Below are 144,179 nucleotides of genomic sequence, written 5' to 3'. Positions count from 1 at the left end.
CCACATTTCTGTTTCCATTGCACTAGTGGAATTGCTCATCAAACTAGTAAAACTAATACAACTGGGAGAGTGCATTTCTTTGTCATTATTTTATCTCTAACAGTAAGTGAACTTATTCTTTTAACCTTGGTTGATATAATTCGCTACAATATCTTACAAATTTGCAGCCTGTCCAAACTATGCGGTTTATTTGAATGCCACTCGAATAATATCAAGGAATGATATCAATACGATGCAGTCACTCTCTTAGACTTGTACACAAAGACATATTCATCCTAAATACTTTTTTGATTAAGATTTAAATTAATCTTCCATTGATTTGTAACTGTAATTCATGTCGAAACACACAGTACACAAGTACATATTTTTACATACTGTTTCTGTGTTACATGCTGTGTTTGTTGATGAGTATTGATGGCGTCAAGCTTCGTACGATTTGTTGATAGTGTTGTTAGAATACATATAATTGTTATTGTTTTAAAAGCATATTTGCTATTCCATGCTGTTGAATGGTTCCTGTGGTTCTCGCTTAACTTCAGTTTATTCAGTTTATCATTGTAATCAAATAAAAATGACAATTACAAACATGAAATGAGATTCATCTTGCCGTTCTTGTCAGTCCTATTTACAATACACTGGTTAACAAAGCATATGTTATTTTAAATTTTAAATATGTCAGCATTATATAAAATAGCAAAATTATCTTCGGGAATACTAGTAGAATTGATGTCAAACACAGCTAAGATAATTCACTTTCAAAGTTCCTGAGATTCTTTTATAACTAAACAATAAAGAATTCATGATAATACGTTTGCTTATATCTGATCAGAATTAAAGAAGATGACATTTGAAGTAGCTTATCATTAAGACACATTTCTATTTAAGATGTTACAGGTTCTTTTTAGCAGAAGATGGTTCAATTTACCGTAAGCAGAAAAACACAAGGAACAATATTCAGCACTGACCCCTATGGCAGTGTACGTATTTGTATAATTGATAACAATACAGAATAATACACAGATAAACACAAAGATAATGAGAAAGAAACGAACAAGTAAAGTTACAAAATTGGCAATCGCCTCGTAACGTTTATACAGAAGACAACATATTCATCTTAATGTAAAATATTAAAATTGGGATGGAAGTGATTAATGCTATTTAGTTCCATATATCCGCTTAAACCTACCAAGTCATGCAACTGTAATTATGTGCGTAGAGGCAATTAGACTGAGCGCTTTAAAGGTATCTTCTAATAGAGTTTAGTATCAGTCAAAACAGCAGTTACAGAACTTAAACTACCGCTGTATTTAGTTAATCATTGGTACATCACTTGTTCTTTTCTTTTACAAACGAGGTGTTGAGGACCTGAAACCATCAAATACAGCATGACCAAGATCCGACTGACTAGTGGATTTAATTAAATTAAGGTATATCTTTTCTCATAGAATTTCAATTTTTATCTCTTGCTGTAGCAGTGAGCATGTGCTCAATGCTTAATGACTTTAACCTAAAACAAAGAATATGGTGATCTCTATACATTATTGAACGTTTGTCCTTAAAATAGAAGCTATCGATTAACACATGCGTATTTGAACGCACTGTTTAAAATCTTTCTCATTGATAAAGGGCGTTTTTCCCGTAATTCAAAACATATTTTGGACCAAACCGCGTATTGTCGGACAAAACAACTTGCAAATCAACTATAAGACGGTTCAGCTAACTACATGGATTTCGATGAATCTTGAGAAGTGTCACGTGACTTTGCCGGCTAAATCAGTGAAATAAGTTAATAAGTTTGCCAAAATTAAAGTTCTTGAACGTCTCAGCAATTCGGGAAGAGAAGTTTAACAGGAAAGTGAAAATGAACTGCAACCCTGTTGTTCATTCAAAGTTCAGCCAATTGTTCCGTGCAATCACGCATCAGCATGTTTGTTTGTTTGTTTGTTTGTTTGTTTTGGGTTTAACGCCGTTTTTCAACAGTATTTCAGTCATGTAACGGCGGGCAGTTAACCTAACCAGTGTTCCTGGATTCTGTACTAGTACAAACCTGTTCTCCGCAAGTAACTGCCAACTTTCCCACATGAATCAGTGGTGGAGGACTAACGATTTCAGACACAATGTCGTTTATCAAATAGTCACGGAGAACATACGCCCCGCCCGAGGATCGAACTCACGACCCCGCGATCCGTAGACCAATGCTCTACCTACAGAGCTAAGCGGGCGGGCCGCATCAGCATGTAATATAATATTGGTTATACGTTTTAGCTCCTCGTGGTAATTTAAACCGAAATTGTGTATGTATCGTTATCACGATGTAGCCGGTATCGGCGTGTTATTTCTGGGTAGGTTCATTTGTCTTTAATTAATTACAGGTACAACTGCGTAACTAAATAAGCTAAAAATGGATATTTTCCCAATGTATTGTTTCAGTTAGTTTTAAGGCACATTGAGAGGTCATATAACAGCATTTAAGCAGTAACGATAGCGAAAACCTCGGTGCACACATGGGCATCTTTTTCGGGCTTTTTCTGGATAGAAGAAGAGCTGTCACTAATGGTGACAAATGCCCCCGCAGCGCCTTGACCTTTGACCTGGTGACCCCAAAGTCAGTAGGTGTCGTGTACTCAATAAGTACTATCAGAATGTGAAGTTTGAAGGTCCTGGGTGCAGTGGTTCGCGAGTAATGTGCCTTCATGCAAAAAGTTAACGTTGTGACGAACGAACTAACGAACGAACGGACAGTTGAAAACTAATATGCCTCCCTACGGGGACACAAAAAACGACTCTCTGTGTGTGCCAGCTCGATCGCGCCCACACGAAACGACCCAATCAAAACTTTTAAGACACAAACATCATGTTTACCGTCACTAAGAACAGGTGCAGAAAGTTTATTGTGTCTGACCTGGAGCAACACCTCCACTGACTTCATTAATTATTAAATGTAGAAATTATTGATTCAGAAAGACAGTAAAGGTTGCACTAACTCAATACCTAGTGCACATCTTATATTTTCTTGTAATATTCGCGCTATATCAAATATGCATTTTATGTTATTGTATTCTAATTTTCTTTCTAAACTTAAATATTTCTTTGGAAAATTCAAATGTGTTTAATGAGTTACAAGTCCCAAAGGAAATACAAAAGGGTAATTTAAGAGCAAAGAGCAAAATACTTTTAAAAATAAAGATGTATAGAACTTGTAGTATGGGGAAACAAGCGGAAAAATCTCTGTGGTACGTTTGTATATTTCTTCCTTTGTTTTGAATGATTCAGGGGGATTTCAGTTCCAAAATTAGATCAGATTATCATTCATTCTATACAGTACTATTCGAATTGTTTTGGTACTGAAAAGCTTTTTACTAATTTATATCAATGAATGAATTAGTTAGAAGTCGTTACCCTTTGTAGGTCAAATATATTTCATTGACAATTTGTATTATCATAGATCCTAAATATTTACGCTCATATTGGATATATTTTACATGTCAATATTAATTTCTATACTTTTTGTCTTTATGAAGTCTATTTCAAAGTTAATTAGTTTTCACACTGTTCGTCATATGTTCATAACGAAGTTTCCATTCCTGTAGTCCGGATCAAGTTTTTTAGAAACAAATGGCGTTAACACATGATTCCTGTTTTACAAATACGAACCACAACTTTAACCTTTAGCTTGCTGGTGGCAATTTATTCTGCATTTGCGACCAATGCAGACCAAGATCAGCCTGCTCATCCGTGCATGCTGATCATGTTCTGCACTGTTCGCTATAAAGTCAGTAAATTTTCAGTGAACACCCCTTCGAATAATAAATGGTATTGCCCAAATTGAATGATAGACAAGAAATTTAGCAGGATAAGGGTTAAAAGTTTATTAAAGCATCTCTGAAGTGCTGAGATACAATAGGTGAGCCGAAACAGAACTCATTCTATATCTCGTATTTCTAATTACTGGTAGAACAGCAGATCCTGTACATCTGGTACTGCAGCAGAGCCTGTACAACTGGTACTGCAGCAGATCCTGTACAACTGGTGCTACTGTAACAGCAGATCCTGTACAACTGGTACTGCAGCAGATCCTGTACAAATGATACTACAGCAGATCCTGTACAACTGGTACTGCAGCAGATCATGTGCAAATGGTACTACAGCAGATCCCGTACAACTGGTACTAGAGCAGATCCTGTACAACTGGTACTACAGCAGGTCCTGTACAAATGGTACTACAACAGATCCTGTACAAATGGTAGAACAGCAGATCCTGTACAAATGATACTACAGCTGATCCTGTACAACTGGTACTGCAGCAGATGCTGTACAAATGGTACTACAACAGATCCTGTACAAAAGGTACTACAGCAGATCCTGTACAACTGGTACTACAGCTGATATTGTACAACTGCTACTGCAGCAAATTCTGTATAACTGGTACTACAGCAGTTCCCTTACAACTGGTACTACAGCAGATCCTGTACAACTGGTACTGCAGCAGATCCTGTACGTCTAATACTACTGTAACAGCAGATCCTGTACAACAACACTTAATAATAATAGTTCTTATAATTTTGTTTAATACAGTCTATAAATGTCTACTATACTGTTATTTTGGACTTGGATACTTTCATCAGATATTCAAGAAAAGTCCATCTTAATATTTCCATTATCAATAAAATCTGAAAAGTAGATCCCTCGGAAGCACCGAAAACAAGGCAAACAGTGAAAATTGCAGACCCGGTTTGATTGAGTCTGTTCATGAGCAGTAATGGAAAATGCAACACTGCTCACACCCCCTAGCACCGACTTAAGCAGTAATCAATCTTCAAATCCAAATGAGTTGAAATCAATGATCCCGAAGGACCAGAAAATATAACAACTCTGAGATGAAGTCGGGGCGACTTTTTACGGCCGCCACACAGCACTTAACACCCGCTGTTGTGAAGTAAATAAAATCTGAAAAGTAGATCCCTCGGAAGCACCGAAAACAAGGCAAACAGTGAAAATTGCAGACTCGGTTTGATTGAGTCTGTTCATGAGCAGTAATGGAAAATGCAACACTGCTCACGCCCCCTAGCACCGGCTTAAGCAGTATTCAATCTTCAAATCTAAATGAGTTGAAATCAATGATAGACGCATTTAGGATCCCAAACGACTCTAGGGAGTAATCATGTCTGTAGTAGAAATTTAACTTGTTTTTGTTTTCGTCTGATGCAAAAGTTATCAAATAATATGCAAATATATAATCTAGTTATATCTTTATGATCACAGTATGATTCATGAGAAATGTTTCTATCCGTATTCTGAAAAAGCTTTGAGACTGACTTTGTTGAGAAAAAAATGAAATATGAAAAATGAATATTGAAACTTGACCCATGTTAATGATTTTCGTTCTTATAGATATGATTCGGATTTTTCAAGTGCTAAAATGGTGTGAATTTTGAAACTTGAAATTAGAAATTTATCTTATTCTTAGCAGTAAAATTCTACATTCACCAGTATAGAGCTACATGAATTTAAGGTTATTTCCACACCGTTGAGAAAATTGAAATGTTGAAATCATGATGACTGAATTGGAAACGACCTTTATTCAATTATGTAATAGGTTATGGATTAATTGTGCCTTTGCTATTTAGATAATATTCAAATCGACAGTCATATATAACATTTATTATCAAAACAATAGGTTTGAAGACATTAACTGATTGAAATAATTATTTTGATTTTTACTCTCACTACATTTTATCTTCTTACCAAAGTCAGCCGCCATACGTCGTACAAGCACGAGCGCAAGTTTAGTCACTAGACCTATGTTTTGGATTCTTTGACAACTCCTTTACTAAAAAGGACGTATTACAGTATCAAATTAAGTTCGACTTTTACATCGAAATGACGGAAAATTGGCTGAATAAAGCAGCAGTTATTCCAATTTTATCATAGCTTTATTGTGTTACGTTCTACGGAATATATCTTGAGGGAACATTTTCGGTAGATAAAATAGACGCGTCACAGAGAAAAAGGCCAAATGTGCACACGATAATTAAGTAAAGCAAAATTTTATTAATTACACTGCTTGTTGGTGACAGGATACGGGATATACGCTGTTGAGGAAATCCGTATCAGGCTTGATATGGATTTTCGAGACAGCGTACATCCCGTATCTTGTCACCAACAAGCAATGTGACGATTTTATCTTGCCAACTACCTTTTACATCCTCGCTGTAACTGACATAATTTTTATATTAATAAAGCTACTTACAGTTATAGTGCAGATTGAAATCCTGCAATCTTCTCTGGTCATCATACTTTGATTATAGTTGAATGAATTGATTAACACCAGCCATATAATGTAAAATGAACTGTATTTTGACTGAATCACAAAACACAGAAGCTCATTTGTACAGTTATGAACTGGTTTTGAAAAACTTTTATATTCCATCATTTCGAAAAATCATCAGATTACACGATGTCAGAAATGTCTTAAAACTTCGGCTTTCGTCCCGTTTCCTGTTAATTCCTTTATCTTGCAGGTAGATTAAATGATCCTACAGCAAACCACTTTCTTACAAATGTGTTAATTCCTTTGCTTTACGTCAAATTACGATGATTTAACTAAAACAATATTTCAGCCTGGCAATCGCGGCCGTCCCATACAGAGTTACTGTTCTTCTATTGCCACTAACTTCACGAACCTAATTTAGATAGGAAAAAATAGAACGGCAAAAATAAAACACTATTTTTTTTATCTTGGAAACGATATCTATAGCTGGAGCTTATAATCTGACTTGATTCAATTACGTTAGCGATGTGGCAGCCATTTTGTTTTTAACCAACATTCATATCTGAAATGTACTAGCAGGATATGGAATATATCCTGTCTCCACGTGACGTCTGTTGACCAATAGAAATGCAAGAATCTTGTAGGAGGCAAGATAAAAGTGTATATAACATAACTAATAGTGATTTCGAACCCAAATCTAGTTGCATTTAGTTTGTAAATATATACCTTTAAATACTCAACATTACAGCAAACTGAGTAAGGATGTGAAACTCGTGAGGTATTGGAAATTTGACTTCTGACATGTTTAACCAGACAACAATATGTTAACAGAAGCATAAATACTAGAAGTTCAAAATCACGTAATTTGTTATTGATTACAGTAACCATTTACGCAGTTTTTTATTAGATCACCTGAAATTATTGTAGTCTAAAAAATTAACACTTGTTACACAAACGAGTTCACACACGAAAACATATTATTTACTCCTTAGCAATTCAGTCGTCTGTCTGGGGAAAATAAAACAACCTTCAAAAGTATGCAAAGCCGACACATTAAAGCACAGTAGGTGTTTGATGATTCTTCCCTTTCATGACAATCGTTCTTTTCTTTGTGACTGTGTGATGTCTTTTCAAGCACAAAACATGGTGATTTTCCCCTTAAGTAGTTTCCATGTTTCCTTTCTTTAAGTATAATTTATTTGAAAGTGTAAATTGAATTACCTTGGTTCCGTAAATCTAATTACACCATTCCCTATACCGAAAATAGAAGACGTTATTTCTTTTAAATGATCTACACAGTAACGTTTAGACTGTTTGATTTAAGAAATAATTTATAGCAAGAGTACTTTATCACTATTTATGCACGATAGGCGGTTATACATCGGGCGTAATAATATCACGAGGGCGCAGCCCGAGTGAAATTATTTGTACGATGTATTACCGCCCGAGTGCATAAATAGTGTTAAAACACGGTTTTGCGATAAATTATTTCGATTTTAATATGCCCTTTATCTAAGACAGTAGACACAATATAGAAGCGCTCTTTTTTCACCGCAACAAAACCATTGACGTCACGCACGCTAACGTAACGTCATTCTAGCGTAAGAGTGTTTTTAACAGAGGCAAGCATATTACAATGCAAAATAAAACACATGATATGGGCGCTCTATTTTCCTGTTTCCATTTCACTACTGGGATTGCTTATCATACTAGTAAAACTAGTATCTTTTACATACCAATGAATGAATTTATTCTTTTAACCTTGGTTCATATAATCCGCTACAATATCTTACAATATATGCACTATGTCAAAACGGCTTGGTTTATTTGAGTGCCAAGTAATAAAATATGAATACAACTTTGACGATGCGATCACACCCTTAGACTAGTACACAATACCATATTGATCCTAAATACTTTTTTTGTAAAAACTAGTCAGAGGTCCGCTTATTACGTTACTGTTTGACATAACATAGACTGGAGGATCTGTGAGTATGACTTAATTCTGAACAGTATCCGCATTCACTTCAAAGATTAGAAAAATATCACATATAGCCAGTCATAATGTCGATGGACTCCTATTTCAAATAAAGAAATAAAACATAAATAATGAAACCAATTTTTTGACAGAAATCTTAGTTTTAATTAATTTTTCTTACTATATTTTTTTATTGATACAGGCTAATCAAGATTTGAATTAAAATCGAAACACACAGTACGGTACATATTATAGCATATACCGTTGTAGCAAACAACAGTCTCTTTGGGTTAATTGCGATAGGTTAGCAGGTTGTAGCTCACCAACTGCTTATTGCACAGAAGGCAAGGTAAAAAGATCTACTGATTTGAAAGCTTCGTTCTATTACCTCGTTTTTAAACTAAAATAAGGTAAAATCAGGATAACGAGGACGAAACGTGTAAACGTGTAACGTAAAATATTGAAACTAGGGTGACCTACCAAGCCGTGCAACCATTATAAAGGAAAATATAATGTATGTGCAAATTAATTATTTGCGGTCATAAAAGAGCTATAAAAATCACTTTCATATCTGTGGAAAAGGACCATAACTGAATAAAGGCAATAAGGCAAATTGCGCTAAAACACATCTTCTTATAGATTTTATTATCAGTCAAAACAGCAGTTACTGTACTTAAACTACCGTGTAACGGCTGTAAAGAGTCTTCCATCAGTTAATCATTGGTACACCACTTATTCATTACTTATACAAACGAGGTGTTGAGAACCTGAAGCAATCAAACACAGCATGACCAGGATTCGAATGACCAGTGGTTTGATTAAATTAAAGTATATCTTTTCTTATAGAATTCCAAGTAACTGTTGTTTTTCCTTGTTGTAACAGTAAGCATGTGCTCAGTGCTTCAAGTCTTCAAGTCTTAAACCTGAAATAAAGAATCCAGTGATCTCTATACATTATTAAACGTCTGTCCTTAAAATAGAAGCTATTGATTAACACGAGCGTATTTGAACGCACTATTTAAAATCATTCCCATTGATAAAGAGCGTATTTGCCAGTGGTTTATCTGGTAATTCAAAACATGTTTTGGACAAAGCTGCTTATTGTCGGACAAAACTGCTTAAAGTTCAACTCTAACTACACGGATTTCTATAAATCTTGAGAAGTGTCACGTGACTTCGCCAATAAGTAAGTTAATTTGTTTGCCAAATTAGAGTTCTTGAACATCTCAGCAATAGCAATACGAGAACAGAAGCTTAACAGGGAAATGAAAAGAACTGCATCCCTGTTGTTCTTTTAAAGTAGTGCAATCATTAAAAATGGGCTAATTTTAGGTCAGTCGATGGTTCCGTACAATCACATGTTTGTTTTCAATGCATCAGCATATAATGTAATATAAGTTATAAATTTTAGCTTCCCGTGATGATTTAAACTGAACTTGGTTATGTATTGTCGTCACGCTATCGTCGGTATCGGCGTTTTATTTCTGGGTCGGTTCATTTGACCAAAATTAATTACAAGTTCAACTTAGACATTTCTTACATAAGCAAATTAGCTAAAGAAGGATATTTTCATTTGCATTGTTTCAGTATGTTTTAAGGCACATCGACAGGTCATACAACAACATTTAAGTAGTAGCGGTCGCGAAAACCCCGAATACACCCTCGGGCATCTCTGGCAACTGGATAGAACAAACGACTTTCTACGTGTCAGCTCGATCGGACCCTCACGAAACGACCCAGTCAAGACTTTTAGACACAAAGATGGGGGACAAGTGATTCAAAGTGAGCGACCTTAACCACTCAGCCACGATAGAAACACTCGGTTGAAGGGTCTTTTTAGAAATGAATGTTGGTATTTCTTGGTTAATCCTGATTATTTTGAAAAAAGCCACAAAGCTATTATTTTGCGGCTTTATGCGCTATTTTTGTCATTTCTATGGCACAGTCTGTAATTTAAAATAGAAAAAGTGGAAACTCCACGGGTCGCTCAACACAACAAAAACGAAAATGTTGCAGGCACGGTTTGATTGAGCCTGTTCATGGACGGTAGTGGAAATGCATTCTACCGTCCACGCCCTCTAGGCCCGGATTGAGCAGAACTCAACATACTAAAAGTACAAAAACAATTTAGAAACATCCAAAGATGTGTTCATACAGCGGTGGACATGGAACCTTCAATGCTGCACTAGTGTGTAATTCCATGAAAAGCGGCGTATGGTCCCCAGTTAAAATAATGGGTTTGCCCTAAACGAGAAAACAATGGGCAGAACTAAACAAACTGGAATTTAGAAAGGTGATCTGAGGTTATGGAACCTGCATATCACAGGAACTGCCAAAAGACAAAATTTAAAAGCAGGCACCATATCCAAGGTGTGATTATACAATACCCAAAGCTATGAAAGTGGAAGTATTGGAACCACCCAGGCCGAAATGTTCATGCTGAGAAACTAACAGTACCAGTAACACGACATAAAAGTCGTGCTGAACGATCTGAGAAGATCGCAATATAACAGACCTGATTGAATGTACAGGGAGACATTTTACGGCCGCCACACGGCACAAACAACGCTGCTGTGATAATAAAATAGAAAAATAAAAGTTTGCATTTCGTGAAAGTTTATGTTTAGGTCCACTTTTCCTTACAACCACATTAATTGATTTTCCTCAGTAGTTTGTAAACTGAATGTATCACATAAGGTATATTCGAATGGGCGCATAATCACATTTACATAAAGTGAGTGTTATATAAATACGTTATAATAATAATAATGGACACATGCTTGGACAGATGATTATGGCATGTCAAACGTTGCTAAATTATATATGTATGTTATTATTATTGTATGTTTGTTATTGTTATTCAATGTCTTGTCATTCATATTCTAAAAGTCATTATTGTTATTCTGTATTTCGTTATTCTTACTGTATCTTTGATATTGTTATTCAATGTCGTGTCATTCATATTCTAAGTGTTATCATTGTTATTGTATATGTCGTTATTCTTATTGTATGTTCGATATTCTTATGGTAAAAGTCATTTTTGTTATTCTATATTTCGTTATTCTTATTGTATTTTTGATATTGTTATTCAATGCCGTGTCATTCATATTCTAAGTATTACCATTGTTATTGTATATGTCGTTATTCTTATTGTATGTTCGATATTCTTATGGTAAAAGTCATCATTGTTGTTCAATATCTGACGATTTACAAAACGTGTCATTTTTATTCTATGTTATGTGATTGTATTTGTATAGCGTCGCTGTGCTATTTATATCGCGGGAAATCGCACATACAATAAGAAGCTTACAAAAACAATAATGAATATACAACAACAATAACGTATTTTACAATAAGAATATCGAACATACAATAAGAATAACGACATATAGAATAACAATGGTAACACTTAGAATATGAATGACACAAATAAGAATAACGAAATATAGAATAACAATTAATTTTATAATGACTTTTACCATAAGAATATCGAACATACAATAAGAATAACGACATATACAATAGCAATGGTAAGACTTAGAATATGAATGACACGACACTGAATAACAATATCAAAGATACAATAACAATAACGAAACATAGAATAACAATAATGGCTTTTACCATAACAATATCGAACATACCATAAGAATAACGACATATACAATAACAATAGCAAATTTTAGGGTATGAATGACACGACATTGAATAACAATAACAAACATACAATAATAATAACATACATATATAATTTAGCAACGTTTGACATGCCATAGATGACCAAAAGACACTATTTTATTTGAAGTTTTTGATACATTGAGTGTATATTTTTCCTGCACAAAAATGAACCCGTTCCGTCCCGTACTTGCATAAAACTGTTTATTTTGCGATACATCTATATGTATAAGTTATACCAAGAACGCAAAAGGTGATGTACGGCCAGAAGGGATTTGCAGACACCGCTACAAATCTATGAAACCTTTTCCAGATCAAGATTATTAATGACGATAGTCTGGCTACATTTAAATATATCATAAAAACCCATTTACTTTCACAGTTCTTTACAAATTAACCGAATTGTTTTATAAAAGTCATACAAAAATTGTGAGATGTGCTTCATCGTTTTTATGTTTTATATCTATAAATGTTTCTCTTCTTATTTTTGTGTCTGTAATTTTATATTCATGTAGTCATATACTAGTAATAAGTTAATTCCTATTGCAGTTTGCAAACTGAATGTATCCCATAAGGTAGGTTCGAATGGGTACATAATTAAATTTACATAAATTGAGTTTTATATAAATACGTTATAATAATAATAATAGAAAATTAATTATTTCTTTTCTGTGTTTTACCTAATGCTCCAAACCACCAAAACATCCAATGAACAACTACATTGTACTCTTATTTGTACCTGTTTATACAACTTTGAAAACGACAAGTTTATCCAGGTCTGGAATCACATTCGCCGTCCTATCCTTTGTATGTATCATAAAGGAGGCTCTAAGTATTGTATTGAATCTCCAGTTGTGAATGTAATGATTCTAATATTCGTAAGTAGCAAGGTAAAACTGAATTTTAGCTTTATATTGATGAAATGATTTGACATAGTGCATAAATAGGCACATGGCGAACAGATTATTTATTATAAAGTAATTTAACATAATACATACACTTTTACAGGGGAATGAGTAACCATTTGCATGCAGACATAAGGTGAATTTAGTACAGTGGAGACGGACAAGCCATTTGCATGCAAACATAATGTGAATTTGGTACAGTGGAGACGGATAAATTGTTCAACACTAACAATTCCGGGGTTAATACAGATGCAAAATTTGCAGGCTAAACTTGGAAAATGCGGTGATACACGCCATTTAGACGTTATTGGAAATTATTTCTGGCAACGATACTGCATTTTATCGAGAATGTTAATTGAGCAATATCTCAAAAATATTCTCTATGGTATTCGATCGTATTGATATGGTTGTAATCTTCAAGGGTCGTTCAAATTGTACCCCAACTTGTCTATTTTTTAAAGAATACAATTTAGATAAAATCACTTTTTTTATGTTTTTAGTCTATTCAATTAAGATCTAAGTATCAAAAGTGGTGTGCTTCAATGTAGAGCACTGGACAAATCTAATTTTTTTTTCAATTTATTTGGCATACTTTAAACACAAGTTGAGCATTGAAATGGCTGGTGTACTTGATATGATATTTTACATTTCTTGTTCATAAAGAGATTGCTAATGTTACAGTAGGTGTACAACGTAAAGTATATTGCAATACACCTATCACTTGTCTTCCACTTACGAAATAAAAAACGCAACTGCTTTGGTTCATATTTCGTTTGACCGAAACTTTAAATTTTTATATCATTTTTAAACCATTAAATATCATTTATCAAGATCAGACTTGCTCCTTCGCCTTTTTCGCTATGATACACTGTTTTAAAATGTTGTAATTCATATTTGTAATTGTTTTTTTTTTATAAAATCCATTTATATAACAAACGAAACATTTCAGAAAGTCGAGCATACTGCCATGAGTTGCCCCTTATGTATTGTTCTTTTTTCTTCGAATCTAAATAAATCGCTACTACATTCCCTTTTACAAAGTTTAACTCAGTTGAATCAGATATTCAAAACTTCTAATGGTTTCACTTATATAATATCGCCATATGAATCTTAATCATGCATATGCTGACGATTATTGTCCTTTTTAATTGTTGTTGTTTTTTCTTCTTGTATTTTTGTTGTTGTTGTTGTGTTATTATTTTGTGGGTTTTTGTCCTGAAACAGTCAGAATGGGAAGTGTTCAAAGGGAATAATATTTGAAACGCTAAACAAGAATTCAAAATGTATAATATAGTTTAACTTTGTTTCTATGAATATATTGCATTTTTGAGAAATAGTTTTTATGTTTAGTGACTACTTTCGTATCACGCTAAATCAGCAGAAATAAAGTAGTATATATACCAATTTATTTCCGATTGTTTGTATTACTAGTCTACTTTTATACATCACTTTCAGATACTCTATATTAAAATGTACGAGAAGCATTTTTCTACTATCTGCTCCGAGGTCTTTGATATGCGAGCGGGCGACGTGAGAAAACCAATATAGTGCATCTGCGACCAGCATGGATTCAGACCAGCCTGCGCATCCGCGCAGTCTGGTCAGGATCCATGCTGTTCGCTTACGGTTTCTCTAATTACAATAGGCTTTGAAAGCGAACAGAATGGATCCTGACCGGATGCGCAGGCTGGTCTGGATCAATGCTGGTCGCAAATGCACTATATTAGTTTTCTCATGGTGTGGCTCATTACATTTTTTCACTTTCTAAATGGCAACACTTTCTATCTATTACAACCTACAAAGTCTAGATAATTGGGAGTTGGGATACTACAAGGAATTAAACTGTTTCAAATGTCAAGTTGTCCAAGTCATATTTCGGAAACATATACTACCAGAATAATCAATTTAGATGCTCATTCCTGTTGACTGAACACCAATGCGCTCGGCTTTAGGGCAATCTCAACCTCTAAGCTATCCATCCGACCCATTAAATACTTCATTATGTGACAATTCATTCATTTTTATTCTTATACCCAAATGTTTTTGTTGTTGTTGTTTTTTTTTATTATTTTTATTATATAATTCACACTTACAATAGTAGAAGTCCATGTAAGTAACCTTTATTGATTGTCAAATATTTTAAACGTACACGTAAGCGCAGTTGAATCTTCAAAATAGGACGGGATATTTTTCTGCTTTGATCCATTAATGGGCTACTTCATTTGAGTGACTTTCCAGTTTTACATGCTTTGATTTTCAATGATTTTGTCAGGTTAAAGTAATCGTGGCTTTTTAGACGGACATGGAATGTGTTTTTGTTTCCATATAGCTAGAAGTACACATTTTGAAAACTTTAAACGCCCTTATTCGGTAAATGAAAAGCAATTTTTCACGTTTTGAATATGCACTCACGCGTAGGCACGAGCCTGTATCTATGAATTTACCATATTGTAAACTGAGGCTTCAGAGCTTAATCTGGCATATCACAGCATGAATGTTGATTTTAATGAAAATATATTACTGCCGAACAATGTAATGTTAGCACTGAAAGACGGAAAGTTAGCTTAGCGACCCAAAGATTATTCTCAGTTGTATCATAACTATTCTGAGTGCTGGCTTTTTACACATAACATGCCAAAGATGTATCTCGGAAATGCTTTAGAGAATTAGGGACAGACAGACAGACAGACATACATTGGTAGAGAGAGAGAGAGAGAGAGAGAGAGAGAGAGAGAGAGATGTATAAAAGTAGATACTGCCGGCGAATTTCTATTAATGTGAACATTTCGACACATAATTGAAAATGGAAGAAGGATATCTTAACCATGTAAAAGAGTGTTTATCAAGAAACGAACTTATTTACAGTGACAAAGTACAATATGACATTACCCTCATCGAAGTATGTTATAGAAATTAAACTGTGTTTACTGTACATTTTGAAAACGGTCTTTTTTTTTTTGTCTAATAAAAACACTAAGTTGAAATAAATCTTTCCTTGTAAGAACTTTCCTATGATAGATATTTCATACATATATCTATGAGCATATGTTCTTATATTCATAAACTCTATTACAAAATTGCTTCAAATAAAACACTGAAGCTGGTAAAAGATCAAACCACAGGCAATGGCAATATATCACAAAACCTAAATGACCGTTTTGTGTTTTTGTACAAACTTTCATACCAAGATTCAAGAGTATGTACAGAATAGGTTTACACTTGACAAGGTGTATAAGGTTATGACGAATGTACCTTCTAGAATTAAGTTTGCAGTTTTACCAAAATATCTCCTTAGAATGCAAATTTAATATAAACTATATGATGAAATAATTAAAAGTTGTTTTATCATACAGAAATATGTAACAGAGACAGTGCAAGTTGCAGGGTTCCTATAGGTTCGAAAATATTTCAAATACCTTTCTTGTTTCATCCTTTTTTATTTTGCTGTTTATGTGTTTGCTGTAATCAGGAAACATTGAATAAAAACACAACTGTTATACAAGCTCTTCTGAAGCTTAATCTCTATTGCGTGTCAAGCAATAAACATATATATGGCACGCAATCGTGTCAATTAAAAATTCAAGAGGCGGCATATTTTGTGTGTCAAAACACATTGTCAAATTGCCTCGCATGTAATACCAGGGGATCAATTATCTTAGCAGACATGCACACACTATATAACATGATTCAACATCCTGAAACATTTAAATGTGAAGTACATAACATATGTATTCCAGATATCTACTTATATATTCTTTAAAATGGAATTGAAATATTATTGCGCCTCAGAGATTTAGCAATGAAATTTAAACTTAAATACAAAACGTGCGATATTTTCTTGTTATCTCATTTTGGTTGAGAAGGCTAGGTATACATCATCATTTCTCGCAATAAGATACAAAATCTCTTTTTATTAATATACGTTTAATATATTTATCATGCCACATAAATATTTGGTAAGCCTCATATTGACTATCGCTCTGCATCGACTAATGGATAATATTGTTTAATGTATTTATCATTCCGTATAAGTTCTTAGTTCAGCCTCATATTGACAATCGCTTTGAATCGACAAATGGATAATATTGTGCATTATCTAATTCAGTGTCAGGTGAAGTAACCAAATAACTCCCGTGGGAAATATTATCCCGTCATTCTACACTGTGGCAGGAAAGGCCGTATCGGCGACAGTAACCATCAGAACAAATCAACACCCTTTACAATATTTACAAGTTTATTTACAAAAGATGATTATTAACAATGAATAGATATGAAAAGAAAAAAAACTGATTATAAGAAAGAAAAAAAAAAAAGAAAGTTCAGTATCTCTAGATACAAAAGTTCTTATACTTCCATTCTAATCTGACGTGACACAGGTTCTTTAATGTAATTGTGAACTTTAAGTTACACAAACAAAACATGCTTCTAAATTCAAAATAACAGTCCTTTAAACCGTGATACGTGATTCGTATTGGCTCCTATGGTGGTAGGATGATTGCATCCCTGAGCTGACTTCAGAGGATAACAAAATAACATCGTCTTTGCGGTTTAGGCACAACCATTGGGACGAAATGCTACTGCGCTGGGAATATCAATTCCAGGCAAGTGAAGCAAGTGAACTCGGGCATTGTAACTCAGGGGTTATGACATCACCAGGAATATCGTCTGGCGGAAGAAAGCTTAAAATATATAACATATGGTAAGCACCATAGCAAAACAAATAAGTCAGGGCATTAAAACTGCTCCTTTGGGTATACCATACCTCCGTAGGCTCCCATAAATAATTACGTGTACTTATACAAATATATATGTGTACTAAGTTCAAAGTCACATGATTAAAATACGTCACTTATTACTTTCATTATTACAAGATTACTTACTTAAAAGTACTAAAGTTAAAGTATGAAAAAGATATGAAAAGTTATGATGAAACATATAGATACGGACTGATAAACTGCAGCTATTATTACAACTACAAATTAACAAAATTCAATATAAATCAAACGTTATATGATAGTTGGCATCCATTATAATATCAAATGCCATACTCTAAAACGGACTTGTATGTGTATGCAATAGACTGGCACACATTTCATTACAATATATATTACAAACATGGCACTAGACTTGCCATATAGATTTATACATAACAATACAATGCAGTAATGGCGTTCATAATTAACAAAAATGTTTGACATAAGTTTTTGAAACAAAGTACTTTAAATATCATGTTACAATTTCAGTACAAATTTTACATCTTATATAAATGAAACATTTTAGATTCCTCTTTCGAAATAATTTACAAAAGTCTGAAAATTTAATAAATCATCCTGACATACCGAACTAGCTAAAATCATATGCCGAAAGTAAATGTTACAGAATCTGTAGAATGAACAAAAATTTACCAAATAAAATCGTAATGCAAAAATCATACAAAAATCTAACGAATAAATTTCTTACCTCGATCGAGCATAAATTTCTAGCAAGAAAATAATTTAGACATAGATTCGTCTATAAAGTCGTAAGGTGGTGTGCCCAAGGCATAACTAGTCCAGTCTATTTAAAGGGTAATGTCCCGCCAAATACTAAATTTCATGGGATTCACGGCTAAGCCGTGAGCTATGACTATTGTCATTTTCACGGGATTCACGATATAGCCGGGAAATCTAACTACTTTGGCGCGAATTTAAATTGACAATTTGAGGCCCATTATAGTGGTTTTGGGGATAAAAACATAAATTACTGAAGTTTATAAAATATCAACTTTCTTATTACTGAACAGAATTCAATGAAATTTACATGGAAATTTAAGTTATGAAATACAGAAAAACATGAGAGGTATTTCATGCGTGAAATCTGACATTTACCTCAATAACTCAAAAATTTACAAAAAGATGATGCAATACCTGCATTTACAATACAGATAAAATAAGGCCCGTATGTCAATTTGTGACATACACCATGGCATGCAACACTGAATTAAAAAAAATATTATATTATACAAAACGTGTAAGGTACAGTTACAAGAGCAGTAATGTATGCTTTAGTAGTAAAGAAAAATCTTACGTCTTGGAACTATGAACGGAAGAATCAAAGAGTAATACCTACGCTTAATTGGCTTAAAAGCACAAACATTTCTGAAAACAATATTTAAACTAGTAAAGACATATTGCTTTTATACGAGAATACATAATCAATATATTCTAAACGTTTTCTAGCGTTAAGTTATAAACACGTACTCTAGCCGTCACAGTGAGCAGGTGTTCAGCGCTTTTCAGCAATGACTTTCATTTATTATTTACAATGTATCTAATAAGAGAAATTATTGATCCAAAACGGAGATACGACACAAAAACAAACGCTCAACATGTACATACTTTTCTGGTTCATTTTAAAGATTTAACGTTAAAGATATATTTGTTCAGGTTGTGAATGAGAGAATTAAATTGTTGATTGAAACAGTACACTGTCTAAACACGTTTCAGGTACATTTACAGAAACTAAGTCTAATCAGTTTGAAAGAGCCAATTTACTTGAGAAAAGGTAGCAATCACGAATAATTTAACAGTTCATGTCTACAAATTACATTTTAAGCATTCAAAAACTTTATACTATTCTAGAACTATTTCTAAACGAATAATAGCAAATGCCATTTTAGCAGCTGGTCATTATTTCGTAAGAATCGTTTTCGCTTGGTTCAGTATTATCGTTTCCCAGCTGTAATATAATATTTACTAGTATTTAGTCAGTATCATGAGTAGTGATACTGCAAATGTTTTTCCCACCAATCAGTTATATTTGCATATTTCCAATTTCTTTAAGGTTTTTAAGATATTTTGATATGGTGTGATATGATTCTGGACACATGTCATCCTTATATCAAGTTTTCCAGATATTTACTACACAGGATGGGAATATAGCCTTATACTGGCATGTCAAAAAAGGACCCGGGATGTCCCTGCTTGTAGCATAATACAAAACGATATTAAATAACAAACATTTTAAGAATAAAAAGGTGTTAAGCGGTAAGGGAAACAAGTGAAATAATTCTCAACAAGAGGCATATTTGAATATTTCCCCTGGTGATGAATGATAAAGCTGATTGAATTTCCAATGTTGGTACAGATTATCATTCTATAGAGTATTACGTGAAAAGTGTTCCAAACTTTATACAAATTGATGAATTAAAAGTGATTAGTATATGTATGTCAAAGAAGGGTACTTAGATATAAGCTGAAGGGACCTCCGAGGCCAAGTGGTCAAAGCCGTTGACTTCGAACCACTTGCCCCTCACCGATGTGGGTCTTACGCTAGGTGTAAAATTCTTCATGTAGGGAAGCTATCCAGGAAGGTCAGTTGTTCTAACGAGGTGCTAGCTCATTCCTGAAATAATGTCCGAGGGGCACCTTAGTTCTTCCTCCCAATGACCATATGAGCTAACTTTTGTCAGTAAGACTGAAGGCCTAAAAAACTTTTTTCATTCTAATAAACATTATATAACTGTTAAGTGTTAGCCTCCTTTAATGGTATCCATACAAAGATTACTGGTGAAACAAGAAAACGGTTTATACTATTCATGTCCGTACGTTCTTTATAAAGCAACATCTTTATAAAAAAAAGTTTTTATACTGAATAAATGTGTTGACGAACGCAAATCACATATCATCTCTTTACAATTGTTATCAAAATGATATAATGGATGGAATGATTAACATTATCAGGCGATATTTAAATGCTTTAAACAGAAATATTTTGCGTTTAATTTTACTGTGTTTATTTTTGCAAATGACAATAATATCGAAACTTTGATATTAAGAATAATCATTTCGCGAATTCTCACAAATAGGATTTAATGTAAAAGTAAAATCAATTACATTGATTGTGCCGTCATTTGACATGCACTCCTTATCAACGGCAAAGATACGGTTTAACTTGATATGCGTTTCGTTTAACCCTATATAGTAACGCGAAGCTTTTGCTTTTAAATTTCTTTAAGATATTTAGGTGCATTGACGCCAGTTGCTTGTAGGCGGATTATACAAAAATATACCTAAACCGATGCAGTTACGTTAGTTAATATCTTTTTTGAAACTGACAAATGTTCAACTCTTTGGACTTCATGCATGTGCAAACGGTTCACGGAGTACGTTGTGGAAATACCACGATACGTGCTATTTAGAAATTATCGTGCCACTGGGAATGTTGAAGAAAGAATTTCCATTAACAATTTTGATCATACCAATTTTAATCAAACAACAATGTCACCGGTAGTATTGACAACAAAATATCAAACTTAACGTTACTTTTTCAAAAACAAAATAAATAAATTTTCTTTGAGGTTTAGCTTTACGACGAGTAAACCCATTTCGTGCCTTGCAATATAGTGAAGATGTAAGGTAGAACAAAACCAAATCATCTCGGTTAATTTGAACGATTTAATGTTAAATGTGATTTTGCTATCTTACGAAATATGCAGCCTGTTAGGTTCAGACATGATAACTTTCTGTTTGTCTGAATCATGAATAAAAGAATAAATATGCAACATATTTTTACTATAACATTTCTTGAAATATTTCACAAACCTGAAAACAAGACTTACTAAGACTTTTTACAAGAACTGTACTATTTATTAACTCCAACATATATAAATATATATTTCACATTGTGTTCAGTAGGTTATTGGATAAAAGAACAAATCATGATCAACAAAAGCAACACCATATCGGTATTTTCAAGCGCACTTGCGCTAAATTCAAATCAAATATCAATTAATCTTTCCTAATCTACTTTCGGTTTATATTATTTCTCATACATCCTATATGTAATGTAATTTGGGTCATTTTCTGTGTTTCTTTTCTTTTTCTTCGAGACAAGTTTTCTCTTTGCAACTGATTTGTCTTAATTCTGATAATGTAATTACATACCCTTCCTTATACTGGAAACTGAAGATGTAATTCAATTAAAATGATGAACATGGCTATGCTTTAGGTTGCTTTAACAAATCGTTACAATGTACGACTGAAACAAAGATTTTTTTTCCATTTGGCTGACGACATAGACAACGCGTACGAAACGAGCACGGGCACACCTTTGAAAGGTCAATGGCAAAAACGCCGCTTGGCGGTTTAAACCGGCAAATGGTGCACAGCACCTGACTCTAATTTTGTTAACCGTTTATTGATGCACCAAACCTCTGTTATTCCCACCATATTCAAAGAACGTAGCCTTTTCAAACCGCAATGCTGTAATGGTACATGTATCGACGTGTATATGATTCACATATAAATACAAATACATACAGTAAAAAACATGTAGACAAGGAGGATAAAACGACTAAATAAATGAAAACAGGTAGGCACGTTTGCCTTATAATGGCCAATGGTAACCAGTTAACAGTGCACTCTACGTTATTCTTAATCCTCACAATGTTTCCAAGTATCAGGACTGTGTAAAATGTCTGACAGATGAAACCCCTACACAGATAAGGATATGATACGTACAGCAAAATATGTTGTCATTTTATATGAAAAGCAAGCCTAAATTGCCACGAACGCATGTGCTAAATGCCTTTGCACGTAAGATAGAATCTAGAGAAACACCACCAAGGGCTAGACGAAAAAGACCACCGCGGGCCTTTAGAAATACTTATCATGGAATCCTGTACCTGTTCCGAGAAATGTAAACGGGTTGAACACCAAACATACAATGTGTCTCAAAACAGTAAGGTCATGACATCTTTTAATAAATTTGTTTTGCTGGGTTTAACGTCGCACCGACACATTTATAGGTCAAATGGCGACTTTCCAGCTTTGATATTGGAGGAGGACCCCAGGTGCCCCTCCGTGCATTATTTCATCACGAGCGGGCACCTGAGTAAAACCACCGACCTTCCGTAAGACAGCTGGATGGCTACCTCACACGTAGAATTCAACATCTTTTAATAAAACATTATCTATGTCTACCTTTAAGTTGAACTGACGTACGAAGTTTTCTTTGTTTGATATACGAGACAGAAAGGAAATAAAAACCATGTGAAATTGAATAGGTAATTTAATAATAGATGACAGAAGATATAAACATGATTTCATACAACAATTTATAAAAACATCAAAATGTTTTCACAAAATAAAAAAGAAATAAAACTGATAGTACATATATGAATTATATACTGTCTTAGTCATACTGTTGTTATATAAAAAAAATGGGTCCTACTGACCACAAAATTGTGGGACACAATTCTCCCCCAATTGAAAAATTACCATGACACAATATGTTATGAAGTTTGAAGATAACATGTCCAGAAAATTTCTAACTCACAAAATTCCAATAAGGCTTTGGTTAAATAATATTGTTATTCTTGAAAGGTGTTCTACACTTTTTATCTATAGGTTTTAATAAAACCAACCACAGAAGTGAATTATCATATTTGAACAAGAACGTAAATCTTTTGTCTGTTGCAAAAGCTTTTAAATTATATGCAAATATCCTGGTTTATTTCTATATCCATTCTACAATATTGTATTACATGTATGAGAAATCTTCCCCTCAAGAGACACTAACATTGCCTTTTTTGTTGATTAATTCCAGTACATCATGATGGATTTTAACTCCGTTTATAACAGCTGTGTACAGCTTTGGAGTTATGGTTTCTATGTTTCCAATGCTCATAGCATATGAAACATTGTAAGAGTGTTTTTCTTTCTTGTATTTGCATGCATATTGCAACCATATCCTGTAAAACAAACATTCAAATACCATGTCTACCGTCATTGTCTTCTGCGTAATAGTCAGGGTATTACAATGATACCAAGTCGATTCACTAAGACTGAGCCGTGCCATGAGAAAACCAACATAGTGGGTTTGCGACCAGCATGGATCCAGACCAGCCTGCGCATCCGCACAGTCTGGTCAGGTTCCATGCTGTTTGCTAACGGTTTCTCTAGTTGCAATAGGCTTTGAAAGCGAACAGCATGGATCCTGACCAGACTGTGCGGATGCACAGGCTGGTCTGGATCCATGCTGGTCGCAAAGCCACTATGTTGGTTTTCTCATGGCACGGCTCAATTATTAGATCAGTTACACAAACATAGTTGAATAATTACATATAGTACATATATTATCTTAATTTTAAACAGCAGTGAAGATCTTAAGCCGAAAGCTGAAGAAATATCGTAAAGCAACCTGGATGGTTGTGATTAGACTTTTTAATGACTTTGTTCCAGTTGTCTATATGTATTATTTTGCCAATTTACTTAAGCGTATAATTCAATTACGTGCAATCACATGTACATTCATAAACCACTGTAAGTTAACTGATTGATGGGGCTATGTTGTTTGATCATGGCTTTTCGTTTTTTGGGGGGTTATTTGTTGTTGTTGTTGTTGTTTTTTGTTTTTTGTTGTTGTTTTTTTTGCTTTCCTTTTGTTGTTTTTTTTGTTTTTTGTTGTTGTTTTTTTTGCTTTCCTTTTGTTGTTTGTTTTTTTTTGTTGTTATTTTTTTTTTGGGGGGGGGGGGGGGGGGGGGGGGGGGGGGGGTTATATTTATCCTTGATTTTAAAGATGAAAAGTAACATTTTATAGAGATGAAAGTTTGATATTTCCTAATCCTTTTTTATTTGCATGTAACACATATAAAATATTGTGCGAGGCCTATATTTAATGCTGTTATTATTGTTAGAATGACAACTCTAGAACTAAATCAGACGTATCACAACATTAAACTGGGTTCCTCTGACAATTGAGCCGCGCCATGAGAAAACCAACATAGTGGGTATGCGACCAGCATGGATCCAGACCAGCCTGCGCATCCGCGCAGTCTGGTCAGGCTCCATGCTGTTCGCTTTTAAAGCCTATTGGAATTGGAGAAACTGTTAGCGAACAGCATGGATCCTGACCAGACTGCGCGGATGCGCAGGCTGGTCTGGATCCATGCTGGTCGCATACCCACTATGTTGGTTTTCCCATGGCACGGCTCAATTTATTTCTGCTGAACAAGATTTGTTATAGCTAAATAAAACAAAGCATCAATTATTTCAATTCTGTTATAACTGTATCGATTATGTTGTTCTTGTAGACGTAGACTGGAACAGAACTATCGTGGGAACACTTGCGGGATAGAGATCGAAAAATAGAGGAAATATGCAAAGTTTATTTGGTATGTCATTTTGTATTTCCGAATTTATATCAATTTTCCCAGTCCTTTCGTAAAGGTATTTACCAACCAGTTTTCAAAACAGAGGTAAACAACCTCAGCTCTGGAATTATTTATGTGTCTATTTATGATACTTTCCAAAGCAATCATACTGTTTTAAGGAGATGAAGGTTTTCTAGTTTTCCTATTATCTGAAATTTCTCCCAAAATACAGAAAACATTTGAGCCGTGCCATGGGAAAACCAACATAGTGGCTTTGCGACCAGCATGGATCCAGACCAGCCTGCGCATCCGCTGTTCGCTAACGGTTTCTCTAATTGCTATAGGCTTTGAAAGCGAACAGCATGGATCCTGACCAGACTGCGCGGATGCGCAGGCTGGTTTGGATCTATGCTGGTCGCAAAGCCACTATGTTGGTTTTCTCATGGGGCGGCTCATTTACAAAATTGTAAAACAGATAATTTGATCGTTTTCGTAAACATGCCACAATTCTAAACAAACAACCCGAAGCCGTGCCTTTCCAATCGGAAATACCATTTATAAACTTAAAAATATTGAAACTTTGTTCCTGGTGATATTCGTATTTTCAAAGCGATTTCAGTATACTTTTTAACTGAATAGAATAACCTTCTTTGTATTAAAGAATACAAACTTTATACAAGTCAGAAGCAGAACAACAATTCTGTATTTGAGATGTATTCCATAAATGTGTACTGTCTGTGATAAAGTTAAAGTTTTCTCGAAAATAGAAATTTATTTTTCTGTTAATTGTATGTCATTTGGTTTCCTACTGGGAACAGATATTTTGTCTTGACATCAAGTAAAACTTTGAACAAAACCGTTTAGTATCGGACATAGGCGAGTGAAATTGAAAATTTGTTGCACTAAACGTTGTCACAAATTTCGTTGAACCTTAAATACTCTTGCATGCCAAACAAGATTTTCCCGAGTTGTTGCCGGTTCTGGAAAATCTCATCTTTCACCGCAGAAGTGTTAGTACAGCTTCTCAAAAGAGCTGTTAAAGCGTCCATTTAAGCAAATATTAAAAGCAGAACTTGTAAAGGAAAACATTTTTTCAATCCCGCAAAATGTATTATTTTGGCAGACATTTTAAATATACATGTAGGGTTCTATTCTATATATAGGCTTAACTGTCATTACGGGTGTGTTTACATTGATGTTTTAGAAATAAAAGGGACGTAACCTAGATCAATATATACTAAAAATGTGTACTAAATCGTGTACATATTCAAAAATGAAGTCTTTTCCGTCCATCAGAAGTTCGCCATAGTCAAACCAAGGTAGACGTCTAGTAAGCAAGAATGTATAACAGTTATTGCTATATCTAATGTCAATTGCTGATTCTTGCTTCGTTCATATGTGTAAGGTTTCAGTGCATATCGCCCTCTCTGAATCATTCAAGAAATAAAATAATGGCCAATTCTAGGAATCGATACATTTGTTATATAAATTACCAGAAGCTTAAATATCAATAAGTTTACGTCAGTAACTGAAGCAAAATCAAACACTGCATGTTGATTTTGTTAAGTTTCGTTTGAATAACATAATAATTACGATGAAACATTACAATAGTTAGAAATCCCAATTAAGAGTTATTCATATGATTATCCGTTTTCACTAACCTAAGATAGATAGATGTATATATAAAGGATGCCCAAATGATACTTGATCATAGTTGGAGTATGTGAAATATTTCTTTTGCGCAATCAAATATGCATAATGATATTTTTGACAAAATTTTAGGTCGAATTACGTAAACTAGTTTTACCTGCACAGCCGCATATGACTTTAACAATACATGTAAACATTGTCTCCATCTCTCTGAGAAAGAGCCACTGATACTTCTGAGTTGGCGCTAAAATAATGCAAAATGTAAATTTTGTTACTAAATTGGATATTTTCTGTTACAGTTTATGAACCACATTCCAATAAGCGGGCAATATTATTCCATTCAGAAATAGTATCGATATGCAGAAGAATCATTTATATTTACGCGTGCACTTTTGAGACTTGTGGCCATATGTTTTGTACCGAATTGTACAATCTTAGGAATTTAGGGACTTAATACCATTTTGTTTTATAAGTATACTTTATTAGAAAATCAATTATATGGTTTGATAGTGGTTTTCATTCGTCTATGTGCATTTTTGACATAAGAGATGAACCCATTGCCACAGAGGTGGCTCTAAATGTTTGCACATCGAATTGATCATTGGCTCTTTCTTCGATTCACCTCCAACAAGAGGTGGAGCGAGTATTTACAGCCGTGTTTAAACAAGTTCACAGTATTGAAATTTCTGTTGCATTTATCTCTGTTAGCTCAATAAGTAGCAATTTGTATTAATTCCATATGTCAGGATTTATATTATCCAGACGTTGTCTGTCACTTAATATATTAGAATTCTGAAAAACCTCTCAAGGGAATGATTATGTTTGAAAGAGACATAAAACATGTTTTCTTTTGTTATGTAAATGCTATACATTGATATGCAGATCTATAATCTACTGTATCTTTATCACTATAATAAAGTTTTATCAAAGACATACTATCTAATGCATGTACTTATACTGCAATAGATTAGAATATATATTGTATCCAGTGGGTACCTCAAGACAAGAAATAATAACACTACTTAGTACTAGCTACCTTACGGCACTTCAAGACTGTGATGTTGGATAATCAAATAATCAAACCTATAAGCAGATATTACCCTGATGCCATCAATCTACATCTCATTTGTTCTATTTTCCTTCACATGATTAAAGTCTATATAACTTAAGCAATCTCTCTCTCTCTCTCTCTCTCTCTCTCTCTCTCTATTTCTTGTGTAAATATATTCAATACCACTGAAATAATATATAGAACTGTTCAATTAATATGTACAGTGAATGTTGAAATATTGAAATTCATATTTTAAAATTTTGTCTTCAGATGTCTATTGCGAAAGTCTTTGCCACTGTTTACGAGTATTGATTATAACACAAATATGGCGTTTTAATCAATGATCTGTTAGTACCTTTTGTTAATAATGCATTAAATGAAGTGTCCATTATCAGGCTTCATCTCGTTTATTTAAATATCATGTCATTTAGCAGTTTTAGAATTGTGCAAACTGTGCATTTCCTACCCTGTAAGCAAAGAGAATCATGCTTAGTTACTACAGATGGATAAACAGAGCCTTTAATTGGTCAAAGATCAATGTTTTGAAATCATCAAATCAGGAAATGCGATGTGGAAATTCTGACATTCTGTTGATTGCAATTTGTAAATAAATAGAACGGTTTTTATCAAAAATTTAAAAACCCGTAATAACTAAAACTGTTACTGAAAATACAAACGTTTAGTAGGCACTACCTTTTTGTATGTGTATATAACAGCATTAAAGTTTAACACACAATTATGTGAAAAAAGTATATGTATATTGTTTTAGATAGTTAATTTAACAGAAATTGGAAATCATGACGAATTATTTCCTCCATGAATGGAAATACATATATACATAACCAGAACATAATGAATTTGAGCAGAGCCTTGAATTTGTAAGTGGTTAGTGATTAAGGGGAAAAAAACAAAAATGCAAAGATAAAATCAAGAAATGCCATAGGAAAATTTTGACAAAATTTCTTAAGTGAATTATAGCAATAAACAGTCTTTTTATTATAAACTTAAAAACCACAGAAGTTCATGAGGTAAAATATGTTGGTAAGACTACTGCTGGAAAGCGAAAAACATCTGCTACCATTATATATGTCCCAAAGTATTCAACAAATGTCTAGAAAGAGAAAATCAAATAAAACAATTTGAGGCTTGTTAGATGCATGACTCAGTTATGCTGTATGATAAGCAACATATATAGATATGATAGATATAATATTCGAAGTAGGATGGATAGGATTAAGACTGACAAATGCTGTTCACACATAAAAATATTTAGTGTTTAGGTTACATCTTATTGAATTATGTTGATAAAAAAAAACAGATGAAAGGAGAGAACTCTATACTGCTTATTCAACCTGATATATCTCAATGTACACAACAATTGTCCGGAAATGTGGGGAAATCAAACAAAAGGTTTTAAAGACTAAAAGCTTTCTATTCCCCAATGCAGGTAGCATAGATTATTTGAAAAAAAAATAGAACTGGGGATAACAATGTGTGAAATAGCAATATCCATTCTATACAGAATAGTGTGAAAGTAGGTGTGTGTTTCTTTTTCTTTTTGATTGGTTTAACTTCACATCGACATAATAATACTCGTAGTTTATAATGTGATTTTCGAGCATTTCCTGGTGGAGGAAGACCCAAGGCGCCACTCCGGGCATTATTTCAGACATGGACGGGCACCTAGGTAGAACTACTGACTTTCTGTAAGCTGGCTGGGTGGCTTCCTCACATGAGAGAATTATACAGCGATGTTTCAAGCCGCAAAGGTGGGTGGCCTCTGATTCCAACTTAGCGACCTTAACCACCAGAACGCAGAAGTGTGTGCCTTTTTCCTCAGTAAAGAAGATTTAGACTAAACCTCTAGAGCATGTACATATATCTATACAGCAATAAGAGGTTCCAGCAAAGTTTATATTCAATATTTATTTGCAGAATTCGAGTAAACATTTTAATGTTTCTAAACTATTTCAATATGAAAACATTTTGTGTAAAATAATATACAAACACGACATATTAGCGTTAATCAATATTACGCAATGTTAACTGTGATTTCATCTATAAATAAATTCACAGCGATTCTAGAGCTGAAATTGATATACCAAAAACGTTCATTTGGGTTTCCCATACGATGTATTTTTGCTGACCAAGATGTTTTGGTGTTGACTGACGAAATCCAATTGTCTTAACTATCATTATTTATGCATAATTGTATGATTACTGTTTGTTACATGTACCATCCATCTGGTGTACCTTGGGAACACTTTTGCAGAGATAAAAGAGAAGAAAACGAAACCTCCCAGTCAGACAAATGCTATAAACAACATTCCTGGTCGAATGTAGTGATTGTGTATTTTTTTATTCTAGAATAAGGTTTCGGCTCTTTCGTTCGCGCATGATATATATACAAAAGCATCATGGTGAGGCCTTTATGCTACTTGGTTGCGATCTATGCTGCCAAAGAAAGTTTTCGCAGATTTTATTATTTAATAAGAGTACTGTATAGTATTGGTTTTTTAATTGATACAGCGTCAGTCTATTCTCAAACAACACTATTGAGACGTCGGTTTATGAAGCCCTTTAAGAGCCCCCTATTGTAGGAATTGTTTAACGTTTTCTTACAGGAAAACGTGAATTTCAGTAGATCAATGTGAAATTACTCTTTGTTAGTTTTGTCCAGAGGAGAACCACGAAGTACAATTTTTAATGTCGAATAATGACTAATGCTGAATCTGTAAAAGTTCTTTTTACATAACAATTATGTTATTTTTAGAATAAACCTTTTAGTACCATTGACTTTACATATTATTCATTATACAGTCGTTTATTTAAACATGTGTTTTGGCTTGATTTATTACAGTTACCAAGGAGAACTGACAAAGAAATTCAGCAAGATCACTATTTACTTCACCAAAACCATTTGATTAGGGATAAGCCTCCTCGGAATTAACAGAAATATGTCATTTTCATTCATTTTCAGGTATCATCTTCCTCGGATCTTGTGCCATATTTTACTGTATTTTGGACACTGCTCATTCAAGAGACATTTACTAACTCCATATTGTGACAAAGGATTTAATTGCATTGTTTTTTAAATTATGTGTACCTTTATGAATTTTATAGGTAGATATATTATTTATGTCATTGTTGTACATTTAGAGCGAATCGGTCCTATTCTAAAATATGTTAATTTATATACTACGGTAAAAGCCAATCAATGAATTCCTTTTATCGCGTGATACCGTTGAACCAATCGAGAAACGGCATCTTCCATCTTCGTCAGCATTCAAAAGTGAATAGCACGCTTCTTTCTTTAATTTTATTTTGGCTAATTTCTGGTTTTATCTTAACTTATTTGGTTGAATATTTATGGTAATCTAATACACAACATATATGTTAACAGTTAAACTCTGGTTTACTGCAGTATGGATGGGATATACTTGTAAATTTCGATGTTTTCCTGTACACGGCGTTTGGACTGTAAACTTTGTTAAATAATTCAGAATGGCGGTTTACATCCAGATTTTGGGTCATTCTTTTGTGACATTTCCATTTAAAACTATCGTCGTCGTCATTGGTCAGATATTTTTGTTATCCTGGAGCTAACGTCGAAACCATGACTACGGAATAATTTGTCGGACATTGATAATTTTTCTACGGACGTTATGGTTCTCATGATTAGAACAAATGATTTCTCTTGAACAGAGGCGGACCTCAACACTGTTACTTCATGAATTGTGGATCTTGCGGACAGGTTGATATTTCTTCAATACGACAAAAGAGTGCTAATCTGCTATATTTGCCAATGTCAACCTTCTGAAACAGGCCGCTACACTTCTCGGTGTAATCACCGGGTTGATGACTCAAATTATCTGTTATCAGCACGGATTCAAGAACATCCGCATACTCGGGTTATTTTTTGACGTATAAAAGGATTTTGGTCGCAGTGGCCCAGTCCACTGACTTCTCAGCAGACGGTGTACACCTGTCAGATGGAGGCCAACGACAGTTATATTCCAACATCCATGCTGCAATGGTTAACACATTAAACAGAGGACTGTAGATTTAGATGAACAAGATACGTAACTTTTTTACTCATAGCATTCTATGCTTTAGATTTGAAAAGAGTATATCAATATTGTCCAGCAGTTAATGTAAAGGACATTTTTTATGATTTACATTTGCCCAAATTTTATTCTATATACCCTACTGCTCTGATTGCTAAAAAGGTCAATAATTAATGGTCTGTATCAATCTGTGCAATATGTTGCCATGCTAAAAGCGTTACAGAATGATAACATTTCAAGATTTTTCATTGTTTGTTTTAGTCTTGTTATGGTGACATCTGCTGCATTAAATCAAAATTTGTACCTTGTAACCTTTCCTGATGTGAATTTTCATTCAGTAAAATGGTAATTCTCTCATATTTTCATTATTATGAAATTTATTGTTGTATGTGATGAAAGGTTTATCTAGGCGGTGCAGTCTGACATTTTAAATGGTATATTAAATGATGTAAGATTGTGGTGTAGCAGGAATGAGTTTTTAATTATTTTATTACCCGCAGCTCTCAATCATGCGATATCAAGTTACAGTACGATCTGGTACATTTCATAAATTTGTTACCGGCATTTGTTTGGAGTCTAAATATATTGTTATTGTTATTATTAATTGTTTTGCCACTGAAGTCACAATAAAGGTAACAGTGTGAATTTTAATTTTATATGATTGTTTAAAGTATTTATTTGCCTTATCAGTTTCAAACTTGTCATTTTAAAGATAAATTAGATAAAACTGCTATTTGACAAATGTTTTTAGGCGGTATTTTTCGCCCAGCTTTGTGAAAATATACATTTGTTAAGTACTTTTCGCCCAGATATGTGAAAATATATATTTGTTAAGGTATACGGGGCGGTATTTTTCGCCCAGATATGTGAAAATATATATTTGTTAAGGTATTGTTCGGCAAAATAAATATTGCCCTTTTTCAGTCAACACAGTTCACTCTTATATTTTCCCATACATAGTCCTCAGGGTCAGTGCTTCGTTGCGAACAGATGCACGTAAATAAGTATGATGTTTGAATTTGTTTCTCGATAGCACTAGTATGTGTTAAGAAAATTGCAGTTCTTAATTTCTCCTTCTTGTTCGAGTTTCATTTATGCTATAAAGAGTACTGCGAAATTCTATTTGTGCCATTAAGCCCATCCTAGAGTTATGTACCAGTTTCCAAAATATGACTTTCTAATTATAATATAAATGCGATTTAACGTTGTTAAAATAGAACTGATTTAGTTTCGTTTCTGTTTCCTATCTTGAGAAAATTCATCTCTTAGTCAGACAGTTGTAGAAATAAAAAAAACATATATATCATTGTTCAATGATGCAATTATATCGTCTTCAAATTTGGAAACTGGAAATTAATTTAAAATCTAATTCAAATTATCTAAACCCGTAACATACAGCAAAAATGTAATTTTCATTTAGACGTGCATTAAGTTCCGACTAATTGTCAATCAAGACTTCGTTTTCATTTGTTTTACTATTCCATCCCTGAAGACGACCGATTTAAGGTGTGAAGCTCTGCTTATTACGTAGGATATGCTTCATGGTTCCATTTTTAGTTTTTAGGAGATAGTCGTGAGACAAGCTATGTCTTGTTTTCTTCATTTCAGATAATCAATTATATTATACCAGAGAAAACGTCTCTGATGGAAACGGACCAGGAACACATATGGTAATTTTATCAAATAAATCCGACAGACAAGAAAATATTCAAAACTAAGTTTTTCTTACAATTCATGTTTCCGAATAATTGGTTAACAATGCATCAAAATTCAGTTTTATTGATCATATTTTGGAGGCGACAAAAATGTCTTAAGGGATATGTCTAGAATTTTGATGAGGTAATTAATGTGTTAAGGTATACACTTCGTACAGTAAATATGTTCTAAATATTCATAGAACCTAGTAATATTCGTTGAATAGCATTAATAGATTCACTGTTAGTGGAAGCAAGCTTTTATTTGTAATCCCAATCTCTCAAACCGCATTTCATTGTACATTTGTACCATTTGTTTGTCAAACCGAAGTATTGTATCGCTTGGCTAATGATTCTAGCCAGGACACTAATCCTTTCCAGACACGGATTCACAATTAAAATCATTCACTATCACATGGAACGATTGATTGTACGTTTCATGCCCTTCGTGCAAATTAACTTATATTAATATATAACTTATTATACCGTGAGTATACCATAGCGAATGTATTACGTGTTTACAATTTCATTTTGTGGGATTTCTTTGAAATCTACCTTTACCTTTTTATTTCTTTAAGTAACCACACTACGTTTTAGTGTAATCATAGAATTAAATACTTTCTGTATGGTGATATCGTTAAGTATCGGTTTATGGACTTGGCCAAGGTGCTTTTCATTTCAGCATACCGCTTTCAGTAATTATCACATTGGTTAGGTTTATAATTATAGGTTATTAGCTTTCTAAAAGATAATAACCTTTTTATTACATACGCATCTACACGTATTAATGTAAATATTATGAATTTGTTCAATAGCCTGAATATGATTAAATCAAAAAATAGTGCAACAACACACACTGAATTACATCACGCACCCGATTCTATACTACAGACCACTAGCTATAATTATAATCCACATAATCAGATGAATTTTGTCTTTGAGCTGGGACAGATTATCAAATATCAATTACATTTAACTGGATGGTCAGTAAACTGACAATGTCTACAGGAAGATGAAATTCTTTGTGTTAGTGGAACAAACAACAAACACGGTATGTTGAACGTTATTCTGTTATCTATAATCATGTATATTGTATATGCACTCATCGTTCGCCGTAATTCTGCATATCAAGGTATTACAACGGTAATTCTGGAATAACATCTGACAAACCAGAACATAAAACTGGATGCCTTACACGCTTTATGGCTGTTGAACACGAATTTTTGGATTTTGGAGTTACGTGATAAAACATTGCAAAGCTATGCATTAGAAAGGCATTATTCTAAAATGTTGGAGAGATAGAAGTATTATACAAAACATTCCCACTTAGACAAAATGATGAAGATACATTCCACATTTTTTTAATTGGCATTCCCAAAATAAAATTGAGTTTGTCAATTCATCCGCTTACAACGAGAAAAGAGGTCGTTGTTTTTAAGTGGTACAAGGTCAAGTTGTTCACATACGGGCCGGAATTTTTGCAGAATGATGTGGGTCAAGGAAGAAACATTATCCATAAATAACATAATTGTGATGTGTTTGTGTGTGTGTGTGATTTAAAGCAAATCTGTTATTTGAAAGCGCCTAATCTTGTCGCCGAGAAAAAATGAAATTTGGTTGATCATTGTTAAATTACTTATTATTAGCCATTTTTGATTCAAAACTACAAAATGTATCGTAATTTTAAACGCTGCATACACTGTGTAAAACTGACGTTTAAGTTAAAACACTGATTCTATTTCTTGAAAACATAAATTAATCATGATTAATAAGCTGGTATTAGTACTATCATTTATTTCGATGTTATTAAGTAAACATATTACTATTTAAGAAAAGGAAATATATCGCTTGCTCAATAATTGTTTTACCAAGACAATGCCTTTTCTAAATAGTACCATGGTGTGTCTTGTAAGGGAGCTACAAGTACCATTTTACACGTCTTTTATATCTTATATATGAAGCGGCCTGGTCTAAACCCACGGCCACTCACACTTGAAGCGGTTACTCCTTACTTTGATATGTAATGAAAGTTCTCTTTATACATTTTTTATTCTTCTATTTCAGTTCTATCACACACAACAATGTATACTTCTAGGTCAAGATTGACGTTTCAATTTATTTCTCGATAGAACCAGTATATGTTTAAAAATTACAATTCTTAATTTACAATATATCCTTGAATACCATAAACATTTAAAGTGTAACAGGAAATTATTCTTGTGTCAATCAAATCAATTCAAGTGTTATGCACAAGTTTCCCAAATATTTTCTTGTTATGGTATAAATATGCTTTACTGCCGTTAAAATAGATGTGATAAGGCTTTGTTTCTGTTTATTTCTCAAGGGAAATTCATTTGTTAGGTAGACAGTTGAAGGTACAAATGAGTTTATCATTGTTCGGTTAATTCAATTATTTCCTCTCCAGAACTAGAAACCGGTGACTAATTTAATTCAAATGATATAAACCCGTAACAGAAATCGAAATAAAATCACTTTCAGAGACTTGTGTGAAGCATCATTGTGCCTTCTTATTGTGACTGCTGATCCTAAAGCTATTTCAGTGACATGTAATTTTGTCTATTTTCACATCAAAACGTATAGATACAGAGCTTAGAGGGAATTTTGCTGAGATAGTGATTAAGACAAACATTTTTTTTTAATTAAAAAAAATCCAGCCGGTAGCTAGACTACACAGACTGGAATAATTCCGGTATTGCTTATTCATAAATAGGTCCAGTTATATATATATAGTTTATCTATGTCTCATTCATTTACAAACATAGAAATAATTTTCATAGCCTAAAACAATTATAAATGACCGTTCTAACAAGAACTTCAAGAGACGATATACATATTTAAATTAAAAACATTTCATTTAACTTAGAAATTCATATTAAGAATTACAATATAAAATCATGTGTACTATATTCAGTATATTATTATTATACCAGATTTGTTGAGCGCCCTTTTCATATGTAATATACGTTCAAAGGCGCTTTACAATTAAACATATGACACATCGCAGATGTGTAGGAAAATAACAAAACATGACATATGCAATCACAAAACTGAAACTGAACAATTTCAGTATCATTTATGAATAAAATATCTCTGGTATGACACTACGTAAAAGTTGACAGTGACCAAGTAAGTACATGAATACATGTACAGATGTAATTTATTAGGAAAATTATAGCTGCTACATACCATTACAAGGGAAAATAAATTATTTGGAACTTGACTAAATAAATCTGTCAGAAAAGAGATTATGATGAAATTGTCCAAATTCCAAATCGCATTTTCGAATTTATTTTTAACAAAACTTCATCCATTCAGAAATGTGATTACATAGTCAAAGCGGAAACAACATCTTAAGGAATGTGTCTAGAATTTTGATCAGGCTATAAATGTGTAAAATGTACATATTTGTTTTTCAACAAAGTTCCAGATATTTCTTAGAAGTGCAAATGTTTTCAAGTACTCTGCCCCTTTATTTAGATAAGGATCCTATTGTTTATAATGTAAATGTATACAGCAGGGTATAAGAAACAAATCAAATAAGACAATACATCCATACGGAATCGTTCTGTATAAAAATTTAATACAATATTTCTTACTCAGTACAAAATATGGCTAATCTGTGTTTGAAACTAGGTTATATAGATCTTTAGTACATAGTGTTATTTAGTTTTAAAAATCACCAGTACTTTTTGAACTCTGAAACAAAATGTTAGATTGTGTTACTTCATTTTCTCTCAAATGTAATAAAACTTCTCTCTTAATTAAGTACCATAGTAACAGCTTAGATTTAAAGTATTGAAACTTCAGTAATGTGTCTGAAACATTAATAGTCATTATTATTATTATTATTATATACAAATATAAGATATCTGCATTAAAATGTAGAGTAAAAATACTAGTAACAAAACATGGCAGTTGGCTTTGGCTAGAAAAGCTCAAACACTTTGTGAAATGATAAAAAATACAAAAAGTCCATTTGAAACCAAGTTAAATTAACTGTATCTTTATTGCTATTTAGGAAAATATTATGTGTTTAATCGCCATATATACATGATTTTGTAAGGGAAAGTGGTGGATGGCTCTCCGTGACGGGGATAATAAATGGGTAGCATCTGTTGCTAAAATGAACTCACTCTATAAGTAAATGTGTTCCAAATATTCAAAGTATCTGCTAATACGATGCTTAAAATTTAGGAGAAAAATCCATCAGCTTTCTTAAAGATAGATAAAATTCCATTTCTTACATCTGAAAATGAGCCAAATGCTGATAAAAGGTTTATGGTACAACATTTTCAAACATTTTAACATTTCAAATAATTACAGCTCCTAACAGGAGATGAAACCTGGATATACTCTTTTAGCCACAGCGTCTCCTTGACAACAGACAGCGGCTGCGAAAAGGTAACCGTATACTAGTAATTGCTTAAAAAAGTAAGCGATTCAAAAAGGTTTTGTATTCCAACTTCTTTAAGGGGTACTGCTTTAAATCATGAAAATATATCATAACCTTTTTCAGTGCCAACGAAATTTAAAAACGTAATTTTAAACCTATTGTTCCAAACATGTAGAGAATTTTGTAATCATGCATATATATTTTTCGTAATGTGTAAGATTTTGCAAAATGTATCGAGGCGGGTATTAGAAGCTTCATTAAGGTATTTGCCTTCTATATTGCCGTGATTGCCATATCCGGATTATTCTTAAATAACTTTTTAAGAAAGGGGAAATGCTTAAGTCTTTCTTACAATGCTTTTAAATATAACCGGTTGAAAATTGTGTATGTTTTGCAAAGCAAAATATACCACGTTTGATGTAGAATCTTAAAAAAGCCGTTTTTGTTCTCCAATTAAATTACATTAAAGGTTACATTTTGGCGTATTATCCAGACTTTGTTACAGTTTGGTTTATAAAGAGAACAAAAATAAAAGGAACAGAGAAATACAATGTCTATAGGTTATTAACTTTGTATGTGGATATATGCACGAGTTTTGCAGCGGTAATATTGCGCGACTTTAGGAGCGCGCAATATCATCCGCGAAGGAACGAAAGACAGGAAGATGCGGAAAAAATTTCTCCGAAAATATAATAAACATAACTGACGCGCATTAATATTTTCCGCGAAAATGACGTCAACTTGTCACAACGTACGCATGGACGCCATGGACGTCACGCGAATCTTTCCATTAAAACGTTAAGAAAACATTCCACGTCCGATATGAAAGCGTTCCACGTCAATATTGAAAAATATTGCACGATCGCGGTCCATTGAAACTCAATGGAAAATGATTTTAGGTATGTAATAATTGCTCATATTTAGAGTTTACCATCTTCTGCTGTGAGTCCAATAAAGTAGTCAAGCGAACGAATTCTTCACAAGCATCGGCTGATCTCCCGTGTTTCATGGATACCTATAATAGATCTCGCGTGACAATAAGTACCATTCTGTTGATTAACATTCCAAACTTTTTTCTGATAATGATTCTCTAGAGTGCTGTATAAAGTGAGTTTAGTACTGATCATGATTCTCCAGAGTACTGTATAGGGTGAGTTTAATAATGATCTTGATTCTCTAAAGTATTGTCTAGGGTGAGTTTAGTACTGATCATGATTCTCTTGGGTACTATATAGGGTAAGTTTAATACTAAACAGATTTTCTAGAGTACTGTATAGGGTGAGTTTAATACTGATCAAATTCTCTAGAGTACTGTATAGGGTGAGTTTAATACTGATCAAATTCTCTAGAGTACTGTATAGGGTGAGTTTAATACTGATCAAATTCTCTAGAGTACTGTGTAGGGTGAGTTTAGTACCGATCAGATTTTCAAGTATTTGCAGCTATGAATGCACTAAATGCGTACTCTGTCTATATCAAGTTACGTCACGCCAGGCTAGACAGATGTTTATGTTTAATAATATTGTGTCAGATGGTGTTACGAATCATGTGAACATTAACTCTAGCAAAAGCAATGCCATGCACTTACGTCCTCCATCTGTACAATGTACTATATTGTTAAATAAAATAAGATAAATGGATATTGTTAAAAAGTCTACTTTATCTTGGAATAGTTCTTGGTGAGCATCTTGATTATAATGTATCCGCAAAACATGCAAAAGCAGTAGTCAAGAGTGCTTGTCGTGTGCTAAGTTTATTGATAGCCAAATCTAAATTGATATGTGGCGTACCATATGATAAATATCCTTTAGCAAAACATACAGTTATAAAAAGTGGAATTAGTAAATGAATGGAAAATAGCGCAACAGATGGAGACCAGCAATAAATAGACCAGATAGTAACAATGGTAGAGGTCTAAATACTAGTAAGTTAAGAACATATTGTACATTTAAAACAGAATAAGTTATAGAAACTATATCTATTTTAAGCTTAATCTTCCTCTAAGTTTGTGTTTTGAGCTTTGGACATTGGTAATTGAAATGACATTGTTCGCCACATTCATGACACTTTAATGTTTGTTTCCATGATCTTTCTTTCTGACCAGAATTGTTTCTATTAGAATTCGAATTTCTTGAAAATTTATTTAGATTAATCCTGAACTTATCTAACTAAGCCTGTGACCTATATGACTTGTTAGAGCTTTGAATTTGTACAAGTTTCTGAACCTCGTTCAGTAATTTTTGAAACTGATCTGTATTATTACGTTCCATATTGTAAGGATGTTTATACTGATTGACAGAGCGCATGTAGCTTTGAGCTTCAGTTGTCTTACGCTCAGCCCTGTGTGTGTGAGTGAGAGTGTTCGGGTTTAACGTCTTTTTCAACAATTTTTCAGTCATATAAACTACGGTGTTTACTTGTAGCAATGAGCACAATGCCCAACTTTATAGTGCTGCCTCACTAGAATATCACGCCGTAGACACGTGACATGATATCCCACTCAGTCACATTATACTGACACCGGGCTGACCAGTCCTAGCACTACCCTCTTAATGCTGAGCGCCAAACGGGGAAGCTACTATAGTACTATTTTTTACGTGTTTGGTCTGACGCGGCCGAGGATCGAACCCCAGACCTCCCGAAGCGGACGCTCTACCACTAGGCTACCGAGGCGGTCGCTCAGCCCTGTTGAAAGCTTCTAATTCAGCAGCATGTCTGACTGCATCATAAAGGCTAGAGGCAGACGGATAAGCAAGATTCGTTAATCTTCTTATATCTTGGTCCATCTCTGACAGGGATTCAGAAGCTCTCTGTCGTCTTTCACGGAGCTGTGCCCTGTACAATTCCGTCTGGTTTGGAGGAGCAAACCGTTCTTCTAGCGCCGTAACAAGCTCTTTATAACTATGTTTGTCCCCACCAAGGTTGCCAAATACACCATGTGCTTGACCACGTAAGAAGACAGCTTTTCTTCTTTTTTTAGCATCTGTCCATTTACTGATTTCTGAACAGGCTTCAAAATGTGCCTTATAATCAGTCCTGGAACCTGTCCCATCAAATGTAGCTGGTTTCATGTAAACTGAATTATCTTCTGGCTTTGAGCTCTCTATGACATTATCACTATTGCTATCCTGGAACCTTGTTCTGTTTGTTACAAATCTATCCCATGCCAGAACACAGAACAAAAAAAAAACTGGGTAGGACTTTGAGTTATTTCAATATCGGCATTTACAGCCATTCCCACAATGTGAACTTTTATCCTTAAATGAACATCTTAAACAATGATTAACAAATATGCTATTATGTGCAATTAAGAATTTAAAATCATTCCAGTTTTGAAACTTCAAGCTGTTCAAAATTGACTATATGGAGCGTCCACTTATTTAATTCTAATGTGTGCAGTTTTGTGAGTGAGAAGGAATCAGTCTTTACTTAAATTCCGTAACGAATGACGGAAATGAACGAAAATGTTCGAGTCTTTCCGATAATGAAAACTGAATATCAATATTGGATAGTCTCTTGAAAATAGTTATTGATGTAACATTTAATAGACATACAATTTAGATAAAAATGACAACGTTTCATTATCAAGCTCACTGAAAATGACTAAAAATGTTTTGTGAACATGTATTGAGGCCGGCCCATTGCAACGTATGTTGAGCAAATTGCTTTAACATCATCCATATACATAAAATGAGCCGCGCCATGAGAAAACCAACATAGTGGGTATGCGACCAGCATGGATCCAGACCAGCCTGCGCCTCCGCGCAGTCTGGTCAGGCTCCATGCTGTTCGCTTTTAGAGCCTATTGGAATTGGAGAAACTATTAGCGAACAGCATGGATCCTGACCAGACTGCGCGGATGCGCAGGCTGGTCTGGATCCATGCTGGTCGCATACCCACTATGTTGGTTTTCCCATGGCACGGCTCAAATCAGTTTTATACCATAACCGTATAATTGCTAGATGAAGTATTTACCCTATATACGCAGATAACATATTTTATTTTTCTGAGGCATTATCTGGCACTTGTATGTTGATTTTCAGTTTTAAATTTATGCATGATATTGTTAAAATGAGCCGCGCCATGAGAAAACCGACATAGTGCGTTTGCGACCTGCATGGATCCAGACCAGTCTGCGCATCCGTGCTGTTTGCTTTCAAAGCCTATTGCAGATCGGAAGAGAAACTGTTAGCGAACAGCATGGATCCGCGCAGTCTGGTCCGGATCCATGCTGGTCGCAAACGCACTATGTTGGTTTTCTCATGGTACGGCTCAAATGTTCTACTGCGTATCAGCCAGTCCCATTTCTGCACAAAAAGATGACTTCTGCACAAAGAAAAGAATTATACAAGATTGATGATTTGAACAAAATGGAACAATCGTTGAAATAACAGGTATGAAGAAATACCTCTACCTGGTTTAGGCCTATACCAACTTTGTACAGTTTTCTACCAACTTCCTCAAATCAGAAACAGTTTAGATTTCCAAGAAGCATTGTCAGACGTTCAGACAGAGTCAACACTTGGATAACAACTGGTTGCTTTAGGTGTTCCTATATAGTCTTACCTGCTTTTGTTTGCGTAACAATTTTATTCCAAGTTCAGATGCTTACAACTGTGTATTTAAAGGGTTGATATAACTTTCATCTGTCTTATACCAACGTTTATTTTAGCGGATAACCCAGGGTTAACATCTGTATATATAGAGAATATTAGGTTACTGTCTGATAAATTTAAATTTATTAGGCGAGTTGAAGAAAATATATTAGGCGAGGCTGTGCCGAGCCTTATATTTTTTCGTAGACGAGCCTAATAAATTTAAATTTTTCAGACAGTAATCTTATATATTCTATTTATCCTACCTGTTCAGAAAATAGAGAAAAGTCGTTGAAAAGAGCAACAGCGTGCAGACTTGACGTCATATACGTCGTTTGCAAGTGCAATTCTATTTGTGGATAAAATTGAAAAATTGCAATAACTTTTTTGTTTCTGGATAAAAACCTTTGTTATTACCACTTATTTTCTTAGTTAGAACATTTCCAATACAATGATAACGGTTTCTATGAAAAATTCGGAAAAAATGTGTTTTCAAAATTTCCGACTGAAGTGCTGTAAAAATGAAAAATAGCAATAACATTTTTGTTTCTGGATAAAAACCTATAATTTGACCATTCATTTTCTAAGTTCAAGCATTTTTAAAACAATGGTGACGGTTTCAATGCAAAATTTGATAAAATATGTGATTTCAAAAATTCCCGCAAAAGCGATATCTTGACACTGACTAGATAAAGCGAAGTTTATTAGGCAGGCCGATTTTATGCTATATCTTGTATGAGGGTAGGATAAATTTTCTTATTATACTGCATCTGGTGGTTTGTTTAAGCTGATTGCTATCAACACTCTTTGAAGAAACAAACAGGACATAAACAGAGTTTGTACAAAAATATCATTATTTTTCTGGTTTTGTATATTTTGCACAGAGAGAAAATAACGTTTATTTGCCTATTAACAACACTGTTGCACTAGGATATACTTTATAATAAGGTATAGATGAATGAAAAAACAACAACATTTAATCCTTAAATAAACCCGAATCATGAACCGCATTAATCACGGCACATGTACAGAATGGTACGTGACTAAGTAGAAAATAGACACGAAGTGGGAAATTCCGCCGGAAATCTACTTTCCTTTTGAGTTTCCTGAACGTCATCCTAAAAAATTATGGAAAGCAAAAAATTAAGAGCAACAGAATATTATGTATACCACCTTGATGATCTTATTGGTAAGGGGGCAACATGCGAAGTGTATAAAGGAATTCATAAGGTAATATTCTCTTACTTGGCTGTTTTATGATAAAATGTAAATATGCGCTGTAAGGTTCTATAGAAATTTTGGAAGGACTCCAAATATTATACACTTCCCTATAGATCTAGCTACCATTACTTAACTGAAAGTATTTTAACTGATGGTTAAATCCATTAAAATATGGTAGTTTGTATTTTTTTTTACACTTTTTGACATCTTCAGTTGGTTATGTCGGTTCATATTTGATGCTCGTGCGTAATTATGTTTCAGATTAAGCCAGACAAAATTCAGAACTTGTCACCGTATTTCTGTAAGGAAATATCTAGCCGTCTGGTAACCAGAGTCATTCACGATATCGACATTATGGATAAAATCCCGTTTTCCGGTATAAACCACTAATAAACGCCCATTCCCGTTTTCACGGTGAGGGGGGTATCGGCCATTACGCTACATGGCGGTAGTGTTTAGATTATCCTTTTTTAAAGTTTTAAACAAAGAAAATGAATAAAAAAAGTATTGCAGATTATCATTAAACATTGTTGTAATTAAGATATAGCAAAAATATCCTCAAAGTTTACTTTATTTTTGAAATTTTATCTTTTATTCTACACTGCCGCTTCCGTGGCTCGATACCGAAGGTGTGAAATTTTTTGCATTGTTCAAGATAAACAGATTATTTTTGCAAAAAACAATGTTGCCGAAGTCGTAGAATAGTATTTCCATTGTGAGAAAGTAAGATCTTTCATAAATTCTTACATACATGTGATCTCCCGCGCGGGAGGGTCAAAATCCCGATTTTTTCACCTTGCCTCCCGTCTCCCGACCAAAACCATAATTCTCCCGCCTTTCAAAAAAACCCCAAAAACAAGTATTATGACTGGGTTGATATTACCGAGGAGTGCCTTGAACATGTTTACACAGTAAATCAAAGTGTCACCGATGTTTGTGTATTATAACATGTTTGACACACGTTAGCTTGGAGGAAAATGGTTGTTTTCACAGTGAATTTGATAAATGATTGTTGTTTTGATAAGGATTGACAATGGCCTTTTCCACCTGTCTACGGAACGAATATCGGCCTTTCTAAATGCCAATTTAGATCCATTTTTTTACCAGTTTTGAAGCAAAATCTCCCAGTCATAAGAAAACATTACCAGTTGAAATGAATTTTTTGATTATTCAAAGAAAAAGTTTATTGTTCCCGTAATAAAATACTTATAATAATATGTTGGAAAAACAGCCAATTCTATCTTTAGAACATGAAGGTTATTTCCCCTTTATGCAGTTACGTCTATTTATCCAATGGTTACCAAATTAATTTCTTCTAAAATCGACTAATTCATTAAAAATTGATGGAAACACACACATCAATTTATTTGATAACACCATCTAATATTTTGGTAAGGGTAAATACATGTTAAGCATTTCTGTTTCTTTGTGTTTTTAATGTTTGTCCTTTCTTGTTTTCTGTTTCAGGGTCAAAATTCATTTAGACCAGTATTTTTAACGAAAGTGTGGGTTAAGGAATTTACAAATTTATTGATTTTTGTTCGACACTTTTTTTTCAGCCCTCGGTTAGAATGTTCATGCATGTTGTCACCATTTCAGACCAATTGTACTTTTTTCTTACAAATTTAATCTGGTAAGAAGGGTTTAAATTATGAACATGATCGAGTTCTATAAGACAGCATGCTCGACTTTTCTCAGTGACTGACTCTGAATTAAAGCTTTGCCAGTAAAAGGGGGATAATAGTCAATAGTTGAATGTAACAGAGATATTGGACTTATATAAAACTTTAAACAAAAAATGTAATTAAAAAGTGCATAACTCGTCAAAATTCAATCAAAAGTTTGAGATTGTTTCTTCTGGTATAGTTATGCTTATTGTGTGGCCTAAATGTTGATTTTGTCTCAAAGTTCTGTGTCCGCGGCTTAATTTATTGTCGATAAAAAACCTCAGTTTTGAGACCAAACTCAGCTGAAAAATGGCAAACCATTTGGATTCTGAACTTTCACATATATTCTTATCTTCTGGCAAAAATAATCGCTCATAGTGTACACGGTCTTTATATCGGTTAATCTCGCCGACCCCCCTGACCCTATGTACGGAAATACCGGAAAACGGGATTTATCAATAATGTCGATATGGTCAATAGGCTGTCCTCTAATGGGTCAGAGTCCTAGTCTGTCCTCTAGGGGTTTTCTAGCAGTCCGGTAATCAATGTATGTTTAGGATTTGTGGAAAGTTATATATATCTATTAAGTAAATTTATCATTTTCTCAAAATATCATTATTTACATGTAAACAAATGATAGGCTGAGTTCAGATGTTAATCGCGTAACCGTCAATGAGTATAAACTATAAAACAGAAGTGTATTAAACCAATTTTTAATATAATGGAGAAATGAGTAAATTAAAGAAATAATCATGCTAGAGTGTAAAGACTTTTCTGCAGGATGAAATATATGTTTCAACATACATGTAATTGATGGCTGAGATTATCCGCATGATGGTTATAACTTATGTCGATAATTTTCTTTATATGCATGACCCTTGTGCCGGTTTTTTTGTTATTTGCATGACAGTTGTGCAGATTATATGCGCTATTCGCATGATGATCATGCCTGGAAAGTCATGCCAATTATTTTTGTTATCCATATGACTAAACAAGCTGTATACATAATTATGTAAAATTTATTAAATGTATACGTAATTATGTAAAATTTAGTTAAGCTTTTCTGAAGTTTTTCCCTGCTTATCGGATCCCCATATTTTTTTACAATTTCTAGCATGCACCTAACCCACGATAACATGCGATTAAGATGCCTACAATTATTATGTTGGATATTAACTTATACCAGATTTATTGAATTAAAACATAATGTAAAAAGTTAGAAACACAAAAAGAAGGTATGATATTATGAACAAATTAAGGTATGCAGATATTAGGTTTCTGTGCATTTTTTTTATTTATTTCTTATATTCTGCAGTTGATGAATTTAGAATTAACCAGTTTAACTAATAAAAAAACAGTATGGACCGTAATATTATCATTTTTTTTGGTGTTGTTTAAATATCTTATTAAAGTTATTGATTTAATATCTTAAACAATGAACATGATGCTAATAGTTTTTTAACTAGGATAATACCTCATGCCAAAAATAGAAATGCTATCGAAACACCCATCATGCAGATAAGGATACTGATCGGCATGACCGTCGTGCGAATAAGAAAAATACTCGGCACGACCGTCATGCCGATAGACACTTCCATACTTGACACTTAATTCATTTATACAAGTTTAATAAACGTTCATTTGTAGACACAGTACGTGTAACCAATCTTTGAGTCATATATATTTTGTTGAAGATGGTTAAAGATATTTCAAATGATAATGATAATATTGAATTAAAAACATTTATCATGTATTTACGATCATGTTCATGTTATAAACTTAGCATATGGGGAATTTCCAACATTTCTCATTAATTTCTTTCTGCACAACATTATCCTGTGACGTAACATTTCAACTTTGCCATCATCTTTGAAACTTCTGTTTTTGTTTGTCAATATTTTTGCTTGGCACAACAAAAACAACAACAACAACATTGGAATGTTTTTATAAGCACCAGCATTTTTAACACAAATATATCACAAATATTGATCAGATGTAGTTTAGCAACTTATTATGTAAAGTATGATAAATGGTTTAACAATGCATTGTAAAATACTTAATTCATAAACAAATTGATTACCTGATCATGACAGCTGGAAAAAAACCTAGAGGACAGGCTAGGCATCGGATTGTTACTGGACGACTAGAACACAGGCTAGGCATATGGTTACCGGATTCCTAGACATTTCCTTTCTTTAAATTACGAACAGCCAAACAATCTGCTGTGAATTAGCACTGCTAACAATTATGCCTCTTTCTTGTAATTCCAAGCTTTCTAATTGATCCGAGCCTTTGGAAATTTTGCACTCGCATCTATTTCCTGTTTCTTAATTTTATGCATGTTGTGGCAAATCATATGACAGTTAAACAAGTATAAAAATAAAAAAGTATTACTCACATTAAAATAGAAATAAACACACAGCAGAAAATTTTGGCACAAAATTTGCTTATCTAAAATCACTGGGGTAGTATTTAACCTTCTTATAGGAAAAAGTTTTTGACAGCTAGTACAATGATCACAAGTCTCGGTTAAATGAGACAGCATCTGTGTTTTTGAGAGGGTTAGGGTCGTCATGTGAAAGCCTGGATTATTCATTGACAACAATCCTTTAAGTTAGAATTTTTTTTAATTTAGATGTAGGAGTATCAAACTATAGCAAAAACTCTATTGAAACTTAAATCTATTACTGCCCAGAATTGAAATACCAGTTAAGGGGCTCAGAATAACAAGAAAAGGGCATAATCTTTTTTTTCTGTAGTAATGTTTACTGGAGTTGCACCATGAGACAACCAACATAGTGCATTTGCAACCAGCATAGATCCAGACCAGCCTGCGCATCCATGCAGTCTGGTCTGGATCCATGCTGGTCGCTTTCAAAACCTATTGCAATTAGAGAAACTGTTAGCGAACAACATAGATCCTGACCAGATTGCGCAGATGCGCAAGCTGGTCTTGATCCATGCTGTTCGCAGATGCACTATGTTGGTTTTCTCATGGCGCGGCTCTCTTGTTTTTTCCACTGAACTCACAGGTATTTCTTATAAATAAATGAATGTCTAGACCCCATTTTCAGTACTTTAAAGCATTTCAGTATATATGAAAATCATATATAGCCAGGTAGTATATCATATCTTCTTGCCAATAATATAAAAATATTGAGATATGTTTTGTTACATTGTAAGAAAAATAAAACATCACCCTCAGAAAAATGGTTTTATGAAATTTGTTCTTTGGCAGTTACCTGTATGTAGACATTTTCCCAATAAATAAAACCAAAACCTGGAAATTTAGAATGAAAGTATCCTACATCGTTTCTGAGCTAAAAAACTAAGCCAAAAATAGAACTGTCACATCCTTATATATGACTCATTATACCATATTTCATCAACAGCATAGAACAGTAACACTCAGTAGTCACTCCCTAGTTTGGAGCCAGTATCTGGACAGGACCCGTTTCCAGACACATGTTAAAACTGTTTTATTTAACTGTTATTCATGCATATGCCAATTGTTTCATCCAGATCATTTGAATGTTTGTACTTTATGTTAATATGGGAAAACGCTTTTTCATAGACTGTATTTACATAAAGTTTTGTGATGATACCTTATCCATGTTTATAAAACAACATTTGGTCTTGTTGGAACATGGAGCTAGCATTGTTTAAGCCCATAGTATTATTTTGTTGAGGTATCAGATGAGGAAGAAATAAACTGCATATTCCATTTGTGCTGATGCCATGGGTTTATACTTCAAATTTCACAGTATTAATCACATATTATGCAGGGCCATAACTTTTTGCTTATAGATATCATCTGTAAATCTAAAGATATAAAATATATTGATTAATATATCAATATTTAGTAAATAATATATAGAAAAACAGTGTTTTAAAGTTAGTAATTCATGAAAATTATAGGTTATACATCCATGGAATAATTTCACAAGGGTGTAACCCGAGTGAATTATTCTGGGGACATATAACCGATTTGAGTGAATTGATTTAAGTAAAACACGATTTTGCTATACATTATTTAAATTCTAATATGCTGTTAATATAAAACAGTAGATAAAATGTAGGAGCACTCTTTCTTGGTCCCAACAAAAATATTGACGTCATCGCACGTTAACATGATGTCATTTTAGCATAAGCATGTTTTAACAGAAACAAGCAAATTTGAATGACTGATACATCACCAGATGTTGTATTGTATTTTGAATTTATGTGATCATTTCCTAATTTCTGTTGTACAAAACAAGTGTCCCTAAGTTTCTAATTAATATGTTAAACATTAAAGCTGTCACTTGACACAACATTTATTGTTGCAGGGCACGGGAGAAATTCATGCCTTGAAGATATTTGAGCATAGGTTACGTGGTGTTGCCCAGAGGGAGATTGAAGCTTTGAAATCGCTCAACCATGACAATATTGTGGCTTTTATGGGACAAGAAACCGATGTAAGTCATATTCTTTTAACCATTTGTGTATTTTCTGTCATAAACACAAAGCTTTGGATGTCCATAGAGTAGATGTCAAAGAGGTAGTTATTTATTTACAGTGAAAATAAAGTTCTCCAGGACAGATTTAATAAAGACTGTGGATTTACCATGCAATATTTTTTGGTCAGTATTGGGCTGAATACAGGTCCCAGATTCAGTAGCAAATAGAAATTTTTACTGTTAATAGTTCATTTAATTTCAATTCAGCAGTCATGAAGAAAAACAGTCCCCACTTGGATGTTTTATGGCCCATTTCTCTCAATTTAGAGGACCTTGCCACATTCCCAAGTCTGTATAACAAAGCACTGCCATGACTATAGAGAAATAATTTTCAAGAAAATCCACAATAATTATGTTTATAATTTCTATTCCCCCCTCCCATCAGTAGGTCTGTCAGTCTGTCAATTGACAATTTGGTTTCCATTCAATAACTAGAGAAATCTTTGACCTACAATAGTCAAAACTTCATAGGATTTTTGCCTATGGGCTCATGTCAAAGAACCATGTCACTGTGACCTTAAGACTGAATACTTTATTTCAGATAAGTGACTGCAGAAGTCTTTGGCCAACATTGGTCAAACTTCGTAAGTGGCTTGCATATGGTCATTAGATGAACACTATTATTTTTTAGGTCAGTAGGACAGCTAGAGGTTTCTGATTACTAAGAGCTAAATATAAAAATAGTTCAAAATCAATAGCTTGAGAACTGTCCGGGTTTTACCATCATACTTCAAAGCATGATTGTCTTTGGTCAGTAGATGTCCAGTTTATGGGGTCATCTTGTGAAAGGTTAAGGTACATTGTATGCTTAAAAATGAAAATAACACACCTAATTACTGCCAAGAGTCCCTCATGGGAGCCATATGTTTTACAAACAGCTCTTGTTTATGCATTCTTTTCTATTTACAGAGAGATACTGGCCGGGTTGTGGCTGTTATGGAGTACTGTGATAAAAGTCTCTATATGTCCCTGTGTGAGCCAGAGAACAGATACGGGTTGACAGAGGATGAATTTATTCGCTTTTTCAGACATATAGGTGAAATTTCTTATATCTCTCCAAAGAAAAGCTTTAGTTAATCACTAACATGAATGGCCTATGTTTCATCAGTTTTATTTTTGAACAAATGGGATTTATATATTTGAATTTTAAACTTTTTACCAATTTAAATTTGATATTTATTCAAGGAAATAACAGCTTCATTCACTATAACATTGGTTTTTAGCTCACAAGAGCACAAAGTGCTCAAGGTGAGCTATTGTGACTGGTCATTGTCTGTCGTGTGGCGTCCGTCATCCGACGTCCGTCAACATTTGCCTTGTAAACACTCTAGAGGCCACATTTGTGGCCCAATCTTTATGAAAGTTGAAACTTAGTCAGAATATTAGTCATGATGATCTCTAGGTCAAGTTCGAAACTGGGTTATGTTGGGTCAAAAACTAGGTCAGTAGGCCAGATCAAATGAAAAGCTTGTGAACACTCTAGAGGCCACATTTGTGACCCAATCTTAATGAAACTTGGTCAGAATGTTTGTCTTGATGATTTCTAGGTCAAGTTTGAAACTGGGCAGGTTTTTTTTTTTCAGCCGTTTTTATAGCCGTTATTCGGCTATATTCCCAATGCCAAAAAGTATGTATTTTTCCCAAAATGAATGCAAACATTCCCAATCTACATTCTGAAAAAAATTTCATCAAAATTGCACAAACATTGGCCAAATTATGGACAATTTTGTAATGGAAGTATGTTAAAAGAGGTTGTACAATGTGAAACAAGTGTATGAGAAAGTGCTTAAACACATCTTTACTATATCCTATGTGACTAAATATTTCCCAGTTTGGAACATTTACGCATCAAAATTCCCAACTTTGGGGGTATAGGCTATGTTCCCAAATTAGCTAGAAAAAACCCTGCTGGGTCATGTGGGGTCAAAAACTAGGTCTGTAGGCCAGATCAAAGGCAAGGCTTGTGAACACTAAAAGCCACATTTATGACCCAATCTCAGTGAAACTTAGTTTGAATGTTTGTCTTGATGATCTCAGGTCAAGTTCGAAACTGGGTCATGTGGGGTCAAAAACTAGGTCAGTAGGCCAGATCAAAGGAAAAACTTGTGAAAAGTCTAGAGGCCATAGTTGTGACCCAATCTTTATGAAACTTAGAATGTTTGTCTTGATGATCTCTAGGACAAGTTCGAAACTGGGTCATGTGGGATCAAATCCTAGGGCAATAGGCCAGATCAAAGGAAAAGCTTGTGAACATTCTAGAGGCCACATTTTTGACCCAATCTTTATGAAACTTGTTCAGAATGTTAGTCTAGATGATCTCTAGGTCAAGTTCCAAACTGGGGCATGTTGGTTTAAAAACTAGGTCAGTAGGCCAGATCAAAGGAAAAGCTTGTGAACACTCTAGAAGCCACAGTTGTGACCCAATCTTTATGAAACTTGGTCAGAATGTTTGTTTTGATGATTTCTAGATAAAATTTGAAACTGGGTCATGTACGGTCAAAAACTAGGTCAATAGGCCAAATCAAAGGAAAAGCTTGTGAACACTCTGGAGGTCACATTTATGACCCAATCTTTATTATTAAAGTTGAGTTTATGAAACTTGGTCATAATGTTTGTCTTGATGATGTCTAGGTCAAGTTTGAAACTGGGTCATGTTAGGTCAAAAACTAGGTCAGTAGACCAGATCAAAGGAAAATCTTGTCAACACTCTTAGAGGCCACATTTCAAGTTTGAAATTCGTTAGAATTAGTCAGAATGTTTATCTTGATTATCAATAGGTCCAGTTTGAATCTGGGTCATGTGGATTCAAAAACTAGGTCACCCAGTCAAATCAAAGGAAAAGCTTGTGGACAGTCTAGAGGCCACAGTTGAGATTTAATCTTTATGAAACTTGGTCAGAAAATTAGTCCCAATGATCTCTAGGCCATGTTCGAATATGGGTCATGTTGGGTCAAAAACTAGGTCAGTAGGCCAGATCAAAGGAAAAGCTTGTGAACACTCTGGAGGCCACAGTTTTGACTCAATCTTTATGAAATTTTGTCAGAATGTTTGTCTTGATGATTTCTAGGTCAGATTCGAATCTGGGTCATGTGGGGTCAAAAACTAGGTCCGTAGGCCAGATCAAAGGAAAAGCTTGTGAACACTCTAAAAGGCCACAGTTGTGACCCGATATTTATGAAACTTGGTCAGAATGTTTGTCTTGATGATTATTAGATCAAATTCAAAACTGAGTCATGTGGGGTCAAAAACTAGGTCAATAGACCAGATCAAACGAAAAGCTTGTGAACACTAAAGGCAACAGTTGTGACTCAATCTATATGAAACTTGGTCAGAATGTTTGTCTTGATGATCTTAAGGTTGAATTCAAAACTAGGTCATTTGGGGTCAAAAATTAAGTCATTAGGCCAGATAAACTCTGGTGAGCAATATAGGGCACTCATGGCCCTCTTGTTTTTTTTACTTCTTTAACTCTGTTTAGCAGTGTTTGTGTAATGTTTGACCCATGTTTGCTTATACAGGTACAAATTTAGTTTAGATCATTTGTGATGAAAGCTATTTGCAAACCACACTCATGTCTGCATCCTGAAAATACCGGTACTGGTGATATGAGAAGGTGCGGTAATGCCCTAGTGGGTAGAAATCAAAAGCCATTAGCTAACAGTCAGAAGAGTCAGCTAGAGGTCACCTGTGGCCATGTGTTTAAAAATCATGATTAGTTATTTAACATTTGAAATACTATTTACTTACTGTTTTTGTACTAACTTCATGTTCTGTCTACAGTTGAAGGAATGAAGCATTTAAGAGAGCATGGATTTCTTCACAGAGATATTAAGCCAGGAAATATTCTTATTGTACAAGACCAAGATGGGAGGTAATGTCACAGTCATTTTTATATGCCCGAAGGGATGTATTATGTTATACCCCAAGTGTCCATCCATCCGTGCATCTGTCCGTCTGTTAGCAATTTCGTGTCCGCTCTGTAACTCTTGAACATTTCGAAGGATTTCAAAGAAACTTGGCACAAATGTTCACCAAATCGAGATGATGTACAGAGCACATGCTCTGGATGTCTTGCTTCAAGGGCAAGGTCACACTTAGGGGTCAAAGGTCATCACTCTATAACTCTTGAACCCCTTTAAGGATTTCGAAGAAACTTGACACAAAAGTTCACCACATCGAGAAGATGTGCACAGTGCATGTTAAGTGCATGGCTAGCTAAAAGGTCAAAGTCACACTTAGGGTCAAATGTCTTTGGGCATATATTGCTTCGCATTGCAGTGCCCTAAATGTCATTTATTCTTGACAAGGGCGCAGAAACTTGCCATGGCTGATTAGGCTGAGGGAAGATTAGTCATGCTGAAAAGTGAAGAATTTTCTTGAAATGTTTTAATTTAGAGATCTGAGAGAGGTTGAAAAGTTCTGTAGATGATGTTAGTCTTATGTTGTTAAATTATATTAGAAAAAACATACTTTATAGGTTTGAAATATATAATTACTATTGATTCACTTTTTGATATTTATATCCATTTTATGTTCCAGCAATATTTACAAGTTATCAGATTTTGGAACAGCAAAACCGGTGCTAGAAACAGAAGCATTTCAGTCCCTTGTTGGAACAGAGGAATATCTTGTAAGATTTAAATCTAATTAATTGTAATGAGATATTGTTTCTCATTTGTATGAAATGTTTCATGTATAATATACACTTATTGAATGGCGTGCCAGTCAGTGGTCAAGATTGTTGTCTAAGGTCTGAAGAACTGAGGGCAATAGTTGTGACTGTTGAATGCCAAGCCATTCAAAAAGTGTTTTATTACAACATCAGAAATACCGGTACTAACTGGGAACCAGTAGCTGGACAAATGTTCATATTTTTCCTCCATTGTTTCCTAAAAAAAAAAAAAACAACAATTGACACAGATGACACATTGCATAAACTTCATCCTCTATTGCATCACATAGTGACATAATGTATGGGTTCCCTAGGAGTTGTAGTAAGTAGTACTTTATACTGTGTTTGGAAACTAGTTAGGTTCGATACTGCTTCCCAACCAGTAACTTTACATAATATTATTTTTGAAAGTTAGTGTTGGAAATAGGTCGATCAGTTGCACAAAATGGACAGGCAATTTATATAAAGAGTAATGTAATAAAAAGGCTTATTACACCTACTAATATACAGCAAGTTCCCATTATGGCGTTAAATAGGCTGTTTATTGGAAAGGTAACTATAACAAGTTCAATGTTCTCTTGGGGAAGCTCTTTAACCATTACCCTGTTAAATTTCTATAATGAATTTGTCCATCTTCCAATAAGGACAGTACCATTAACTGTTAAAGGGGTGCTTACCTAAAAGATTTTGGCTGAATAGCGAACAGTGCATACCATGATCAGACTGCACGGATGTGCAGGCTGATTATGATCTACACTTGTCGCATCCAGCATGGTAAGGGTTAACCTTGGAAGCATTCAGTTTGTATGGTCAAACTAAGCAATCTCAGTTATGAATAAAAATGTTTGTAACATTATAAAAATGGTTTGATTTCCAGCATCCAAATATATTTCGAGCAGCTTTCATAGACCAGGGTATGTCTCGAGAATTTGACGCTGCGGCTGACTTGTGGAGTCTGGGTGCTACGCTGTATCATTCTGTCACAGGCAGGGTTCCTTTCCTACCATACCAGGGTAGAAACAATAAAGCACTGATGTAAGTGTAATCATATATACCTGTTTGTATGTGCTCAACAGTTTAACTGTGTAGAAACAAATCACAGATTTATGAATCTCATGGCCTTGAGTTTGATCCATAGGCGAGGCATACCAGTAGGTATGTTCTCCATTAGATTTTGATGGAAGACAGTTTATTTTTAAAATTTCTTTAATTGTGATTTTAAAGTTGTCATAGCAAAATACCTGAAGAAGAAAAGAAAGTTATTAGAATTAATCTTGTTTTTGTAAAAATGAAAGGGAAACTCACATTAAATGTTTGTTTAATTCTGGTAGGTTTCAGATGATTGCTCAGAAGGAGTTTGGAGTTATAGCTGGTGAGCAGAGAACACAAAATGGTGATGTCATATGGACCAAGGAATTACCTTCCACTTGTAAAATGTCACGGTCAGTCTGCTTATTTGGGGTTCAGTGATTAAGGTCATTGATGGGAGTTTGGTGATTAAGGTCAATAATTGGAGTTTGATGATTTAGGTCACTGATGGAGGTTGGGTGAATTAGGTTGCTGATGGAATGTTGGTTTAATAAGTTTGCCATTGGGGTTTGGTTGTTTAGGTTGGTTATTGAGATTAAATGATTAAGCTCTTTTGTGAGGTGGCATCTGTTGTATTTTTCTGCCATTAAAAGCTGAAAATAACCATATGATTTGAACGCTGTTGGTGAAACTCTAATCCCAACAAAATCCTTATTTTCAAATGCAATAGTGAGTAAATGAATAATTATTGATTATGTAATTATTTCACAAGTAAAATGTCCATTTTCATGTCACCTGGTAGGGCATAGCTGTATATCTTTACCTGCGTTGGCATTGAGATCTCATTGAAACCTTTTAGTTGGGTTTCAAAGTTGTTACATACCCTCTTAGAGCAACTTAGAATGCCGTAAAGAAATCAATAATGACTTTTTTTTCTGACATTAAATTCAAATGAAATAATGCAGAAATAGTGTTTTGTCCTTATCATGATTTACACGATTAATTCTGCCTTTGCAGACCATCTGTACTGTTCGCCATTCAGTCAGTATCTTTTTGGTATGCACACCTTTTAACAGTTAATGGTACTGTCCAAATTGAAATATGGACAAGTTCATTATAGAAATTTAGCAGGGTTACCGTAAGGGTTAAACTGTAGGTTACATAAAGAACAAGCTCTCTTAACTGCTCTTCCAAATCATTGTGTAATAAAGTGGGCGCCTTTTGTCAAAATTTTAGTATTTGTTAATACTTATACATGTACATTTTTGTAGATGGTTGAAGGATGCGCTGACAGAGATATTGAAACGTCTACTTGAGGGTGATCCAAACAAGGCCATGACCTTTGACACGTTTTTCATGGCAGCAGATGACATACTGAGTCGACATATAGTTTATGTTTTCTCAACAACATCAGCTAAACATTTCAGACTTTACCTCCAAAAAGATTGTGTGTAAGTTGAGGAATTTTATAAAATGAGTCGTACCATGAGAAAACCAACATAGTGGCTTTGCGACCAGCATAGATCCAGACCAGCCTGCGCATCTGTGCAGTCTGGTCAGGATCCATGCTGATCCATACGGGTTTCTCTAATTGCAATAGGCTTTGACAGTGAACAGCATGGATCCTGACCAGACTGCACGGATGCGCAGGCCGGTCTGGATCCATGCTGGTCACAAAGCCACTATTTTGGTTTTCTCATGGCAAGGTTCAAATTAATTAATATGGTATGCTAGAAATATAAACAAGGATTTGCCAAAAAAATTTCAACTGTTTTAAAATTGATAAATTTTAAAATTTGACACTTTAAAGAAAACATGGTTCATCTGTGTGCTGGAAAACTTAACGATATTATGATGGCTAATTGCGTTATTCTAAATATTGACCCCTAGTGAGACATTGCAGTATGACCCTATATATCAGATAGGGACCTACTTTAAAGTGCATTGTATCACTCCCTTGTTTTGTCCATATAATACTTGCACTTTCTTAACACTCTTCTGAAAGTGTATGTACATGAAAATAATGCTATATAGATGCAGTATAATAATAAAGTGATTCAGACCTAATACTTGCATGTCAGAAGTCTAAAATTGTATCTTTGTGTCACTTTTCCTTTTAAATTTTATGCTACCATTTCTTCTTCACTTCCTGCCTTTAATCTAATTAACTTAAATAAGTAGAATTGAAATGTATGTACAGTCTTACTTGTTGCTCAGGCATATGTGTTACCATTACTGTATTTCATAACATTGTTTATTTATTCTGTTTTAAGTTTTTCTGATGTACAACAAGAGATATATACAGAGACGAACATTCCACCGAGGGACCAGTTAATAAATTATGAAGAGTGTTTGCTCAGGGAGATCATGTCAGAGACGGATACTGTCATTTTGTATCCAAAGTTGAGTTTAGCCACACCTCTAGTTCTGGTAAGATCAACAGCAGTCGAGCAGTGTATCATGCCTGAAGAGAAACATTTCTGGTACAGTGAAACACTTCCTGGTATGTTTTTGCTGATTTCAGATATATGCTTTAGCAGAAGTGTTCTAATCTATATATATTACACAGATTGTCCCCTCATTTTTAGCTCGACTATTCAAAGAATAGTAGAGCTATTAGACTAACCCATGCGTCTGCGTCAGTGTCCACATCCCGCTTTGGTAAAGTTTTTTATGTAAGCTGGTATTTCGGTAACCACTTGTGGGAATGCATTGAAACTTCACACACTTATTCACTGTGATAAATTGACTTACGCTGCACAGGTTCCATAACTCTATTTTGCTTTTTTTACAAAATTATGCCCCTTTTTTGACTTAGAAATTTTTGGTTTTGGTTTTGTATATGAACTGGTATCTTAGTACCCACAAATGGTAATGAATTGAAACTTAACACACTTGTTCACAGTGGTGATCTGACATGCACTGCATAGGTTCCATAACTCTACTTTGCATTTTTACAAAAGTATGACCCGTTTTCGACTTAGCAGCTTTTGGTTAAGTTTTTGTATGTATGCTGGTGTCTCAGTAACCACTAATGGGAATGGATTGAAACTTCACACAGTTGTCCATTGTCCTGAGCTGATATGCATTGTACAGGTTCCATAACTCAGTTTTGCAATTTTACAAACTTATGCCCCTTTTTGGACTTCAGTATTCATTCAGTTGACAAGGCTGTTGAATATTCGAGCGTTGCTGTCCTCAGACAGTTCTTGTTAACGATAGCCTTTGTTTTCATATTTTTGAAGCTGCTGTGATGATATCTGAACCATATGCATTTCTGTAACAAAAACTTCTTCAAACAAGCTCTCAACGGGCGTATTTTGTTACTATGGCAGCCTTGTTAGACATAAAAAAACACAAATGAAAATATTTTAAAATTTCAAAAATATCTTATTATCACTCTGGAAAACATTTAGAATGATTCAAAGTTTAAATCTGGATCCTGCAGAATAAAGCAGCAAGACAAGAAAAATATGGATTAGGTGGATCAAACGCATACGAGCCGCGCCATGAGAAAATCAACATAGTGGCTTTGCGACCAGCATAGAGTCAGGATTCATGCTGTTCACTTTCCAAACCTATTACAATTAGAGAACAGTTAGCAAACAGCATGGATCCTGACCAGACTGCGCGGATGCTGGTCGCAAAGCCACTATGTTGGTTTTCTCATGGCATGGCTCATATATTTTTATTATCATTATTATGATCCTTGATGAAGTTATTAGATTTTATCATGTTAAATATTTGCCAGTGATGTTAGGATAGACTAAACAGTATGCTGTCCATTACATTTAGCTTAGTTAGTAGAGCATAGATCTGCAGATCGCAGGTTTGTGAGGTGTCCTGGGCAGTGCATATATTCTCTATGACAATTGGATAAAAGACATTGTGCTTGAGATCATATTGCCCTCTGCCTTACTTGCAGAAAACAACAGGTTACTGTGAAATCATTAATATTCGTTGGGGACTAATTTTCATGGATTTCATGGTTGAGTCAATCCACTAAATTTAATCCCAACGAAAAAGTAAAATTCCCATTCATTTTGTGTTCAAATGATGAAATCCACAAATTCATATCCCCACGAAATTGCCGTTTTGACCAAAACCACGAAATTTCATGCCCACGAATTTAAATGATTTTACAGTACTACTGGTACGGAATCCAGGATTATTGGTTAGGTTAACTGTCAGCCATTTCCTAACAGAAATACTGTTGAAAAGCATTGCTACACCCAAAAAAAAACTAGGAATAAAAGTATGGTCCTCTAAAACAGTTGTAAATGATGGAAGCTTCTTTCTTTAGTTTTCTCTAAATTCACACAAAAATTTAAGCTGATGTTTAAGTAAGTTCATATGAACTATGGACTATGGACATTATGGTATTTTTGTTTCAGTATGTTCTCCGTCATTCCCAGAGTCTGTGCGACATCTCGATGAGGACTACAGGATAGCCAAGTCAATCTGTGATAGTATAGCCCTGGTACAGTCATACATAGAGTTAGGCTGTCTTACTCAAGACCTCTTTGAGAAAACCATCAACAGAACAGAGTAAGTATTGTACAATTTCTAGATGTAAGAAGCACTTTTCTAATAGATGTGAAAGAATCTTCTTTGAATATTTTATGCAGTAATAATCACACATTTTATTGCATATTTTAAAATGAAAATATTCATTTTAGATTAGGTTTAAAGCCACAGCTTGTTTTCGTATTCATAAAATTTAATATTCTCACAAAAAATGTCATTAAAGAAAAAATTATAAATGTAACATTTATTTAGCCTGATATAATAAAAACAAATTCAACTAGAAATCCTGACTTTCATGTTTTACTTGCCAGAAAGTACCCTGGTGTTATGTCTTCTGTTTTTGGTCCAAAATACAAAATGCAGCATCGCCAAAATAAATACATGTGCTAAAAGAATTAGGAACTTCAAGGTTAAAGTAGTTATTTTGTATTATCGGTAGCATTTCATCTTAATGACACAGTTTTAGTATTTTATCAACAGCCACCTGTACCATAGTTTCACTGTCTGTTATTTTTAGACGCTGGAAAGAGGTGATAGTGAGTAGATTACAGACGGAAGTAGATTTATATCGTGATAGAGTGAAGGATCTACGGCATATTCACAAGGCGATCATGGAGAACGGGGTTGTACAGTGTGTAACAACAACAGTTGGACTGTCTATAGAAAATGTAAGATTTTCACATTTTTTATTTGAAATAGATTTTCCCAGAATTTGTTTACAGCAGTACTGATGCACTTCTTATCTTAGTCTTCAAAAGGCAATATGTGACAAATTAGGACCCATACTTATCAATATTCTTTGTCTGAAATAAAGATACAGGCTTTAAGTTGCTAAATTTTCAGTTTTCAGATGTACGAATACTGCTGAAATTAACTTACTACTTATAGTAGAATCTTTATTTTGACAATAATTCATTTGAAATTACATGAAATTTTGTCAAAACTTGAGCAGAAGCTGACTTGAAATCACTTTTTTCCCACATCTCTGTGAGTTTGAGCCTTGTTTAGGTCATCATGAGGGGAAGCCGTCTTTATAGCTTGGTGACTGTCGATGGTTCTGCCCAAGTGCTCAACCATGTTTAAAACAATATATGGTGAGGCAGTGTCAATGTGACATGAAACCCAGCAGACAAACCAAAATAGGCGTAACAAACAGTTTTGATTTTTAAAAGTTCCCGATAACTCAGAAACAGAGCTGCCATCTTAGAAAGTTGAAGAGAACAGGCTTTGATAGATGCTATTCTGGAGAACTGATTCTTTGTGACTGTTTTTTTTTTCTTAATGTTTGATAAAGATTTAGTTGTATATTGTTTGATAGCTTAAGTCACGGATAAACAACTGCACAATCTACATGGACACCATTAAGAACATGAAAACAGACTGTGGGATCAGAGTGTATATGAGTGGATGTGTGGATGGAAACAAATGGTACTTTTTATCTTTCTGTTGTTTTTCTGCTAAAATCCTACTGTAAAATTGCTTTTTTGAAATGATCTCACTTCTGCTGCTTTTCTAATTGTTTTTTTTAACTGTTAGCCTGCTAAATTTCTAAAATGGACTAGTCCCCCATTTAGTTGGCAGACCATGATTAGGGTGATCTTGCTATTCACTGGTCACAAAAGCAGAATCACTTGCCACCAGCATTGAATAAGTACATGAAGTATTCCATTTCTGCTGAAAAGGGTTTTTGTTTTGGAAGTTTTTACAATTTATATTGAGTAATAGCCTTGTTACTTGGAACTCAACTAAGTTATCTTTAATGGAGTAAGTAACTCTGTCTTGCTTATTCCTTTAATGGAGTAAGTAACTCTGTCTTGCTTATTCCTTTAATGGAGAAAGTAACTCTGTCTTGCTTATTCCTTTAATGGAGTAAGTAACTCTGTCTTGCTTATTCCTTATCAGATGAGCATTGGTACACACCCTTGTTTTTGTTGTGGTTGCTGTATATATTATCAAATTATCTGTTGTATTAGGAGGCCAGCTTATACTTAGTGTCTACTTTGTTTACATGGATGAAGTTACATAATGTTTTACCTACCTGTTACTACTAACCTCCTGGTATATGTAATAGGTCTTTCATATTTTTTGTTATAAATGAAAAATATTGTATGCATTAAACCTTATCATGCTGGAAACGATTGATTCTGCCTTTGCGACCAGTGTAGATCATGATCAGCCTGCACATCTGTGCAGTCTGATCATGATCTGACCTATTCACCATTCAGTCAGTACCTTTTTGACAAGCACCCCTTTTAACAGTTATACTTTTTAACAGTGGTACTGTCCAAATTGAAAGATGGACAAGTTCATTATAGAAATTTAGCAAGGAAAGGGTTAACAGAAGGAAATGGTAGGTTACATAAAGAACAAGCTGTGCTTTGGAATTGCTTATTGGCTTTACATAGATTCTGAAACTTTACCAAAATGCAAGAAATTTGTGATAAAATGTGGGTTTAAATTGGCCTGATTTACAAATGGTTAGTTTTATCTTACATTGCAAATTTTTTTTAAAATACGTCCAAGGTTCTGTAAATAAAATTAAATATCTCCCGATATTGTATTATTTTTACATTATACAGCCAAAAGAAGATTTCTAGGTTATTGGAACAAGCAAAGGAAAAGAGGAACATCCTGGAAACGAGGAAAAAACAGCGGAGATCATTACAGTATCATGAAGAACAGTTACAGAGATTTGACAGGTATCCAGTAGATTATTGTATTGTGGCATTATCTTGAAAACAAGGACTTCTGCTTTTATACATACATATAGCTTCATTGTTTACACTTGGAGACATGTGGCTGAATGGTTATCATTGACTTTTTACCCCTTTCTGCTCAAAACATTGTTAGGATGCCATCTAGGTAACTGTCTTATGGAAAGTTAAGAGGCTCTACCCAGGTGCGAGCCATTCTTGAAATAATGTCCATGGTTTTCTTCCACCATGAAAACTTGAAAATTTGACCTATAATTGTGTCTGTGTGATGTTGAACCAAACAGAAACAAACCAGAAATCAATTTATACAAGAAAGATTACATTAGAAAACTTTCGAAACATGTTTTCAGACAACATATTGAAAATTTTATTGCGAAATGTAATGATTTGAACAAAGAAAACAATTTTTAGGGATGCTATTTCTCTGGCATTATGCTGGTAATTACCAGCATTGATAAAAGTTTATACTGGCTTTCTGGCAAATTCCCCTTTTTTAAAGATGTCTCCAGACTTGTCATTATTAAGTTATGGTACGCCTGAAACCTGGGATTAAGTATTGAATGATAATGTGTTTATTTTTTGTAATTTCCGGGAATAGTTTACCAGTTAAAGTAATGTCTGGATTTAACAATATCAAAACAATCTAAAGCCACATATGGATTAATATTATCCTGGAATACTCTTGCAACCTTCCTTAACCAGTAGGGTTTTTAGTTGATCATTGCTAGTAATTGGTCATATTTCTTGTTGAAAAAAAAAGAATCAATTTTTCTCAAAGACCTTTAAGTTTTAATAAAAGTTTCTGAACCCTGTAAACTGAACTGACTATTTTATGCTATTTTCTTTAATATTTCCAACTTTTCAATTTAATTCAGTTATAAATACATTTCAAGGGCTAAGCGCAAAACTATCGTATCTTGTTGTTTATGTATATACTGTTACAATAGTCACTCAGCACTTGATTTAGATAAACCAGAAGTATTACCCAGTCTGAACCAGACTGGGATGGACTCCCAAAATGCCAACGACAAAGGCACAAGTCACTTCGAAAAATATTTTGACAAAAAAAAGCATTCTGTGCTGAATCACCAGAAATTGATAGAGTGTATATTTCTTTGCTGTAGAGCATGAAGTCTTATTCTCTATTTATTAGTGTTGAGAATCCATAAGAAAATCCATGTTTATCGTTGTGGTGTAAGAATTCTTTGTTGGTGATCACACCATAAACTATTTATATATGATTTGTCAACACCATGACTAACCCTTTTTATGCTGGACACGATTGATTCTGCCTTTGCGACCAGTGCAGATCATGATCAGCCTGCACTGTTTGCCATTCAGTTAGTATCTTTTTGTTAAGCTCCCTTTTTAACAGTTAATGGTACTGTCCAAATTGAAAGATGGACAAGTTCATTATAGAAATTTAGCAGGGTAAGAGTTGATCAGCACATCTCTACTGATTACAGGAAACAGCTGACTGACCTGTACAATACAGCTCTTAGTCTTTGGTCAACACATTGTCAAGGAAAGTTGAAAGAAGTTCATAATCACTTCCTGAATTGGCACAGGTGAGTAAGGAAACATGTTTTATTTTACAGAATTTTAGTTTAACCATTCGTAACATATAGAGTATAGCTGATCATGTCCCGATTTATTACATGTCTGAATTCTCTTACCATTAAAAATGGTTACCTGCTCTTGTCAAATGATAGACTTTATTTAGAGTGTTTAAGTAGTACCGTATAAAGAAAAATTTAAAACCACATAATAAGATACATAAGTCATTGATATTAATAGGGACACATTTTTATGGTCAAGTTGATAAAAAAAGTTTTGAAAATTCCAAAGGTCAAATGAAATATCCATTTGTTTTATTTTCAGAAGTTGAAATACATCAATTCATGTCCCTACAAAATAACTGTTGTGGATGAAACTATGAAATTTTCAATGAGATGAAATGATTTTACAGTATCATCTTCAATTTTGAGTAAAGAACAAAGGTTTAACAAGAAAATTAATGCTGGTCAGATGTGTTGAAGCAATTTTTGAAACATTCTGTTTTCATGCATGTACCAACTTAATGTACCTGGTTGAAGGAATAGGTGTGTTTTACTGAACTGTTCTTTAGACTTTTTATTCCATCTCTAAAGGTGAATTAATGTAAAACACACTGTATATTTCTTTGATTTGTTGAAATATTTTCCCCTCATTTTAATTACAGCTCATTTGCACAACTTCAAGCAAAGATGGAAACATTACAGAAAGAAATTAAAACAACCAAATCCACCATCAAAAAGTATATGAGGAATTTTAAGGTAATCTTCTAAGGAGCATATAACATCACATAACTAAAAATGCTTTTCATTCTTCATAACTGAACTACAGAAATTTCTGAGTGATAAGGAAATATTTTCATGTAAAAGAATGGTATCATTACTGTAGATATATTAACCCTTATCATGCTTGACACGATTTATTCTGCTTTTGCGACCAGTGCAGATCATGATCAGCCTGCACATACGTGCAGTTTGATCATGATCTTGACACGATTTATTCTGCTTTTGCGACCAGTGCAGATCATGATCAGCCTGCACATCTGTGCAGTTTGATCATGATCTGCACGGGTCGCCATTCAGTCAGTATCTTTATGGTATGCACCCCTTTAAACAGTTAATGTTACTGTCCAAATTGAAAGATTGACAAGTTCATTATAGAAGTTTAGCAAGGTAAGGGTTTACATAGTATGGTTACAGTGCAGGAGTTGTATTTCGTGGACAAAAATTCTAAGCCATCATATACATGTTACCTTTGCTGGTGAAATTTTGACACTGCATTTGCTGATCTTTCATTACTATATAGTCAATCAAAATTTTAGAAATAGTTTTCAATCTTTTTGTGTATTTATACTTCTCCAGTTTTGTCCTGTACATGTGCAGCATTTTAAATTTCTTGGTTATAAATAAAACACACTTAGAGGAATTTTTTCCTGGAACTTTTTTGACTCAATGATTGCATAAATATTAACAGCACATGGAAGTGTCTATGAAAAGTGCATTCACTTAATGTGAAAAATGATCAGTTGTCACTAAACGCATAGATAGAAATATCAGGCAGAAGCTGTAGGCTTTATTTAGACACATTTAGTGTAAAATTTCAGTATCAAGTCTATTTTTTTTTTTTTTTTGCCTAATTTTTAGCTCATCTGATAGTTTGAAAAAAAATGATGAGTTATTGTCATCACTTGAGCGGTTGTCGGCGTCGGCGTCGGCGTTGCCTGGTTAAGTTTTATGTTTAGGTCAGCTTTTCTCCTAAACTATCAAAGCTATTGCTTTAAAACTTGCAACACTTGTTCACCATCATAAGTTGACCCTGTACAGCAAGAAACATAACTCCATCCTGCTTTTTGCAAGATTTATGGCCCCTTTTGGACTTAGAAAATATCAGATTTCTTGGTTAAGTTTTATGTTTAGGTCAACTTTTTCTCTTAAACTATCAAAGCTATTGCTTTAAAACTTGCAACACTTGTTGACCATCATAACCTGACCCTGTACAGCAAGCAACATAACTCCATCCTGCTTTTTGCAATAATTATTGCCCCTTTTGGACTTAGAAAATCATTTTCTTGGTTGAGTATTATGTTTAAGTCAACTTTTCTCATAAACTATCAAAGCTATTGCTTTAAAACTTGCAACAGTTTTTCACCATCATAAGTGGACACTGAACATCAAGAAACATAACTCTATCCTGCTTTTTGCAAGAATGATGGCTCTTTTTAGACTTAGAAAATCATGGGTAGGACAATATTTCTATTACACAAAAAAAATCAGATGAGCGTCAGCACCCGCAAGGCGGTGCTCTTGTTGTACTCCCCGACAACAAAGTTGTAAGAGGGGAGTATACTGGTTTTAGGTTGTCTGTCTGTCTGTCTGTAGACACAATCTTGTGCGCACCAACTCTCCTAATCCCCTTGACACAATTTAATGAAACTTCACAAAAGTGATCAGTAACAACAGTAGTTGTTTTTGTTACTGTACTATATACATAGACACAATCTTGTGCGCACCAACTCTCCTCATCCCCTTGACACAATTTAATGAAACTTCACACAAGTGATCAGTAACAACAGTAGTTGTGCATGATGCATGTTAGGTTCTTTCAGAATTTTTCTTTGCAGAGTTATGGGACTTTGTTTTTTGTTACTATACTATATACATAGACACAATCTTGTGCACACCAACTCTCCTTACCCCCTTGACACAATTTAATGAAACTTCACACAAGTGATCAGTAACAACAGTAGTTGTGTATGGTGCATGTTAGGTTCTTTCAGAAATTTTTTTTGCAGAGTTATGGGACTTTGTTTTTTGTTACTTTAGTATATACATAGACACAATCTTGTGCGCACCAACTCTCCTTATCCCCTGGACACAATTTAATGAAACTTCACACAAGTGATCAGTAACAACAGTAGTTGTGTATGGTGCATGTTAGGTTCTTTCAGAAAAAATTTTTGCAGAGTTACGGGACTTTGATTTTTGTTACTATACTATATACATACAGTCTGCATATGCAATCTTGTGCGCACATAATCTCCTGAACCCATGCACACAATTTAATGAAACTTAATACAAGTGATCAGTAGTAACCCTAGTTGTGCATGGTGCATGTTAGGTTCTTTCAGATAAATATTCTGCAGAGTTATGGGACTTTGTTTTTTGTTACTATACTATATACATAGAGTCTTTATACTTTCAGTCCACATAATTATGCAGTCTTGTGTGCGTCAGATTGCAATGTACTGTGTCAGTGCATGCGGGGCGGTACATTCATCACCTTTAGTGATAGCTCTAGTTGTGAGTTGGTCAGATATTTTGTATCTGGTCATTTGTCTTATTTTGAAGAAGCAGTTTGGAGGGACACGTGTTTCTACTAAAAGCAATTTAAACCTTTTACAAAAACAAATTCATGCCCCAATGAAGGAGCTGATTTTACAGTATTATTAAGATTGTACTTGATTTCTTTGTTAATAGGTGAGCTCAGAGCCCACATCACTGATGAGTACCAGTTCAAGTATGACCTGTGAGGCACCAGTCACCATGGAGACAGAAGCTAAAAGAAGGTACCTAGCATCTTCATTGATAAGTCAGTAAGTTATACATTATAATAATTTGTGGCACAGTCTTTATCTTTCCTTCCAACTTGCTGTGCTGTTCTTTCATTACACTGAGAACATACTCAAGACTTAGCAGATTAGCTCACTTTGGCTATTTGTGCTTCTTAGATGTGAAAGATCACAGTCTCAGATTATAAAACTTGAGTTTGGAAACCAGTCTCATTACTGAAGCATCCTATTGGTTGTTTCTGACCACAAATTTGAAACTGACCAATGAGAAGGTTACATTCAAAGACTGTTTTCTAGTCACAGCTTTATAATCTTAGCGCCATTAGAAAGGAGCAATTTGATGTGCCAGTTAGTTAGCATTTAATTTTTCTAGGATGGAAATTTCATGGTTTTGCTAACTTCGTAGAGATATGAATTTGTGGATTTCCGCTTATCAAGATAAAGAAGCAGGAACTTTGCTAATTGGTTTGGATTTAATTTTAGTTATATGCCGAACAAAAATTAGATTGTTTTTATCATTTTTGTATATACATAATATGGACAAAGTTGAAATTTTCTCCCATTTGTTTGTTAAAAGTTGTAAATAAAATCATATCAAATTAAATTCAGCTTAAATACTAGTAAAGGGGAAATAAATCTGTAAAGAAAAATTGATATCAGCATTTTCCCTGTGCAACTTAAAACTTTCTATTCATTTTAAAACTCAAAATATTCATAGTACAAAATGTTTTAATTCATTGTTTGGGATATTAAGATAATATAATTTATATGAGATTATTACATCCATTTTAGGGATGTAGTCAGCCATTTTAGTGTCAATAGAATTGGTGTGTAGCTTGTTTAGCCATTCTAGTTTTTCCTCAGCTTTTCATCTTTTATCTTTAATCATGGTATAGCAAATGTAAACACATGAAATGATAACTTTAATAAATGTAAGTAATGATGGGAAAACTGTCCAAAACACCACCGTAATCCTACACTATAACAATACTTTATAACCTCTGTTAATGACACATACAAGGAACAAACACCTCTCTACAAAGACATGTATTTTCGTTCCCTTTAGATAGAATTCCTAGTAAATAAACAGCCTAGTAAAATTACCCCTTCAGAGCAACAACCTTTTTACAACAAATATATTCAGTCTTCCGAAGTGTTTGCTTTAGAGAAGTTGTTGTATGCTTTCTAAGTGGCATATCTAGTGTCACTGAAAACCTCCACCCTTGTATGAGATCAGTCAATTAAATCCCTATTCAGCTAGAAGTTGTGCTTAATTATTTTAACCTTTTACCTGCTGGTGATTCTACCTTTGCATCACGGTCTGCACTGTTCGCTGTTCAGTCAGTAAATTTCCCCGTTGAATAATAAATGGTATTGCCCAAATTGAATTATTAGAAATTAGCAGGCTAAAGGTTAAAAACTCCCCCGACTCTTACAGATAAATGAAAGATTTTACTCTGCTTCATTGGTTATAAAATCAATTTATTACTCTATTAATAAAACATTATCTCTTGTTGTCTCCTAAAACATGTACTCAGGAACTGACTTCAGTATAGGTTTATACTTTGCATCATGACAAAAAAAAGTTTTTCTTCTCATTTTATTAGCTCACCTGTCACGTAGTGACAGGGTGAGCTTTTGTGATCGCCCTTCATCTGTCCATCCGTCCATAATTTCCTTGTAAACATGATAGAGACCACATTTTGTATTTGATTCTAATCAAACTTGCACATGACTTGTATGGGCATAATATCTCGGTTCCTTTCGAAAACTGGCCAGATCCCATCATGGGTTCCAGAGTTATGACCCCTTAAAGGGCCAAAATTTGCCATTTTTGGCTTGTGAACATGATAGAGACCACATTTTGCAATCAACTTTAATAAAATTTACCCCGCAACACACAACCTGAAAAGAGCCAAAATTTGGTTATTTTTACCTTGTGAAGAGGTTTCATTTATGCTTTGGTTTGATAAAACTTGCACAGAATTATTATCTTGATGATCTCTAGGCCTGGATCAAAACTGGGTCATATTGGGTCAGAAACTAGGTCATCAGGTCAAATCAGAGGAAAAGCTTGTTAACAAGCTAGAGGCCACATTTATGACCCTATTTTCATGAAACTTGGTCAGAATGTTTATCTTGATGATTCCTAGGCCAAGTTCGAAACTGGGTCATATGGGGTCAAAAACTAGGTCACCCAGTCAAATCAAAGGTAAAGCTTGTTAACACTCTTGTTCATTTGATGTGCATGAAACTTGGTCAGAATGTTTGTCTGCATGAAATATCATATGAATTTTTATCTGGGTCATGTGGGGTCAAAAACTAGGTCACCAGGTCAAATCAAAGTTTAAGCTTGTTTACACCCTAGGGGGCACATTTTTGTTTCTATCTTCATAAATTTTGGTCAGAATGTTTATCATGAAGTCTTGGATGATTTCAGATACGGGTCATGTGGGGTCAGAAACTAGGTCACTAAGTCAAATCATAAGAAAAGCTTGTAAACACTCTAGAGGCCACTTTTTAGCTCACCTGAGCAATGCTCAGGTGAGTTTTTCTGATCGCTCGATGTCCGGCGTCTGTCGTCCGTCATCTGTTGTCTGTCGTCTGTCGTCTGTCAACATTTAGCTTGTGTATGCGATAGAGGCTGTATTTTTCAATTAATCTTCATGAATGTTGGTCAGAATGATAACCTTGATAAAATCTAGGCCGAGTTCGAAAATGGGTCATCTCGGGTCAAAAACTAGGTCACTAGGTCAAATCAAAGAAAAACCTTGTGTATGCGATAGAGGCTGTATTTTTCAATTAATCTTCATGAATATTGGTCAGAATGATAACCTTGATGAAATCTAGGCCGAGTTCGAAAATGGTCATCTGGGTAAAAAACTAGGTCACTAGGTCAAATCAAAGAAAAACCTTGTGTATGCGATAGAGGCTGTATTTTTCAATTGATCTTCAGGAATATGGTCAGAATGATTGCCTTGATGAAATCTAGGCTGAGTTCGAAAATGGGTCATCTCGGTCAAAAACTAGGTCACTAGGTCAAATCAAAGAAAAACCTTGTGTATGCGATAGAGGCTGTATTTTTCAATTATTCTTCATGAATATGGTCAGAATGATAACCTTGATGAAATGTAGCCGAGTTCGAAATGGGTCATCTGGGTCAAAAACTAGTCACTAGGTCAAATCAAAGAAAAACCTTGTGTATGCGATAGAGGCTGTATTTTTCAATGATCTTCATGAATTTTGGTCAGAATGATTACCTTGATGAAATCTAGGCCAGTTCGAAAATGGGTCATCTGGGGTCAAAACTAGGTCACTAGGTCAAATCAAGGAAAAACCTTGTGTATGCGATAGAGGCTGTATTTTTCAATTGATCTTCATGAATTTTGGTCAGAATGATTACTTGATGAAATCTAGGCCAAGTTCGAAAATGGTCATCTGGGGTCAAAAACTAGGTCACTAGGTCAAATCAAGGAAAAACCTTGTGTATGCGATAGAGGCTGTATTTTTCAATTGATCTTCATGAATTTTGGTCAGAATGATAACCTTGATGAAATCTAGGCCGAGTTCGAAAATGGGTCATCTGGGGTCAAAAACTAGGTCACTAGGTCAAATCAAAGAAAACCTTGTGTATGCGATAGAGGCTGTATTTTTCAATTGATCTTCATGAAATTTTGTCAGAATGATTACCTTGATGAAATCTAGGCCAAGTTCGAAATGGGTCATCTCGGGTCAAAAACTAGGTCACTAGGTCAAATCAAAGAAAAACCTTGTGTATGCAATAGAGGCTGTATTTTTCAATTAATCTTCATGAATATTGGTCAGAATGATAACCTTGATGAAATCTAGGCCGAGTTCGAAAATGGGTCATCTGGAGTCAAAAACTAAGTCACTAGGTCAAATCAAAGAAAACCTTGTGTATGCGATAGAGGCTGTATTTTTCAATTGATCTTCAGAATATTGGTCAGAATGATTGCCTTGATGAAATCTAGGCTGAGTTCGAAAATGGTCATCTCGGTCAAAAACTAGGTCACTAGGTCAAATCAAAGAAAAACCTTGTGTATGCGATAGAGGCTGTATTTTTCAATTATTCTTCATGAATATTGGTCAGAATGATAACCTTGATGAAATCTAGGCCGAGTTCGAAAATGGTCATCTGGGGTCAAAAACTAGGTCACTAGTCAAATCAAAGAAAAACCTTGTGTATGCGATAGAGGCTGTATTTTTCAATTGATCTTCATGAATTTTGGTCAGAATGATTACCTTGATGAAATCTAGGCCAAGTTCGAAAATGGTCATCTGGGGTCAAAAACTAGGTCACTAGGTCAAATCAAGGAAAAACCTTGTGTATGCGATAGAGGCTGTATTTTTCAATTGATCTTCATGAATTTTGGTCAGAATGATTACCTTGATGAAATCTAGGCCGAGTTCGAAAATGGGTCATCTGGGTCAAAAACTAGGTCACTAGGTCAAATCAAGGAAAACCTGTGTATGCGATAGAGGCTGTATTTTTCAATTGATCTTCATGAATTTTGGTCAGAATGATAACCTTGATGAAATCTAGGCCGAGTTCGAAAATAGGTCATCTGGGGTCAAAAACTAGGTCACTAGGTCAAATCAAAGAAACACCTTGTGTATGCAATAGAGGCTGTATTTTTCAATTATTCTTCATGAATATTGGTCAGAATGATAAACCTTGATGAAATCTAGGCCGAGTTTCGAAAATGGGTCATCTGGGGTCAAAAACTAGGTCACTAGGTCAAATCAAAGAAACACCTTGTGTATGCAATAGAGGCTGTATTTTTCAACTGATCTTCATGAAATTTAGCCAGAATGATTACCTTGATAAAATCTAGGCTGAGTTCGAAAATGGGTCATCTGGGGTCAAAAACTAGGTCACTAGGTCAAATCGAAGAAAAACATTGTGTATGCAATAGAGGATGTATTTTTCAATTGATCTTCATGAAATTTGGTCAGAGTGATTGCCTTGATGAAATCTAGGTCGAGTTTGAATATGGGTTATCTGAGGTCAAAAACTAGGTCACTAGGTCAAATTAAAGAAAAATCTTGTGTATGCGATAGAGACTGTTTTTTTCAATTGATTTTATGAAATTTGGTCGAAATTTTGTCAGAGTGATTACCTTGATGAAATCTAGGCCGAGTTCGAAAATGGGACACCCGGGGTCAAAAACTAGGTCACTAGGTCAAATCAAGGAAAAACCTTATGTATGCGATAGAGGCTGTATTTTTCATTTTATCTTCATGAATTTTGGTCAGAATGATTACCTTGATGAAATCTAGGCCGAGTTTGAAAATGGGTTATCTGGGGTTAAAAAGTAGGTCACTAGGTCAAATCAAAGAAAACCCTTGTGTATGCGATAGAGGCTGTATTTTTCAACTGATCTTCATGAAATTTTGTCAGAATGATAACCTTGATGAAATCTAGACCAATTTTGAAAATGGGTCATCTGGGGTCGAAAACTAGGTCACTAGGTCAAATCAAAGAAAAACGTTTTGTATGCGATAGAGGCTGTATTTTTTAATCGAGGTTGATGAAATTTAGTCAGAATTGTTGCCTTGATCAAATCTAGGTCAGATTCGAATATAGGTCATCTTAGCTCAAAAACTAGGTCACTAGGTCAAATTGAAGAAAATACTTGTTTACACTTAAGAGACCACATTTTTGATCCAATCTTAATGAAAATTGGTCAGAATATTTGTTTCCATGAAATCACTGTGTCAAACATGTTTACACTGTTATGGTGTGTTTATCAGGTGAGCGACCTAGGGCCATCTTGGCCCTCTTGTTTGCTCTTTGCTCCAATCTTCCCGAAACTTTGTCAGAATGTTTGTTTTCATGAAATTTTGGACAAGTTCGAATATGTGGTAAAAAAAACTAGGTCACTAGGTCAACTCAAAGAAAATGCTTGTTTACACTCAAGAGGCCACGTTTTTGGTCCAGTCTTAATGAAAATTGGTCAGAATATTCATCTCCATGAAATCACTAGGTAAAACATGTTTACACTGTTATGGTGTGTTACTCAGGTGAGCGACCTAGGGCCATCTTGGCCCTCTTGTTTTATTTTTTGACATTTGTTCTACCATTGATTGCAATGGAAAGAAGATTATTTTATTTTCTTCATCGCTTTGCATTTCATAAGCCTTAGCAACACTTCTCTTATTAAAATCCTCTTTTTAGCTCACCTGATAATTGTGATCACGCTTTGTCCGGGCATCCGTCGTCAACAATTATGTTTAAAAGACATCTCCTCCATAACCACTGAATGAATTTTGATGAAACTTGGCATGGATGTTCCTTGGATGGTCCTCTACCAAATTGTTCAACAGTTCCGATTGGTTGCTAAAAATAGAAAAATCTTCAAACGACATCTCCTCCTAAACCAATGGTCTTATTATGTCTCCCACCACACAGTGGTGTGGGAGACATATTGATTTACTCCAGTCTGTGTGTCTGTCTGTCACAAAGCTTGTCCGCACTCTAAGTCGAACATATCTCATCCGATCTTCACCAAACTGCAACAAAATGTGTCTGCCAATAAGTGCTCAGCCAAGTTCAATAACTAGCCAAATCGGCCAAGGCACTTTGGAATTATGGCCCTTGAATTACCAAAAGCACTCAGATTTCTTGCGTAGTTTTACCTCCAAACCGACCCCTATACTACTAGTAGTATAGGGGTCCTTTTGGTGTCAAGAAAGCGCATGCACATGTAGATTCAGTAAACAGTATATAAAGACTGACTTATTATGTCTCCCACCACACAGTGGTGTGGGAGACATATTGATTTACTCCTGTCTGTGTGTCTGTGTCTGTCTGTATGTCTGTCTGTCTGTCACAAAGCTTGTCCGCACTCTAAATCAAACATTTCTCACCCGATCTTCACCAAACTTGAACAAAATGTGTCTGACCATAAGACCTTGGCCAAGTTTTATAACCAGCCAAATCGGCTCTGGCACTTTGGAATTATGGCCCTTGAATTACCGAAAATTCCTCATTTCGCATGCGCTTTCATACAGGCAAAACGTACCCTATACTACTAATTAGTAGTATAGGGTGCGTTTTGCCTGCATGAAAGCGCATGCGAAATTAGTAGTATAGGGTACTTTTTGGGTGCACGAAAGGGCATGCGCAAGATGATTAGGCATTTGTGGGAGACATGCGCTTTTCTCAAAAGCATCTCTAGTTATTTAGATGATTAGGCAGTTGTGGGAGACATTAGCTTTTCGCAGAAGCATCTCTAGTTTTGAAATAATTTCACACAAATAGTTACACATAGGTGCCGTCAGAGCTAAAAATAGAAATATCTTCAATCTCCTTCTAAACCGATAGTACAATTTTGAAATAATTTCACACAAATGGTCCTGATGTCACCCTCTACCAAGATTTTTCAAATTATATTGATTCGTCAAAAAACATGGCCGCCAGAGAGCGTGGTCACTTTTCCCTATATGTATATAATGGAAACTTTAAAAATCTTCTTGTGTGAAACTGCTGGCCCGATTTTAAAATAACTTTACACAAATGGTCCTTGTGTGACCCACTACCAAGATTGTTCAGATTATTTTGATTTGTCAAAAAACATAGCCACCAGAGGACGAGGTCACTTTTTCCTATACGTATATAGTGGGAACTTTAAAAATCTTTTTGTGTGAAACTGCTGGGATCCTTGTATGACCCTCTACCAAGATTGTTCAAATTATTCCGATTCATCAAAAAACATGGCCGCCAGAGGGCATGGTCACTTTTCTCTATATGTTTATAGTGGAAACCTTAAAAAATTTTGTATGAAACTGCTGGCCTGATTTTAGAAGAATTTTATGCAAATGGTCCTTGTGTGACCCTCTACCAAGATTGTTCAAATTATTTTGATTTGTCAAAAAACATGGCCGCCAGAGGGTGTGGTCACTTTTCCCTATATGTATATAGTGGAAACGTTAAAAAATCTTCTTGTTTGAAACTGCTGGCCCGATTTAAAAATAATTTTTTACACAAATGGTTCTTGTGTGACCCTCTACCAAGTTCAAATTATTCCAATTCGTCAAAAAACATGGCTGCCAGGGGGTGTGGTCACTTTTCCCTTTATGTATAACATACTTGTCCAAATTATTACCCTAAGGTAAAAAAAAATGGCCACGCTTACTATAGGCTTTTATATTAGAAACTTTAAGTCTTCTTTTCTGAATCATTAAAAGCTAGTGCCCTGATATTTGGCATGTGATATCAGATTTGTAATGTCTACAGTAATTGTTCAAATTATTGCCCTAGGTTCAAAAATATGTGTGACATGTAAATAATATAGGCGTACATAGAGGAAACCTAACTCGGTACTTATACAAACACACTTGAAGCCTTGTACACAGGTGAGCGCATTAGGGTAAATCACCCTCTTGTTTTCTTTAACTTGACCCACAAACTTAATTGCTTTTTTTATTGTACTGCACTTAAAAGTTAATTTGGTAAATGATTTGGTTTTATTATACGCTCGAATGGACGTATTATGTTATACCCTCTGTGTCCGTCTGTCCTTCCATTAGCAATTTTGTGTCTGCTCTGTAACTTTTGAAACCCTTGAAGGATTTCAAAGAAACATGACACAAATGTTCACCACACCGAGACGATGTGCATAGCGCATGTTTTGGATGTCGCGCTACAAGGTCAAGGTCACACTTAGGGGTCATAGGTCATATCGGTTTGTTTCGTGTCTGATCTGTAACTCCTGAACAGCTCAAAGGATTTCAAAAAAACTTAGCACAAATGTTCACCACACCAAGACGACTTGCAGAGAGCATGTTTCCGATGACTCGCTTCAAGGTCAAGGTCACACAAGGGGTCAAAGGTCATTATATGACTGCTTTGTGGATATTGCTCTGCATTGCAATGCTCTTGTTTTTATTTAGCAGATCCCTTTTTTGTTCACTTAGAATAATTTTTGGCCCCCAAAGGGAGGCATATTAGTTTTCAACTGTCCGTTCGTTAGTTCGTTAGTTAGTTCGTCACAACGTTAACTTTTTGCATAAAGGCACTTTACTCGCGAACCACTTTACCCAGGACCTTCAAACTTCACGTGCTGATAGAACTTATTGATTACACCACCCCTACTGACTTAGGGGTCACCAGGTCAAAGGTCAAGGTCACAGGGGCCAACGTTAACTTTTTGCATGAAGGCACTTTACTCGCGAACCACTTCACCCAGGACCTTCAAACTTCACATGCTGATAGTACTTATTGAGTACACCACCCCTACTGACTTTGGGATCACCAGGTCAAAGGTCAAGGTCACAGGGGCCAACGTTAACTTTTTGCATGAAGGCACTTTACTCGTGAACCACTGCACCCAGGACCTTCAAACTTCACATGCTGATAGTACTTATTGAGTACACCACCCCGACTGACTTTGGGGTCACCAGGTCAAAGGTCAAGGTCACAGGGGCCAACGTTAACTTTTTGCATGAAGGACTTTACTCGCCAACCACTGCACCCAGGACCTTCAAACTTCACGTGCTGATAGTACTTATTGAGTACACCACTCCTACTGACTTTGGGGTCACCAGGTCAAAGGTCAAGGTCACAGGGGCCAACGTTAACTTTTTGCATGAAGGCACTTTACTCGCAAACCACTTCACCCAGGACCTTCAAACTTTACATGCTGATAGTATTTTATGAGTACACCACCCCTACTGACTTTGGGGTCACCAGGTCAAAGGTCAAGGTCACAGGGGCCAACGTTAACTTTTTTGCATGAAGGCACTTTACATGCGAACCACTGCACCCAGGACCTTCAAACTTCACATGCTGATAGTACTTATTGAGTACACCACCCCTACTGACTTTGGGGTCACCAGGTCAAAGGTCAAGGTGCTGCGGGGGCGTTTGTCACCATTAGTGACAGCTCTTGTTTTTTAAATATTTTGAATTACTTCCCTTTTATGTTACTATAAATAGCTTATTTTGAAACTTTTTTATTATTGGCCGTAGGGACAAAGCGAGAACACTTTTCTGTGGTACAACGTGGATGGTACCTCCAATTTTTAGGTGTATTTTGTTATACCTGTACCTGGTAAGGATTTTTAGCTCGACTATTTGAAGAATAAGTAGAGCTATCCTACTCGCCATGGCGTCGGTGTCGGCGTCACACCTTGGTTAAGTTTTTCGTATCAGTCCACATTTTGACAAAGTCTTTTGAGGTAAAGCTTTGAAACTTTCAACACTTGTTTACCATCACCATGGCCAGTTATAGGCAAGAGCACATAACTCCATCTAGGATTTTGGCTGAATTATGGCCCCTTTTGACTTAGAAATCATGGTTAAGTTTTTTGTACCAGTTCATATTTTGACAAAGTCTTCTAAGATAAAGCTTTGAAACTTTCAACACTTGTTAACCATCACCATGGCCAGTTATAGGCAAGAGCACATAACTCCATCAAGGATTTTGGCTGAATTATGGCCCCTTTCGACTTAGAAATCTGGGTTAATATTTCGTACCAGTTCATATTTTGACAAAGTCTTTTGAGATAAAGCTTTGAAACTTTCAACACCTGTTGACCATCACCATGGCCAGTTTTAGTCAAGAGTACATAACTCCATCAAGGATCTTGGCTGAATTATGGCCCCTTTTGACTTATAAATCTTGGTTAAGTTTTCCGTACCAGTTCATATTTTTTGTAAAGTGTTTGACATATGGCTTTGAAACTTTTATCACTTGTTTAGTATAATAGTCTCTATCTGTAGGAAAGGGTACATAACTCTGTCATCTATTTTGACTGAATTATGGCCCTTTTTGGACTTTGAAATTGGTTCTGTTTTCATACAAGTCCACGTTTTGTCAAAATTATTTGACATATGGCTTTTAAACTTTGAACACTTGTTTATCATTATGATTTCCATCTGTAGGCAAGAGTACATAACTATTTTGACTGAATTATGGCCCTTTTTGGACTTTAAAATTGGTTCATACATTGCCATTTAGTGCAAGACTTATCAAAATCAAAGAAATGCAGGAACATTGTTTGTCTAACCTATATATTTCTTTTGTCTGAATATCTGTGGAAATATTTTGACCCCATTCTTCAATCAATTCTTCGAACAGTCGAGCGCGCTGTCATCAGAGAGCTCTTGTTTTGTGGACTTAGAATTTCTTTTGGAATTTCTTCCCTTTGTTGTTCCTGTCCTTTGGGCTTCAACAGTCAAGTTCTTTAAATTTTGCTCCCATCCTCTGATGTAACCCTTCAGGCATATATTGCCTCGCTTGGCGGAGCTCTGGTTTTTGTTGTTTTAAGAAAAACTGAAACATGATCTGACAAGAGTAATTTTAAGATTTCCTGGAGATATAAATGAGACTTCTATCCTTAAAAAAATCAAGAAATTTTACTCGCACAAATTTCAGACTGTAGCAAACCTAAATTTATTTGTCATTAGATCATCATTAAAGTTTTAGAATATTTACAAAGTCAAGGGTTGGTGTAACAATTGATGAATGCAGACATGCAATAGGCTTTAAAAAATGCACTTTGTTTGCTAGAAATACTTACGCTGTTATGTTTGGGTTGTTTTGAGTGCATGAATGGTTAGTTTTGGTCAGACTTGCAACATTTTCATTTTTTAACACCATTTATGTAGGAATCTAATTTTATTATGAATCAGGCAAGAAATAAGGATTTGAAAGCAGTGGACTGTTTGACAAATATGTTAGACATAAAAGACAGCAAGATAAAAAAAATCTTGGAAAAATAATTGAACGAAGATATTTTAAAACTGTTGTTGTTGCTGTTTTGTTTTCCAAGAGAGAAAAAAATGTTGGCTCTAAATACATGAAGATAGAACATATTTAAACAAAATTAGCTATTCAGATGCCAAAAAAAAAGAGTTGAAAACAGCACATAAAAAAGTTCAGTTGTCTTTATTCATCAGAAATCAAACATTAACCTTTACCCAGCTAAATTGCTGAAATGGACTGTTCCATCATTCAGTTTGGGCAGTACCACTTACTGTTCAAAGGGGTGTTCATTGAAAATTTACTGACTTAATAGCAAACGGTGCAGACCATGATCATTTGCACTGGTCACAAAGACAAAATCACTTGCCACCAGCAGGCTAAAGGTTAAAATAAACAAATTGTAAACATGCAGGAAAATTTACTAAATTAAAATATTAGTTTAAGGTTGAGTTGAAAGATAATAACAGGTGGCAATGAAAAATCAGCTGACAAATATAAAAATTCAAGATGTTGTTGATGAAATAAAAAGACATAGATGTAAATCAATGCAGAAATTTTGAGTTCTTTAAAATGAATTTCTATGACAGTTCTGTAGATGCTATCAGTTTTATTACCTAAAATAAGTAGCAAAGTTAATTGTTTACAAAATTTACGCATATGGTGATGTCTGACAATTTGATGTCCCTAATTATGCACATTTGAAATCAGTTTATTATAGAAGTAAAAGAATACTTTAATAAAGTAAACTGAAATATCTGTTGGCCAGAGAATTTGACCAGGTGGACAACCCTATATTCATTATATACATGTATGAAACCTCTGTGTTTTTAGATTGGATGCAGTGAAGTCAGAACAGGAGGAGATGAAGAGAATGGTTAGTGAAAATGATGAACTTCATACAAAGAGGTAAGATGATTGTTTCATAGAGTCAGGATAGAAAGTTGTGTGAAGATGGTAGAATTATTACAAGCTAGATTTGTTGATAAGGGTAAATTAATAGCAAGGTTATGGTCAATGGAAGTAGAGCCTCTGATTTTGGTTAATCGAAGAAGTCTCTTGTTATAACCAAGGGAAGCAGAGTCACATACTTTAGCAGCAGTTTTATTTTGGTGCCATTTGTTGCGCCAAAATAAATAACAGCGAAATAGTCAGTTGCTGAATTTGATTGCCCTAATAATAGTATAGGCCTGAAGGCTTTTAAACATAAGGGTAGCAATTAAACCAATGATTTCAATAAATGTTTTATTCACTGAAACATCACAAAATTACAATTCTAACATAGCGACACATCAGTCACTTATATTGTCAAATACTTACTGAAACATGTTTCGAGTAACAATAGTAAGTTGGATCTACGTGAGCTAGTTACTTCATTAATGACGGAAAAGCGTTGTTATTCTATTGGACTATAAATACAATGGTTTTACTTCTTTCTGGTGTTAGTTATGAAGTTTATGTTTTTATATAAGGAAATTGAAAGTTAAGCAATACTTTTTTCTCCAACTTTAGTCAAATGGGTAGCTTTAAGAAATTGTTACATTTCATACATTGCAGTATGCAGATGATGACCCTGGAAGATTTCTCCGATTATCCAACTCTTACAAGTACCGAGTCTGGACAGTCTACAGACTCTAAATAGCCACTGTGATTATGACTTGGTATGCAGGAAACAATGTCACCAGTGTAACAGAATGTTAAATGTGAATGTTAGAGAATGGCAGCAGTGTAGCATAATATTGGATGAGAATGTAACAAAAATTTCAACAGTGTAACAAAATGTTAGTAATGAATGTTAAAGAATGTCAACAGTGTAACATAATAGTTTAGAATGCAGCTGTAATGTCATATGTGAAAATGTCATTTGTGATAGCAACAAAAATGTCAGTAGTGTCACAAAATGTCACTTGTGACCATTGCAAAATTTAAACAATGATATATTCTGAACTTTTGGTACAGTATAAACTTCAACGTAGAAGTAACAAAATGTCGGCAGTGTAACAGACCGTATATTTGTGATTGCTACAGAAAACATGTCAACTCTAACAAAATGGCTGTAATAAGTTTTGCAGTGTCAACATAGTGAAATGTTGAATATGTGTGAACTATTTGTACAGCTGTGTTGGCTGCAGTAAAAGTGCAGAAATATATATAGTGTGCCATAAAAGAAGAATGTAATGCAGTTTAAATACATGTTGACTGTGGTGTGTGAACATCTGAAGAATGATTTTTTAAATTGTTCCAATTGGTTCTTTTACAAGCATTTACTATGGTATTCTACATGTGTTTTATAACTACCAGTATACAATAGGCTAAGTTTGTTGAGAATAAAAGATGCAAGTTGAAGTTGTGTTTTAAGGTACTTCTGCACATTTGTATAAAATAGTTCTACAATGTAGAATTTTATTCAACCCAGAAATTTTAGGCATCATTATCTACTTAGCGAATTCTGCCAATAAAAATGTGCTTCAGTTTTGCTGGACAGATTGAAAAGAAAAGTGAACTTCAGCAGCTTTCATAACAGAAAACTGGGGGGAAAGCAGAATTTTGCATACAGAAAAAAATCCTAAATTTAGTGCAGATTTAAAGGCAGTTGTGCATGAATGGATCAAAACAGTATTTACTACAAAGAATATTTTTCAGTATTTCAGGATGTTTTAGAAAAAAATGGCCAGTAGGGAGTTAAATTTTCAAATTTGTTGATATAATTTAGTTTACTTTTATGTCAAATTTTATTTGTTGAAGTTACATACTTCACAGTTTTTTATTCCCTGCCGATGAAATCGGGAGGGGGGTATTGAAATGGCGTTGTCCATCCGTCAGTCCGTCCACAGCCATTTCTCAGTAACTACTTTGGTAGAATTTCATGAAACTTGAAATAAACATGAACCAACATACTGCGATGATGCCCATCAAGTTTTTTTTTTGATTGGTCAATTTCCCTCAGAGTTATTGCCCTTGATTTAATAAAAAATGTCCGTCTGTAGCCATTTCTCAGTAACTAACAGGTAGAATTTCATCAGATTTGAAATAGACATGAACCAAGATACTGTGCTAATGCCCGTCAAGTTTTTTCTTTTGATAGGTCAATTTCCGTCAGAGTTATTGCCCTTGATTTATTGAAAAATGTCCGTCTGCAGCCATTTCTCAGTAACTAGCAGGTAGAATTTCATCAAACTTGAAACAGACATGATTTAAGATACTGCGACGATGCCCTTCAAGTTTTTTTTCGATTGGTCAATTTATCCATATAGTTATTGCCCTTTAATTGTTTAAAAATCCACAGATCTGTACATAACAAACCAACCAATTGGAAGAATTTCATTAAACTTCTTTCATTCTTTTCCATGAACATTTATTATAAACATGTGATGTTGTGTACCTACACCTGGTCACCACCTTACCTTGTTCCACCCCCGCCATTTTTATGCCCCCGAAGGGAGGCATATAGTTTTTGAACCGTCTGTCAGTCTGTCGGTCTGTCAGTCTGTCCGCAATTTTCGTGTCCGGTCCATATCTTTGTCATCGATGGATGGATTTTCAAATAACTTGGCATGAATGTGTACCACAGTAAGACGACGTGTCGCGCGCAAGACCCAGGTCCGTAGCTCAAAGGTCAAGGTCACACTTAGACATTAAAGGAGAGTGCATTGATGGGCGTGTCCGGTCCATATCTTTGTCATCAATGGATGGATTTTCAAATAACTTGGCATGAATGTGTACCACAGTAAGACGACGTGTCGCGCGCAAGACCCAGGTCCGTAGCTCAAAGGTCAAGGTCACACTTAGACATTAAAGGATAGTGCATTGATGGGCGTGTCCGGTCCATATCTTTGTCATCGATGGATGGATTTTCAAATAACTTGGCATGAATGTGTACCACAGTAAGATGACGTGTCGCCTGCAAGACCCAGGTCCGTAGCTCAAAGGTCAAGGTCACACTTAGACGTTAAAGGTCATTTTTCATGATAGTGCATTGATGGGTGTGTCTGGTCCATATCTTTGTCATTCATGCATGGATTTTAAAATAACTACGCATGAATGTGTGGCACAGTAAGACGACGTGTCGCGCGCAAGACCCAGCTCCGTAGGTCAAAGGTCCTAAACTCTAACATCGGCCATAACTACTCATTCAAAGTGCCATCGGGGGCATATGTCATCCTATGGAGACAGCTGTTGTTTTTTTTAGCTCACCTGTCACAAAGTGACAAGGTGAGCTTTTGTGATCGCGGGGTGTCCGTCGTCCGTCCGTGCGTCCGTAAACTTTTGCTTGTGACCACTCTAGAGGTCACATTTTTCATGGGATCTTTATGAAAGTTGGTCAGAATGTTCATCTTGATGATATCTAGGTCAAGTTCGAAACTGGGTCACGTGCCATCAAAAACTAGGTCAGTAGGTCTAAAAATAGAAAAACCTTGTGACCTCTCTAGAGGCCATATATTTCACAAGATCTTCATGAAAATTGGTCAGAATGTTCACCTTGATGATATCTAGGTCAAGTTTGAAACTGGGTCACGTGGGGTCAAAAACTAGGTCAGTAGGTCTAAAAATAGAAAAACCTTGTGACCTCTCTAGAGGCCATATTTTTCATGAGATCTTCATGAATATTGGTCAGAATGTTTATCTTGATGATATCTAGGTCAAGTTCAAAACTGGGTCACGTAGGGTCAAAAACTAGGTCATTAAGTCTAAAAATAGAAAAACCTTGTGACCTCTCTAGAGGCCATATATCTCAATGCATCTTCATGAAAATTGGTCAGAATGTTCATCTTGATGATATCTAGGTCAAGTTCGAAACTGGGTCACGTGGGATTAAAAACTAGGTCAGTAGATCTAAAAATAGAAAAACCTTGTGACCTCTCTAGAGGCCATATTTTTCATGAGATCTTCATGAATATTGGTCAGAATGTTCACCTTGATGATATCTAGGTCAAGATCGAAACTGGGTCATGTGGGGTCAAAAACTAGGTCAGTAGATCTAAAAATAGAAAAACGTTGTGACCTCTCTAGTGGCCATATTTCTCAATGGATCTTCATGAAAATTGGTCAGAATGTTCACCTTGATGATATCTAGGTCGAGTTCGAAACTGGGTCATGTTGGGTCAAAAACTAGGTCAGTAGGTCTAAAAATAGGAAAACCTTGTGACCTCTCTAGAGGCGATTTTTTTCAATGGATCTTCATGAAAATTGGTCAGAATGTTCACCTTGATGATATCTAGGTCAAGTTTGAAAGTGGGTCACGTGCCTTCAAAAACTAGGTCAGTAGGTCAAATAATAGAAAAACCTTGTGACCTCTCTAGAGGCTATATTTTTCATGGGATCTGTATGAAAGTTGGTCTGAATGTTCATCTTGATGATATCTAGGTCAAGTTCGAAAGTGGTCACGTGCCTTCAAAAACTAGGTCAGTAGGTCCAGGCTTTCAAGTAGTCCTACTTTTTCCTACTTTTTCCTACTTTTCCTACTATTTAGATCCCTTCCTACATTTTTCCTACTTTTTCTCAGAAAACTCCTACTTCTCCTACTTTTTTGATATTTTCAAAATAAAAAAAAATTAAAACATGTTCAATGAAATTTTAAATTAAGTAGTTAACATGATTATGCTTTAGTCTATTTGTAGAATGAATTGTGTTATATGATTTATGGTGTGATAGCTACTCATCAGGCTCTGATTGGACTACTGGACATGCTGCCATTGACCTCTTAGGGAATCTTCAGTGCCGGATCCAGCAAATATTGTCTTCTAAAGGTAAAGAGATACACATTTGAACACAAGTAGGCTAACAGATATGATTGCTGTGCACTGTAACTCTTTCCCAATGATGTGCAAACTGAGGGAATTGGGTGAACAGAAATGATACACTGTACTTTGACTTAGACCCAATTTTCTAAAGACATCTTTTAAAACAAAAAATATTGTGATCTGAATTTCACTATTTCAAAGTGCATTATAATGTTTCTGTTCACTCTAAGCATAGGTTAAGGTAGAACATAACTGTAGTGACCAACTATAATTCTATCTGGCTAAGCCGGATAAGAATTTGTTGTAGCAGTGCTGGGATGCCTTAACCTGATCAGTTTGCTACTGGTACTTCTCTCAAATGTAATTTATATTTTGATGTATAATTACATGAAAATATTTCTAAGCCACTGAAAATGTTTTAAGAAAACATTTGAGCTTTGAAGTATCAGCTGCAAACATTAATGCTTGTAGTAGCTGAGCTAACTTGATATATTTTGCAGGTGTCAACTAACAGTCTAGATGTACCAAAGATAAACTAACATCCTTTAACATAGATACTAACTATGCCAGGTGGAAAGACTCATTTTAATGCTTCTTGGCTTAATAAGATTGATAAAAATGGACACAAACTTAATCAGTGGTGTAGAAAGGATTCGTCATCTAACTTGAATGGCTTCTGCTTTATTTGTGATAAATCAATTTCATGTTCCAATACTGGTGTTGGGCAACTTATGAACCATGCTGATGGACAAAAGCACAAAGATAATATGAAATTAAGAAATTCATGCTCCCAGAAGAAGTTCTTTGTTGAAAAACAGAGCATGTTGTTGCAAGTACTTCTCAAGGAGGAGGTGATACCGAGAAAAAATCTTCAATCATTCAGCTCCAGTCATTATCCCATAAGGAGCAAGTTTGTAAAGCAGAGACACTGTGGGCGTTTAAAGTAGCAGCTAGTGGTTACACATACAGTTCTTGTGATGGGACACCAGAGTTATTCCAAAGCATGTTCCCAGGTAGCTCTGTGGCAAAGGACTTTACAATGAGTAAATCAAAAGTATCATATATGATATCAGATGGGCTTGGTCCTTATTTTAGACAGACTATAGCAAATAAAATAGCAACTGATAAGATACCATATACAATTCAGTTTGATGAAACTGGTACAGTCCAAAATATGAAACAATGTGATATATTAATCAGGTTTTGGAATGAAGAGAAAGGTGAAATAAGCACTATGTTTTTAAAGAGTGAACTGTTTGGTCATGCCAAAGGTGTTGATGTAGGACAGGCTTTAATTGATACTTTGAATGAAACACCTTATCAGATACCTTTAGATTTATTAGTATCACTTGGGAGTGATGGTCCCAATGTTAATAAGACTGTTTGGAACCATGTCAATACACATAAAGCTTCTCTCGGTCTACCTGAACTTACTGAATTTGTTCCATGTTCTATACATGCTGTTCACAATGGATTCAGAAAAGGTCTTAATGTCTATGGTGAGGATGCAGAGGAATTAGCCATCGACCTCTTTCAGTGGTTTAAATCACACACCTGTCAGAGAGAAGATTATGCTGCAGTGCTGGAAGACCTTAATCTTGATGAAAACAAGTTTGTAAGACACGTTCAGTGTAGGTGGCTGACATTGATACCCGCTCTTGGAAGACTACTCAAGCATTGGGAGGGTTCTAGTAGATATTTCTTGAAAGTGCTACCACAGATTAGTAAAGATCAAGGAACTGACAAGTATCTGAAGAAGAATTCTAGGTACCTCAGGATTTGTGAAAAGCTGAAGTCCAAAGAAATTCTAGCACAGATTCAGTTTCTTATTAGTGTGGGGCCAGTCTTTGAAAGATTTTTGATCATGTTCCAAAAGCAAGAGCCTCTAATTCACATGTTGTATTCAGAAGCCTGTGACCTTATTAGGACATTGATGCTTAGATTTGTCAAACATGACATTGTTGCAGATGCCATCGGGTCTAAACTGGTTAAATTAGATGTGAAAGATCTGAACAACTGTCTTGATTTGAAAGAGATGGAAGTTGGTAGTGACACTGAGAAGACGTTATCTAAGCTTGACTCAGGAAAGCAGAAAAGTCTGCAATATGACATGAGGAAATTTTATCAAGAAGTAACAAGTTACTTGGCTAAAAAGCTTCCGGTTGATGTTGCTTTGGTAAAAATATTCAGTGTTTACATCCAGAAGTAAGAGAGCAGGAAAGTGCCTTTAAACACTTGAAAAGGCTATCAGAGACTCTGCCAGGTATTTCAAAAGAAGAAGTTCCTTTAATCAGGGATGAATGGAAGTTGTATAGAGCAGATGATATTCCAGATAGCAAGATATATAATGACCAGGATGAGATTGATAGAATAGATCATTATTGGGGCTATGTCTTGAGCAGGAAAACACCATCAGGTCGTCTAAAGTATAAAAATCTGAGAAAGTTAGTGATAAGCTGTTTGTGCATAAGTCATGGGAATGCAGATGTCGAAAGAAGTCTGTCTATCAATAAGAAACTGTTAACTAATGAAAGAACACTATTGTCTGAAGAATCCCTGAATGGCCTCAGGTTGACTAGGGATGCTGTTGGTATGTACAAGGGTAAGGTCACAGACATTCCAATGACCAAAGATCTACAGTCTTCTGTTGCCAAGTCCTATCAGAAGTATAAGGATAGAATTGAGACAGAAAAAGCTGAATTTAGATTGACTGAAAGTAAAAAACAAGCATTGAAAGAACAAAGAGAAAAAGAACAGCAGTCACTGAAGCTGAATGAAGAAAGAAAACGAAAATTAGGGGAAAAAAGAAAAAGAAGTAAAGAAGAGTGAACAGCAGTTAAAGGATGATCTGTCAAAAGCAAAGCATGTCTTTGCAGAAGCAAATAATAGACTTTCTGAAGCAATAAAGAAGAAAGACTTCCAGGAATTAGACATAGCACAAGGATTGTTACAGGTTGCCAAATCAAACCTTGATAAGGTTGGTGATGCTTTGGAATGTTGCAGAGAAAAAAGGCAAGACATTGATTGCAAGCGGCAAAAGATGCTTGACAATTTTATGTACAAACAGAAAACATCATTGGACTCAAGTAAATCAAACAAGAAAGGAAATTGACTATACAGAGAGAGGATAAGCCACAAAACCAGCTCTTGGTTATATAGCTTTAATATGGTGTGACACAATCATGTATAGGAATATTATATGTATTGCAAACTGATGTTAACAATATATTAATACAGTGCACAACATTCATATCTGCTAAGTCCATCATTTAGGGTTATTTTTAAAATGGGGCATGGCTTGCTAGATGTAGAAAATACATGTTTGGTTGTTTTAGTATTAGATTAGTACTTGTATGTCAATGTTTTCAGCTAACATTTTAAAATCTACTTGACCTTGCATTTTAGAAAATGTTATTGCTAATGCATGATACTTTACTTTGCTGTATCATTTAGATGCTTTGTGGCTTATAGTGCCTTTAATAATACCATTGCCTGTAATTATATAAAGAGCTACACATAATCACTTTGTACTGTCTAGATTAACTAGACTGTTCTAGGGAAGATGAGCAGAAAACACTTGGCTTATTTTTGGACAAAATCTATATGTTTCAAAGAACTTTTCAGGCATAGTATTAAGGCCCAGTTGTGAAACATAATGCTTAAAGTTTTCAATATATCTCCCTAGAACAGTAGCTTTTATATAACATTGTGATTTATGATATGTAAAAATGTTCAGTTTGAATAATAAAATGAAAAAAAAATTTTAGGTTGATGGCAGCACTTCCATTGACTTCAGAACCTGATGAGAATGAAAACAGCTTCATACACCAAAGAATGAGTTCATTTCAAGTGTTTACATGATGGCACATGTGAGTAATTAGAAGATCAAATGGTAAGTTGACCGTTACAAGATCCTACTTTTAATGATCTGATTCCTACTTTCCTCCTACTTTTCTCCTACTTTTTTATGTTAGAGGCTCCTACTTTTCTCCTATTTTTTCTTCAAAAGTCACTGGAAAGCCTGTAGGTCAAATAATAGAAAAACCTTGTGACCTCTCTAAAGGCCATATTTTATATGGGATCTGTATGAAAGTTGGTCTGATATCTTCACCTTGATGATATCTAGGTCAAGTTCGAAACTGGGTCACGTGCCGTCAAAAACTAGGTCAGTAGGTCTAAAAATAGAAAAACCTTGTGACCTCTCTAGAGGCCATATATTTCACAAGATCTTCATGAAAATTGGTCAGAATGTTCATCTTGATGATATCTAGCTCAAGTTCGAAACAGGGTCATGTGCGGTCAAAAACTAGGGCAGTTGGTCTAAAAATAGAAAAACCTTGTGACATCTCTAGAGGCCATATTTGTGAATGGATCTTCATGAAAATTGGTCAGAATGTTCATCTTGATGATATCTAGGTCAAGTTCGAAACTGGGTCACGTGCCTTCAAAAAGTAGGTCAGTAGGTCAAATAATGAAAAAACGTTGTGACCTCTCTAGAGGCCATATTTTTCGTGGGATCTGTATGAAAGTTGGTCTGAATGTTTATCAACTGGGTCATGTGGGAAGAGGTGAGCGATTCAGGACCATCATGGTCCTCTTGTTTAATTTTTCATTTTCTATCAATATTTATAATCAACATGTAAACTGTTGTATCCTCACCCCACCCCACCCAGCCCCACTCAAACTAACCATTCATTTTCTTTTAATTTGATTTTGACTAATGAAATTATTTGCTTCTTGGTAACATTCTTAACTTTTTGCTGGATATATTTTTTTGCCGTTCCTCAACTCTGACCCTTTCGGCGGGGGATTCCAATTCATCGAATTTGCTTGTTTTTCCATTATCAGAGATCCATAGAAAATAAGATTCTTCATAATAGTGGATAGAGTTGATTACCAACTTAGACTTAGGCAGCCATATGGTGACTTTCCAGCTGTGAAGCTGTTAATAATATTCGTGCTTTGTCAGAAGAAAATGTATACCTAACATCTATGTAGTAAAGATCCCACTTAATTTGCGCTAATTAGTGTTAATTGGCATTCATCTAGTTTCTGATATTATCAACGCCTGGGTAAATCAGAAGGAGTTTCCATGTAACTACTGGTTATCGATTTTCAATAAAAAGCCTAATTAACATGTGATCATATTTGCACTTGTTTAAAGCGAAATATCGGCAGTTTTTGTAGATCACTAGGTCTGCACAGTCACTAATATAATATCTTACAATTTGATAGCTATGACGCACATTTAAGTTAATTCTGACATATTTAAAAACTGTTCCACAACTTGCTGGAAAAGCTGTAGGAGGTACAAAGTGGTATTTATCTTTGGCCCAGAAATGTTCGGAAACCTTCGAAAGTTTATGATTCCGGTTTGTCTTTTCCGTGAGAATTCCGTTTCTATTTTAGCCATGGAGTATTGCTTTCAACTGTTATTGTTCTTTATCATACACCCGTATATTTCGGTTTCCCCAGGCTGTCAATTTGCAGGTAGTAAAAAAAGTAAGAAATTGTCAGACTGGATTCCCAGGCTAGGATCCCAGGTGCTCTTCCAGACATTATTACAGGTATGGCTGGGCACCTGGGTAGAAGTTTGGACCTTCTGTATGTTAGCAGCATTGTTTAAACTCTTGATGAAATTGAAATCTGACTTTGCATAGTAATTTTAGCCTCAGAGTTCAGCTATATATTTGTAGTTTTTCTGGAGTTTATAATTTTATGAAGATTTTATACTTTGTGTAGTCAAGAATTTTATAATTATCAAAAATAAATCATGAGATAACAAATTTATTGATGCTGAATCCTACAATCATGTTTTCTTGTAATCAGAATTTATTTTACAGTTTTATGTTGTGTCGTTACATAACTTAAAATTTCATTTTAAATCAAGATGAAATAAATACTGATTTGGTTGATTAAGAGTTAAATGTTATATTTTATATTCATATAAAACATAAATATTTTGTACACATAGAGAGTAATGTGTAGTGTCTGTCCTACCCTTTATAATGATTTTTGCACTGTTAACTTAAAACAGCATGACTTACCTTAAGTTTGTGTCAGTATGTCTGTCTGTCTGGCTGGCTGGCTATCTTCAGGGTCGAAAGATACCAATCAAGGTAACAAAATATGAATTTCTAACCCTACCATTCACTCTTAAGAAATTGATGACCATGTCTTGAACTTTGACCAAATTTAAATGATAATAAACAGTTTGAATTTTGGTACACTTCACCTTGTTTATCATACTTTTATTTGTACTTTTAAGATCTTTTCCCAAAATAGTTTTTGGTGTATTAAATTATTATGTCTCCCACCACACAGTTGTGTGGGAGACATATTGATTTGCTCCAGTCTGTGTGTCTGTCTGTCTGTGTGTCTGTCTGTCACAAAGCTTGTCCGCACTCTAAGTCGAACATTTCTCATCTGATCTTCACCAAACTTCAACAAAATGTGTCTGCCAATAAGTGCTCGGCCAAGTACAATAACTAGCCAAATTGGCCTAGGCACTTTGGAATTATGGCCCTTGATTTACCAAAAACACTCGGATTTCTTTTGCAGTTTTACCCCTAAACCGGTGCCTATACTACTAGAAGTATAGGTGTCCTTTTGGTGTCAGGAAAGTGCATGCACATGTGGATTAAGTAAACAGTAAATAAAGACTGACTTACTATTTAGATGATTAGGCAGTTGTGGGAGCCATGCGCTTTTCTCAAAAGCATCTCTAGTTTTTTTTTGTTTTCTAAGAAGCTTCAACTTTGTAAATTTTAATGTTTTGTTCTTTGAAATTTCTGCTCAAATAATTTTTACTTAGTGCTTGTAATTAAATGTTTTATTATCTAGTATGTGAATGATACGTTATTATTTTGAACATGCTGTATTTTTAGATATTTCCAGAAATTGATACTGATTAGGTCAGTGTTTACAGTCTGGATACTGATACATTTCAGAATAAAAGACTAGAGATAAAACAATGTAATTTATGTTAAGCTGTTTTGAAGACAAGCAATTTAGCATGTATCAATTATTTTATACAATGAGTGATATGGAAAATCGGTATTACATTTTAAAGGTGGTCTCATTTAAGCAACATATTTTTTGACATTTTTCACTTGTTGTATATTCTGTTAGAGATTTGTTTAAGGGACAAAAAGGTCCATGATTATTGTTAGAATGTATTTAATAAAAGTGTTTAATTACCACCTTTTGATATGAAAATATTCAAATAGATGAGTGTTTCTTTTGACTCCAATACAATTTCCAGTTTTACATCTCCATTTAATAGATATAGGGATATTTCAACAATCTGGACCGAAATACAAAATTTAAAGCTGTGTGTAGTAACATCAGAATTATAGCCCTTGAGTTAGTCAGACTTCAAGCTGATTCTGATTTTCAAGTGATTTTGCCTTTGCAACCAGTGCAGACCAAAATTAACCTGCACATCCGTGCCGGCTGATCATGGTCTGCACTGTTCGGTATTCAGTCAGTAAATTTTCAATGAACACCCCTTCGAATAATAAATGGTATTGCTTAAATTGAATGATGGACTGGTCCATTTTAGAAATTTAGCAGGGTAAAGGTTAAAATGTACTCTCTCATTCAACAATCAATGTTTATATTTCTTGAGCAATCTATATCAAACTGACAATTAATGCATATGTCATTAGGTGGTTGGACTGTTCAAATAATAGACAATATTGCACCAGAGTTAAGGCCCTTGACTTAGGAAAAGTTTTATAATTGATACAGTGACTTCAGATATCTTGTGCCCCATGTGGTTCTGGGACGATCTGTGTATGAGAAGAATTGGAACCACAGTCTTACCCTTGCATGATCATAAGAGGCGACTAATAGGGTCTTAACACTTGGTTTTGCTGTAACTGTGATTCCAGCAGGTATGCAAATTTTGATTCCATACCTCATGTTTTTATTTCGATGTAAATAAGATGTGAAACCAAAATTTGTAGTCCTGTTTGGCGCCATATAACCTATACTGTGTTGGTGCGCCGTAAAACCCAAATAAAAAAAATAAAAAAATCAGGTATCTTGTATTTGCCAGCATTTCGATTTTGGTCACATTAGAGGCCTCATTTCTTTGGAAATCTTAATAAAACTTGCACAGAATTTATTTGTCCATAAGATCTTGAACAGTTGTTTGATAATGCCCAAGAATGCTCTAATAAACTTATTTTAGATGTATGGCCTTGAATTTGTCAAACATTGTCATATTTACACAAAAGAGGCCACATTGCTTTGGCAGTCTTTAAAAAAAACTTACGAAGAATGTACATGAAAAACTGATCAGAATGTTTGTTTCTATGTCAGGTTTGAAACAGGGTTATCTTTTGTTCAAAAGGTTATAAGCCAAATTGTAGAAAATCCTAGTTTACACTCTAGAGGCCGTATTTGCTACATAACCTTCATGAAACGTGGTTAGTATATTTGTCCTCTTGTTCAAGTTAAAAATGAAGTCAATTTTTAAATGTCAGAAACTAGGTCACATCATAGAAAAACCTTGCTAACTCAACAGAGGCCATATTATTTTTCTACATGAAACATGATTAGAATGATTTGCCTAATCTAGTAAAGTTTGAAAGTGGGTCATTATCCCCCTGCTGAAGGCGGAGGGATATAGTTTTGGCACTGTCCGTCCTTCTGCCCGTCCAGAGCCATATCTAGGAAGTGGTTTGGAATATTTAAAAAAAACTTCATATACATGTTCACCACTATAGGGAAATGCTGCCCGCCAAGTTTCAGTCAGATTGCTCAAGTAACACCAGAGTTAAGGCCCTTAGTAGTTTCTAGTGTAAACTATATAGGGTAGTATAAATATGGCAATTTCTGCTTCATAACTTGTGACATATTTGACCTAGAACTATGAAACTTAAACTGAATTTAGATCACCATAATGTGGTTATGCATACACAATTTCATCAGGATCTCTTTAGTAACTTTAGAGTTATTGCCCTTTAATTGTTTAAAAATCCACATATTTATACATAACAAACTAACCAATTGGTAGAATTTCATTAGGGAAGTTGGCAGTTACTTGCAGAGAACAGGTTTGTACTGGTACAGAATCCAGGAACACTGGTTAGGTTAACTGCTCGCCGTTACATGACTGAAATACTGTTGAAAAACGGCGTTAAACCCAAAAAACAACAACAGAATTTCATTAAACTTCTTGAACATTTATTACCAACATGTGAAGTTGTGTACCTACACCCAGTCAACCCCACCACCCTGGTAACACCCCATTCCCCCCACCCCCTCCCTACATTTTTTTTAAACCTTAAACCTTCCATGAATATTTATCAACATGCAAAGTTGTACCCTCCCCCACCTCGCTCCTCCATCCAGTCACCCCCACCACCACGATCATGCATCCCCTCCCCAACAATTTTTTTTTCAATTTTTATTTTCCATCAATATTTATTATCAACATAACCCTCACCTGGTCAGCCTCCCCTATAGTCTGCAACCTATAAAATTAAGTACACTCTAACCTTTTAAAATTTAATAGTCTGCAACCTTATAAAATTTGGTAGTCTACAACCTAAAAAATTTAGTAATCTCTAACCTTATAAAATTTGGTAGTCTGCAACCTAAAAAATTTAGTACTCTCTAACCTTATAAAATTTAGTAGTGTGCAACCTTTAAAATTTAGTACCCTGCAACCTTAAAAAATTTAGCAGTCTGAAACCTTTAAAATTTAGTACCCTGCAATCTTAAAAGATTTAGTAACCTCACACCCTAAAAAATTTAGTAGTCTGCAACCTTTAAAATTTAGTACCCTGCAACCTTATAAAATTTACTAGTCTGCAACCTATAAAATTTAGTACTCTGCAACCTTATAAAATTTAGTGGTTTACAACCTTATAAAATTTAGTGCCCTCCAACCTTATAAATTTAGTAGTCTGCAACCGTATAAAAAGTTCAGTTTCCATTTGTTGTGTAGAAAATATTTGTTTGTCTAGTAGAAAACAAGGCATTGCCACATTCCAAAAAAGCAGCCTTCCCCCAGCTTAACCTAGGACAATGCACACCACCAACACTCACACTAAGCAAACAGACTATAGATATAGTACCGGTATAACTCAAATAATAATCTTACCTAGCATGACACAAGTTAAAAGGAAGAATGTATGACACAAGTTAAAAGGAAGAATGAAGTAACTGTATATAATGTCAATTTTCAGGTTAAATACTGAAGACTTTTCGAAGAAAAAGAAGAGCTATTGCACTTGCCCCAGGGTCGGTGTCGGCATCGCCGTTGGTTAAAGTTTTTGATAAAGTCAAATATCTCTGTTACTATCAAAGCTTGAAATTTAAAATAGTTATCAAAGTCTGCACCAGAAGAAACAATCCCCATAACTCTGATTTGAATTTTGACAGAGTTATGCCCCTTTTTAACTTAAGAGTGTTCTCCGTGACTATTTGATAAACGACATTGTGTCTGAAATCATTAGTCCTCCACCTCTGATTCATGTGGGGAAGTTGGCAGTTACTTGCGGAGAACAGGTTTGTACTGGTACAGAATCCAGGAACACTGGTTAGGTAAACTGCCCGCCGTTACATAACTGAAATACTGTTGAAAAACGGCGTTAAACCCAAAACAAACAAACAAACAAATTTAGCTCACCTAAGCACGAAGTGCTCATGGTGATGTATTGTAATCACGCTGTGTCCGTCATCCGTGCGTCAAGTCATCCGATCTCAGCATTTGTGTTTAAACAACAACTCCAAAACCACTGAATGGATTTTGATGAAACTTGGCCATGATGTTCCTTGGGTGATCCTCTACCAAAGTTGTTCAAACGGTTCCGCTTGGTTGCACATAGGGGCTGCCAGAGCTAAAAATAGAAAAAAACTTCAAACGACATCTCCCCTAAACCAATGGTTCGATTTTGAAATAATTTCACACAAATGGTCCTTATGCTACCCTCTACCAAGATTGTTCAAATTATACCGATTCGTCAAAAAATATGGCCGCCAGAGGGCCTGGTCACTTTTCCCTATATGTATATAGAGGAAACTTTAAAAATCTTCTTGTATGAAACCGCTTGTCCGATTTTAGAATAATTTTACACAAATGGTCCTTGTGTGACCCTCTACCAAGATTGTTCAAATTATAACAATTTGATCGGGGATTAAAAATTTATCGATGACTATCTGCAAGTGTGGCTACATGGATATTGAATAAAAAGTTTCAGAAAATCTTAAAACAACATACTTAGATTATGATCAGTTCAAGACTAAGGACTTGGTCTGAAATGTTATAAATAAGCACCCAGCATGATTTTTTTTATTGTTTTTCATAATTTAAAATTTAAGGTACGATCCCTACACACTAGGACAAAATGAACAAATAAAGGAACACAGTGGGGCACATACCGCCTTGGAACGGTCAAACATGAATCAGGTAACCATGTTGAGAGCAGATTGTAGATAAAGTCGCGGACTAATACAAGTGCATGTAATGATATATTTATCCATATAAAACATGTGTCTGATATCAAATATGATTAAACATATGAATTATCTGATTAAACAACTGTTTATGAAAGGTAGTAATATCTCCATTTGATATACATATATACTGCTTGCATCAATCACAACAAAATTGCATCTCTAATGTAAACACTATTATCTGTGACACTTTCCCTGTTCTATCTACATTTGGTTTACAAAATCTAAATGGATGTGACCTGCAAAGGAAAATGGATAGTTACACAATTCTCATTCTTTTTTTGAACTTCGGGGTAAGTTTCTTTCTCTTTGAATAGTTTCATAATTAGAACAAACAAAATTGACATTTTTCACTACCCATGAGTCAAAAGACATTGGTCTCCTGACCACATTAAACTCTAATTCATGTAGTAGTTGTAATAAATTAAGTAAAACTGAACAAAGAACATTGCATCACAAGAACTGTTCATATAAGAAAGTGTACTTGAATACTTGACAGCTTCTAAGTTGAACAAGGGCCATAACTTGGAAAGACATAATTATGTAACTTTAATTATTTTATTACAATAGATATTATTATGTCAATCATAACATTTCAATCCAAAATGCATAGGTCTGACAACTGGGAAGCATTGTGTGAATTTTCAATCGAATACATATAGTTGTTACAGTGATACAGCTTGATAGGAAGTTGTAACTTGAAATCAATTTTCTAAGACAAAAAGGGCCATAATTAGAAATAAATTCAACCAAGAGTTATCAAACTTGGTTATGACAGTACATTTGATGACTAGAAAGCCTTGTGTAGTTCCAGTCCAATATATGGTTACGAGATAGGTACTTGCACACAAAAGTCTAACGAAGATGTGACATCGGCAATGATGCAAACACCTTTGTGAGTAGAAAAGCTCTCATAATTCCACAGATGAAAAGGAAAAACAAAAACAGGGAAATGAAAAAAAATATCACTTCTAACTTCTTTTATTTTATTTTTGATAAGCAGATGTCAAGTGGAAGCAGTGTCACATGTGACAGTAGTATTTGTGGCCCTAACAGTGGTTGTTCTCCCTCTTCAAAACCACCTGGGTATACGTGTTCATGTTACCCAGGATTCTTGCCTCCAAACTGCACAGATCGTAATGAATGTTTAAAGTCAAGTCACCATGGTCACCTGTGTAACAATGGCACATGCATCAATACCCCGGGATCGTTTCATTGCGCTTGTTACATGGGATTCACAGGAAGTCGATGTAATCATCAAGCTGACCCGTGCTTGTCTGATCCCTGTCAGAACGGGGGCACCTGTCATTCAACATCAGACGGAAACTACACGTGCCGATGCTATGCTGGATTTGATTCAAATAATTGCAAAGATATGGATGAGTGTTCCATGGTTTCTGGACTGTGTCACAATGGTACCTGTGTTAATACCTTAGGATCATTTAAGTGCAATTGCAATGCTGGATACCAAGGAGAGCGCTGCACGCAGGATGTGAATGAGTGTGACAAAAATGCATGTAACAGTAATAGTGCGTGTGTTAACACCATAGGCTCTTATAAATGTATGTGTTATCCAGGATTTGTAGGTCCAGATTGCAGAGATAGGGACGAATGTTCCATGTCAGCAAATCTATGCAACCATGGCAACTGCATAAACACACCAGGTTCATTCCGGTGCTCTTGCCTAAGTGGCTTTGATGGTACAAGATGTACACAAGATATCAACGAATGCTTGAACTCACCATGTGTGAATGGCTTGTGTGTGAATACAGCAGGGTCTTTTAAATGTAACTGCAATAAAGGGTACCAAGGGAAACTTTGTACACAGCAGATTAAGTCAACCTTATCTACAACTTCATCGACTCTTCGACAAACAGTACACAAATCTCCAATTTCACTTTCTTCACGCTTTTCAACATCTACAGCTCCAATGCCCACAACAAGCAAATCTACTACACCACTAGCTCGAACTTCAACAGAAACTTCTACAATAACAAGTACATCTACTAAACAATCTCAAACCTCTGCTGCTTCTACAACTTCTGTGAAACGCTCAACCCATTCAACAAAAATATCAACATCTTCTGTACGTACATCTTCAACTGTAACACCTACTTTATCATTACCATTGTCTAAATTCACTCACTCTCAAGCAATACAAACGCTGACTTCTACAGCATCTACCAAGAACTATGTGCCTGCAACAAACAGATTGAATGCTGCTCATAAAAACAGTGAAAGTGTTGTAAGTAGCTTTAATACTTGTAATTGACAATGTACCAATTCAACACAAAGGAAACCTACTTTAATTATTTGATGTATTTTGTGCATTCCATGTTTGAGATTATATAATTTAACAAAAATGATGAAAGGTATAATTTCAGTACAGTCTAACTTGCCTTACTGGTCACCTGTATTAAACAGCCACTTGCCTTAAGCAGTCTGTCAGCTAACTTCTCAAATGGGCATTTTGATCTAAATTCAACTTGTCTTAAATTCAACTGGTATGTAAATGTGACAGTCACCTGTCTTAAGCAGCTCTTTTCTGACTGCTTAATACAGGTGACTGTCACATTTACTGCCTAATACAGGTGACTGTCACATTTACATACCAATTTTGATTTTTTTTCTCAATCACAGAAATGATAATTTAAAATTAATTAATTAAAGCAATCGGTAATTATGTGCACAGTATGAGAAAATTGTGTAAAAGCTTGGTCTTTCAAACTGACGAAATAATTGTCATATACCCTGGTATTTAATTTTTTCTGTTATCTAACTGAAGTAAATATAGAAATGTAGATATTTTGAAGCGCAATTCAATCCTTGCCTGATTTTTTTTTCAGCCATGGACACAGAATCACTGGTACATATTTGTGATTGTCGGTGTAGTACTGGTGGCAGGCGTTATACTCAGTCTGCTTGTATGGAGGAGAAGGTAATTATATCACATACTGTTTGCATGTCAAATTTAATTATAAATAACCAGGAAAAAACCAAATAATTTAATATTAAACAAGAGCTGTGGATGCATAAGACATTAAACGCTGGACTATAGAAAACAGAATATTACCCTAAATGTTTAAATAGCTATAAAGTTTCAAGCTAGTATAATCTGCATTAGTTTTAGAGATAGTTACTTGCATGCAAAACTAACCAGAAGTTTTAAATTTCAAAAGGGGACTTAATTTTGCAAAATACATGTCAGAGTTGTGGGACTTGATGCTATGAACTAGTTTTACAGACCATGAGAAACTCAATTGCGAAGGCACATAATTCAATATCTACATTTGTTTCGGAGATAGTAACTTTAACCATGTCCATAGTAACTTGCAAAGAAAACTTTAACCATGTCCAACAGGGAGCATAATTTTCCCAAATACATGTCAGAGTTATGGGACTTCATCCTGTGAGGTTGATTTTTGACCTAGAAAAGGAAAACAAGTTTCAAAGCTATATGTCTTTAAATGATAGCTATACAAACTTGCATGCAAAACTTTTAACCAAGGTGTGATGACAATTCTGACGCCAGGTTAAGTACAACAGCTTGGACTATTCTTCGAATATAGGCTCGACATCTACATTTGTATTTTCTGTGCTAATCATAACATTTATTAATTATATTTAATGAGCATATGATGACTGAAAGAAAAGACCTCAGGTGCCACTTGACTTCCTACTTTCTGCAAGCCATCTAACTGTATGGCTCCTTTTTATCAAAACCTGAATAAAAAAAAAGGGTAATGTGACAGCAAACTTAAGCATTCCACCATGTAGTCAAGGTCCAGGGCAACTTCTGTAAAGCAGGATCTTTCATGGCCACTTAAGGTTGTTGACTGAATCACTTGCCCCTTGCTGCTGTGTAGCATTCTTCTTGTGAGGAAGCCTTCCAACTGGCTTACAGAAGGTCAGTTTTACCAAGGTGCTCTCCAATGCCTGAAATAATTGCCCAAAGGGGAACCTTTATTCAATCAAAGTTGAGTTGGTGTGAAGATAACCCAACATGACCTCCTCCACATCCACCCCTTCTTCCACAATATTAAATTTGAATATCATTATACCTGTACTTCATTTCAGGCAAAAGAAAGCTATTGTATACCGACATTTCAGCAGTTCTCTCAGTGTACCAAGTACCCCAACCAAAGAGACAATCCAGCAAGAGAATCCCCTATATATGGCATTTCATGGACAAGATTCTGGAACTTCAGATCTTTAGATAAAACTTCATGTCAGAACTTATAATCTCTATTATATTAATTGTGCTTATTTCCATTGTTTTTGTTGTTAAATGTAACTGTTTATAAAAACTGTCATTAAACTGTATATGTATCAAAAAATGTTGGTTTACTAGTGAAAAACATTGTTGATAATGACAATATATTGGTCAAGATATCTTAACTTTATTTCAAATTAGCAGTCGTACAGTGTCAGGATTCTGTATTTCACTAATATAGGCATATAGATGGTTATTATTCAGATTTTGTTCAAGAAATGACTTTGTTCAAAACTTTAACATTAAGGTAGTTTTAGAAATTTTTATGCCCCCGAAGTTTTTGAACCGTCTGTCTGTCTGTTGGTCTGTCAGTCTGTCGGTCCGTCCGCAATTTTCGTGTCCGGTCCATATCTTTGTCATCGATGGATGGATTTTCAAATAACTTGGCATGAATGTGTACCACAGTAAGACGACGTGCAGTGCGCAAGACTCAGGTCCGTAGCTCAAAGGTCAAGGTCACACTTAGACGTTAAAGGATTGTGCATTGATGGGCGTGTCCGGTCCATATCTTTGTCATCAATGGATGGATTTTCAAATAACTTGGCATGAATGTGTACCACAGTAAGACGACGTGCAGTGCGCAAGACCCAGGTTCGTAGCTCAAAGGTCAAGGTCACACTTAGACGTTAAAGGATAGTGCATTGATGGGCATGTCCGGTCCATATCTTTGTCATCGATGGATGGATTTTCAAATAACTTGGCATAAATGTGTACCACAGTAAGACGACCTGTCATGCGCAAGACCCAGGTTCGTAGCTCAAAGGTCAAGGTCACACTTAGATGTTAAAGGATAGTGCATTGATGGGCGTGTCCGGTCCATATCTTTGTCATCGATGGATGGATTTTCAAATAACTTGGCATAAATGTGTACCACAGTAAGACGATGTGTCACATGCAAGACCCAGGTCCGTAGCTCAAAGGTCAAGGTCACACTTAGACATTAAAGATCATTTTTCATGATAGTGCATTGATGGGCATGTCCAGTCCATATCTTTGTCATTCATGCATGGATTTTAAAATAACTATGCATGAATGTGTGACACAGTAGGACGATGTGTCGCGCGCAAGACCCAGCTCCGTAGGTCAAAGGTCCTAAACTCTTAATATCGGCCATTACTATTCATTCAAAGTGCCATCGGGAGCATGTGTCATCCTACGGAGACAGCTCTTGTTTTTCCTATCATGGCTGCCAAAAGTAGCCAAAGAATAAATTTAACAAGCAATTTGTTAAATTTATATCCCCCACCCCTACTGCATTTTTCTGTTGTATATTTGAAGTATAATGAAATTCTGTCAACTGGCTTCTTGTTACCTGTGGATTATGAAACAAAGAAAGGGCAATAAATCTGAGGTTATTATACCAGATTTAGATAGCGCCCTACTCATGATAAACTTGTTCAAAGGCTCTTTACATACAAGTGCAGCCACATAGTTCGCCAATTATCCTCTACTAGTACAGACACAGAATAATCTGACCAGAGAGAGAGAGAGAGAGTGAATGTCCACTTTCATTACATTAGTCTGTCTGACTAACTTAGCCTAGCTCTTTACAAATAGACAGGCACTGCTACACGTGAAGCCATTTTTGGAAGAACCAGTACTGTGACCTCTTAGTCTGGTGGGAGACAGAATTTTCCAGTGCCTGGATTCGAACCCCAGACATCTGGATTGACAGTCAAGTGTGTTATCACTAGACCACCAGACCACCCTAGTTACCAAACTAAGCTGTTGTATATTTATCCTAAGTATAATAAGGTTAAATCTATTTGAGCCGTGCCATGAGAAAACCAACATATTGGGTTTGCGACCAGCATGGATCCAAACCAGCCTGCGCATCTGCACAGTCTGGTCAGGATCCATGCTGTTCGCTTTTAAAGCCTACTGCAATTAGAGAAACCGTTAGCGAACAGCATGGATCCTGACCAGACTGCGCGGATGCGCAGCTGGTCTGGATCCATGCTGGTCGCAAACCCACTATGTTGGTTTTCCCATGGCACGGCTCATTTGATTAATACCGTTGATATGTAACTTAAAAAAATAATGTAGAAATTTGTGGGTTCTAAAGCAACTCTGCAGTTACTGAAGAGATCTGGACAGAAGTTGATCATGCATTGCTGTGCTATTATGTTGTATAAATTATGAGTATAATGAAATTCTATTAATTGGCTACCTCATTAAGTTGGAATTACATGATTTTAAAACAATTTAAGGGCACTAACTCTCATATTACTGAAATTGAACCAGCACCACCGCACTATGTTGTTGTAAATTAATCTAAATATAATGCATTTCTATCTGTTGGCTTCTTTGTATATGCAATCATTATTAAGAACAATTAAAGCACAATGACTGAAGCTAGTGAAGAAATCCTGACAAAGTTGCATTATGCACAACTGCCCTACAGCTAGTGATCTATATTTGTGTCGTTCCACAAGAAAACCTGTATTAGTGACAAAGTATCAAAATTGAAGTAACAAAATATTCAGGAAGAACATTCTTTTCCCTTTCAAATATGAAGTAATTATGTTCACTATTTCAAAATTGAAGTAACAAAATATTCAGGAAGAACATTCTTTTCCCTTTCAAATATGAAATAATTATGTTCACTATTTCAAAATTAAAGTAACAAAATATTCAGGAAGAACATTCTTTTCCCTTTCAAATATGAAGTAATTATGTTCACTATTTCAAAATTGAAGTAACAAAATATTCAGGAAGAACATTCTTTTCCCTTTCAAATATGAAGTAATTATATTCACTATTTCAAGAGTTACAATGCTTTTACATAAGTCACTGAAGACATTTTGAGACGTGACGTTAAGAACGCCATGAAAAGTAGTACGATGTCGTCGTGCAATTGTAGCGTATTTTTCAAGTCACTAATGCAACATATTATATGTATCACTTACTAAACATCATACATTTTAATGTTTAGGAACAGTTTAAAATGATTTTACTGAAAAATAACGCTGACCGTAAACTTTTTGCTTTCATCATGTACCTTTTATCTATACACCTCTATATTTTCATGATGCATGGGTACTTTGGAATTTTTGTTCCCATGACAACACAAATAAAATTTATTTGTAAAATATGGTAGAAGTTGATTTGGCTTAGATAACTCAATCTAAGTGGCCCTTAAAAGGGGCCAAGTGCCACCATTTGTATAAATTTAGGAGAGGACTTTATAATGATGCTAGGACTTTATAATGATGCTAAGTCTGATGAAGATCCATCATGTGGTTCTTTAAAGGGTTTTCTATTTTTAGCTCTAGTAGCCCCTAAAATGGGCCAAGGTAAACCAAACTTGACAGAGGTCCATGCCAAGATGCTGCTGACCAAGTCTGGTGTCATACAGACTAATAGTTTCAGAGGAGAAGATGCATTTAAGTAATAATGTTGATGCAGGGTGATGGACGCCGGACTATCCACCTATACTAATAGCTCACCCTGAACACAGTTCAGATGAGCTTAAAATGATATACAGAAAACAATAAATGACTTCTTCTGTTTTTCACCAACAAATCAAAGGCCCTGTTGGTCAATGTATATTGAGAAGGAAAATTAGTTGCACAGTCACTTGCCTCCAACAGGTCATCATGCGGATATTAACGTGGCTCGCTACTTTCCTCACAAATTTTGGCACCATCTCAGATTGTGATGATTTTTGGCATAACTGAACGATAATGCATCCCCTTTCAAATGATGCATATTTAAAATAAAAGTCTGATATAGTTTTGACGTCGAAGCGCCCCCTAGCGGCAACAGTAAATTTGCGTCTTTTTAGGGTTGAACGCTACAAATGATTTTGACAATTTTTATCTGTGATTTATTAATTGTCTATTTTCGGACAAGTTATATCAATTGAAACCTTAAGAAACAACTTGAGTGTATTTTTTTTTTTTTTTTGTATTTCATCTGACTTCAGAAATAAGTTGGCCGAAACATTTATGCGCTGACTGCAATATTAAAAATAACCCGGTCTGATGACGTAACACCGAGTTTAAATCTAATGACAAATTTAATTTGAAACAAGTGTAGCGAAAAATCTTACGCGATGACCCCCATATTTTTTTCCATTAATCATTTTGTTTATAATGTTGCACAAAATGTGGAAATATGAAAAAAATTCACCGTTTAAAATCATGCTTTTTTCGCTATTTTATCTTACAGATGAGGCAAAATTTTCGGATGTCAGGAAAGGTTTTTGTGGTCGGTTGCACCGAATATCGTTTCAATTTATTAAAATTCATTGAAAATTTCAGTGATAAAATAGAATGTCTGTAGAGTGCAATGAATGTTTTACTGGTGAAATTGGATAAAAATTGTCAAAATCATGAGCGTTCAACGCTAAAAAGATGCAAATTTATTGTTGACGCTAGGGGGCGCTTCGACGTCAAAACTATATCAGACATTTATTTAAAACAAGAGGACCATGATGGTCCTGAATCACTCACCTATCCCCAAAAGAACCGAGTATGACGTCGTTTTTTCTATTATTTGACATAGTGACCTAGTTTTTGAGCTCATGTGACCTAGTTCTGAACTTGACCAAGATATCATCAAGACAAAAATTCTGACCAATTTTCATGAAGATCCATTGAAAAATATGACCTCTAGAGAGGTCACAAGGTTTTTCTATTATTTGACATAATGACCTAGTTTTTGAAGGCATGTGATCCAGTTTTGTAACTGACCTAGATATCATCAAGGTGAACATTCTCACCAATTTTCATGAAGATCTCATGAAAAATATGGCCTCCAGAGAAGTCACAAGGTTTTTTCTATTTTTAGACCTACTGACCTAGTTTTTGACCACACGTGACCCAGTTTCAGCCTCGACCTAGATATCATCAAGGTGAACATTCTCACAAATTTTCATGAAGATCCATTGAAAAATATGGCCTCTAGAGAGGTCAAAAGGTTTTTCTATGTTTAGACCTAGTGACCTAGTTTTTGACCTCAGTTGACCCGGTTTCAAATTTGACCTAGATATCATCAAGATGAACATTCAGACCAGCTTTCATATAGATCCCATGAAAAATATGGCCTCTAGAGTGGTCACAAGGTTTTTCTATTATTTGACCTACTGACCTAGTTTTTGACCGCATGTGACCCAGTTTCAAATCTGACCTAGATATTATCAAGATGAACAATCTGACCAATTTTCATGAAGATCCATTCAAAAGTATGGCCTCTAGAGAGGTCACAAGATTTTTCTATTTTTAGACCCACTGACCTAGTTTTTGACCGCAGTTTACCCAGTTTCGAACTTGACCTAGATATCATCAAGATGAACATTTGGACCAATTTTCATACAGATCCCATGAAAAATATGGCCCCTAGAGAGGTCACAAGGTTTTTTTATTATTTGACCTACTGACCTAGTTATTAACGGCACGTGGCCCACTTTCAAACTTGACCTAGATATCATCAAGATGAATATTCTGACCAATTTTTATGAAGATCCATTCACAAGTATGGCCTCTAGAGAGGTCACAAGGTTTTTCTATTTTTAGACCTACTGACCTAGTTTTTGACCGAACGTGACCCAGTTTCAAACTTGACTTAGATATCATCAAAATGAACATTCAGACCAATTTTCATACAGATCCCATAAAAAATATGGCCCCTAGAAAGGTCACAAGATTTTTCTATTATTTGACCTACTGCCCTAGTTTTTGACGGTACGTGACCCAGTTTCGAACTTGACCTAGGTATCATCACGGTAAACATTCTGACCAATTTTCATGAAGATCTCATGAAAAATATGGCCTCAGAGAGGTCACAAAGTTTTTCTTTTTTTAGACCTACTGACCTAGTTTTTGATGGCACATGACCCAGTATCAAATTTGACCTAGATATCATCAAGGTGAACATTCTGACCAATTTTCATAAAGACCCCATGAAAAATGTGACCTCTAGAGTGGTCACAAGCAAAAGTTTACGGACGGACGGATGCACGCACGGACAGACGGACGACGGATGCTGCGCGATCACAAAAGCTCACCACGTCACTTTGTGACAGGTGAGCTAAAAGAAACATGTGGGTCGGACTCGTTGACCATAAGCACTCACCGGTGCAAAAAGCTTCAAGTGTGTTTGTATAATGTGATGGTACAAGTACAGAGTTAGGTTTATATAAATATCAAGACTCTAGCTATTATGTATTCAGAGAAGAAGATATTTAAAGTTTATTTTATATTAGCTGGATTATATTATATACATGTCAAACACATGCACATGTCATTTTTGAACCTAGTGCAACAATTTGAACAATTAAAGTAGACATTAAAACCCTAATATTACACACCAAATATCAAGGCTCTAGCTATTATGGATTAAGAGAAGAAGATATATATAAGCCTATAGTAAGTACAAGTCACACACAGGGGCATGGCCTGTTTTGACCCTAGGTTAATAATTTGAACAATTATGGTAGAGAGACAAATCCTTAAATCACACGCCAAATATCAAGGCCTCAGAGATTTTCAAAGTTTCTCATATATAAGCATATCACACTCAGTGGGCATGGCCATTTTTGAACCTAGGGCCGCAATATTTAAACAATAATGGTAGAGTCAAACCCTTATATCACATGCCAAATATCAAGGCTCTACCTATTATGGATTTAGAGAAGATTTTAAAAGTTTCTTATAGATAAGCATTATAGTGTATACATCTCACACTCTGGAGTGTCACCATTTCTGACCTTAGGGTAATAATTTAAACAAGGCAGTCTGAAAGACAGCTAAATCCCCCGCCATTGCTATGGATAGTGAAAGGGTAAACCTTTCATTTTAGCTGTGACCTTGACCTTGAACTGACATGGCTGACTCATGAATTCTGCACAACGTCTTGATGAGGTGATCATTTGACCCAAGTTTGATGAAAATCCTTCAAGGGGTTTAGGAGATCCCTTACAGAAGCAAGCCTCTGTGGCGTACATGCTGCGTATTTGCTGTGTATATGCCGCAAACACAGTAGTACGCCAGAGGAGTACATTTTACATACACCGCATGCTGCGTACATGCCGCGTACTATTTCGACGAGTACACAGCATGTACGCAGGAGGTCACTAGTACACTTCAAGTACGCAGCACAGACTCTGAAAATTAAGGAGTACACTGCATGTAGCAGGAGGGACTTGTACAAGAAAATAGTACACTGCATGTACACCGCAGATACTTTGAAATTTGTGCAGTACACTTCATATACGCGGGAAAGACTTGTACAATTTCTTTTGGCATTTATACTTAGTTTTTTTTTTATAAGTTAAAGTCTGAAGTAAACTTCATATACGTGGGAGGGACTTGTTAATTTTCTTTTGGTGTTTATACTTTGAATTTTTTTAGGTAAAAGTCTGAAGTACACTTCATGCAGGAAGGATTTGTACATTTTTTTTTTTCTTGGAAGCAAGCACTTGATTTCCAAGTAACTTTTATCTTAATAGAATAGAGTAGTTCAGATTACCGGTATTCTGAACAATGAAAATTTGCCAAACTATTTGCAATGTTCATTTGTGAAGCTTACATCTTGGTGATTTCTGAGCTGCACCTTGCATGCAGTGTAAAAATATATTCTTTTTCATTTTGAATTAATCCTGGAGCTTTCTAACTTGGATAATTGAAAAGCCTTATTTGAACTTCTTGCATTACATTTTGTAATACATGAAATAATTACCAAGATAATGCCTCAACAGCGCCCGAATGAGAAGAATTAATAGCTCTCACTGTTATTTGAATACTCTTAAGCAAAACACCATTCTATCATGTTTTATAAAGGCTTTAATGCTCATTATGTTAACTCATTAAGGCCTCACCAAATTAAAAAGTTGTTCATCGGATTTGCCACTCGTATATTTTCATAACGTTTTTGGCCAATTGCGCTCGCCCCATTGGAAAAAATCAATCCAAACTTTTTTGGTGCGCTACTTTTTACGGACGTAAAAGTGTATAAATGCTTATATAATTCCAGTCCTAGATTGTTCTCAGATGGATTTTAATCAAAAGAAATACATACTACGCACACATCGTCTATAATAAATCACAACACTTATATTTAGTTGCATTAAAGTTGTTTCCCCTTGATGCAGTTACGCCATTTTCTTCAAATGTTTACCAAATTACATGCTACAAAAATTGATTTATTTCATTGAAAAGTGGATGAAGAAAAGCATACTAATTTATTTGATAACATCAATCTACATTATTAATTGGTAAGGGTCACTTATCTTTTTTCTGGTTTTTTTCTGTCCAAATGATCAGCATTTGCATACGAAAGTAGATGGGGTAAGGAATTTACATTATCACAGCAGTTTCGCCACAAGAGTACACAGCATGTATGCAGCAGGAGTACACAGCATGTACACCACAGGACTCTGGCCAGGAGTACACCACATGTACGCCGCAGGAGTACACAGCATGTACGCCGCAGGGGTAGTACACCGCAGGCTCATTTGCATGTGAAAAGTGTATGTGCCGCGTACATGCTGTGTACTATTTCTCGCATACTAAATTCCTCCAGCGTACATCCTGTGTACTATGTAGTCCAGAGCATGTACGCAGCAAGTAGTACGCGACAGAGCTCATTTGCATGTCAAAAGTGTACTACAAACGTACTATCGGTGTATGTGCGGTGTATATCCTGCGTACTATTTAAAGCCCTTGATTTTAGTACACATCATGTACGCATCATATACACTGTATGTACACAGCAAGAGTACGCAGCAGGCCTTTTTCTTCTGTAAGGGATACAGAGTTGACACCAAATGGAAGGCTCAAACCTTCAACCCTTAGTTGTGACCTTGACCTTGAGCTGGCATGGTTGACTCATAATTTCTGCACATCGTTCTGATGAGGTAATCATTTGACCCAAGTTTTATAGAATTCCTTCAAGGGGTTTAGGAGATATAGAGCGGACACGAAATGGAAGGCTCAAACCTTTGACCTTCAGTTGTGACCTTGACCTTGAGCCAACATGGCTGACTCATAAGTTCTGCACATCGCCTTGATGAGGTGATCGTTTGACCCAAGTTTGATGAAAATCCTTCAAGGGGTTTAGGAGATATAGAGCGGACACAAAATAGAAGGCTCAAATCTTTGACCCTAAGTTATGACCTTGACCTTGAGCTGGCATGACTGACTCATGGGTTCTGCACATCATCTTGATGAGGTGATCATTTGACCCAAGTTTTATAAAATTCCTTCAAGGGGTTTAAGAGATATAGAGCGGACACAAAATGGAAGGCTTAAACCTTTGACCCCGAGTTGTGACCTTGACCTTGAGCTGGCATGGCTGACTCATGGGTTCTGCACATCGTCTTGATGAGGTGATCATTTGACCCAAGTTTGATGAAAATCCTTCATTGGGTTTAGGAGATATGGAGCAGACACGAAAGTGTTACGGACGGGAGGACGCAGACCATTCCTATAATCCCTCCGCCACGGCAGGGGATTAACAATTAGGGTAGAGTCAAACCCAGATATCACAAGCCAAATATCAAGGCTCTAGCTATTATGGCTTCAGAGAAGATTTTTAAAGCCTTATAGATGAAAACCTAGTTTTAACCATAGTGACACATATGTTCAATGAACTGGAACCATTTAAACACTTTGAAAGCAGGCCACCCAGAGATCATTTGTGTAAAGTATTGTCCGTAAGTATTGACCTGGCACTCATTAATCTTCGCCAATATTTTCGGGCGTTTTCGTTAAATTACGCAATATTAGTATCCTGAAAGTATCCATATTACTAAAGTAACATGTAAAGCTAATCGATGACACGCTGGCGTAGAGGTAAGGTGTCTGACTTCCATGCATGTTACCACGGGTTCGAAATCACTTACTGAATAGATCTCTTTTTGGTGGCTGCTAGCTGCCACCAGTGTCAAAAAGAATACTCCGTTTGAAAAATCGTGTCAGTTCTTAAGACCATCCTAACAACACAACCAAAAATAGTTCCAAGCTTTCTAGGTAAACAATTATCTACACAACGTGCATAATTTGAAAAGCTACAATATATGCCTTAATACCATTTTTAATGTAAATTCGGCGACTAAAATCAATACAAACTGAGGTAAACGTTTTAATTAAAACAACAACGTGTATGAATACAAATATGCAAATTTATGGTCACGTGAATAAACGATGACCTCATGTCACCTGAACTGGAGCGATGATATTGATTAGCTATTGCATAGTACTGCCCCAGAGGTCACGTAGCTTATAACGTTGAAAAAGGTAGCTTATGTATATAGAAACCTAGCCTGGGAATCCAGACTGACAATTCAAAAATGTTTCCTAACCGCAGTGTCACATGTATAACTTCCGAAATTTTAGGCTTTATTTGATAAAGAACAATACTTCTGATAGCAATAATCCGCGGCTAAAAATAAAAACGGAATTTCAACGGAAAAGTTTCGAAACATTTCCGGTCCATAGACAATACCAGTTTGTACTGCTGACAGCTTTTCCAGCAAGTTGTAATACTTTTCAAATATGTCAAAACAAACTTAAATTTCGTCATAGCTATCAAATTGTAAGATATTATATTAATGCAACCCTAGTGATCTAAGAATGTTACTGAATTTTCGACTGCATTGTCTCGTTTTCGTTTCAAGCACGCAAAAATATGACCGCATGTTGATTAGGCTATTTATAGAAAATCGATAATCAGCAGTGATATGGATTTCCTCAGGCGTTGATACTGCCAATTAACACTTATTAGCGCAAATTTAGTGAGATGATTTATGAACAGAAGAGTACTTTATTGATATAACTTGAACATGTACAGTTCATCGTTATATCAAGAACAAAATATACTAAAACATGCTTACAATACGAGAGTGAACAAAAATAGAAGAACATTCAGTTAAAATTCATTCGATATGGTTTGCAATGTGACCTGCCGTGAGAATCAAAGACATGTATGTTTTCTAAATAATATTCCCTCACGGATAATCTTCCTTCAGCATATGTACAATATAAGATACTATATGTATGCATAGATACACATGTATTCGGTATAATTTCGTCTGACAAAACACGAATTATCAACGTGGAAACCCACAGGTCGCCCAAGCTGAGAAGTGTTTCAAGCTCGCTTTGACTAAGTGGTGCTACTGTATCACGATTTCATCAACTTGTAAGCCCATGAAAGTGGGCACAGCGATGATACTAATACTCGCCTTTTTGAAAAGGCAATGTGTCAGACTGTAGCAAGTTGTCGGATAACAGATTTGACCAACTTAAAAATTGAATTGTTTCAAGACAGATTCTGCTCACTTCAGCTAAATTCATTCGAGTCGCACCATGAGAAAAACAACATAGTGCATTTGTGACCAGCATGGGCCCAAATCAAACTGCCGATCCATACACCACTCTGGTCAGAATCCTTGCTGTTCGCTAACGCACTATGCTGGTTTTCTCATGGTGCGTCTCAATATATCTGGATACAAATATATGTATAAAAAGTAAAACGGTTTCGTTTCGCCAGTTACATATTTTCGACCTCTTTCTCGGTCTGACTAACGTTGTAAGTTTGTCTGACTTAATATCCAGCATTTTTGCCAAGGAGTGATAATTAATGCACCTCTAAAATACACTAGCTGCAGAACTGACATTCTGAGGTGCATCTGTGGTGCATGTTTGTGTTGTTTTCTTTCACAAAAGTCTCATGAAAACCACAGCTATCTGATACGGACTAAATCAGTGGGTATAATAATTCATGACAGACACTGCCCAAAAGCTTTAAAAAGAAATCTTAAAAGCTGAATGATTTGGAGAAAAGCTTATATTATTTAATCATAGTAAAACATTTTCGATGTAATTTATGTTGTCGTTTTTCTCACAAACAATCAAAGCTATTCGTTAAAGACTGAATCAGTGTGTATGTAAACAATGACTGGCAGTGAAAAAGGATTAATTTTGAAACCAAAGCCGAATATTAAAAAAAAATGCAAAAAAAGTTCTTATAGTTTATATTAACAATTCCTCAGTTGTCACTTTCTTTGTAATATTTTAAACATTGATTAGCAGCCACCATCAGCGCTTTGAGCGCTTTGATTTTCAATTATTGTACTGTAATGTTATCATTTACATTATTTTATGTGTCATATTTTATGAATTCTAGTTGTTTTCTCTTGTTGTACTTTTTTTTTTTTGGAACGCTGGTGACAGGTAATTTGTCTTTTTTATCTAAGATACTTTTAAAACAATTTTATTCCACTTTTTTACAACGGGAAAATATGATTACTCTTAATAAGTGAACCATAAACATCAAGATATGTTTGATCAAATGAGTAGTAAGTCTGCATATAATATTTGAGGGGAAAAAAGGTATGGCCAGACGTAGGACTCGAACCCACAATCCTGATATTGTGGTATTGACAGGTAAACACTTTGTCCGTACAACTACCTGTACAAGTGACAGTTTATCAATTAAGAACGATATATGTAATATTTAGTTATATCGCTATTTATGTTCGGATACCAAAAATTAATTTACGGAAATATACGGAATATTCATTAGTGCCAGGTCAATACTTACAGACAATATCATCAAAATCCTTTCACTGATTTTGGAGATGTTGTTTAAAGAAATCGTTGATGACGCAGGCACATACACACGTACGACGGATGACGGACACAGCGTGATCAAAATAGCACACCATGAGCACTTAGTACTCAAGTGAGCTAAAAATCAGGCCAGTAGTTTCATAAAAGAGAATTTTTAAGTTTCCACTACATACATATAGGGAAAAGTGACCACACATTTTGACAGCCATGTTTTTTGACGAATCGGAATCATCTGAACAAATTCTTTGAAGAAGTCACACTAGGACAAATTGTGTGAAATTATTTTAAAATCAGGCTAGCAGTTTCACAAAAGAAGATTTTTAAAGTTTCCACTATATGCATATTGGGAAAAGTGACCATGTCATTTGGCTACCATGTTTTTTGATGAATCTGAACAATCTTGAATGAAGTTACATAAAGACCATTTCTGTGAAATTATTTCTAAATTTAAACCACGTTTCAGAGAAGTCCTTTGAAGATTTTTCTATTTTAAGCTCTAGCGACCCCTATGTGCAACCAACCTGAACCATTTAAAAACTTTGGTAAAAGAACACCCAAGGAACATCCAGGCCATGTTTCATAAAAATCCACCAAGTGTTTTTTGAGGAGATATCATTTACAGAAATTTAGCCAAAATCAGAGTCCAGTTCCTTTTACGCCTTTTCTTTTGTCATACTTTATAAATCAATAAGAGGATCATTTTGAATAATAGAATGCAGCCAAGCAAAAATCTGTTCAAGACACCAATTACACATCATTCTATGGGCCTTTAACGAAGTACATGTAACCGGTTAATTCAAGTAGCGGGTTATAGGATATGGTCAGATATATTTATAGCTGAAAATGAAGACTTCAAAATACGACATTTTTTTCAAGAATTTTATTGAAGGAAAGATATACAGCACTACATCAGACAAGAGGATTCATAGACAAAATTGTATAACAGAATAATTATGCAGCTATCACAAAAACAATATCACAATTTCTTTTTATGAGCTTCTGTTGATATACATGATTATATCTGATCTTGTTGAATTGTGCAAATTTGTTTTCCTCAATTGTTTTCTGAACTCAGTCTTTTATTCTGCTCAAAGTACAAGTATTCAGATACATGTCCTATCACTATAATGGGTATTGTTGAATATCAGTCGTCTTATTTGACTTTTTAATACTATGCAAATCCTAAATGTCTGGACCAAATCAAGAGAACATATATTTAAAATCATTTATAAAATATTACATGCAGAAAATACGCATGATCTTTTTTCGTTTATGTTTGTGGCTTAAATCATAATTACATATTGCTGTTATCTCAAATATATATAAAGCATGTAATGAAAATAACACACTTTGTACTTTTACTTGATCTGGTATATTAAGGGGATTTTTTTGTTTCTAGATATGTTATAATGCTAGAGAGAGAGAGAGAGAGAGAGAGAGAGAGAGATGGAGATGAAGAGAGAGGGGTAAATTTTTCTAATGTCATGTCCATTTGGGATATGCGATTGTCACCCTGGGATCAGTTTGCTCTACAGTCGTTTTTTCTGTTACTTTCTCTTAAAGGAGCTTAGCCACTCTAAAATCAACATAGTAGTGCCAAATTCTGCAAGCAAACAAACAAAACGCAATTAAAAGCATGTACAAAATAAAAAAATAAATATCTCAAAGTATTTACGTTGTTTTATGTCTGTATGCTACCAGAGTTTTTCTTCTTTTTTTTTTTTAATTGTGTAGTGATATCTATCACTATTAGTCTGTAGATTGCCTATCACATTCAAACCAAATTGTAGATAATTGCTAATTAAAGTATTAGATACCTAATAATGTACCTCCTTTTGAAACAGTCAAAATGCAAGTAATACTTACCATGCTTAAGACAGTTGTATCTATCAACCAAACCTGCAAAACATACTTTATTTCTATATAATTGGTTTAAACAATATTTTATTAATTACAATTCATTTACAACATGTACATATATCAAAAAGGCATATAGGATTGAGTAGGAAGCTCAAAAGTTAATTTGAAACTCTCTCCTTAAAAAGTATAATAAATATTAAAGTGTTCTTTTTTAAGTATAAGGGAACTACTTGGCTGGAGAGTTAATGTCACTGACAAAGAAAAATTTGTTTCTAACTTCTGTGGGTTCAAGTTCCAATCGGGTGATCATGTGTGAAGCCATCCAGCTAGAATATGCATGGTTGGTGGTTCTACCATGCTTGTGCCTGAAACAATTCCCAGAGGAGTAAATTGGACCCCCCTCCCCCCGTTTTCTACTATTAAACCTTGAAAGAATTAACAAACTTAAGCAAGACATGCTTATCTTGTCTGCAGGTCAAAATGAACATGCAACAACACTTCAGTGAATCTAGAAAAAATCGTCCTGGCGTAAACCCCAGCCAAAATAATTTGAACAAGAAACGTGGAAATTCCACGAAAATCAGGTTTTCAATTGCATCATGCCAACAGGTTCTTTAAAAAAAATTTTGGATCTCGGTGAGATTTGAACCGAAACCCTTCCATTCCACAGCACAAAAATCTATTTCTTATTTCAAATATGATGCCATTTTTCTATTTTTAGCTACATTGACCTTGACCCTGATACAAGTGACCTCAAATACATTCCCAACCTTTTGTGTTTGATAAAAGCTATCTACACACCAAGTATACTGACAATAAGTGTACCCAAACTAAAGATATTGAGTGGAAGCCATTTTTCTATTTTTAGTAACAGTGACCCCAAATATCATTCAAAGCTAATTTTTCAGATAAGCTTGCTGTACACAAAGTTTGGTGGCAGTAAGTAAGTCCAAACTGAAATTATAAAGTGGAAATCACCTTTCTGATGATCACACTGAGAAAACAAGAGCTGTCCGTAAGACAGCACGCTCGACTTTTCTCAGTGCTTGACTCAGAATTAGAGCTTTGCCAGTAAAAAAAATTCCAAGTTAAAAAGGAACATAACTCTGCCAAAATTCAAACAGAGTTATGGGGACTGTTTCTCCTGGTGTAGACTCTGATGGTAAATAAGTATTTTAAGTTTCAAGTCAAAAGCTTTGATAGTATTAGAGATATTTGACTTTATCAAACATTTTAACCAAAAATTCTAAGTTAAAAAGGGGCATAATTCTGTCAAAATTCAAATCAGAGTTATGGAAATTGTGTCTCCTGTTGTAGATTTTGATAATAAATAACTATTTGAGTTTCAAATCATAAGCTTTAATAGTAACAGAGATATTTGACTTTATCAAAAAATTTAACAAAAAATTCTAAGTTAAAAAGGGGCATAATTCTGTCAAAATTCAAATCATAGTTATGGGGACTGTTTCTTCTGGTGTAGACTTTGACGGCAAATAAGTATTTTAAGTTTCAAGTCAATAGCTTTGATAGTAACAGAGATATTTGACTTTATCAAAAACCTTAACCAAAAATTCTAAGTTAAAAAGGGGCATAATTCTGTCAAAATTCAAATCAGAGTTATGGGGATTGTTTCTCCTGATGTAGACTTTGATAGTAAATAACTATTTTAAGTTTCAAGTCAATAGCTTTGATAGTAACAGAAATATTTGACTTTATCAAAAACTTTAACCAATGGCGACGCCGACACCGGGGCGAGTGCAATAGCTCTACTTTTTCTTCGAAAAGTCGAGCTGAAAATCTAATTTTAGAGAAAAAAATCTATTTTTAGTAACTGTGACCTTGACGTTGACCAAATGGCATTAAAATGACCTTTTTATCACAAAAAAAAATAAAAAAAAAAAGAAAAAAAAAAATTTGGATCTTAGTAGGATTTCGACGCCCTTCCGTCCCACTGACTGAAAAGCAGCTTTTGGCCCAACGCTCTAGACCACTGCACCACTGTGGAATTTTCTAAGTGTGAAGATTAAATAAGTTATCCTGACCTTGAACTTGACCCTAATGACCCCATATACAATCCCAACTTTGGTTTTTCTATAAGCTACCTATTTGCCAAGTTAAATTTCAATACATCAATGCAAACTAAAGTTATTGTGCGGAAACCAATTTTTCTATTTTTACCAACAGCAACCTTGACCTTGACCCAAATGACCCTAAATGCAATCCCAACCTTTGTCTCCTTACCATCTATATACAGGCCAAGTTTGGTGTCTATAGCTTGTTCTAAACTAAAGTTATTGTGTGGAAACCAAGTTTGACGCCCGCCTGCCCGTCCGACGACATACCCCAATCTAATATCTGGTTTTCTATGAAAATCTGGTTAAAAATATAGAATAATATTCTTGCACATACGCTTATGCCAAAATAAATTGAAAATAAAGAGAAAGTAAGATTGTTTCCACATTACAAAAATATAAATTTCTGTATACTACTGGTTTAGTGTAGACACATTAATCATTTTTGTATGTAAAAAGAGCTTACTAGTTTCTCTAATTTGTTACTTTTATTCATTATTGATAGATTGATTCAAACCTACCTGGTCTCGGTTCGACATCCTCTTCTGAAAAAAAAAAGAAATGGAATAGTATGACATTGTGTATTAATTGCTTCAACATTTCATTATTATTGATAGTAAGCTGAGATCCTCTTATTATAACAAGGCTCCTTACTTTAATTGACAGTCCTCAGTGCGTTGCTTTATGACTGTCTACTTTCAACATTTTGTTAACTGCACTAATAAGTCAATACATTAAAATGAAACTATGAAAATTAATTTCTGATGTCATGTAATAAAACACTCACTGAATGGCTTGCCGGTCAATCATCAAAACTATTGATCTGAGGTCTGAGAAAAAATCCTTACTGGTCAATACTTTTGTACTCAAAACTATTTGTTCTTGGACCTTTTGACTATTAACTGGCAAGCTATTCAGTAAGTGTATACAATTATATTGCCTTGCTTGCGATCACTTCTTAGGTTGCAGCAGAAGCCCTAACATCTATTTATTTGGGTTTCGAAACTAGTTTTGGAAGAATGGTGATATCGTTATTTAACTGCTGACAAATTAAACTGTTGAAAACATCAAACATTAACTTTGATTTTGTGTGTTTGTTTGTTTTGGGTTTAAAGCCGTTTTTCAACAGTATTTCAGTAATATAACGGCGGACAGTTAACCTAACCAGTGTTCCTGGATTCTGTACCAGTACAAACCTGTTCTCCGCAAGTAACTGCCAACTTCCCCACATGAATTATCAGAGGTGGAGGACTAATGATTTCAGACACTATGTCGTTTATCAAATAGTCACGGAGAACATATGCCCCGCCCGAGGATCGAACTCGCGACCCCGCGATCTGTAGACCAACGCTCTTACCTACTGAGCTAAGCGGGCGGGCTACATTAACTTTGAACTGTAGTGATTACATGTATTACTTTTTTTTAATATCTGCACAATACTAAAATGAAGGTGTTTATTTTGTTGAATTGAAAAAAAAAAAAAACACAATTAGGTATGCATTTAATAAAACAGTCGCTTCTGAATTGGGGTTAATGGCGATTTCAACCATGGGACAAGCCGGACCAGACAATCTAGACTACATTTTATGAGAACTTTCTTGAAATGTCTGAAACGTATTTTAACAAGCTATGTTAAAGAAAACTGTATCAGTCAATTATGTACACTTTAGACATGGGAACTGGAATCTAAATACTTGATATTTATGATATGTTTGCTGATGACACAACAATATACACTCATGATAAAGACCAAACAGATAAAAGCATGAAACGCAGAGCAACACAAAGTAAATAGACCAACCACACAAGAATCGACATGTAATGGAAAGACACATGTATAACATAGGAGTTCACATAACAATTGAAAAAGTATCTGTTAATAAACATGAAACAATTGAAAAAGTATACGTTTATAAACATGAAACAATTGAACAAGAGGGTCATGATGACCCTGGATCGCTCACCTGAGTAATATGAGCCACATGTTTCAAATGGCAAACTGATGCTAAAATATTAAAAACGTAGGTCAGTATGTCACATTCATTTTAACTGAAAGTCGGGTTTAAGATCGGTGTGCAAAACGGTACATGTCATCCAAATTTCAAGGCTGTATCTTAAAAAACAAGAAAGTAGGTCAAGGTCACAGTTAAGTGATCCCTCATCACTTAGGGTCATCAGGTAATTATAAATAAACAGTCTAGGAAATATGATCTGATAATTTTTGAAGTATTTTTTCCTATATAACTCATAATTATAACAAGTGACCCCCAGGGCAGGGCCTCTTTTCACCCAAGGGGCATAATTTGAACAAACTTGTTACGAGATCCTAACCAGGCAATGCTACATACCAAATATCAAAGGCCTAGGCCTTGAACTTTCAGACAAGAAGATCTTTATTTTTTTTCCAATATGTCTATGTTACCCACAGGGCAGGGCCTCTTTTCACACTAGGGACATAATTTGAACAATTTTGGTAGAGAAACACTAGGAAAGGCGACATACTTAATATCAAAAGCCTAGGCCTTGCAGTTTCAGGCAAGAAGATTTTTTAAGTTTTTTTCCTATATAAGTCTATGTAAAACTTGAGACCCCCAGGGGCAGGGCCTCTTTTCACCCTAGGGACATAATTTGAACAATTTTGGTAGAGGACCACAAGGCAATGCTACATACAAAATATCAAAGGCCTAGGTCTTGTGCTTTAAGACAAGAAGATTTTTAAAGTTTCTTACTATACAAGTCTATGTAAAACTTGTGACCCCCAGGGCGGGGCCTCTTTTTATCCCAGGGGCACAATTGATAGAGGACCATAAGATGATGTCACATGCCAAATATCAAGGCTCTAGGCCTTGCAGCTTTGGACAAGAAGACTTTTAAAGATTTTCCTTTCGGTTGAAATGGCAATGAGTTCTGCATGGAATTAAATTCTTTGAACAATTTTGAAAGGGGACCATCCACAGATTATTCCTATGAAGTTTGGTGTAATTCTTTTTTTAGAAAATGTTGACGAAAAGACGAAGAACGACACACGACGCACAATGGAAGACGGACATTGAGCGGTCACAAAAGCTCACCATGAGCCTTTAGCTCAGGTGAGCTAAAAAGTATATGTTTATAACATGAAACAATTGAAAAAGTATGTTTATAAATATGAAACAATTGAAAAAGTAATTATGTTTATAAACACGAAACAGTTGAAAAAGTACGTTTATAAACACGAAACAACTGAAAAAATATTTGTTTATAAACAGGAAACAATTGAAAAAGTATATGTTCAAAAACACGAGGTATATGTTTATATAACAGTAATATAAAGGTAGAGATGTAGGTGCACCATCGCAAACATACAAACCAGCAGACATAACATATAAGTTCAGCAGACAAATGGAGGGGTACTATATAATGTTATTTTAGAGTGTTTTTAATCTGAATTGTGTTCTTTCAATTTTGCAGCGACATTACAACTTACGTTTGTATGTTGATGATAATACACCCACATTTCAGCGACATTACAACTTAACCACCTTGTCATATTTCTGTACACAACCACCTGCTTTCATATGTTGGGAACTTTTACTAACTCTAAGTCTCAGGGAATATTTCTGACACTATTCTTTACTGACTTTATGATTGGAAAACTTACCGTTAAACCTTTTTACACCTTTCTCCACAAACTTTTCTTCTTCTTCAATTTTACTAGCCATATCCATACCAGACAATCGAACTTAAAAGTAAACAAAACAATTTAGAAGGTTTGAACAGCGAATATTAAAAATCTCAAAATGTTTATATGAAAATGTTCAGCATTTGCCAGTAATAGATGAGAATACACTAGTATTGCAAACTTACAAAATCCCCTAAAACGAAAAATTCTAAGAACTGTTGCCACTGAACAAATCAAGCTTTCATAAGATGACCCTCATGCTCTGAAACAGCCAGATGCTTTCTCGTTGAAGCACGGCTTGTTATTCAAATATTGTTTGTACTAGTTTTCAACCATAGTGCTACGATGGCCCTACATCACTCACCTGACTCAAACGGGTAATTTCTTGGTAGAGATTCATTACACAATGCTTTATGTCTAAACTCTAGAAGTTTTAGACAAGATGATTTTTGAGTTTTCTTCTATGAACAAGTGAAACCCAGGCAGGGCACGATTTGAACAAACTTAATAAAGGACTGCTACAGAAAGCTACATGCCAAATATCTATTAGCTCAAGTAGAGAATGTTTCTGAAGCCTTTCCTGTGTAAGTCTATGTATAACAATTAATCCCATGCAGTGCCAGTTTGACTCCAAGGGTATGATATGAATAATCTTGCAGAGACCCACTAGACAATGCTACATACCAAATGTCTAAGCTCTGGGTTTTGCAAGTTTAGAGAAGAGTTTCTTACACGAGACTATAAAACAACAAGAGAAACTTGCGGAAGGGCCAATTTTGGCCCCTGGGTCATGGTTTGGATGAACTTAGTAGGGAACCACTACACAAATCAACAAACCAAAATACCTAATCTTTGGGCCTTAAAATTTCGTTTTGAAGTATTTTTTTTCCTTTCAGTTGCCACCGGGCAACCAGAATTTTGCCTGGCATGGCATTCTTTGAACATATTTGGTGGAACACAATCAATGGAACATCAAGGCTAAAGACCTTTAGAAGAATGTTGTACTGTATTTATCTTATTTAATTCTTGCAACAAAATAAATTCTTAAATATAAGTTTTTATGAAAGACTTAGTAAATAAAACATAAATAAAAATATCTTCTTACCTTCCCAGATCTTGTCAATCTCTTCCTCAGAAAATAAGGATTCACCTAAAAAGAATGTAGTTTTGCACAGATACTAATATCAAACTGAAGAAAATGCGTAGTTTATCAACCAGTGAAATCATAGTGCAGCTAATCACTAAAACAGTCCTGTTCAGTGATTTTCTCCTGCAGAAGCTTCAATCTATACTTAAAGGGAATTCCTATAGTTTTTTATGTGCATCTTTCTGTGCAGCCGACACTATCTATGGAAAACTGAAGTGAAGTCAACATTTGTTGAAACATGTGACAGACAATCTTAAAATATGAGGAATCTTGAATGAAATAACATTTTTGATAAGTTTTATCAGTAATCAAATGTTGATACTGTGTAATGTTGTATTGACAAGTATCATGCCTGACAGATATCTTGCTGTTTTTGTGGTTGTGTTTTCACATCGCATTTTAGTACAAAGACAGTGTTGTTCATATAATGTAAGACAACAGACTTAGTACTGATAAGACAATATCTCCTTTCAGACTTTTTAGTATTCAATTATAGAAAGAATAAACAAGAGCTGTCCGTAAGACAGCCAAGCTCGACTATTCGAAATATTGTCACAGAAGCAGGAAATTATTACCCAAAATGTTAAATATCGAAAGAGTTTCAAGTTCGAAATGGGACATGATTTGACCAAAATGCATATCAGAGTTATGGGACTTGATGCTATCAACTAGTTTAATAACCCCGAAGAAACATGTTAAGTTTCAATTCCATATCTGCATTAGTTTTGGAGATAGTAACTTGCATGTAAAACTTTAACCAGAATTTTCTAAGTCCAAAAGGGGGCATAATTTGCTCAAAATACATGTTAAGAGTTATGGAACTTGACCCAGTGAGGTTGGTAACTGACCTAGAAAAAGAATAAATAAGTTTCAAAGCTATATGCCTTTTGGTAATAGCTGTATGTACTTGCACGCAAAACTTTAACCAGGATTTTCTAAGTCCAAAAGGGGGCATAATTTGCCCAAAATACATGTCAGAGTTATGGGACTTGATTCTATCAAATAGTTTTATAACCCCGAAGACACATGTGAAGTTTCAATTTAATATCTGCATTAGTTTTGGAGATAGTAACTTGCATGTAAAACTTTAACCAGGATTTTCTAAGTCCAAAAGGGGGCATAATTTGCTCAAAATACATATCAGAGTTATGGGACTTGACCCAGTGAGGTAGGTAATTGATCTAGAAAAAGAAAAAATAAGTTTCAAATCAATATGCCTTTTAGTAATAGCTGTATGTACTTGCACGCAAAACTTTAACCAGGATTTTCTTAGTCCAAAAGGGGGCATAATCTGCTCAAAATACATGTCAGAGTTATGGGACTTGACCCAATGAGGTAGGTAATTGATCTAGAAAAAGAAAAAATAAGTTTCAAATCAATATGCCTTTTAGTAATAGCTGTATGTACTTGCACGCAAAACTTTAACCAGAATTTTCTAAGTCCAAAAGGGGGCATAATTTGGCCAAAATACATGTCAGAGTTATGGGACTTGACCCAGTGAGGTAGGTAATTGATCTAGAAAAAGAAAAAACAAGTTTCAAATCTATATGCCTTTTAGTAATAGCTGTATGTACTTGCACGCAAAACTTTAACCAGGATTTTCAAGTACAAAAGGGGGCATAATTTGGCCAAAATGAAGGTCAGAGTTATGGGACTTGGTGCTATCAACTAGTTTTATAATCCCGAAGACACATGTGAAGTTTCAATTCAATATCTGCATTGTTTTGGAGATAGTAACTTGCATGTAAAACTTTAACCAGAATTTTCTAAGTCCAAAAGGGGGCATAATTTGCTCAAAATACATGTTAGAGTTATGGAACTTGACCCAGTGAGGTTGGTAATTGACCTAGAAAAAGAATAAATAAGTTTCAAAGCTATATGCCTTTAAATGATAGCTGTATGTACTTGCATGCAAAAACTTAACCAAGGTGTGACGCCGACGCTGACGCCGACGCCAGGGTGAGTAGAATAGCTATACTATTCTTCGAATAGTCGAGCTAAAAAATGTTAAAACTTTTTTAACTTCTAGAAGATATACATGTAATCAATTTGGTCAGGTTCGCGCCATTTTTCGTCTGAACAGGTGTTGTATTCAAGCGTTCTTAACATAAAACTTAGCCTGGTGACCCATACATTTTTAGCCATTTTTATGCTCAAAATACAATTATTTATAAACAAGAAACACAGGAAAAAAATCTATGAAACAGTTTTTTCAAAATTTAAAAAAATATTCTTCACTTTGGGTATTTTTCATCGAAAAAAGTTCACAAAAGTGAATATGAAACAAGATTTGTTTTTCATTTGTACCCATTTAGGATATAGTATTACAAATATGACTATGATATCAAATAAGTATATAATAAAATCTGTAAAAAGAATAAACCTTATTGTGCTGTCTTGATGTATATTTTGGTTGGTATTTATAAACAAGAGGGCCAAGATGGCCCTAGGTCGCTCACCTGAGAAACACACCATAACACAACATATTAAACAGAGTAAACATGTTTGACCTAGTGATTTCATGGAAAAAAATATTCTGACCAATTATCATTAAAATTGGAGCAAAAATCTTGAGTATAAGTAAGTATTTTCTTTGATTTGACCTAGTGACCTAGTTTTTGAACTCAGATGACCCATATTCGAACTTCACCTAAATTTTATCAAGGCTATCATTCTGACAAAATTTCATGAAGATCAATTGAAAAATACAGCCTCTATCGCATACACAAGGTTTTCTTTGATTTGACCTAGTGACCTACTTTTTGACCCCAGATGACCCATTTTCAAATTCGGCCTAGATTTCATTAAGGTTATTATTTTGACTTAATTTCAGGAAGATCAATTGAAAAATACAGCCTCTATCGCATATACAAGCTTTTCCTTTGATTTGACCTAGTGACCTAGTTTTTGACCCCAGATGACCCATATTCAAACTTGATCTAAATTTCATAAAGGCAATCATTCTGACCAAAATTCATGAAGATTAATTGAAAAATACAGCCTCTATCGCATACACAAGGTTTTTCTTTGATTTGACCTAGTGACCTAGTTTTTGACCCCAGATGACCCATTTTCGAACATGGCCTATATTTCACCAAGATAATCATTCTGACCAAAATTCATAAAGATTAATTGAAAAATACAGCCTCTATCGCATACACAAGGTTTTTCTTTTATTTGACCTAGTGACCTAGTTTTTGACCCAAGATGACCCATATTTGAACTTGGCCTAGATTTCATCAAGATTATCATTCTGACAAAAATTCATGAAGATTAATTGGAAAGTACAGCCTCTATCCCATACACAAGGTTTTTGTTTGATTTGACCTAGTGACCTAGTTTTTGACCCCAGATAACCCATTTTCCAAATTGGCCTAGATTTAATCAAGGTAATCATTCTGACCAAAATTCATGAAGATTAATTGAAAAATACAGCCTCTATCGCATACACAAGGTTTTTCTTTGATTTGACCTAGTGACCTAGTTTTTGACCCCAGATGACCCATTTTCGAACTCTGCCTAGATTTCATCAAGATAATCATTCTGACCAAATTTCATGAAGATCAGTTGAAAAATACAGCTCTATCGCATACACAAGCTAAATGTTGACAGACGACAGACAGACGCCGGATATCAAGCGATCACAAAAACTCACCTGAGCTAAAAAGCAGAAAATGTTGAAAAATCGCTGGCAGTTTCAGCAACAGTGGGTGTGTTCAAAACGATTTTTCACAAAAACAAGCATGGTGACCAATTGTTTTTATTTGTTCATTGTTTTCAGAACAAATTTCCCTATCATATATGTGAATTCTGAAAAAATTCTGTGAAAGGAAAAAAAATATAGGAATTCCCTTTAAGTTACGTAACTGTTCTCATGGGCAAACTACTGACAATCAGAAACCCCAGCAGATGGGTGGTTAAGGTCGCTGACCCCAACTCACTTGCTATTCACACCTCTGTTGATTCAAGCCTAACTTGGGTCCACATATTGTCTACACAATATTATAAGGAAGCAATCCAGCTGGCTTGAGGAAATTAGGGGTTTTGGGGAGGTGCCCATCCGTGCCTGACATAATTAAAAGATGCTAATATACTTTTATATATATGTATCCTAAATGAACAACAACACTTACAAAGTGATATGCTATAGAACAATGCTATTGTAGCAGCTTCATGATACAAAAATGAGTTTAGTCTCTCTACCAGTACAATAAATACAAGGTATGATTTATATGTCTATGTTTACATTTTTCTTTGGTATTATATTAATGTATATTACAAGTATGTCAATTTAACTTAGTATGAATATAAAAATATCAACCAGTAAATTGTGTAAACCTTACTTATATCCTGAACACATGCCTTTACATTGAATCTTACCTGTCGCTGAAAAAGAAAAAAAAGGTAAAAATAATAATTTTACATGCTTATCGTAAATTATTCTAGTGCTCCTGAACTCAACTACCAGTAAAAAAACTCATTTGTTTGTATGCTTGCCTATGATTAATAATCTTGAATTACTTAAAATCTACCAATGGCTATGCAAATGATATTCAATGACTGTGGTTTCATAGGATATGGTTTGCTCTACAGTTCTAGCACACCTCCTTCTCTATATCCCCCCTACTATGCCCCTCCTTCCCTCCCCTCCCCCCCCCTCCCATTATATGAAGAATACGGAAATACCCGATGTTTCACGATTGTTTTATCAGTAGTGCTTTTGATTTTTATCTCCCTTTGCTAAAAACAAACAATGTTTAATCAGAAGTGCTTTAAATGCTCAAATGATGAATAAGGACATGCCTGCTTTTTTAATTACAATAGAATTTGTATTTTATTTACTTGAACTGCAAACATTATAAAATGCGTACAATATGGCTGTTGCTGTATAACCTCTGATTTACAATCTCATGAAATATGTAAGCTTAATTCTTCCTTTTCCAATCCTAGAGTCACGGTAAACAAAATATTGTACAATGATTTTGAATGAGGGGTTTCTTTTTCTTGTCAGTGTATTATCTGACTTTGAAATTCAAACATCTTGCTCAATGTCTATATTCTTGTGATGGCTGTTGCTGTATAAAGGTCTCAAGTAATTCACACTTGGCAAATTTAAGTGAACATAGTTTTACATTAGGATGTTTCTGGGGTTGTTTTTTTTCTTCTTTTTTTCTAGCCATGTCTGCCACAAGTGCAGTCTAGCTAAACAAATGGAACAAGATTATCATTGTTATAGCAGTAAATCCCCATACCTGAAAGGGTATTTTTCATATCTGCCACCATAGGAAATAAATTCTTTGTACTGAACCTAACTTATATGCTCCCTCAGCTAAGGTTTCAAGATAAAATCTCTGATATCTTTTTGAGTTAACAAAGGATCTGCCTTTTATTATGCTGGATTAACAGACAAGACTGGTGAAGATTAAGAAAGACAAAATAAAATCATTCCTTTCTTATATCTATTTCCAAGAATTCATAAAAAAATATATAAATATACTTTTTATGACAGAATCCATCATCTATGATAAACAATCGATAAGACAAACCAATGTAGAAATAAACAAGAGGGCCATGAAGGCCCTGTATCGCTCACCTGACCTACTTACCTAAAAATCATCAAGATTAACATTCTGACCAAGTTTCATTAAGATATGGTCATAAATGTGGTCTCTAAAGTGTTAAGTAGCTTTTCCTTTGATTTTACCCAGTGACCTAGTTTCTGACCCCAAATGACCCAGATTCAAACTCGACCTAAAGATCATCAAGATTAACATTCTGACTAAGTTTCATGAAGATACAGTCATAAATGTGGCCTCTAGAGTGTTAACAAGCTTTTCCTTTCATATGACCTGGTACCTAGTTTTTGACCCAAGATGACCCAATATCGAACTCGTCCAAGATTTTGTTGAGGGTAACATTCTGACCAAGTTTCATTAAGATTGGGCCTAGTTTTTAAACCCAGATGACCCAATATCAAACTCATCCAAGATTTTATTGAGAGTAACACTCTGACCAAATTCATTAAGATTTGGCCAAAAGTGTGACCTCTAGAGTGTTCACAAGCTTTTCCTTTGATTTGACCTGGTGACCTAGTTTTTTTACCCCAGATGACCCAATATCAAATTCATCCAAGATTTTATTGAGGGTAACATTCTGACCAAGTTTCATTAAGATTGATCCAAAATTGTGACCTCTGGAGTGTTAACAGTCAAATTGTTGAGGACGGATGACTGACGGACACAGGACAATCACAAAAGCTCACCTTTGACTCAAGTTTGAGCACTTTGTGCTCAGGTGAGCTAAAAACTGTTTTCCATTTTATCTTCTAGATATGTACCAAGTGACATAAATGCTTAATTCCAAAGTAGATAGTTGAACAATAGGTTGAATAATTTGACATAATAATATCCTTAATCAAAATGATTTAATTCATTACATTTTTTTGTAATGACCATTGTAACTTTAGATATATTTTTCACAATACTGGCATGGTTTGGGGAAATATAAATCTTATTGCGGAATTTTATTGTTGCTCTAACTAAAATTTCTTGCAGAACATAAAAAGATGCAAGTTTGAAATAATTCATACATACCCTTCTTGTAATCCTCATCAAATTCATTTTCCATTGACTCAATTTTATCAAGCCCACAGTTTATGGAATCTAAGAAAAGAATGGAATTTTTAAAACCATTTTGCTGACTGCACAGAAAGCTTAAAAAAACTTGATTGTATCATTCTAAAGAGTGTGCCTTATTAAGAGATGAATTTGAGAGGAAGGTAAGGTTTGTTTGTGTCTTGAGCAAAGTGAAAAGAAATGAATCTACCAAGCCCTGGAGTAGTGGATAAGGAAATTCCGATCAAGAGATTTTATCCAAAATGCATCGGTTCTACAAAGTTTTCTGACATACCTCAATGCAAGGATGGTATTTCCTTATTTCCTCAAATATCTAGCATGATAGATTTATTTTCTCAGGTAATATTTTGACCCCATACTTACATCAATTTATCAAATAGTCGACAGCACTGTCAACAGACGGCTCTTCTTTTATTTGAAATTCTTTATCTCATAGATATATGAGAAAATACAGTATGTTACGGTAGGCAACTAGATTTCTTTGTAGGATCAGGCAACTACAGTTATTTCTCAACAGATACCTGATATATGGATAAAATAAAAAGCAAAAAGATAAATAAGTAAATAAAATTTACAGTCCAGTTGCTCGTTAAAGTTTTCGCCAAATTCCCATAGCAATCCAAAGTCACAGACATCTTTACAATCTGGCTCTGGTGATAAAACAAAAGAAAAGAGTTAATAGATATTCATGAACATTTCAAAGAAAATGATAGATGTAAACTTGACAGTTTTGGAATTGAAATAATCTGGCCTATGCATTGTTGATAAGTACCTCCAACCGATGGTTAGTACTTGATATTTTCGTTTCATAGCGTTTCAATAAAGATTTTGAAAAACGTCTTCTTTTGAGAAGAATAAAAGCGATAATGACTTTAATATATAGACCTTTAGTTTAATATAAGACTGGAAATTTTAATCAAAATGTTGCTCATGAGTTTCAACATATTGTTTCATCATCGGGGAACATTTGTGTGCATTACAAAGATAATCCATTCATGCACATAAAAGTTATGGAGCGGAAACAATTTTACTTGACTGTTGACCAACAACCATTGGTCATGTGACACATAGTCTAATTGGGAACATTTCTGTGTAGCAATAAAAAAAAATCCAGTAATCATAGATCAAGTGTTGACAAATTGTCTCATCATGGGGAACATTTTTGTGTAGCACTAAGATAATCTATCAATGCATATAAAACAATTTTTGCTTGACCTTCAATAGTGACTTTGACCTATGTCTTACAAGCATAAGTCATGTATGTGCATAATCTACATATTGCCCTCTATTCACATACCAAGTTTTATGAAACTAGCTTCAATACTTTTCGAAAAATTGCAGGATCCAGATTTGTGGACAGATAAAATATCAACATAAATTGATAAAAAATAACAAGTTATTCATTTTCAAATGCCATGAATTGAAAAACAAGGACATGTTTGCCAATAGTAAGGGGTATATTGTCTGCCTTCAGAGAAATAGTGGGGGTTTCCATATTCCAAAACACTCATCTTTGGGTAATATCTGCCAGAAATCTTTATAACATGAAGGTTTACAGCATAGGAATAACTAAAGTAAGATCCATGACAACAAAAGACACTATAAATGAACAAAATAAACAAGAGCTGTCTCCGTAGGATGACACATGCCCCCGATGGCACTTTGAATGAATAGTTATGGCCGATGTTAGAGTTTGGGACCTTTGACCTACGGACCTGGGTCTTGCCCGCGACACATCGTCTTACTGTGTCACACATTCATGCATAGTTATTTTAAAATCCATGCATGAATGACAAAGATATAGACCGGACATGCCCATCAATGCACTATCATGAAAAATGATCTTTAACGTCTAAGTGTGACCTTGACCTTTGAGCTACGGACCTGGGTCTTGCGTGTGACACGTCGTCTTATTGTGGTACACATTCATGCCAAGTTATTTGAAAATCCATCCATCGATGACAAAGATATGGATCGGACACGCCCATCAATGCACTATCCTTTAACGTCTAAGTGTGTCCTTGACCTTTGAGCTACGGACCTGGGTCTTGCGCACTGCACGTCATCTTACTGTGGTACACATTCATGCCAAGTTATTTGAAAATCCATCCATCGATGACAAAGATATGGACCGGACACGCCCATCAATGCACTATCCTTTAACGTCTAAGTGTGACCTTGACCTTTGAGCTACGGACCTGGGTCTTGCGCACTGCACGTCATCTTACTGTGGTACACATTCATGCCAAGTTATTTGAAAATCCATCCATCGATGACAAAGATATGGACCGGACACGCCCATCAATGCACTATCCTTTAACGTCTAAGTGTGACCTTGACCTTTGAGCTACGGACCTGGGTCTTGCGCACTGCACGTCGTCTTACTGTGGTACACATTCATGCCAAGTTATTTGAAAATCCATCCATCGATGACAAAGATATGGACCGGACACGCCCATCAATGCACTATCCTTTAACGTCTAAGTGTGACCTTGACCTTTGAGCTACGGACCTGGGTCTTGCGCACTGCACGTCGTCATACTGTGGTACACATTCATGCCAAGTTATTTGAAAATCCATCCATCGATGACAAAGATATGGACCGGACACGAAAATTGCGGACAGACCGACAGACCGACAGACTGACAGACCGACAGACAGACGGTTCAAAAACTATATGCCTCCCTTCGGGGGCATAAAAAGGTCTTTCCATGTAAACGTAGAATTGGCCAAACAACATACCAGTGTCTTCTGAGGATTCCGAATTCTCCTGGCGCAAAGTATGTAAATGCCGACTCAACTTTGTCGTCTTCAAGTCTCCTTTAATAGTAAAACAGTGAATATTAAAATCATACAGCCTATACTTTGTTGATGTGGCATTTGAGCATCAAGGTGTATGTGTACATATATGTATCTATTGCAGATTTTATTCAGATGTATGCATGCATATTTGCTTCAAGATTATAACAAAACAATAAATATCTTTTTAAGAAAAGGGTTACAAAATTATTTCAGTAACAGACTACTTGATATGGCACTCGTGTAAATTTAATTTCCAAATCAATTGACATGATAAAGAATTTATTTACGGTAACTAAAAAGCTCCGTATGTTTTAAACTAGGATCTACAGGAAAAAAGACTAACAAGCATAATTACAGCCAAAAATAACTTGTTTGTAATATACACAGTATATGTTACTTACTAAGTCTGTTGATGAGTGTATTCTGCACACCTATAAAGCAAAAGAAGACAAATTATACTCTTAAAGCGGCATACCTCCAGATCGTTCGACAATTTTTTTTTTTTTTCAGATATCTTGAAATAAATGCTATATTTCTTAAGAAGGCTTTTTAAAAAACTTAATTTAACTTAATTAATGACAAACTTTATGTTACGGAAACACATGAGAATTTGTTGTTTTTACTACTTCTTACAACGAAAATCGAAAAGTGTTTGTCACGCTTTTACTCCAGGTAAACTGTCTTGATTATAAATATCTATATTTTGAAGCCATTATTCACTACTTCAGCTATAGCTTTATTGGTTACGACGACGAGAAAATGTCTTTATTGCCGCGGCGGTCCTGGGTTCGATACCCGACGCTGTCATCTTTTTTTCTTGATTTGGAATTTTTGAAATATTTTAGAAACAAAAATTCATATTCATAATATGACCAGAACTTCAATTTGAAAGAAAGATTATTTTTTAGCCAAATCTGGAGGGATGCTGCTTTAAAAGTAGAGCATAAACTCTTAAATTCAAACTTTCCCATTGCTGAAACTAGGTTCTCAATTCAATAGTTTCACTTATCTAATTTTGTTTCCTTACATTTAATGATTATGTCATAATGTTTACTTACCAAAATTTCGCTTTGTCTTTGCCTGTGGAATAGAAAAGTAGGAATATTAATGGGAAGGCTAGGCATATCTCTCTTTCGATTTGTTTTACAAGGATAAAAGGTACCACATTGATCATGACCTTTTTAGAAAGAATATGTGTGATGTTTAACAGAAACAAGAGGCCCAAATGGGCCTAAGTCGCTCATCTGAATAAAACCTTAACCATGTGACTTTGTTTCTAACTAGATTTGGTGAAAATCCTTTAAACTGTTCATTAAAACATAAATTATTTAAAGGTTTTTTTCATAATTTGTTGTCACACACCAAAAATGCTTAACCATCAGAAGAAATCATTCAAAGGTATTTCTATTTGAACTCTAAAGGTCTCTAAAAGGACCCACTGGTGCAACCTTTTAAACAAATTTGGCATAAGACCTTATAATGATGTTACAGACCAAGTTTGATGGAGATCCATCAAGCGATTCATGAGAAGAAATACTTTAAAGTTATTTCTATTTTAAGCTCTTAGGTGGCCCATAAAAGGGGCCAAATGCCCCCAATTGAACAAACATGGTAAAAGACCTGTACATGAATTTACGATAAAATATGGTTGGCTGTCACATTTCACCCCCCCTATGATTTTAACATAAGAGATTCTACTTCAGTTCCATTACATACAACTTATTTCAGGGCCAAACACTGTAATGGCGGTACGATGTTAAATACGGACAAAGTCTGATTAATACCCATCAAGCAGTTCATGAGTAGAAGTCATTTATAGGCATTTCTGTTTTTAACTCTAGCAGCCAAGCACCCCTCCCTGCCCCCCCCCCCCCCCCCAACAACATAAATGTACAAATTTTGGAGAGGACCTTATTATGATGCTACAGACCAAGTGTGATGAAGATCCATCAAGCAGTTCATAAGAAGAAATCGTTAAAAATATTTATTTTTAGACCTAGCGGCCCCTACAAGGAGCCGGTCCAACTGCCCCCATTTGAACAAATTTAGGAGAGGACTTGATAATATAAATTTAAAGGTATTTCTAGTGGCCACTAAAAGGGGCCTATTTGAATAAAATTTGGACAGACTTTAAAATTATGCTACAGACCAAGTTTGATGAAGATCCATCATGTGGTTCAAGAGAAAAAGTCTTTTAAAGGTAATACTATTTTTAGCTCTAGTGGCCCCAAAAATGGGCCAAGTGCCCGAATTTGAAGAAAATTAGGCGAAGACCTTATAATGATGCTACATCCCAAGTTTGATGAAGATCGATCAAGTGGTTCATGATAAAATGTTGTTTAATGGTATTTCAAACTTTAGCAAAATTGGGAGCAGACCTTATAATGATGCTACAGACCAAGTTTGATAGAGATCCATCAAGTAGTTCATGAGAACAAGTCTTTTAAAAGTATTTCTAATTTTAGCTATAGCGGCCCCAAAAAGGGGCCATGTGTCCCCATTTGAACATATTTGGAAAAGGACCTTAAACAGATGCTACAGACCAAGTTTGATGAAGATCCATCAAGCAGTTCATGAGAAGAAGTCGATTAAAGATATTTATTATTTTAGCTCTAGCAGCCCCTCAAAGGGACCAAGTGCCCCCATTTGAATAAAATTGGGACAGGACCTTATAATAATGCTACAGACCAAGTCTGATAAGATCATCAAGCAGTTCATGAGAAAGTCTTTCAAAGGCAATACTATTTTTAGATCTAGCGGCCCAAAAAAGGGGCGAAGTGCCCCCATTTGAACAAAATTGGGAGCTGACCTTATAATGATGCTACAGACCAAGTTTGATAAAGATCTATCAAGTGGTTCATGAGAAGATGTCGTTTAAAGTTTTTCTCATTTTAGCTCTAGCAGACCTTAAAAGTGGCCAAGTTGCCCCCATTTGAACAAATTTGTGAAAAAAAAACAGAAAAAAGATAAGCGACATGCATCAATAAGTATTTACCCTTACCAAAATAATGTAGATTGATGTTATCAAATAAATTAGTATGCTTTTCTTCATCCACTTTTCAATGAAATAAATCAATTTTTGTAGCATCTAATTTGGTAAACATCTGAAGAAAATGGCGTAACTGCATCAAGGGGAAACAACTTTAATGCAACTAAATATAAGTGTTATGATTTATTATAGACGATGTGTTTATTTTGATTAAAATCCATCTGAGAACAATCTGGGACTGGAATTATATAAGCATTTATACACTTTTATGTCCGTAAAAAGTAGTGTGCCAAAAAATTTTGGATTGATTTTTTCCAATGGGGCGAGCGCAATTAGCCAAAAACGTTCTGAAAATATACGAGCGGCAAATCCGATGAACAACTTTTTAATTTGGTGAGGCCTTAATGAGTTAACATAATGAGCATTAAAGCCTTTATAAAACATGATAGAATGGTGTTTTGCTTAAGAGTATTCAAATAACAGTGAGAGCTATTAATTCTTCTCATTCGGGCGCTGTTGAGGCATTATCTTGGTAATTATTTCATGTATTACAAAATGTAATGCAACGAAGTTCAAATAAGGCTTTTCAATTATCCAAGTTAGAAAGCTCCAGGATTAATTCAAAATGAAAAAGAATATATTTTTACACTGCATGCAAGGTGCAGCTCAGAAATCACTAAGATGTAAGCTTCACAAATGAACATTGCAAATAGTTTGGCAAATTTTCATTGTTCAGAATACCGGTAATCTGAACTATTCTATGCTATTAAGATAAAAGTTACTCGGAAATCAAGTTCTTGCTTCCAAAAAAAAACATGTACAAATCCTTCCTGCATGAAGTGTACTTCAGACTTTTACCTAAAAAAAATCAAAGTATAAACACCAAAAGAAAATGAACAAGTCCCTCCCGCGTATATTAAGTTTACTTCAGACTTTAACTTATAAAAAAAAACTAAGTATAAATGCCAAAAGAAATTGTACAAGTCTTTCCCGCGTATATGAAGTGTACTGCACAAATTTCAAAGTATCTGCGGTGTACATGCAGTGTACTATTTTCTTGTACAAGTCCCTCCTGCACACATGCAGTGTACTCCTTAAATTTTCAGAGTCTGTGCTGCGTACTTGAAGTGTATTAGTGACCTCCTGCGTACATGCTGTGTACTCGTCGAAATAGTACGCGGCATATACGCGGCATGCAGTGTATGTAAAATGTACTCCTCTAGCGTACTACTGTGTTCACAGCATATACACAGCAAATATGCAGCATTACGCCACAGATGCTTGCTTCTGTAAGGGAGACCAAATTTGATATAGATCCATCAAGCCGTTCATGAGAAGAAGTTCTTTAAAGGTTTTTCTATTTTTAACTGTGAACCACTTGACAAACTTGATAGAGGTCCATGCCAGGATGCTACTGACAAAGTTTGGTGTAAATCTGACCAGTAGTTTCAGAGAAGATGTTAAAGTAAAAATGCTGACGCAGGACGATGAACGACTGACGTTAGACACCAGACTATCGACTTGTGCTAATAGCTTCTCACCCTGAACAAATTTCAGGTGAGCTAAAACAAATGGAGGCTTACCTGAATTGTGATTATTTAATAATATCTTACTGTAAAATATTGCAGCAAGCAAGCATAATATAGTGGGCCTTGATTCAAATAAATCTGTTCTGTAGTAATCAAGGTTTATGCATATTCTTTGTCAAATTAGCAAATTCATGAGAAGACCTGTACATTATCCAAGTGAGAAATAAAAACTTAAAAGGTTTTTCAACTGGTCCAAATAGTTTATTTTTTATCCATATTAGATAAGATTTTTATTATCTTGTTTGGGCAAAATCTGCTGGTAATATCTTGCTTAATGTCTACGACCTCTGAAGATTTCCAAGATTTTTAAATATAAGAAAAGTTACACATGCCGTTATACTAATTTGGCAAAATGCAAAATTACTGTAATAGCTGATACTCCTTTCTTGCATTTGAACCAGTTAAAACCCCATTAACCATTCTTTTTTCGATCATATTATTCTTTTCAGAGGGTAACAATTTTTATAATATTTCCTGGGTTTAATCACTGTAGGACATACTACTACGTTTAAGCCGAGAATGATTCATTATCATCACAGTTTTGCTTCATGAAAATTTAAATTTTGTACGAAAGTAAATTTGTCTCCTTTTCGATATTATCATTTCATACTTTATATCAAATTGCCCAATACCATTATCAAGGTGTACACTCTTTAAAGACCCACCACAGACTAGCTGTATTCTCTTTGTGTTTCCTTGATGGCAATTTATTACACATAGTCTGCACTTAAAAATGAGAAATACAAGATAGTGATATGTATTAGGCCAAGACAGTGTGTTTAATGTCTAAACATTTTATTGAATTAATGTAGCAGTACACAAAGTATTTGGTGCATTTAGTTAAGTTAAGATCACACTTTGTTTCTACAGTGTATTAGATAGTTCTTTATCATTGTTTTTAAAATTATGCTGAAAAGACATTAACTAAATAAGTTAGCAGATGAAGTTGTGAAAATAACATTAATTTAGGAGGGCCTAAATTGTCCACCTGTCATGTTGTCAGTATAGTATAATCAGAATGATTTTCATGAAGTTTATGTTGGGAAAAAATTGTTATTACGGCTGCCACTGAGGAATCCATAATGGCGCAGTGTGCCTTTGGCCATAATCATAATGGCCCCGTGTAAATGGAACGTCAGTGCGTTCTGACCTTAACGTCATGCAGTAATGTTATTATGGCAGTTGAAAGAGTGCTGAATCATTTTCACATCAAGTCTCAAATAATGATGGTATTGTTGATGAAAAGAGCAATTGGAATAATACTTGTAAGTTTGTGGAAAATATGTAAAAAGAAAATACCAAGATAAATATGAAGCAAAGGTATATAATAACAAGAGGAACATGATGGTCCTGAATTGCTCACCTATCCCCACATGACCCGGTGTTGAACTGAGTATGACGTTGTTATTTCTATTATTTGACATAGTGACCTAGTTTTTGAGCACATGTGACCTAGATATCATCAAGATAAAAAATTCTGACCAATTTTTATGAAGATCCATTGAAAAATATGACCTCTAGAGAGGTCACAAGGTTTTACTATTATTTGACCTAACCTAATGACCTAGTTTTTGAAGGCACATGACCCACTTTTAAACTTGACCTAGATATCATCAAGGTGAACATTCTGACCAATATTCATGAAGATCTCTTCAAAAATATGGCCTCTAGAGAGGTCACAAGGTTTTTCTATTTTTCGACCTACTGACCTAGTTATTGACCGCACATGACCCAGTTACGAACTTGACCTAGATATCATCAAGATGAACATTCTCATTAATTTTCATGAAGATCCATTGAGAAATATGGCCTCTAGAGAGGTCACAAGGTTTTTCTATTTTTAGACCTACTGACCTAGTTTTTGAAGGCACATGACCCAGTTTCGAACTTGACCTAGATATCATCAAGGTGAACATTCTCACCAATATTCATGAAGATCTCTTGAAAAATATGACCTCTAGAGAAGTCACAAGGTTTTTCTATTTTTAGATCTACTGACCTAGTTTTTGACCCCACGTGACCCAGTTGCAAACTTGACCAAGATATCATCAAGATGAACATTCTGACCAATTTTCATGAAGATCCATTGAGAAATATGGCCTCTAGAGAGGTCACAAGGTTTTTCTATTTTTAGACCTACTGACCTAGTTTTTGACCGCACGTGACCCAGTTTCGAACTTGACCTAGATATCATCAAGGTGAACATTCTGACCAATTTTCATGAAGATCTCATGAAAAATATGGCCTCTAGAGAGGTCACAAGGTTTTTCTATTTTTAGATCTACTGACCTAGTTTTTGACCGCAAGTGACCCAGTTTCGAACTTGACCTAGATATCATCAAGATGAAAATTCTGACCAACTTTCATAAAGATCCCATGAAAAATGTGACCTCTAGAGTGGTCACAAGCAAAAAGTTTACGCACGGACGCCTGACGCCACGCGATCACAAAAGCTCACCTTGTCACTTTGTGACAGGTGAGCTAAAAAGGTCAATAAACTGCTGGTTGTGCCTTCTAGCAGTAGTCTTATGGCAATGTGAGTTTCATATTGGCCCTCAGACAAGAAGGCACAACTAAGCTGTATATAAACCTCTTAATAAATTATGTATGCTAGTATTTCTAATAAAATCCAACACATCCTGTTATTATGAACATGTACTAATTCGTTGTTATCTTGGTAAAAAAATCACTCTACTCATAATTAAGGACTGCAAACCAGATATATATCCATCTTAATGCTTAGTCACCCTTACATTAAGTGAGGCATAAAAAAAAATTGTTTGTTTCCGGTAACATGCTAAAAAAAATTAGGGTAGGTAGGTCGGTAAATTTTTTTTTTGGATTTTTTTTTTTTTATTAAGTCGGACATTTCGAAAATTATTTTTGTGTCAAAAAATGAATATAAATAAGGGGGTTATTAGTAGGTTGATTTCTAACATCACTGACCATGTTTAAAGCATAAAAAGTGCAAGGCCATAAAAACATTTAGGGACGGGCCAAAACTTTAGGGTAGGTCGGGATACCGGAAAAAAACAATTTTTTTTATGCCTTAGTGAGATATTAACTTATAGCTAGAAAATTTTATCTATACTAGCATCTCTTCATGCATGGAGTTTTTAACTTTGATCTTCAAATATGACTTTGCCTGTGGATATTTGAGTGCTCCACATTAATGTTTGTGCAAAGTTGTTTCAACAATTTAGATGCATATTCCCATAACAAAGTTATTGATTGGACATGAATACCGAACTGACAGACGTTTCAACAATCATATATTAGAGGTAATTAGAACGGAATGTATATATTTACCATTTATTATGTGATAATGGCATGAGTATAGTGGACGCAACTTGACCCCGATGGTTGACCTTTGTATTATAATACATAATGAGGCACAAACTATTATTGAAAAGGAGTGTACTATGTAAAACACGAGCTGCACCAGAAAAAGGAAATATAAATTTGCGTAAATATAAATTAGTGTATTGGAAAGTATTAACTGATCAAAGTATATATATAATTTGATACTTCAATATATACAAACTAACTCCGTATAAATATACACGGCTACGCTAAGCACCCTTGATTTCTATAATGAAATAATCGATATGAATAATCAGCCTAAGGTCAACCATCGCGGTCAAGTTGCGACTACTATATCCATTTCAAAGTGCAATAGGGAAAATGGGCACAAAATAACCTAAAGCCCCACATAACCTAGACAAAATTTCAAATTTGCGACTTTTAGGATTCAAGTATTCATAATTGTTTCTTTGATAACTGGATTATCTGATCAAATAAGGTGATTAATTAGAAAGTTTTGACCAAAAGCGCAACCATTTAATGCATTCTTTAACATACCATGTCCATTAAAATGAAAAGAAATAAGTTTGGTCAGGCAGTCATCAATACATGTCTACTTAATTCAACCAAATAAAACAAACACAATAAAATGCCTTACCAAAGATCTCAGCCCTTGAATCCTTTGACTTGGAATAGTGTGCGCCAGTGCTATTGCTAGCATTAGCACACAGCAAATTGCCAAATACCTCATTTTATCTTACTGAAAATCCTATCAAAAATCCGATAAAAAATCCGAGAGACAAGGCTGGTGCAGTGTGTGGCCGATCTGGCTTACTCCGGGCCTGCAGCGCCTTATATAAGTATCCCTGTTACTATGGCCAGAATACAAACAATCAACAATATCAATCACCTGATCATATCTAAATTATCATCCTTTATACTTTCTTGTCATAGCTTCTGACATAGCTTTATTATAGACAAGTTTCTTTTGTTTGAAATTTCAAAATATCTGAAACTCTTTTAAGTTGTCAAATATCTTTTCACTAATTACTAATATTCTCCCTCTGTGGGTATATTTTTGTGCTATTTATATCAACCCCTTTCAGTGTTTTCTTTTCAACAAAAATTGCCAAATAATTAAATAATATCTTCTTTCAAAATGAAGTAAATAACTTTTTTGAACGTACAATACAAATAATTCAATAAACCTGGCACAGATTCATACAGATTTTATGCTTACTATGGAAAAAAAAAATTACTGTGAAAACTTGAAGACTTTTATCTTAAGATTGGGTTATGAGTGTTTGTGGCGCTTTTTATTTGCAATTTTATAGCCAACAACCTTATTAGAATTATTAAGAGTTCTCATATCATGTCTGGATATACATTCATAGATAATCATGCTTAGTACGTACGACTAAAGTTCAAATGCCCAAATCACTTTCCTGAAAATTAGTGAAAATAAAACTACCACCAATTCTGCACCATTTTACAATACCTTTAACACCCCCTCAATATTTTTGGCAATATATTCCATAATACTAACAGCATGTTTACCACATTCTTATATGTTTAGACAAATATATTGTTAATAACATTTTAAAACTTCAACAAAATGAAATTGTGCAAAGACATCATTCATTTATATTACAACCTCTACAAATTTTCAAAAAAAAGTCACAAAATGCACAGAAAAGTAGTATTTTTATAAAATATTCAGCAAATGTCAGATGAGTATATACAGACTTTTCAATGATATATTCAATTTTAGATTTATTTCCAACATACTACAGGATTATTTAAAAGGAGTTTATCTGTTTTTGCCAAATTTGTCATGAAATTTGCATGTTGTTAAAACTGTATTTTGTGACTTTTTAAAATTGTTTTGAGGCCATGGAATAAATAGATGCTATTACAACATAATGAAAATTGTTGAAATCTATCATGTTTTTTTCTTCAACATTTTTTTTTAAGTATGTGAAAAATCTAAAAAATAAACTACATCTATTACTAATATGAAAGACAGTGACAAAGACATCGATCCATGGGGTATTAATTTCATCAAGTGTATTACATTTATTTTAAACTATTCCTAAGTATTAATGACTTAGGAACAGTTACAATAAAAAAGTGACATGCTTAATATATCTATAATTAATCATATCTATCTGCCCCCTGAAAATTTGATATGTGGTAGAAACACTCAAAGTTTCTTTGCCCATATTATTTTCACAAATCTATATACCAATGAGTGTGATACAATTATGATCACTGCCGATTTTAATGGCAGAATGGGAAATTGTCAAAATTTTATAGTGTCAAAAAAAACAGCACTTTTCCATATCAGCACGAATAGGAACTGATAGAATGACTCTAGATTTTGTTAATTCAATGGATCCGAAGGTTCCCAGCAGACAAGTATTTCATTAACCTGTACCCTGCTAAATTTCTAAAATGGACAGGTCCATCATTCAACTGGGCAGTACCATTAATAATTTGAAGGGGTGTTCACTGAAAATTTATTGACTGAATAGCGAACAGTGCAGACCATGATCAGCCTGCAAGGATATGCAGCTCTTGGTCTGCATTGGTCGCAAAGGCAGAATCACTTGCCGACAGCAGGCTAAAGGTTAATATATTGCATTTCCCACTGTAACAAAGCCGCAGTGGACTATATATGCGTACCAGAAGTTAGGTGACATTATTGCATTTCGTTTAAAGATCGGGTATGTTAGCGTTACATAAAAATATAAACATCACTGTGTTTTTGTTCTGTGGTAGATTAAATTCAACAAGTTAAAATAAAATATTAATGGATGCCAACATTTTTTCCAGTTTCTGAAAAAAATAAAATTTGTAAAAGTTATCAAGATTTTAGGAAATTACTTTTCCCAGTTTTTCAAATCGTTCTATTGTGACTGATACACAAACAAACTGAAATTTCCAAATAAAATGACATTTGTTGTTTCTAGTTGAAGAATTTTACTGTGTATAAAACCATAAAATCACTACTATATTACAAAATTTGCAAATTCATATAAAGGTTTTTAACGTTATAATGGTATTTTATGAACATTTTTAAGGTTACGGACACTTAATGAAATTGCAAAACTGCCTGCTCTTCATGAGCGATTTCGGTTTCTTCACCTTTTAAAGAAGAGCTTATGATGTGTCGTGTTGTCTAACAAAGTACATTGCATGGAAATTGTCAAGTTTCAATACAGGTCCTCTACATAATAAGGCCTTACCTTTACCTAACAGTAAAGGAAATTCTGTGGCAATTATTTTCAAATTGGTGTAAAACATGATCTAATCATATTTATTGAATGCATACAGGTCATTAATGATGAGATATGGTATGTGGGTATTTCATCTGCCATTGATGTTGGACATTTTCAAGATGATATATTTTGATGTCTGCTGGGTTTTTGTTAAATGGCATTTGCATGAAGAAATAGTTCAAAAGAAGTGCATACAAGTCACAATTTGGAAATGTGAAAGGATACAGAAAAATAAACAAGAACAAGCCATGTGTGTGCTTCTTCAGCATGAAGGTCAAGTTGTAGTTCAGTACCACCGTGCTAAATGGCAAAACTGAAGCTTGGCGATGTCACATATCAACACACTTTACGTTGCTTGTTCAAGAAGAGCTTATTTCAAAATCTTTCATTTTTTGCACATTTTAACATAAATTTACTCAAATATGAAGATTGTAATGGATAGATGAAGGATTTTCTTTTTTAAAGTTCAAAAGGGGACATAATTTTGCAAAATACATGTCAGAGTTATGGGACTTGATGCTATGACCTAGTTTTATGAACCCAAAGAAACATGTGAATATTAAGTTTCTATTCAATAATTGCATTAGTTTTGGAGATAGTAACTGGCATTGATTTTCAAAGTGCAAAAGAGGGTATAATTTGGCCAAAATACAAAGTTATGTGACTTGATCCTGTGAGGTTGGCAATTAATATAAGTTTCAAAGCTATATGCCTTTAAATGATAGCTATACATACTTGCAAGCTTTAACTAAGGTGTTACGCTGACGCCAGGGTGAGCAGATCTCAGAAGCTAGGACTATTCTTCGAATAGTTGAGCTAAGAAATGCAGAGTTCTTTATTTGACGCATACAGGAAAATTTTTCTATTGCGATTTTATGTAGAACCATCATCTCAAAACCAATTACTTGTAAAACAGTTCAAGCCACACATGCAGACATACTTTTTTTTTCCTTTTTTGTGTTTTTATTTTCATCATTTTATGCTATGCCAATATTATGTATCTTTGCATTTTCCATGAATTATACCATTTCATCCCCCTCCCCATCTCCCCCTGCCATCCTCCAAGGAGCACTCTTTTCTGTTCAGGAAACAATGGCCTATCTCCGTAACTAACTGATAACTGTCTTAAATGAACACATAATTTCAGATGCAATGACATCAGT

The 144,179-nt window shown here is 34.9% G+C and overlaps 3 protein-coding genes and 1 long non-coding RNA gene across 6 annotated transcripts; 2 read left to right on the top strand and 2 right to left on the bottom strand.

Moving 5' to 3' along the window:
* The first annotated feature begins 43,503 nt into the window (after positions 1-43,503).
* Positions 43,504-92,582, top strand: LOC123528633 (serine/threonine-protein kinase TBK1-like). Of its 3 annotated transcripts, XR_008366819.1 has the most exons (19): positions 43,504-43,663; positions 49,650-49,778; positions 50,730-50,856; positions 53,601-53,691; positions 54,360-54,450; positions 55,370-55,527; positions 55,824-55,934; positions 56,793-56,972; positions 57,795-58,024; positions 59,916-60,069; positions 60,566-60,716; positions 61,367-61,476; positions 62,628-62,747; positions 64,229-64,330; positions 64,984-65,077; positions 67,793-67,908; positions 80,448-80,522; positions 81,171-85,023; positions 89,382-92,582. XR_008366819.1 is itself a non-coding variant. In XM_045308506.2 (18 exons), exons 1-18 carry the CDS (start codon positions 43,562-43,564, stop codon positions 81,253-81,255), a joined length of 2,199 nt encoding a protein of 732 aa, XP_045164441.2. In that variant the 5' UTR covers positions 43,504-43,561; the 3' UTR covers positions 81,256-85,026. The 3 variants fall into 3 exon arrangements, 2 of the variants coding, with proteins under 2 accessions (XP_045164441.2, XP_045164440.2); XM_045308506.2 differs by lacking the exon at positions 89,382-92,582 and having other exon boundaries at positions 67,793-67,881; positions 81,171-85,026; XM_045308505.2 differs by lacking the exon at positions 89,382-92,582 and having other exon boundaries at positions 81,171-85,026.
* A 4,385-nt stretch (positions 92,583-96,967) lies between these two features.
* On the top strand, positions 96,968-101,298 carry LOC123529413 (neurogenic locus notch homolog protein 3-like). Its single transcript, XM_053521971.1, has 4 exons — positions 96,968-97,119; positions 97,830-99,071; positions 99,673-99,764; positions 100,904-101,298. The coding sequence occupies exons 1-4, from the start codon at positions 97,078-97,080 to the stop codon at positions 101,040-101,042; spliced, it is 1,515 nt and encodes a 504-aa protein (XP_053377946.1). The 5' UTR covers positions 96,968-97,077; the 3' UTR covers positions 101,043-101,298.
* A 13,783-nt stretch (positions 101,299-115,081) lies between these two features.
* On the bottom strand, positions 115,082-122,529 carry LOC128547962 (uncharacterized). Its single transcript, XR_008366817.1, has 5 exons — positions 122,376-122,529; positions 121,250-121,330; positions 118,131-118,154; positions 115,544-115,576; positions 115,082-115,280 (listed from the first exon to the last, which is right to left on the bottom strand). It is a non-coding gene; the product is annotated as an uncharacterized LOC128547962 (long non-coding RNA).
* A 6,407-nt stretch (positions 122,530-128,936) lies between these two features.
* Positions 128,937-140,615, bottom strand: LOC123528629 (uncharacterized). Its single transcript, XM_053521970.1, has 6 exons — positions 140,394-140,615; positions 132,913-132,934; positions 132,256-132,285; positions 131,795-131,872; positions 129,628-129,702; positions 128,937-129,079 (listed from the first exon to the last, which is right to left on the bottom strand). The coding sequence occupies exons 1-6, from the start codon at positions 140,484-140,486 to the stop codon at positions 128,952-128,954; spliced, it is 426 nt and encodes a 141-aa protein (XP_053377945.1). The 5' UTR covers positions 140,487-140,615; the 3' UTR covers positions 128,937-128,951.
* Positions 140,616-144,179: the final 3,564 nt, after the last annotated feature.

The sequence above is a fragment of the Mercenaria mercenaria genome, chromosome 13, assembly GCF_021730395.1.
Source record: "Mercenaria mercenaria strain notata chromosome 13, MADL_Memer_1, whole genome shotgun sequence".
Taxonomy (NCBI): Eukaryota; Metazoa; Mollusca; class Bivalvia; order Venerida; family Veneridae; genus Mercenaria; species Mercenaria mercenaria.
This window is presented reverse-complemented; position numbering and strand designations above follow the sequence as displayed.

Bases quoted from the DNA above. Each gene is read 5' to 3' on its own strand.
- LOC123528633 (XM_045308505.2), top strand. From the start codon at position 43,562: ATGGAAAGCAAAAAATTAAGAGCAACAGAATATTATGTATACCACCTT. The intron at 54,451-55,369 runs GTAAGATTTAAA...TTTGATTTCCAG, and splicing joins TTGGAACAGAGGAATATCTT to CATCCAAATATATTTCGAGC. The intron at 55,935-56,792 runs GTCAGTCTGCTT...ACATTTTTGTAG, and splicing joins TCCACTTGTAAAATGTCACG to ATGGTTGAAGGATGCGCTGA.
- LOC123529413 (XM_053521971.1), top strand. From the start codon at position 97,078: ATGGATAGTTACACAATTCTCATTCTTTTTTTGAACTTCGGG. The intron at 97,120-97,829 runs GTAAGTTTCTTT...TTTGATAAGCAG, and splicing joins TTCTTTTTTTGAACTTCGGG to ATGTCAAGTGGAAGCAGTGT. The intron at 99,072-99,672 runs GTAAGTAGCTTT...TTTTTTTTTCAG, and splicing joins ATAAAAACAGTGAAAGTGTT to CCATGGACACAGAATCACTG.
- LOC123528629 (XM_053521970.1), bottom strand. From the start codon at position 140,486: ATGAGGTATTTGGCAATTTGCTGTGTGCTAATGCTAGCAATAGCACTG. The intron at 132,286-132,912 runs GTAAGTAAACAT...TTTGCTTTATAG, and splicing joins AAAGACAAAGCGAAATTTTG to GTGTGCAGAATACACTCATC. The intron at 129,080-129,627 runs GTAAATTTTATT...TTCTTTTCTTAG, and splicing joins CTTTAACGAGCAACTGGACT to ATTCCATAAACTGTGGGCTT.